The sequence below is a fragment of the Phoca vitulina genome, unplaced genomic scaffold (assembly GCF_004348235.1).
Source record: "Phoca vitulina isolate PV1807 unplaced genomic scaffold, GSC_HSeal_1.0 scaffold50, whole genome shotgun sequence".
NCBI lineage: Eukaryota > Metazoa > Chordata > Mammalia > Carnivora > Phocidae > Phoca > Phoca vitulina.
Genome location: NW_022589753.1, coordinates 3898842 through 4042520, shown reverse-complemented (window position 1 = coordinate 4042520; position 143679 = coordinate 3898842). Strand labels below are relative to the sequence as shown.

Sequence of the window (143679 nt, the reverse complement as noted above, 5' to 3'; positions counted from 1 at the left end):
GTCAGCCCACAGCTGTGGCGTCGGTCATGACAGCTGTGACAAACGAACACAGGTGAGATTCCTGTCTTTGTGTCCCCTCTATCACCTGCCGGTGTCTTCTTCAGATGGACGGGAGGCAACAAGCCATTGGTAAGGATGTTGACAAGGAAGAGCTTCATGACTGGACTCTATTGCCCCAGTGCAGGGTTCCCGTCTGGGTTTCTCAACTTGGCCACGTCACTCTTTCTCTGACAATATTACTGATTCATTACATTAGGTCCCTCCCACTTCCTCCCACGCACACTCCCACATGCATGTGTACACCCACTCCCATGCGCCATTTTACTCCTAATACTCTGATCAGCAGTCTCCAAGTATTCGCCAGAATATTCCTGAGGGAATAAAACCTTGGGAAAGGCCAACAATGCCACAGAGTGATATAAAGAAGTGATTTATCAATCCAGGGGCTTAAATAAAACAGTGTGGGTCCAGTTGTACAAACATCCAGAAGGTCAGTTCTATGTGAGTTAATCCTGAGGAAACACTAAATCCTGGGTCCTAGAAACTGATGTTACAGAGCTTGGGGCGAGGTCCTTCTGCGGCTCCAGACATCTCAGAGTCCCTCCAATTTCCATGTCCTTGGGCCACTGTTGTGTCCAGCCCCAACGGGTAACTCTTACTCTGCAGACCTCTTTATGGTGGGTCTGGTGGCAGCGAGTCTAACAAATTCAGTCTGGTGGTTTGAGGGATCTCCCTTTCCGGAGTCCACTCTGACTTCTAACTTCTCAGATTCCTACAGTGGCCCGAGAGGTCACAAAGGGAGCTGCCCCTTGGTGCCCGGGACACAGAGGGTCAGGGAGGGTGCTGAGCCCCAGGCCCTGGGTGAGGGGAGCAGGCAGACACAGGTGCTTTCGGTTCTTATGGGCATGGTGTTTGCCACCAGCCACAATCCCAACCCTGGAAGTTTTAGTAGGCCAGTTCGTGCTACCTTGAAGACCTAGGGGTTTCTTGTAACTATGGAAACATAAATCTAGGCATGAAGAAGCCAGGGGGAAAACTGCTAGTGTTGCCTTGACAACAGATAAAAACCCAAGTCTTTGTTGTTAGCAGAGATAATGCACCTGCAATCTTTTAAATTCATTTACTTGTGGGAAAGAGAACCTGGAGTGGGCTTGAGTACCTTCCGGAAGCAGATGATTGGTGAAAGCCTTGACTGGGGAGGGGACATCTTTTCAAGGTTTCCCCTGCTGAGGGGCAGGGGGTCAAGTTCTTTCTCAGGAATGGCTGAGATGTTCGCAACAGTCTGGATAAAGGGCTAGCGTCCTCATGCCCGAGCAACACCCCGGCCCCACGTCACTCCTTCACTCCACAGGTTATTACAGTGGTGACCTCCACTCCTGGTCTGGTCTCTGTTTCCCAGCTGACTCAGAGGGTATGTGACTTCTTGCCAGGAGCTGAGAGCCCATTGTTATCGGGATGCTCAAGGGCCCGTTCCCCCTCCAAAATCCCGCCCCTCAGCACTTGCAAGAAAGGGTGTGAAATGTCAAGATATGCCATTTCCGGTGACGTGAGCTGCTCCGAAGTCACCCCAGGGCTTCTGCAACCCAGGAAAGATCATCCCAGAGTCCGCTGCTAAGTGCCCGTAAATAGGCACAGCTCTGGGCCACGTTCCACTGAGAGGTCACTTGCCTTCCGTAACGTCCTCAGAGGGTGCTGGATGTCCCTGTGGCATGAGGCTTTCCGAGTTGGTGCGCAGATGAGACCTGCGTGGAGAGGGTCCTCGAGCCAACTTCAGGGGCCTGGTAAGAGGCTTTCTGTTCTATCCCGAAGAACGACGACGCTGGATGTTCTTGCAGCCGGAGAGTCTGCTCTCTCTGGGGGCAGGTGGCACCAATGGACGAGAGAAGAGGAGCCCAAGCTCGAGAGTCATTGTGTTGCCAAGTGTGGGATTTGGACCCCTATTCAGTCTAGAGAACATTGAGTAAAACAAGAAAGAAACACACCAAAATATTCATGACCTGGGCGATGAGAAGGGTAGCTGGGGAGGCTTCCTGGCCCACCGGCCCTGTCGCCGAAAGTGATGCCTTCCAACGATTATTTTAACCCAGTATGTTGACATATGGAGAATAATGAATAATATGCTGAGAAATACAGAGAAGGTGATTAATGGGAGGTTTTTTTGTTTTTTTTTTTTCATGTGCCAAGGGTCTGTCTTCTGGCTCAAGCTTTCTCCCTGTAGGCTGAGAAGCGGGCTGCCCTCTCTTGGGGTACTTCACGAAAACTCAGCGTGGAGAATTCGGAATTGCCCTGATTTATCAATTCAAGGACTGCTTATTAGGATAGCGAAGGAGCATTTTTAAGTAGATTTCATTCATCCGGCAGCTATTGACAGCCTGCTTTGTGTCGGAAGCACTTTGCTGGGGATGTGGTCAGGGCCAACAGTAGGAACGTGGAGATAAATATCTTGGCTGTTCTGAGGTCACGATGTAATTCACAAATGTGGAGATTTCACAACTGCACTATAAAACATGAAGGATACCTGTAGCACGACACAAACAAAAACAAACAGAAACAAACAAACAAAGCCCCTGGAGATGAAACGCTTCCAGCTGGATTAAAAGCAACCATTTGCTGAAATAGCCAATAACACCCTTCCTGACCTAGGAGGGTCCCCGAGCCTCAGGCTTCCTTTTATCAGCCCAATTTCCTCATATTAAATTTAGACAAAAATGGAACATTGTCGTTGAAAATCAGCACATTTGTGAATTAGAAAATGATCTGAAAGCATAAGAAACGCAGGAGATAAATCAATTTTGACACCTAGCTTTTTGGTTGACTTTGTAGCCATTGAACTTGCCGAGCTGGAGTTCATTTCATAAGAAGCCGCTTTATTAACAAAGATCAGACTGAGATTTCTCTTATTGCGTCTGGGATAAGAATCGAAGCTGAGCAGGGGTTATTTTGGGTGACAATTTCCAGCCACTGCTTTCCACACACAAGCGAGATAATGTAAATTCAATGTCACTACCCCTGGATGCACTGTGCAAGTTCCCTTAAAAAATAATAAAAAGAAAGCGTCCAGAAAGCCCCATCCATCATGCGTCTTTGACTTCTTCCCTCCGCAGACTGTCATGACTCCACACTGTGATACTCTTTTTTGCTTCTGTTTAAAGCAACCACCTTTTAAAGAAGAGGTTTTCAAACCGGGGATTAGGGAATTGATTATGTGGTGACATGGTGCTCCTGACATTTCATGGAGTGGGAGGAAGGCGGGAATTTTAAAATGGATGAATCACCAGGGGATTCAAGCTGGAGCGCATGGCTTATTCTGAAATGCGACACTGTGCTTCTGCTTTTTTGAAGGCTAAATGGTGGAGAAAAACTTATTTTAGTGACTCATAGGGAGCAGGGAGCGGGAGATGGGTGATGGGTGAATGAGCAGGCGGATCCGGGCTCTGAGAAGCGGGTTAACTCTCTTGTGGCCTCTCTGAGGAGCGCTTGGGAGGAGCAGTCTTGCCTCCGGGGTGGCCCTTCCTAGTCCCTCACTTGCGGGAGCCATGGGCAGACAGGAGAGTCTTCAAGTTGCCAGTGGAAAATACCACATTGCCCAAGAAGTTCTGATGCACGAGAGATTTCTTTTTCATCTTTTTGGTCACTGGTTCCCTTTGTAAGTACCTGCTTGGTCCCTGGCACAGTGAAAGATGTTGGGGTTCCTACACTGGCGCCGAGATGTCTCACAAATCCAGTGGTATTTGGAAGGATCTTATCCTTGATCAGAGGGACAGACAAGAGATGTGCTTGCTGATGTCACTTAAAACTCCAGGCTGGCCACATCTGAGCTCACCTGCTTGAGCCTGACCTTACTCCCCAGCTTGATGAATTCCTTTGGAAGGAAACCTGTCTGGGGCGGCCTTTGGTCACTTACAGAGAATCTTGAGGAACAGGAAGCTAACGTTTGTTAAGTCAGGGCAGCCCTGGGCACTCATTAGAAGGGGATTTTCACCACCCCTGTTGGGCTGTCAGTGAACCCCACATGGGCTGGGACCCCTCATGCTGGACCACTCTGGAGCACGGCTTCCTTCACCAGCCTCAGGAGGGACGCAGACTCCTGTAGCCAGGTAGAAAGCCAGGTAGGAACCTGGTCTAAGATTAGGCAAGCTGAGATTTCTAGAGTTTGTTTTTTAAAAATAATTTTGATAGAGCTCTGAAGGCTGCCAGAGGCTCAGCGGGGGAAAAGGTTTCACCCAATGAGAAACCACTCCATTTCTCTTGCTAAATTGCTGACTGTTGACCCAGCACGGATTCCTGCCTCTTGGCTGGGGGTGGCTGGCAGAGGTCTGCCATTAGTCACCTGTTGATTTCGGCTGTCCAGTGCTCATGTCCCTTTGCCTGGGGGTGGGATTTCTTTTTTCTGCGGGACATACTGTATTCTTTGCCTGTGTGGGTCAAGCCAACTGATAACATACATGCACAGACGGAAGCAATGCTACAGCTACAATGTCCGTGAGGAGGGGGAGTCTGCTTCTAGAAGGGTTGGCCAACTTGGGAATTCCAAGGGATCCATTCCCTCCGTGCCAAGGCTGCTTCTTGGCTATCAATGCCAAGTGGTGGTGTCTGAATCTCTCCACAGGAAATGTGGAGGGATGTGTGGTAGATTGTTTGCAAAAATGGTCACCCCTCCCCTCCACCCACATTCTTTGTGATGTGGCTTTTCAGTCCCTCCCATCGAAAGGAAAAGTCTGTTGCTTTACCCCTTGAGTCTGGCCTGGACTAAGACTTGTTTTGGCCAATGGAAAGTGATGGAAACGATCTCATGCCAGCTCCAAACCTAGGCCCCAAGAGTCCTCCCTATCTGGTCTTCTCCCTCCCTATCTCCCTGTACCTCAAAAGCCTGCTGCCTCCATATGAAAAAGCCTAAGATCACTGAAGGATAGGGAACCCTGAAGTGCGGAGTCTGACTGTCCTATCTGAAGCCATCCTGAACCAGTCTATGGCCAGAGGACCCCCAGATAAGTTCGAGAGCTCAACCAAGACAAGTAGGCTCTGTACCCACCCACCTGCAGCTTCCCGCAGACAGGAGAGTGAGCCCAGCTGAGACAGGGACAACCCCCAGCTGACCTTTAGAGCAATGACAAATGCCTATTGCTTCAAGCCACCAAGTTCTAGGGTTATTTGTTACGCAGCAAAAGCTAACTGCTACAGACGTCATGGGTTAGGCTTGCTAGGTACTAAATTGGTTGCTGTGGTAAAAAGTGGTCGACACATAATTTATCTCCACAAGTCCCACGAAGCTTGGGGAGGTCACTGACTCTGAAAATGCAAGGTATTCTCGTTGCTATGGATACCCCCATTGAGACATCAGAGTGCAAAGAGAGAAACCTAGTGTTGCCTTGACAACAGGTTTGAAAATCTGAGTCTGGTAAGGCAAAGACTAGGGGAAAAAATGGGAAAAAATTAGGAAGAAGCAGGAGGAGGGGGGAAATGAACCTGACCAAGCTTCCCCCCCCAAACAACTTGCCTCCATGTAGTCGTCAGTCTATTAGAAGCAAGCGCTGCCTGAGTCGGAGGCTATAAAGTGAGCAACAGGAAGCTCCTCTCTTTTCATGGCCCATCCCTGCCGCGGGAGGAAATTGCACAGCCAGGGAGCAGCATGCAGCACTGTCGCTAAGTGCCGCCTTAAAGAGTTTGCAATTTGCTCTCAACCAAGTTTCATTCCAGGAATTAGAGTTTGCCTGAGCTGGAAGGGTTCTTAGAGTGTCCGCTCCCTTGCTCATGCTCTCCTTCTGCATAGAGGGAAACTGAGGCCCAGAGAGGGTGGGCCTGCTCCAGGTCACCCAGGGTGCTAGGATTTTGGTCCTGGTGCAGTGGGTGATGGCTCCAGCCCAGGAGTCAGTCAGCCCTGGGTCCAGGTCCTTGTGATACCATTTACTAGCTGTGTGATGGCATATACACCAGCCGACCTCCTAGACCCTTTCTATGAGAGGGGCTCATCATGATGTCGGCCTCAAAGCGTGGGGACAACCATGAGCTCCTGCATGAAAGGCCCAGCGTCCAGGCTGCAATGAGTTTGCAATAAACGGCTTGCTCTTATTTTTACTATAATCATGTTACTCTGTCTCTACTCTTCAGAGTCATGGGAGTAACCCCGGGGAGACCCAACAGGACCCCAAATCTTCTCCGGGAGGCTTGCTGGTGCCTGCAATGATGCCCACTGTCATTTTCTGTCTCCTGCAGGTGGATGGCACAGCTGATAATCTTCAAAGCAGCTTTCGTGTCCTCCTTAAGGGCAGACAGGAGGATGACACAGTTTCATTGTCTCACTCTGTCAAGGAGGACACCACCTGAAGTCCCCAGGCAGCTCCGGTGTGCCCGAGGGCTGAAGACTGGCTCCCCTGGCGCATCTCCTTCTTCCCCATACACAGCTGCCCCACAGAAAGGCACAGGCATGCAGATGGCCCAGATGTGGGGTTTAACACAGAACAAGAGGATGGAAGTCTGGGGTATCTGTTAATGAGAGAAAATCACCAGTTGTGCATGGAAATCTTCTGTATGGCCAATAAATGATGGGCAAATACCACTTGCATATTCAGAGGCACATTTCAGACCTGAACATCCTGTCCCTCCTGAGCAATCCCAGTAAGTTAGAACTTTTGTTAAGGGAAGGGAAGGGTCTCTGTGCATGGCCTGGTGTGATAACAGAGAGGAGGGGCCCACGGAGGTCCAGGGACATCGCCACCGGCCGGCGTTGTTTGCGGGGAGAGTGGCTTTGCAGATGGAATCAGCAGCCCTTGTGTTGGACAGCCCCAGCATGGAAGAAGGGGTTAGAAAGCAGTGCTGGGCCGGAGATTCAATGACAGGGCCAACACAGGGGAAGGGAGTGGGCTCCCCACAAGTGGCGGGGTCAGCAAGCAGCAGAGGGATCTTGCTCTCCAACCAGCGTCTCTGAGCTGGGCATGTGCTCAGCGGAGCGCTTCTGGGTGCTGATCAGACTTCTTGTTCACAGAACAGAAACCAGATGAAGAGGCTCTGTGAAGTGTCTTTGAAGTGGGTGCCAGTTGAAAGGATATGGAAGTCGGACTTCTCACTAGCTTAGCCAGGGCACGTAAGCCAGGGCATGTAAGAGCAGGCAACACAGACCTCCCTTCTGCCAGGAGGGCACGCGTCCGCTGCCCATGAAGGTCAGCGATGTTGGTCCAGGTGTGTGTGGGGGGGAGAGGGCGTCTGATGTGAAATAATCTGTGTTGGTGGCAATGGCAGGTGATCAGCTAACAGCTCAGGGAAAATAAATTTTCCTCCTATGGCTGTTCCTTTTCCTGTGGCTCTGAGGAGGAGACACAGGGCTGTCTCCGTGTGCGTTCTGTAACGCCCGCCTCCAGGGTCACTGCTCAGGCTGCATCGGCAGAGGAATGGTTGCTGTGTTGGTGGCCTTGTCTGGCCTCGAGTTTGTATAGGCGGGCTGGAAGCACAGCTGGGTCCAGATTCTGAGTTTGAATAAAATTGTCGCCTCTTTTGTCCCTTGGCAACAGCCCCCAATGCCATGTAGGGTTCGTTTTTGTGAACCCGATTCGCCATCTGTCTCAGGGTTAGCAATCTAACGTCTGTGATCATTCAGGCTCCACAACCACGATGGGTGCTTGATCTGGCTTTTATCGACTCTAAACTCACAGCTGGGGATTAGATGCCGCTAAGCAAGTGCTACCATGTGGTCAGAGGCCTCCCTGGGGGGACAGCATGTCTGGGGAGCACCCTCTTCCTCCACTGGGCTTCCCATCCGACCAAGAGTTTATACAAGGCGACACCGAGCTTATAGTTAGAAGACGGGGCTCAGGTCAAGGCACCTCCCTCCGAGCGTCAGCTTCCTCTCAGAGGAAGGGATGACCCTCTTGTGAGGCTCAGTCCGGTGCATAATGGCTGTTCCCATAGCTGGTGTTTCTCTCTACCGCTCCTTATCCTTGCTGGCAGCTCTGTTTGGTGGGGTGCCCACCCTCCTCCAAGTTGGGGATGTGTTCCCATCCTCAGACAGGGGTTCAACTCCTACCAGAGTCAGTCAGCCGTGGCAATCCCACTCCTCTGACCAGCGCTGGCTTTGGGATGAGCAAGCGTCTCAGTCCGGCCCGATAAGGCACTAGATGATGTCTGCTGGTGGCTTCTGGAAAAGGCTCTTCTTAAAAACAGATGCAGGCAGAGATGGCTCTTTTCTTTGGCTGGACCTTCTTTGTTGGGACCGGCTATGATGCTCGGGATGGCACTGGCCATCTTATGACAGTGACAGCCCGAGGACAAAGCTTGCGCTCCAAGGATGCAAGATCAGAGGGAGGGAAAGAACTCGGGGCCCTGCTAGGAGCTGTGGGGTCCCCAGCTTCGCCATCCCTGGCCCTGCCCTGCTGTAGGACCTCTTGTTACTCGAGATAACCAAACCCTGACTTGTTTCAGTCGTTAAGTGCTGACGGCTTTTCCTTGCAGGTCAGTGCATCCTCAATGTCCTGGTTGTGTGAGAGCGACGGCAGGCGATTCATGCTCACCACCCCGAAATCTGAGGAGCCCAGCCCTAATGGGTATGCTTTTTGTTCAACAAGCCCGACTGAGGAGGCCTTTGCCTTTGTCCCTGAGACAAAGTAAGAGGTGTTGGTCTGCGGGGTCTGCCGTGCCCATCCCAGGTATGCCAAGGAGCGGGGGAGACAGTCAGGAAGATGGAGAGCCTTGGCCGGCATCTCCCGGAAAAATGTGAGTGAGTTGTTTATTAGTTTCTGCTTTCCCTATTTTTCATCCACTCGCATTTGAGTACAGCATTGATTTTCATCTAAAGCCGTGAGTGCAGGAAAATCTCATTAATTCAGGCCTCACCAATTTTGAAGTGATAATTTAAATTGGGGCCAGGCTGAGGGCTGGCTGGAGTGGGAGCAAGATGGAAAGCAAACTGTTTTTAAGGACTTTGGCTCACTAGGTAGATGTAACAAGATGCTTCCAATTATAAATGAACCTTGTGTGTTCAAGTTCAGCGGGAACTGTGCATGAAAATCAATCCATCAACAAATATTTATTGAGTGTCCCTTATGCACACGTCCCTGGCTGGCATAACACACTTTGTTAGAAGTTACTTCTAATCATTACCTATGCTGGAAAGTAATGAATTTCTTTAGGAAATGCAATTTCTTAAGTGGTCCGTGTTCCCATGCACAGCCACCTTCCCCCCGGGTGCGTGTGCACTTGGCTGCAACCTGTGTCCCCGTCTAGCAACATCGATCCTCCTTCCCCACAAGCTGTTTAGAACCTGATGCTACTTCTGTCATCTTGAAAAAATGGGCTAATCTTGACCCTGTATCCCCCGCCACCGCCACCCCATTTCTCTGCTCCTGCAAGGTCTTCCATGAGCAGACTGTTCCCCTTTGCACCTGTCCGCCATCTTCCTTTAGACCCACTGAAGTTTGGCCTTCATCCCACACCCTGAAGACATGGCTCCCTTCATGCTCACTAGGGGCCTCAGGTGGCCCAACTCCATGGTCTGCCCTCAACCAGCAGCAGGACGCAGTCTAGCCCTTTCTTTTTCTGGAAGCCTTTTCTTTCTTTGTCCTCTAGGGCCAGCTCTTTCTTGGTGGTCAACCAACTGTGTTGGTTGCCCTGTCTCAGTCTTCTTTGCTGGATTTTTCTTGTCTTCTCGTCTCTGCTGTTGGAGTCCCCGGCTCTCTCCTAGGTGAGGTACTGAATGTGTATGACACACACCTGCCACGTGTCTGTGGGTCCCAAGTTCATGGTGCTGCTTGCACCCTTGCCCGTGGCCCCCAGCCCGACTGTCCCCCTTCACTGCTGGCTACCCCTAACTTCTTGATTCCCCGCCTGAGGATGCTGCTCCCCAGGTGGGCTAAATATCAGTTATTCTTGAGTAAATATCAACTCTTCATTGTGTTTCAGGCGGAACTCTTGAAACTTTGATTCCTCTCTTTAGCTCATGCCCTACGTGGACTCCATCCTGTGGACGCTTCAGTTGAAGGACAGTTGGGGTCTTAACACCTTCACGGCTGCCTACTAGGTCCCAGGGGCCCTCTCGCCTCCTCTGGGTGGTGACCCCCCCACCTCGCCTCTCCCCCTGCCCTTGTGTCCCCGCGGTTTTCCCTTTCCTGAGCCGTCCATGGGATCCTCTTAGAACCTCAGTCAGATCGCAGCACTGTCTGGTCAAACCTTCCTATGCTTTTCTCTTACTCAGAGTACAATCCCAAGTCCTCATTATGGCCCTGAGGCCTGACATCTTCCGTCCCCATGGCACAGGGACTCCTTGCCCTGCCTGGGTTGTCCCAAACATGCCTCAGCTGAGAGCTTCAACGTTTGCTTTCCTCTGTTTTTGGAACTTGCTTCCCTCAGGCATGTACCTGGGTTGTTTGTCCTTTTATGGGTTCTCTATTCAGATGCTTCCCACTTTATTTCCTACTGGGCGGTTTCATCTCCTGGCTCATGAGACTGTCACCCTCTGGAATGGAAGACACTCGAGCGCCGGGCTTTGCCTGTTTTGGTCACTGCCATGCCCCACAATGCTCAGTAAGCATTCATCCTGACCAAGAGCTGGTCAGTCTGCCAGCTGAACCTTTCTGAACGTGGACTGATCTGGCCAAGACACAAGAAGAAGGTTTTAGGGAGGATCGGAGTGAAAGAGATCTGAGATCCTCCCTGGTGAGCTCACTGTGCCTTGCGCCCGCAGCGAGGTAAGCCTGACAAATGTTTATTCATTGTATCCAGCCAGGACCTGAGCTAGATGCTGGGCAGGCAGTGTGAACAGGCCAGACGTGGCTCCCGCTGTCCTGGAGGCCTCTGCTTCACCTCACGTGGAGGGTGGCTGACCGTGTGTGCATGTGTGCATCTGTGTCAGGAGACAGGCAATGCACAAGTAAACACGTATGAAAACATGACGACAGTGACTTGTGCCATGAAGAAAAGAGGGTGATAGAGCAGTCGCATTAGGCAAGGGTCTTCAACACTGTGATTGCATTTACATAAGGTACAGATCAAACACGTTCTCTTCGGTGAGCTTGGGCCAGTGTATGCACCCATACCACCAACACCCCCACCAGGGTACACTTCCACCACTCTAGAAAGCTCTGTGTCCCTCCCCTGTCAGGCCTGGAAGAGGCCCTGTAGACAAGGGCCCAAAAACGGCTTGTCTAAAGAGGTGGTCTCTGAGACCCGAAGGAGGAGAAGGCAGTGGCCACAGGAGAGCCAGGCACTAGCGTGTCCTGATGCCGGGAAGCCAAGGGGGCCATGTGGCTGGTGGGGAGCAGATGAGCCGAAGTGAGGGCTAGGAGACGAATAAGGCCCATGGCCATTGATGCCCCCGAGAGGTTGGTGGCCCCTGGGGAGTGCTGCAGGGTGACCAGCTAAGTGATGATGCAGCTTGACTGGAAAGTAGGAAGAAGTGGGCAGACTCTGGATGTATTTTCAAAAACTTTTTATTTTGAAATAGTTTTAGACTCACAAGAGGTTATGAAGGTAGTACCGAGAGTTCCGGGGACCCTTCACACAGCTTCCCCAGACGAAGGCACCTTGTGGAGCCACAGCGTGTATCAGAACCAGGAAACTGACCTTTGTGCAATGCCGTCCATACGCTGCGGACCTCACTGAGGAATCGCCTGTGTGTTCGTGTGTGTGTGTGTGTGTGTACGTGTAGTTCTATACAGTTTCATCATATGCGGGTTCATGTGACTCCACCACCATCAGGCTACGGAGCTGCCTGTCTCCCTGTGTTGCCCAGCATTTGCTGTGATTGAAGGGGGGGGGGTGGCATTAGCATGCCGTCATGAGCTCCTTCCCTCCTTGTGTTTTTCCGACGGGATGTGAACCATTATAGCTGTTGGGCGATGTGTGGGTTTTGAAGTGTGAAAGGCCCTCTCAGTTCCCAGGATGCCCTGAACTGCTGAGCTGTTCTGGTCCTGGCACACTGGGCCGTCACCTGACACACCACCTTCCATTCTCCCCATCAGCGGGTGAGTGCCAGGAAATAGGTTTGGGGCCTTTGGCTCTTTTCCTCTGCTAACGTATGAGACGGGCTTTATAAACGTGCCCTGTGCATGTTTATGTACTTGACCCCACCGAACGTACAAGAGCACTTTTGAAATGCAAGGTGCTTTCACGGGGAGCTTGTCAGTGGTGTTGGAAGCTGCTGGTAGCACGATTAACCCAGAAATGAGAAATGCCCCCAATTCACTATGGGTGCAGAAACATCCATGACTTTGGTGTTTTAGGGGTTACAGGTGGTTCCCAGCAGGAGGTCTAGGAATTTGAGGGTGGTTTTCCAAATCTCTACTTTTGAGACTCAGGACCCAGTGTTCTGTGTGTCTGACATTTACCCCTGGTGTGACACAGGCCGTCATTGTGTGTCACGGCTTCCTTGTCCGCCACCAGGGCTGGTAACACTCTCATCAGGTTGTTGTAGGGCCGTAAGAAGTGAGTGTGAAAGTGTGTGGTGCACAGTAGGTGCTTAGCACATGTGAGCTGCTTCTGAATGGGTCTCCTTTTAAAATGCCCTTTTGTGTGGGAGAGAGGGTCAAGAGATGCCATTATCCCAGTGCTAACCTGCCAGCATCTCGGGCCATTTCCCCATCTGGGGTCATTGGCAGAGGCCTCCCTCCACATGCTCAGCAATCTGATCATTGAGGCCCAAGGTCACCAGATACTTCAAGTTCACCTCTAGCCAGAGTCTTGGTTTCTTTGGAGAGCAGGAACTACACTTCCAATAACAAGGATGATTCATACTGCTTGAACCATCTGTAAAGTCCAGGCCATCCGGATGCTCTGCTCAGCCCCCACGTCCATCAGTTCAGCATGAGGCAAGCACCATTGTATCTCACTGCACAGAAAAGGAGGTGGGATCCATTGCTCCCTGATACACGACTGGCCAGTTCACCTGGCTTCCAAAGCCTTGGCAGTCCGCGTGCCCCCCCACCCCCGGGCTTCCTGCTGCCCATTCTAGCCCTGCACCCCAGACAGGGTCCCTAGTGGTGGCCCTCTCCTGCTGGTCATCCACTTCCCAGCCCTGTGCATGTGCCCCTCTGGGTGTTGGGAGTCCTCACAGGGCCCTGAGGCAGAGAAGGGAGGCATGCTCCATGGCATGGGAGGGGAATTTGCCAGCAGGGTGGGGGTGAGTGGGCCGTGTGTGCGGCAGGAGCAGGTCTGAGGCCGCACGTACCCCTGTGGGCAGGGACGGCCTTGCAGACTCCCTGCTCTCTGGGGCGTGAGGCAGATTTATCTCCCACCCAGGCATGGCAAGGGCCTTCCGAGTGCCAGCATTCTTTGTGCCTCATTGAATTCGCTCGTTTTTTAAAATGGAAACCGTTTTTATTGTACTTTTTTCTGATTATAAAAATGATACATGATCATTGTAAAGAATTCAAACCACACAGGAAAGCATAAAGATGAAAATGAAAATCCCTCCAGTTCCCTCCATGGAGGGGTAACATTGTGGTCGGTCTTCTGCGGCGTCTCACTGAGCTACGCACACAAACGCCCCATCATACGAGCAATTTTGCATAAATGGGAAGATCAGAGTGTGCTGTTCTGTAACTTGCTATTTTTCCACCCAATAATGTCATAGAGACATCTTTCTAAGTCAAAAAATGTAAAGTTTTACCAGCATTTAAAATGACTGCACTGCATTTCATTGTGTGACTGTCCCTTAGTTTAGCTGGCCAAGGGTCTTTTGTTGGGGATTTAAGTTTTTGTTTTGTTTTGTTTTGTTTTGTTTTTTTGGTTGGGGGCATTTTCTGGCTTCGACAAACCACTCGTACACACATACTGTGTATTTGTCTGATTGTGTTGTCGGGCAGAAAATTCCTAGATGATTAATCACCGTGCCAATTGTGCCCAGCTGGACTCCACAAAAAGTTGACCATTGAACATGCCCTTCAGCGGGGTAGATTACTTCTTCCCCCTTGGCAACCCGTGTTGGCAATACTTTACCTTGTTGTGAGCTCATTTTCACAAGCTTTTCTCTTGATGTTTTTCTCGAGGTGAAGCATCTTTTTATCTGCTCCTTTAACAGATATTTGCACATATTCTGGAAATATCTTTGCCAACTTTGGGCTCTTTGTTCCTTTCATACTTATTTGTAAACCACTGGACTGCTAGACTGGTGAATTCACTCAAATCCTCGGCAAACCCTCCACTCCATCTCAGGCATTCCTTGACTGGAAGAAGGTGAGCCCGTGAGGGGGGACAGGCTACTTCTCCAGCCTTGTGGGCACCGGTGAGCCGGGTGAAAACCCTGATGGGTGGAGGTTCTGCTCTGCTGAACCCAGGCCCTGAGAGGGGCCCCTTATGCTGCTGACCGCGGCTGGAAGCTTCTCAACTGATCTGTTAGGGCCTATTCAACCTCTGCTCCCACATGACTTCTGTGGGGTCGCCTTGGGTTGTAGCTCTGCTTGTTTTTCCAGTAGGAAAACACACCTCACCTGTCAAGCTCTTGCCCAAAGTCAATTTTTAAGATGATTTAAAGCAACATATGCTAACGCAGATCCGCACACAGGCACCTCCATGCAGAACCAGACAGCCCTGCCCATGGGCGGTCCAGGTGGCCCTGTGTGGCTTGGTTTGACAGCTGCCAAGCAGGAAGAGGGAACCGAAAGCATCAGTTTATAGTTATGAATGCAGGGCTGGGTGCACAGCAGGGGCAGACCGAGGCTGGTGAGTGAGCGAGGGGTGAGTACATGTTGGAGGCTGGGAGCTGGAGGAGACGTGAGGGCTCACCTCCCTTTGTTCTTTCATCTAGAGCTTGGAAAATGGGGTTCAGAGAGGGGAGGCAGACTAGTGCCCAGGGCCAGCCCTGGATGGAGACCTCATGCATCCCCCTCTTCCTTTAGCCTCTGCTTGACTTCCATTGTGCTTGTTCTTGGATTCCAGAGTTTCAGTTGTCACTGCCATGAAGTGTGCCTCACTGACAATCAGCAGGGAAGGTAAGAGCCCTGATATGGGGACAGGTCACAGTCCAGACTCTCCTCCTTGGCTCCCGGAGATGCCTTGGGCATATCTCTAGGTTAGCTCTATGCCAGCTTCCCAGTGGTACTGGGGACCACCCCAGATTCCTCCAACATGGACAGTGATGCCCAGCATCTTACCGGAGAGTGGACAGAGGGTGGTGGCACCAGGAGCCCACAGCCCCAGGCCGGAAGGGCTCCCTCTATCCACAATGATCAGACTTGCTCATTTGGTTTTTTACTTGTTTCTTGTCCTAACCTCCTTACAGGGACTGTGCCCAGCTTGCTCAGTGATGTAACCCAGCACCAAGAACAGTGCCTGGCATCCAGAAGGAGCCCAGTGATTACTGAATAATGGAGGAACTCTATCGGGCTTTTTGTCTACTTTTCTCTCTTTTGGCCTTTAAATGGATAGAAGTTGTGACCTTTCTCTTCAGGCAGCCAGCTCTTGGAAGCTGAACAGCAAGACATTAGGCTTCCCTGCAATCCAGGAAGGATGAGAGAAAATCACTAGCTCCACTGTGGGCCATGCCTGAAAGGCAGTTGGTCATCTGTGTTTCAACCCAAGACCTGCTGTTCTTGTGGAGCTTGGCTCCCTAAAGATGGCTCCCAGCTTCTCTTTGCTCATCTGTACAATGCGGCTGGGATGGGAGCATCTGGCTCCCTCCGCTCAGAGCTCTAGAGCCCCATGGCTTGGGTGGAATCTCAGCTTTCTTATTAGCTTTTATCATTTTGATACTTTGTGCTTTGTGCACAAAGCACTTTGTGCTTCAGTTCCCTCTTCTGCAAATGGGGCCAATAAAAGTAATTGCCTTACAGGGTTGTGGCATTGATTAAGACTGTGCATGTTAAGTGCCCGCTTCCATCTGTGTCTCGATGGCCTCGGGATCTCCGAGGTGGGAATAACAACCATCCCGTGCTGTAGCGGGAGCATTTGTCAACTGTCTCCTGCACACCAACTATCTGAAGTGCCTTTTTTCAGCCTCCTACATGCCCTCAGGGGTGACTGCTATTATTCTTCTTGTTGACCCATGAGGAAAACTGCAGATCAGGGACTTGCCCAAGGTCACTGGCCTTGTTTTCTATTGCTGCCATAGCAAATGACCACGTTTATCACCTTAAAGCTGCATCCAGTTATTGTCTCACAGTCTGTTGGGCTCAGCTGGTCCTCTGCCCCAAGTTCCAGGATGCTGAAATCCAGGGGTTGGCAGGTCTGTGTTCTTGTCTGGGGGGTCTGGGGAAGATCCCACTTTTAAGCTCATTCAGGTTGTTGGCAGAATTCAGTTCCACATGGGTGTAGGACTGAGGTCCTGTTCTTATTCAATGGGGGTTGGGGGACATTCTCAACTTCTGGAGGCCACCCACACCCTCTGGCTTGAGACCTCCTTCATGCCAGCTTGGTGGTTGAGTCCCTCTCACGTTTCAAACTTCTTTTCCCTCCCTGCTACTTTATCTCCTGTCTTCTTCTTCCCCTGCACCTCTGCCTTCCTCTTCTGCTTTGAAGGGCTTATGTGATTACACTGGCCTCACCTGGATAATCCAGAATACTTTTATTATTTTATTTAAAAATTTTTTTGAAGATTTATTTGAGAGAGAGAGAGAGAGAGAGCACAAGCGCGAGCAGGGGGAGGGGTGGGGGGAGGGAGACAAGCAGACTCCCGGGTGAGTGGGGAGCCTGACATGGGGTTGGATCCCAGGACCCTGAGATCATAACCTGAATTGAAATAAAGAGTTGGACATTTAACTGACTGAGCCACCCAGGTGCCCCCAGAATACTTTTAAAGTCTCAACAGATTTAGTAATCTTAATGCCATCTGCCAAGGTTTTCTGCAACTGTACCTAGACTCATGTTTGATTGAATAATGGGGGCTGAGAATCTTGGGAGAGATCTTTAGAATTCTGCCTTCGCTGTCATCAAGAAACTAAGTGGTGGGGCAGGACTCAAGCTCTGTTCTATGACCCTGGAACCCAGGCCACCTTCTACCACCCTGCTTGTCTCTGCACTCTTGAGTTGATGTTAAGCCTGTAACTATCCTTTGCGGTAGATACTGTAGCTCCCTCTTGAGTTTGGTCCAAACTACCCCCTCCTGTGAGCTTCCATCCCCATAGGTGTTTGGCCCATTCTGGGGTGAAATGTTGGAATTTGGCCATATGATTTTCTTCCTCCAGCAGACTCCAAACTCCCGGAGGGCAACATGCCAGGGCTTATAAGCTGTCCCTCCCATGTCACTTTTCCTTTCTGTCTCATAGCTGAATACCTGGTCACCCAGATAAAAATGAAACTTTCCATCTTCTCTTGCAGCTAGAAATGGCCTTATAACTAACTTCTGGCCAAAGAACTGCAAACAGAAATGAGTTATACACTTTCCATGTCAAGCCCTCACGGGGTAGGAGTGTGCTCACCTCACACCCCTTGGTCCATCGTGAAAAGAGGTGGTGTGCCATCTTGGATTGTATGGGCAGGGCATCTGCCAGGGAGGCAAACCAATCAGTTAGAAGAAGCCTGGGTCTTTGACTCTGTGCATCTGCCATTCATCCTGGATTGCCTGTGTCGGGACTGTTACATAGCAGAAACATAAACATCCATCTTGCTTATGCCACTGTAATTTTTGGATCTCTATTATAAAAGTGCAAACTTGCATCCCAAGACAGCAATATCCAGATTGTTGACATGTCATACATGTTAATATGCCTTTCATATGCTCCCAATAAATCCTTTTTGGGAGTGAATCAATGAAGCATAGTATACAAGATAAAAATATCTTCTGTTTTTCACTACATTTTTCTATTAGATGTGATAATTCCCTCTTTATTTTTGTTCACTGGTGTAGTTGGGATGAAGAACTGGAAGTGCAGAGATGTTACTGTGGGCTCTAAGGGGTGGTCAACTTCAAACTCAGCCTTTTCAGGTTCTCTTGGTGGCTCAGACTTTATGGAGATATCAAAGCTGCTGTCCCCATCAGCTCCCCATTCCCTTGACATTTTCCTTTAGCTCCTAGTAGTCAGGCAGAGGCCAGGCAGGTATTCTTTTTTTTTTTTAAATTTTTTATTGTTATGTTAATCCCCATACATTACATCATTAGTTTTAGATATAGTGTTCCATGATTCATTGTTTGTGCATAACACCCAGTGCTCCATGCAGAACGTGCCCTCCTCAATACCCATCACCAGGCTAACCCATCCTCCCAACCCCCTCCCCTCTAGAACCCTCAGTTTGTTTTTCAGAGTCCATCGTCTCTCATGGTTCTTCTCCCCCTCCGATTTCCCCCCCTTCATTCTTCCCCTCCTGCTACATTCTTTTTCTTCTTTTTTTCTTTCTTAACATATATTGCATTATTTGTTTCAGAGGTACAGATCTGAGATTCAACAGTCCTGCACAATTCACAGCGCTTACCAGAACACATACCCTCCCCAGTGTCCATCACCCAGTCACCCCATCCCTCCCACCCCACCCCCCATTCCAGCAACCCTCAGTTTGTTTCCTGAGATTAAGAATTCCTCATATCAGTGAGGTCATATGATACATGTCTTTCTCTGTTTGACTTATTTCGCTCAGCATAATACCCTCCAGTTCCATCCACGTCGTCAGGCAGGTATTCTTGTGTTGAGTGGGGATGTGAGGATACAGTCCACCTGTGGTTTGCAACCTTTGGTTTTCAGCAGCATCACCAACATGGCCACATCCTGGCAGAGTCTCCAGGCAGATAGGAACAGTACTCACGGAGCATCTGCATTCACCCAATGCCGGGTAGAGGGGCCGGGCAGTGCCCGTAGGCTCCCCTGGGTGCAGCTGTGTTATTCTAAGGTAGGCTCTGATACTGCACCAAGCCCCAAGCCCTTTGTTTTAATGCTTGCCTCATCTCTGCACACACCTCCAGTTCTGAGAGCCAGGCCCCTCCATCCCTAGCCATCCCAAATAAAACTGCTAAGGCCCATTGGACTTTACCCATTGGCTTTCAGAAATGCATTATTTTCAAAATTCCAAGTGCCAGGTGTTAAATATGTATCAATTACTCAACATATTTAATTAGAGGATTAATGCTGAGACACAGTAAAGTATTTAAGGACACATTCCATGTATTATTTTAAAACTGTGATTAACACCGATTTTGGAGCATTTTGGAAGACTAATTAAATGATTGAAAACCACATTCTGGCATTACAGTGTTTGCTCAACAAAAGCAGTTGTGGAAATTAGGTGTAATTGAACCACCTCATTATACAATTAGTTGCTTAATTCTGTCTACAGGCATTTGAGGTCATAGGATGAAGTTGTGATTTCTAGAGCAGGGTTGGGCTCTAGGACAGGTCTCTCCACTCTTCAGGGTACTATCTTCTTCTTCCACTTGTCCCCCCTTCTCCAGTCACACTGACCTTCTTCCTCTCTCTGCCCCATCCCTATCACCATGCTTCTTTGCACCTCACTGCATTCGTGCTTGCTCTTCTCTCTGCCTGTGTGGTCATCATTACTGCTGTTCCCTAAATCTGATTGGTTCTTCTCATAGGCACATGGTAGATTGTATTCCACTCCCCGTCCCCTGGAAGTTAGGCAGCCCTAGTAATTTGCTTTCCCTAAAGTAACATGGGCAGATGGACATGTGTCATTTGTGGGTAGCAGATTTCACAACCTGTGTGGAACATACCCCCTTCCTTTCTCTTTGCCATGGCAACTGGAGATTTCCAGACAGTGGCTTCTCCATCAACCTTGGGTCTTAAAATGAGAAAGGTAACTTCAGTCTACCCGCGTATGCATGTGAAGTATAAATTAGAAACAAACCTTTATTGTTTTATGTATTTGAGACTTGGGGGTTGTTTTGTTTTGTAGCATAATCTAACTTCTCACACAGACACAGTCAGGGATACTTCCTCCTGATTTTCCTTTGGTCAATGGCTTCTTATTTTTCAAACTCTTTTCAAATATCCTGTCCTCAGAAAGGTTCTCTTTGTCCACCTCCCTCACAGCCATTCTTGATCATATTTTCCTGATTCATTTTCTTCATAGTAGTTAAGGCCATCTGACGTTATTTTATTTCTCCACTTATTGCATTTCATTATTTCTAAGGTGAACATTTTTCACATGAACATTATTTCTGAAATTAGAATGGATCTTATGGTCCACAGTGTGTCATGAAGGCCACGACACAGTCGAATTGTCTGTGCATTGTACAAACCTGAAAAAGCCCAGCATCCAAGCCTGACATTCCCTTCTGCAGCAGCAAACACATGTAACTGATACAGAACTGAGCAGTCTCAGTATACTAGAAGATCCTGGATTGGACAGTGAGCCCTCTAATAACCTCTATGAATGCCATTGTTGTAGGGATGGAGTGAAGGATTTGAGCAAATCATTCCTGTTTAGTGACACTGCTGAAGTGGGAACCGAGGCAGAAAAACTGTATATAATTTTAAAGTCTGATGAAAGCCCCATGCTCATGACTTTTAATCCTTTTATGGGTTCTTTAAAGAAATGCTACATCATCAATGCTATGGATGAATGCACAGAGGATGAGAGAGTGTGGAAAAAACCCAGACATTGATGAGTCTGAGTTGAAAAGTGATTCAGAAGAGTTGGACTCAGTATAAAGAAGTTTGAGGAATAACAACCAATTTATTTCCCTTGTATTTTCATTTTTATGTATGCACAATAGTAATATGTGATAAAAATCTGTCTAATTAAGTCTCAAAGAACTCTTTCAATAAGTAAAATTAAAAATTCTAAGTGATAAGAAAGCATTGTGTCACGGTTTAATTGGCAGCTTATTTTTCTTTCATAGCGGAACAAAAAATAATGGTGCTTCTTGCAATTGTGTGTCTTAGAGTTGATGAAATGTGGTATTTCTGTCTGAGGCTGCTCTTATCACAAAGACATCTGCTGTATCATTCAATTCAATTTCAGTTGAGTTCAAAGAAGGCCTCTGGCCATTTAGAAAGTTGGCTCATTTGGACTCAGAGGCCACTGTGATTTTAAATTTGCCCAGCCCTGAGTGGAGAAGAGTTAGAGTCTTGCTTCTGACCTCCACTGGATGTCTGCCCATGGGTGGGACCAGGCCCGTTGGCACCAGAGGAACGTCCGTCCCAAACCTTGGGTGTGTCTGTGTTGCTACCCCAATTTTCCTGCTGAATTCATGAATTACCTATACTATTACGTAATTAATATTTTTCTCTTTTGAAACTTTTCAATAATTACAGACTCAAAAATAGTGGAGAGAGGTGCTGTTGACCTTTCATCGTTTCATTGGCAACATCTTAATAACTCTGGTACGATATGAGAAGTAGGAAAGTGACACTGTACAATGCATTTAATTATGCTGTAGACCTCATTCTGACTTCACCAGTGTTCACATGCACTCGTGTGTGTATGCGTGTAGGTCTATGCAATTTTATCCTGTGTGGACACTATCAAGATCTCTGATGCCCCTTCATGATCTCACTTCACTGTCTGTCCCTAACCCCCCAGCAACTACTGATATGTTCTCCATCTCTATGATTTTGTCATTTTCAGAGTATTACATAATCATATAGTGCATATGATTGGCTTTTTCCCCCTCAGCACAATGCCCTTGAGATTCATCCAAGTTGTATCAGTAGGGTTTTTTTTTTTTTTCTTAATAGTATTCCATGGTGTAGATGCATGAGTTTATCAAAGGACATTTGGGTAGTTCCCAGTTGTTGGGCATTGCAAAGAAAGCACCTATAACATGCATAGGCAGGCATGTGAAAATAAGTTTTCATTTCTCAGGGAGAAACACCCAAACGTGCAATCGCCATGTTGTCTAATAAGTGCATGTTTAATTTCATAAGAAACTGTCAGAATGTTTTTCAGAGTGACTGTCCAATTTCTCACATGGGTGATCAGATGTGTGTGATCTAGTTTACTGACATCTTTGCCAGTATTTGGTATTGTTGGTATTTTTTATTTTAGCTATTGTGATAGGTATGCAGTGATGGTTTTAATCTGCATTCCCGGATGGTGTTGAGCATCTTCTCATGTGCTTTTTGACCATCTGCTTGTCCTCTTGGTGGAGTGTCTGTTCATGTCTGATGCCGATTTTTTAATTGGATTTTACCATTCAATTCTGAGAGTTCTTTACATTTACATTTGGGAATTCTTTACTACATCTACATATGAATCTTTTATCCAACATATGATTTGCAAATATTTTTTCCAGGTTTTAAAAATGAAGACAATTTTTAAGAGTTTAAGGTTCTGATGAACCCACTTTGATATGTCATCATCACTTAAAGTATATACTTTATAATAAGGTCACTCTTGGTGTTGTGCCTTCTATTGGCTTGGACAAATGTATAATAAAATGCATCCATCAACATAGTATCATAAAGAGTGTTTTCACTGCCCTAAAACCTCTGTGCTCCATCTATTCATCCCTCCCCTCTCACCTGTGGCAAGCTCTACAGTTTTTTACTGTCTCTATAGTTTTGCCATTTCCAGAATGTCATATAGTTGGAATCATACAGTGGGTAGACTTTTCATGGCTTGAAGCTCATTTCTTGTTAGCACTGAATAATATTCCATTGTTTGGATGTAACCATTGTCTGGATATATCATGGTTTATTTATTATTCACTTACTGAAGGACATTTTGGTTGCTTCCAAGTTTTAGTAATTATGAATAAAGCTGCTATAAATATCTGTGTGCAGATTTTTTTGTGGGCATAAGTTTCAACTCCTTTGGGTAAATACCAAGGAGTGTGATTACCGGATTATCTGTAAGATAATTTCATAAGAAACTACCAAACTGTCTTGCAGAGTGGCTGTACCATTTTGCATTCCCACCAGTAATGTATGAGAATTCCTGTTGCTCCACATCCTTATCAGCATTTGGTGTTGTCAGTGTTTCCAGGTTTCAGCCATTCTAATACTTACATAGTAGCATCTTGTTTTAATTTGCAATTACCTATTGACATATGATGTTGCGCATCTATACCTACTTGCCGCCCTTGGATCTTCTTTGGTGAGGTGTGTATTAAGGTCTTTAGCTCATTTTTTAACTGGGTTTTCTTTTCTTTCTTTCTTTCTTTCATTCATTCATTCATTCATTCATTCATTTAAGTAAGCGCCACATCTAGCGTGGAGCCCAACTCACGGCTTGAATTTATGACCTGAAATCAAGACCTGAGCTGAGATCAAGAGTCGGACACCTAACTGACTGAGCCACCCAGGCACCTGGGTTGTTTCCTTACTGCTGAGTTTTAAGAACTCTTTGTATGTTTTGGATAAGTCTTTATTAGATGTCTTTCACAAATATTTTCTCCCCATTTGTAGCTTGTTTCCTCATTCCCTTGACATTGTCTTTCACAGAGCAGAAGTTTTTAATTTAAAAAAAAAGTTTTTAATTTTAATGAAGTCTAGCTGATTGGTTATTTCTGTCATGGTGGGTGACTTTGGTGTTGTATCTACAAGGTTATTGCCAAACCCAAGGTCATTTAGGTGTTCTCCTATGTTGTCTTCCTGGAGTTTTACAGTTTTGCATTTAGGTCAGTGATTCATTTTGAGTTAATTTTTGGGAAGAGTGTAAGGTCTGTGTCTAGATTCATTTTTTAAATTTATTTTTATTATTTGAGAGAGAGAGGAGCAGTGGAAGGGAGAGGGAGAAGCAGACTTCCTGCTGAACCGGGAGCCCAACATGGGGCTCAATCCCAGGACCCCAGGATCATGACCTGAGCTGAAGGCAGATGCTTAATCGACTGAGCCACTCAGGCGTCCCTAGATTTTTTTTTTTTGCATGTCAATGTCCAGTTGTTCCAACACCATTTGTTCAAAAAAACTTTTTTCATCCTCTTCAGAGAGTCTTTTGCAGAGCAGATGATTTAATTTTAATAAAATATAACATTAATTTTTTTCTTTTGTGAATTATATTTTTGGTGTCATATCTAAGAACTTTTTGTCTTAATCTTAGGTCCCAAGGCTTTTCTCCCATATTTTCTTCTAAAAGTTTTATGGTTTTACATTTGACACTTAAATCTACTATCCACTCCCAGTTACTTTTTGTATAAGGTGTGAGATTTAGCATAGATTTTTTTTCTTTTCTTTTTGCCTAAGATGTCCAATTGCTCCAGCATCATTTGTTGAAAAGATTATCCTTCCTTCATTAAATTGCTTTTGCACCTTTGCCAGAATCAGTCAAGCATATTTGTGTGGGTCTATTTCTGGGTCCTTTATTCTGTTCTATTGATCTATGTGTTTATCTCCATCAATACCACACTGTTTTAATTACTGTAGCTATATAATAAGTCTTAAAATTAGTGTGATTCCTCTGACTTTATTCTTTTTTCAAAATCATTTCTAGTTCACTTAGATGTACATATTAAGTCTTTCAATAAAATTGGTATTTTTAAAATTGACTATTAAAATTTATTGAAAAGGGAAACACACGAGTTTGATCTTTTAGCTGTAGCTGTACTAAGTCACATTAGAATAAAAATATAACTATGGCAATTTAAAATATTCATCTGTAAGTCATGGGAAATTACCTCATGGACCACCAGATTGGTCCAGATCCTCATCTCCTAACACCACTGTATTGGGAGGGAGGCTCTCCATAGAATGCTGGCTTTGCCCTTTGGAGAAACTCAGTCCCTTGTCTAGGGCTGGCTCAGTGGTAGCTGGCTGACTCCACAGCAGTCATATGTAAGATGGCTTGTGGCTTCTGGGTAAACCCAAAGGGCAAGCTCTGACCAACTGTGAGGTCCTGTACAGACTAAGTGAACCATTTCCTCTCTTGACACATTTGAGTGTCAGGTGGAAAGAGTCAGGAATTGGCAGTGGGAATAGGGTGGAAGCTATGAAAAAGCAGAGACACAAGGGAGCAAGGCGTATAAAAAGCAGTAGACACTGATGTGTAGAGAAACCTTTCCCCGTGGTGGGAAGCACTGGTGTGCCTCCTCTCGCCTGGCAGCACCCAGGGAAGGGTGGGGAACTAGACAACCAGGCATTCCAGAGCTGTACTAGGTTCTGAACAGCACCCTTCCCTTGGTAAGACCTCAAATCCATGGTTGGGATGGTTTGGGTCCTCTTCTTCAACAGTGCCTCCACGTTTAAGGGAATGCTTCCAAAGCTCAGGGTTCACAGAAATTGTGGAGTGCAAGATGACTTTAGATGGCATAGAATCTGGAGTTGTATAATGATGCATCACCAAATGGGAAGCTACTCCCTTTCCGACTAACCCATCGTAGATTGGTAGGTCCTTAACTCCTGGTCCCTCCCATTCCTTTTTAACAAAGAGAGGTGGCCTCGGCTTTAGAGCTTCTGATAAGCATTACTCTTCAGGTAGAGTTTCATGAAATTGTTGTTTTCATTGTTGATAATAATTTGCTTACACATTTTTTTCTCCTTGAATAGTGCCCAGTATAAAGTAGAGGTTCAAATTCTCAGCCAATGACTATTTGAATGAATTGAATGTTTTTCATAATTCTTTGATCTTTGTCTTTTTACTCCATCTGACTATGAGCACTATGAAGGCAGAGACTGTCCTTTGCTTTTTCTTCACCATTTTGTTCCTAGGGCCAAGCAAAGTGCTGGCACAGGAAGTTCTCAGATGTGTGACTATTGCTTGTCCTGGCTAGTGAGTGGATAGGTGGATGAGGGAGGCATGGGAAAGTCAAAACTAACAGCCTGGCCTTGCTCTCTGTTTTGGCTCCTGGAGGAAGCTGATGTAACTGGCTAGTGTGGGCCTAGTGCACCGTCCACGTCAGAAACTTGGCTTGTCATTCCTTCCTCGAAAGCCTCTTTGCAAGAGTGCTGGTCTTTGCACTGATAGCCTTGCACACACCCTGTCTTCCTTCACTCCCATCACAGCAGGTCTGGCCCTACCTGCCTCTCCTGAGTTCACACCCACCTGGAACTTCACTACTGGCCAAGAGAAAATCATTTCCAGGGCCTGGACGCTGAGTCCTGCCTCAGGGTCCCACTGAATGGGGGCGCAGAGTGAGTCATGGTCAGCTTTTCTTTTTGAGGCTGGGAAGTCAGCTGGAACAGGAGTCTGAACTTTAATTTCACTTTCTCTTTTTGTTGATCTCTAATAATCTGCCATGTACTGAGGACTGTACTGTAAGCTTGGCAGAAGATTTCTTTAAAAGAAAACCTCCAACCAGGGTAGGCACATTAGTGTTGTCAGCATGACCGTTACCCTCCTTCAGAGGAAAGGTCAACAAATAATTTCAGCTTTGTTTAAAGCCCCTTTAATGGATTCTATAAAATGCTCTAATTACCAATGATTATCCTTCGAAGTGCTTGCAAGCTTTTTAAAGGCTTTCTATACTCATTTCACTTTGTTCACACAGAGTTCAAGTTCTCTGATGTACTTAAGCAAGAGGAGGCATTTTTTTTTTTTTTTAAATCGTGTAATTTGGAGTGTTTATAAGGCAGGCAGGCTTTCTCTCATCTTGGTCTGAAGCAGAGAGCTTTTACTCTACTTTCCATCTGTTTCCATCTTGTTGCTCAATAAGAAATTAAATGCCATCTACATGATATGGAAGTCTCCTTCTTATCAAACATACTGTAATTGCCTTCTGGTTTAGTCAGAATCCCATGTGGTGTCTCATTTGAGCTCCATCAAGGGGGACTGGAGGGTCCACCTGGACCGGGTTCTCCGTTTCTGCTGCACTGTTGACACTGGGGCTCGATCATTCTCTTTTGGACACCTTCCTGTGCATCTCTGGATGTTTAGCAGCATCCCTGGATGCTACCTACTGCATGCCAAGAGCACTCGCCCCTCGTTTTGACAACCAAAAATGTCCCCAGACGTTGCCAAATGTCCCCCGGGGGTCAAAATCACCCTTGGTTAAAAGCAGTTTTTATATGAGGAGGCTGGGGCTCCAAGGCCTTGCCCAATGCCCAACGATGGGGGCCGTGGGGCTGGCATCTCCCGGCACTGATGGGCCACAGCAGCCCCCAGTCCAGCAGAGTGCACCATCTTTTCCTCTCCTGTCCCCTCCTTCACACCCCTGCCTGTCCCACAGGCCATTTCCAACATGAAAGGCTCCATTTGGCAAATTTATCTCCTGGAGTTGACGCGTTTCATGCTCTGTTCTTCTGCCTCCTAAGGGTCATGCTCTCGAGGAGCGGACAGCCCACCCGCTTTCTGCACCGCCCAACAGAGGTCGGCGGTCAGGGGGCTCTCAGGCCGCTCCGCGCGCCGTGCCCCGCCGCGCCCCGTCGCGCCCCGTGACCTCGCATGGGGGCGGCCACAGGCTGCGCCTCTGGGAAGGAGGAGCCAGGAGGGGACCCATTAGGCTGGGCGTCCGCAGCCCCGGGGAGCCCTCGGCACCCCTCGTGTTCCCTGTCCCGCCGGAACCGGAGCCGCAGCCTCAGGCTCACCACTCACCGCGTGGGGCAGTCGTGTGAGTGCCCGGCTGCTGCGTCCTCACCGCCACGGCCGCCCTCACCAGCTCCCTCCGCCAACTTCCTCCTGGGCTCGACTGCAGTAGCCAACTCCCGGGAAGGCTCCTTGGCGGGAATGGGTGGACACGAGTGCGCGTGCGCGGCGTGCGTGGCCTGCGTGCGTGGCCTGCGTGCGCCTGCGTGGTGTGATGGATGGCTATGCTGTTCAGGCCCACGGCGCTCTGTGGACTGAGGTCTTGCGCGCTGTGGAAATGCTGGATTAAACGAAACAGGATTCTTAATCGCAGGACTTCTCAGAGCCTTTACCTGCTAACGTGCTCTGTGACTCTGCGAGCAATACTGGGTACAACGGTTACCAGAGTAACTTGACCGTGGGACCCTCTTTCTTTTCATGGACTATCTCGTGTCCCCGTTCACGGGGTATTCCTTGCGGAGAGGGCCCCCAGCTGGGAGAGTGCATCTCGTTCCCCTGCGCCTGCCGGTTCTCAGGTAGCTTTGAGACGAGGAGGGTTGGAGACGGCCAGATACGGAAGCCCCGAGCCCCCGTGGGTTTGATGGCTCCCGGTGGCTAGATTCCGAGCGAGACCCTGGAGAGGAGTCTTTCTCGAGTATCTGGGCGTCTCTAGAGCTGTGGGGTCTCAGTGGTCGGACGCACCTGTGCCTGTCGGTGGCCACGGGGGTGGGTGTGCGGCTGCGAGAGACGGGCCAGGGGAGCCCAGAGGGCCGTGTGCCCACCTTCGTCCACCTCCTCCAACACTCGAGAGTGGAGGTGGGGGGGACAGAGCACAGGAAGAGAAGGGAAAACAGAAGTTTCCATTTGTACCGGATGGTTTTGTTTTTTTATCTGTTTGCAAATGTTCAGTGTAATGGTTTGAAACCCAGCCGTGTAGCTGCCGCCGCCCACACACAGAGCTGCAGTGGCACTGAGCTTCAGCAGGCGAACCATCTCACCAGCGTCGGCCATTAAACCCGAACCCACACCAGGGCAGGCTGCACACCTACCCCCCGGTGTCCCCCTGCCACCCCCCACCGCCCCGGCACCCCCGACACCACCACCCTCCACACACACAATTTTTTCTTTTTTCTTTTTTTAAATCTCCAGCACTCGGTTTTCTCTAGAGAAGGCATAAAGAGAAGCAAAGGCAGAGATGGGACGAGCAGGGAGAATACTCCTGCCTCATCGGAGCCACCGGTTTTCGGGAGAGCGCGGCAGCCCCCACCTGCCTGTGGACTGAGCACATGAAGGTGAGAGAGGTCTTTGTGATTTCTTTATGCACCTGGAGGTCTGGGATGCAAGGCCAGATGAAGGGACCTTAATCATTGAGCCTTGTCTGTTGCCTCCCGAGTGATTATATCAGGCAAGCATGATGGATGCTTCCTTCCAAGCACACGTAGTTATCTCTGACACAAGCCCCCACTCAGGTCCCTGTGAGAGCTTTTGAATCAGGGGGCTTCTGATCCCCCCTCCTCCACCTTCCAGCATAGCCTCCTAAGCCTGAGATGTGGAATAAGGTCTGATCCTGCCTTTGGCTTGACCTGTTGATTTCCACCCAAGGCTGCTGACCCTTCCTCCCTGAAGTGAGCACTGACCCATTCTTTTGGGGCTGTATGGAATGGGGCTCCATCCAAGGGGCTTTCGGAAACCTGTTTCCCCGGTGGCCCCAAGCCCAGTCATCAGAAGCAATCAGACCCAGCTGCCCAGCTAATCTGTATGAAATAGGCTTCCTTCCCAGTAGAAATCAACAAAGTTTAAAATAGAAGGGACCATAATCGGAAACGAAGCTATAGAGTTCTGTGTGTGATGCAACAGGCAGAAACATCCGCATGGAAAATATTAAGTACCAATTACATAGCTCCCAACCATGTGAGCCAGGAAAAGAAATGATTTCCTTGCTTATTAAGCATGTTTGTGGGTCGGAGGGTAGCCAAGTGGGGACATCTCTTCTGGAAGGTTTAAACCTCTCAACAAGAAGGAGAGACATAAAAGAAGAACAACAAAGATGGAGGGAGAGAAAAGAGGCCATAATCTAACATACATACAGAAGAGAAACAGATACAAAACCTCCGAATTCTGTGCAGTCAGGGGATGAATCAGTTGGAATAGGTCTATTTTTAGTTTCCAAGATCTGCTGTTACATTTTGCCTGGCATTAATTAGTGTCACAGGCATGTTTCATCCACTGGTTTGGAAGGGCCTTAGCATGTCATTCAAACTGGGAGGGGCCGACCCTCATGTAGAGCCGCTCTCTTGTCCTACGAGTCTGTCTCTGACACACACGTGTCCAGAATGTTCTGCTCTCTGACCTTGCCCTCTCTGGGTGTATCCGTTAATCTCCTGGCTCCAGCCTTTGGATGTCTGGCCACTGGCCAAGGGAGAATTGTGATTGCTATGCTTTGTTTTTCAAAAAGGAAAGGCTGTACAAGCTGAAATTGGAAAAAAAAAAAAAAAAAGATGTTGGATCATGGCTTGGATAAACAAAAATGACTTTGGGGGCAACTCTATCACCACAAAGAAGAGCGAGGCCCCCCTGATCTCCAAACGAGACTGATTTTGACAGAGTAGATTTCATAACCGAGGAACATCTTCCTATGTAGTTTAGACAAAGTGTAATATTTTAGCAGGAACTAATTATGGGGCTAGGTTGATCGAATGTTGGCTGAAATAGTGTGTGAGGCTAATTACCCTGAAAAAGCCTGTTCATGTTTCAGAGCTGAGGTTGTAAATCTGAAGAGTGGTTTAAATGTAGGAGTTACCATGAGCGTGGCACCTAGCTTTCCGAGGTGACAGCAGGGTAGCTGCCAGCTTGAGCAAGAGGCAAGAAGGAGAAGTGGAAGGCCAAAAGGTAGTCGAGCTGTTGGGACAACTGTTTCTGTACATTTGCAACAATTATTAGGTCAGTAAGAAAGCGTGAATACGTCTTGGCCTCTAATGAGAAGAGACATGCCTTCTACTCTCGTACATTATTCAGAATATTCTCTTGCTGTCCTGGAGTCAGATTGAGTCACTGCTAATTGTTCAGTGCCATTTGTCAAGGCCTACGTATAGTCTTCCTTTAGTTTACAAATCACTTCTGGCTGGCCCTTCCAAGACAGGAGCACGGACAATCTCTTCAGAGTAGTCTGGGAGAGTTCCCAGGGCACATGGCTGGCCTCTCTGTTGAGTGGGGAAACAGAATGTAGATGAGCATTGGCCAAATCTGTTTTCAGTCCTGAAGAAGCAGTGCCACCACTGAGTTTCAGAACTTCTTGAGAAAAAGGGTCAGAGGGTATGAGTAAGCAGGGCACTGACCTTGGGTGTCATACCGTGAGGCCCTACCCATTCCATCCACCCAGACAGCTGATTCAAAGGTCCTGAGCCTGCCAGTCTCAGTTATGTGTGTCTGCCCTCCTGACCACACCATGCTCATTGAACACTTCTGACCACGTCCTTCACCCAGGTGCCTTTGGCCTGTCACCTTCAGCAGGCACAGTTGGATTGTCCTGGGCTGGGAACACCTGCGTTCAGCCATGGCAGTGAATGATCTCTCTACTGGTCATAAGGATCTCTGGCCCCTTTTAGGCCAGCCATGTCTGTGGCCGCAGATGTACAAGATGAGTGCCCGTCTTAGCATGTCGGACAAGGCAGGTGGCTTTCAGACTTTTGCCCTGTTTGAGACCTGACCAGAGGCTGCCATTAGAAAATCAAACGAAATCTTCCTCTTGTGCTTAAAGCCTATAGAGTTCTTTGATTGCTTCATGATTCCTTTATGCACAGGGAGGTCTCATATACACGATCAGATGAAGAGATCTTAATCGTTGAGTCCTGTCTCAGCGGTAATCAGAGTCCCAGTTAGAGAAGGGCCTACTCTTGCCTGGTGCTGTGCCAGGGAAAGGCTTTACCTGCATTTCTTTATTCAGTCCTTGCAGTGGCCCTGTGCCTGTGAGGTTGGCATGCTCTCCATCCCTGCTTGAAGAAGGAGGAAGCCGAAAGTTTTACATTTTATTTTTAGCGTTTTATCTAAAAATATGAAAAATTTGCATGGCACTCCATAGTATATCAATTGATCTTACTATAAAATAACACTTTCCTTTAAAAAAAAAATCTTGAAAGAAAATCGTCACCCCCAGATGCGGCACATACTTACTGGTAGTGTCACTTTCTGTGGCGCTCTGCCCATTCTAGAAAAACAGGTGCCCCTGCTGGAAAAGCTTGAGCTTAGCCCATTGGAGGGTCAGACTGTGATGCCCTGAGGACAGAGCAGATGCTCTCCATGCACATTTTGTGCCTGAGCCTTCTGCATTTGATGGCAACTCCCCGTGAAAGGTGGAACTCCCTGAGCCCTGTCCCTTCCTGCTAAGGCCAACCCCCGAGCAGAAATTAGGAATCGGACACGTGATCACCTCTGTGCTCTGCAAAGGGCCCCAGTCCACTGGTGTGTAATGAGGAAGCTGGGCAAAGGGCTAGGGGGAGAAGGCTTTTATCCCACGGCGGGTGGGGGCTCTCCAGGGAGCCCCCAGAGCGAGAGTCTCCCTCCCAAGCAGCCCCTGCTCATAGGCCCTCCCTCTTCCTCTGCGACCTGCCATGGGCCTCACATCCTGAGAGGAGCCCTAGAAACGGGCCCTGTTGATGCAAACACACGTACCCTTCGCCACAGGAAACGTGGCCTCACGTTCACAGTGATAACCACCGGGCTCCTCACGGAGACCAAAGAGGAACAGATTTTAGATTTTTAACTAAATTAGGAAACACATGTCCCTCACCTCCCTCTTTACCCTCTCCCCTCAGCAGTTCTCAGTTCACTTCCCATGTAACCTCTGCTCTCCCTGTCTGACATCGGAAGCTGGACATTTAGGAAACAAAGTCCGTGTTCTTTGGGTGTAAGTAAAAGTGGTGAGAAAACAGACTATTAGTAACAACGAAAGGCAGTGAGCCTCGAGTCCCAGGTAGCATTGTCAGATAAAATACAGGACCCCCAGTTAAAATGAAAATTCCAGGTATGCAATAGATACGTTTTTGGTATGTGTCCCAAATTTGCACAGGACATGTTTTATACTAACATTTTATTCAGATTTAACTAGGTATCCTTCATTTTTATGTATTTGCTACAATTAGTAACCATAGCACAGGGAACCCACCGTTCGAGGCTCAGAAACTGCATCTGGGCAGAATGTTGGGCCAGCTTAGGCACCCAGACTTGCTTTCCGGCCCTCCAGACCAGTAAGGCAGCCTGCTGCGCTCCGGCCCCCCGGACCGGTAAGGCAGCCTGCTGCGCTCTGGCGGGTGCTCGGCTGCAAGCACAGCCCAACATTTCCTGTGCGGGAAGATCTCCTCGGGTCTGCCCGGCGGAGGTGTAGGCTGCTATTTGTCGTTCAGGGGAGAAACTGAGGCCCAGGGTGGCTGGCGTGACTTGCCGGGCGCTCAGAGTCAGCTCTTGGCCCGTCTCACTGCATAGTACTTTCTGGCAGTGGGTGGTTAGCAGCACGAATGCTGAGAAAAACCGGGCTTCGGAGGAGCAGTAATAACAGGTTAGCTTGGAAGTGCTCTGTGCAGAGATGGGAAAGCTGTGTCAACACATGCAAATTATATGCAAATACACTGGGCCCCTCACAGGCTCACCTACCTGATGGGACCCCCGTGAGCATAGCCCCTGCCGCCCTGGCTTTCCGGTGGGGCAGGTGTACCCAGCTGAGCCCTGCTGGGTCCCCGGCAGGTCCCCGTTCCCGGGTGCACGTGGGCTGGAACAGGAGGCGTGTGTGTGCGTGAGCGAGTGCACACATGTGCTCTCTCGGCGCAGCTGAGGATGCGAGGGGGCTGGCGTGGAGGTGGACGCGTGAGGCTGGGGGAGCATGTTGACATGTGCGTGACTTGCCACCTCGAGCTGTGCACGCCCGGCAAGCCGCATGGCTCCTGTCTCCTGGGATGACCTCCCCTGAGGCAGGAGTCAGCCCCTTTCCCTGGGCATCCTCCTGCTGAGATGGCCGGCCCCGGAGATGACTGATGAGAACATTCCTAACGGCGATGCCGCTGTTGACGTTTGCTGAGGGTTGGAGGTCTACCTGTCCTCTGGTGAGCACCTCGTACCTCATTTTCCCAAAGGTGCCTGTGTGGTGATCGTCCCCGCTTGACAGACAGGTGGATACTCAGAGGCTTTGGAAGGTAAAGTAACTTGCCCATGACCAGCGAGACACCCAGCTGAGCTCACCCCCAGGCGCCACCAGCCCCCTCACTCTGCTGCCCGGCGGGTGAATCACTGCCCGCTGAGTACAAGACAGAGTCCACACCTCGATCCTGGGCACGGGCTCTTTGAAGAGGGAGCACTGTCTTGAAAAGTTCTTTGTGGAGATTTGCACCGGTAGAACTGAGATGGTTTGGGATTGACGCTGTCAGCGTCAGTAGGGTTGGCCGCAGACGTTGGTGCCAGCTGAACCCCTCATGCTGGGAGACGTTCTCCAAGACGGGCTCTGAGCACAGGGGACACTGATGGGGAGTGGGTTGCTTCTTGCCCCTGTCTCTTGTTGAACGAGGGCGCTCAGGCTGAGCGAGGGAGCTTGGTTTCAGGACTACGCATGCTGGTGGGGCTGGTAGCCTAAGTCTAAAGGGTGTCTTCGCTGATGCCTGGCTGAGTGTTTGGGTCAAGTTGCCTCACCTGTGTGAGCATCCTTTCCTCTTCTGTGAAATCGTGCGCGTGATGGCTGCCTGCCTCACGCCACAGCTCGGAGGCGTGGCTGGCCTATCATCCAATAAGTTTCTGCTGTTATGAGTCATTGCCGGTGCCACCCCAGATGTCACAAGGGGCACGGCAATATGAAATGTGTGGCTCTCCCCTTTGAAGGTCCTGGAACTCAGGAAACCAAGCTAAATTCATTATAGTGGGAGGTGGGTAAAGATAGACCCAAAGTGCCACAGAGAATGTGCTGCTGAGGGGATTGCTTCCAGCTGGGGGGACCCCGAGGCCATTGTTGGGGAGGCAGCGTTTGGATCTATCTTGATGAGCAGTAAGCTGTGGGATGTCCAGGCTGAGGGAGCAGCATAAGCAGGAGTGCGGGGGTTGGGGGGATGGTCTGAGCTGTCCAGTTTGGGTGGACGATTCGTCCATTTACTCACTCATGCAGGGCAACAGAGTTGGTTGTCACTTGGAGCTGGTGACAAAGCAGAAGGGTCCCTGGCCTGTGGGGTTTGCGTCATTTAGCAAGTCCTGACACATGTAACGTTTCGTGAGAACTGTGGTGAGTGCAGGGGTCTGGCTTGGTCAGGGAGTGGGTATCCCAGCAGGCTCCCCCTGAGGAGCTGGGAACTGGCTGAGAGCTGAAGGGTTAGTGGGGGCAGGGACATAGGCTGGAGCGTGAGGAGCTGCATGGCCAGTGTGGCTGGGTTGCAGAAATAAGATGAGAGGTTTCGGGAGGAACTAGGGAGGTGGCAGAGGCTGGTGCCCATGGGTAATGCAGGCAGAGCAGATCACTGAGTTCCAAAAGTGATGGGCACCAGGGGGTTGTCACCAGCATGAGGTGGTGGACGTAATTTTGTTTTTGGGAACCGTCCCTCTGGCTGTAGAGTGGGGAGTGGATCTGTGAGGGGCCAGGGCGAAGGTAGGGAATAGCTTTCACCGACTGTGGCCAGTCTGACCAAAATCCTGCTTGGCCACCATTGTCATCCCCAACCTGCTGAGTGGCTCACAGCTTAGCACCTGGAGCAGCGTGTCATGCAGATCCTGTTCCTGAATTCACCCCTCCCTCGGCCTCCCCACCACCTTCCTTGGGAGAACATGTGCTTTGGCTGCTAGCCCCCACACTCTGAGTTCTTCCCCTCTGAGCCACATTCTCTGCAACTGGACCCGAGGAGAACAGGACGGAGTCTACAAGATATTAAGCATGCTCCAGACCCACTGGCTGACTTTGGAGGAGGTCCGGGCTGATTTCTGTTTGGCTCTCTTCACTAGGCCGGGCACATCTGCACGGGCGGGACTTCCCGGGGAGCAGAAGGCTTGGCACGAGGAGCAGATTGCTTCACTGAGAGGGGCCCACAAGGTGAAGAGCTTAATTGTGCTGGACGCTGCCCAGACAGCTTGGGTCTCCCAGTTGCCAAGACCTGATTGGGAGGCTGGACGGACATGTTTGATGGTCCCAAGGGTCCACCAGTGCACCCTGTGAAGGGCAGGTCAGAGGTGGGGTGTCCCTGCTGAGGGACAGGGACTCTGTGGGAAGATGCCTGGGCCAGCACAGCCTCAGAGAGGGACGTCCTGCCCTGCCGCTTCGTGCTGCAGCGAACTCCTTTGAAAAGGCCCCGGGCAGCGTTGGCTCTCCCGTGTTCTCAGCAGTTGCTTACCAAGCAGCTACTTGGGGCTAGGCTAAGAAAGTTAAACTTTTGTCAAGGAGTGCATTGTCTAGTGAGAGAAAGTGATGTGTAAACTGATCGGTACAGCACACGGCACTGAGTGCGTGAGGAAGGATATGCCCGCTGCCACGGGACCCTGGAAGCGGGGGAAGTCCCCGCGGCTGAAGCCAGTTGGGTCATGCCTCAGAGAGGAAGGAACATTTAAACAGCCTGGGCCCATTCTTCCCATGCAGGGACAGGGAAACATGCATCCAGAGCGGGGACTTCTCCAAAGATGCACACGCGCATAGTCACACCTGTTGGTAAATCCCATAGGAGGCTTGGCTAATGGGCACCTATGTGGTCTCAGAGCAGCTTTATGAGCACCAGATCCAGGGCAGAAAACAATAAGTGATTTGATAATGCATGCTTCTTTGCTTGGATTTTTTCAGCCCTGGGAGGTAGAAGCATGATCCACAGCAGCCCTTGCAAAATTTGTTCTTTCTCCTTCCATTCACTTTCTCTCATATAGACTCTGAAAAGTTCCTTCCTTTGTTCTGACCCTGTTGTTTTTCTCAATTGCTATCCTCACCTCCACACATTGTCTGATGCTTCTTAGAATAAAATTTCTCCTGTGGCCTAAAAAGCTCTGCACCATCTTTTGTCTGCCCGCCCTCTGGCCTATCTTCCAGCTCTCTCCTCTTTGCTATTACCCAGAATGCCCTTAGCCTTCTGCTGGTCTTAACCTGCCACAGGAGTGCTTGCCTCAGGGCCTTTGCACATAGTGCCCTCATATTTCCTCATGGCTGAATCTTTTTTCTATTTCAGGTCTCTTCCCAGGCATGCTCCTCCTTCCCTTTCCCTCATCCTTCATCAAACCACTCCAGTTTTCTGCCTTCATCACACTCATTTCTGTCTGAGATTACTCCACTCATTGATGTGTTTTTGTAGTTATGACGATGTCTTTCACTAGAATGTCAGCCTCATGAAGGCAAGGACTTTATCTGTCTTATTCTCCCCTGATCCTTTGACCTAGAGTTTGGAACCTGGTTGGTACTCAAGCAATATTTGGTGAATATATACCTGTTGAATGCAAATTCCCAGACACCTGGGAGGGGTAATGTCTTCTTTCTTTCATTGCTTTTTTGGGGTTAGTATCTACCTGTTTGGACTTTGCCCTTATCTTCTCCCCAATTATTGTGATTATGAGTCACATGAAAGAGTAGAGAGCTGTTTAGTGAAGACAAAATCCTCTCAAGGCAGTGGGAAGTGAAAGGACAGACTGGACAAAGCCAGAACAGGCAGGTCAGGAAAACAAGCAAGGCTGGGCACAGGTACCTGGACACGTGTCTGCATCTACACGTATGTGCAGGTAATACCACGACAAAAATAGTGGCAGCCAGAGTTTGGTGTTGCAGGGAATGGCGTGGGCTCTGGTGAGAGGTGGGTTCTGGTCCCCCTTCTGTGACCTTTACAATGAGGACGTGGCCGATTGGTTTTAGCTCAAGTACAGATCTCACAGTAGATGGTTTCGTAGAGGTCCAGATAAAGAGGCTTCCGATGCCTAGCTCTGTGGGGAAGAGTGCCATGACCAAGTAGCCGTGGGTGCCAGGAGGGGAGGGGACTGGTGCACCTGAACTTGACGTTGCTGGGTTACATGATCCTTGAAGTAGCTTTATCTCTAAATTCCAGGAGCCCTCATCCACTGGGCATGCTAAGAGATGGGCTGGGGACCCTGAGTGAAGGGGTGAATTCTCTCACATTGGGAGACTTCATCTTCAGAGCCTCGTCTTGAGAGAGGTGCTAAAAAAGCTCTCCTGGGGGTAGGAAGTGATGGGCAGTCCGAGGAAGGTGTGGATGAGGTGTATATTTTCCCTCGTGCTCAGCCAAAGCTCCTGAAATTGCCAGCACTTAAATGCAAGTCCTCCTCCTGGGAGCAGGAGGTCTTTGTGCTGCTGGAAGCATGACACTGAGGTCACGCCAGCCCTTCCCTCTGGATGTGGATGGGACTTTGGACTCTGGCTTTGGAGGGAAATTGGGTGGCTTACAACTCGAGCTCTACTTCCTTCCAAAAAGGCTTTGGGGGAACTTACAGTAAGAACACACCCAGAGGATAGGACAGTGGGAAATAGATCAGAGGCCACCAAGAGGAAGAGAAAACCAAATCTCCAGGAAAGTCCAGGGTCTCTCAGGCCAGGCCTTGGATTCGAGGAACAATCATCATTTGGTCTCATAAGGACAAAAGGATTCTTGGCTTGGAAAGGCAGCTGGCAGAGGCTAATGTACAAATCTGTGTTTTAATCTGTTTATTGAAATGTTTAAACATATTGTTTTTGTAAATACATCCAAAAGACACTGATTAGCCAGTCTTCCAAGTGGTGAGGTGTGGTGGGGTCTTAACCCTGCCATTTTGTTCCCCATCTGGACCAGTGAACTCTTCCCTTTAAAAAAATAAAAATGAAAAACAAAGTCCTTACATAAGAAACTTTTGGAAGTGTTGGGGGCTAGGGGGAGAAAACCAGTTTTTCTTGTTACAGATGAAATGTAAGGCTTTTTCTTTCTGCTCTAAAAAATTAATCTACAAAAACAGTGGGTGACGCCAGCAAAATCCCTTCAGGTGCTGGAAGTGATTTCATTTTTACACTGTGATTAAAAGTCTGATAGCCAAGTGCTCAAGAGCCACATCACGTCTTCCTCAACAGGGATACAATTTGTAGGGAAACAAAACGCCCTGCCTAACCCTTGCTTTTCGGCTGTCACTCAGGCAGCCAGGGGCGATGTTTTGGGGAAATGAACGGCAGCTGGCAATTACGGCAGGAGAACATCGGGGGTAATGGGCCCCGGGAGGCTTTGTACCTTTCCCCCGACGCCGCAATCACAGCCGGTGCGAGGCGGGAGACAGCTTGATGGAGCCATCTCCATCGGCCCGATGGGAGCTGTTCCGGAAAGGGCCAGGAAAGGGGGAGCTCCGCTGCGCAGGGAGAGGGGAGCAGGGCCATTTGGGGGAAGCTGTCCTGTGAGTCAGGAGGACGTCATCTCAGTGAAGTTCTGCCTGGTATCTTTCGAAAGACCCTTTTAAGAAAGCATAATGCTTATGGAGTTATTTTAATGGACATCACAAAAATAGATGAGGCCCGTGTCCATTAGGAGTATTATTATTATAGTAATGATACTGTTTGCGACACATTAAATGGTAAAAGCAAGTCAATCTGAAGAAATGTGTTGTACCTATAAATAAAGGTGCCGTACAGCTTGGTGCTGAGGCGCACTGCCGTCCAGCCCCCTCCCGTCACAGCCCCCCTGAAGGGAAGGGCGTTGTTCCACGCCCCCCAGAAAGCCAGTCACAAAGTCCTGGCCAGGGCCGGGATGCGGCCTCCAGCCCAGCGCCCCTTCCACAGTCCCACAGCGCCTCTCTCCTCTGCGGAAGGAAGGAAGGAGGTGGGGGAGAGGGAAACTCTCGGTGGGAATCAAGTTTCCATTTCAATTATTCAGCTGATCCTTGACCCCCATTACCATGGATAATCAAAAACTGGCTGGATGCATCATGTTTTAAATAAAAACATTGTTTAAGTGGCCCCGAGGACGTGCAGACAGATAATTGCATGGGGCACTCACGCAGTTACCCTTCGGGGGGGCCCTTTTCTATCTGCACAGAAATGAGAACCACAGCCATCAGCACGAGGTCACACATCTGTGGAGTGCTCCTTTCTGAAGGGGCTTGACAGGTGCACCTCATTTCCCAGCCCACATGGGTTGTGATTACAAACCTCTTCTGACAGTGAGGACAGCGTGTGGAGGATGCGGAGGGAGCTGACCCCCCAGACGACCGGACTGGAATGCAAATCTGAGTGCGTGTGTCCCTGAGGTGACTCGTTGTAGAGCTCCAGAGCTGCCTGTCCCACCGTGCCCCCTGCCCCCGGAGAGGCCAGCCTCGGGCTTCCCATGTCAGGCGGGTTCCGCCTGCTTTGTACGTTTGTAAGGCTCTTGGTGCGAGGTCTGCGTTTGGCCCAGGGAGCGAGGGATTTGACAGGGCTCGTCACTCAGCAGACGCTGCCTGAGGGCTGCCTCCGTGCCCAGCACTGCGCGGGCTGTACGGCGAGGCGTGCGTGAAGGCCTGGCAGGGACGCTGTGCTGGCCACACACGGGGCACGCGGCTGGAGGAGGGCTGCACGTGCAGAGCAGGAGGTGGGCCGTGCGTGTCCATCTTGGGAGATTCTGCAGAGAGGAAGGGGTGGTATCCGTCTTGCTCGGCCTTGTGTGGCCTTGGTTCTTCACGTACTGTGTTCAAACAAACACTCATTCATGGATTGGGTGCATACTTTTGGGACTGTGACACTGTGTTAGGTGGGCACTGTTCTAGGTCCATCCAGTGCTTTGAAGAGGGCCACCGGAGGTGGGGCTGGAAAGGCAGGTGGCAGGACGTGGGGACCGGTCTGGCAGCTGCTATTGACTTGACTCAGGAGGCAGCGGGAATGACTTTGTGCCCTGCTTGCTGGGGAGGCCGGGCCAGCCCCCAGGCAGTCTGGGGTGGCGGGCGGCCGACTGCAGCCAGCGCCTCTCCCTTCCTCTTTCTGCCACCGGACGGCACACTCGGGGACTGGGGAGGGTCCTGGGGCCAAACCCCAGAGGCAGGGGCTCATTCTGCTCCTGGCTGCGGCTTCTCAGCAGGAGAGAGAGAGTGTGTGTGTGTGTGTGTGTGTGTGTGTGTGTGTGTGTGTGTGTGATTCTTCCCGGCCCGGTCTCACTGGGACCCCCGGGGCGCCTGGCGTCTCCTCCGCTGCCCTGTACCTGCACAAGCTCACTTTGTCGCAGGAACAGCCGTGGGAGACAGTGCCGTTGCCGGGTGAAACTAGCTCCCAGCAAGGGGGTGATAGATCTTTTCTGTTTGTTTCCTTGGGGAAAAAAAGGCTGGAGAAAGGAAGTTCACCATTCTTTGGAAATTATGTTTCTTTTCTTTTTTTGGTGACTATAGCCAATGCTGAGCTCATGGGCTATCTGTTGTACCCGCTCTGGAGAGTTATGTTCTGGCGCTCAAGAACTTGGCCGGGGACTGATTATTGTTACGTCGAGGTAGGAGTCGCACACCATACAATCCATCCTCTGAAGTGTACAATTGAGTGTTTTTTAACATAATCACACATTTGTGCAGTCACCACTATGATCTAGTTCCAGAACATTTTCAGCACCCCCCAAATAAACCTTGTACCCATTAGCAGTCCTTCCCCCCAGCTCTCCCAGCCCGTGGCGGCCACAGATCCACTTTCTGTCTCTGTGGGGTGCCTGTTCTGGACATTTCCTAGAGATGGAAGCCTGCAACGTGGGGCCTTGTGTGTCTGGCTTCTCTCACTTAGCATAACGTTTTCAAGGGTCCTCCACGTGATGGCAGGTGTCAGGACTTCATTTCCTTTCTGTTGCCTAATGATGGTCCATTGTATGGATGTTTGGATGTTTATCAGTTCATTGTCGACATACTTATTTTCAATCAACTCCAAAAGTTTTTTTTTTTTCCTTTGCTGTTACTGTTTTTCAATCAATGTTTTAGCTCTTGTGCAGGAAACTTCTGCACTAATTTATCTTAATGAAGTGCGTTCAGACTGTAACTTTGGAGAAAAAAGGCAAATCAAAGTCCTTTTAGGATATAGAGACAAATTTGTCCTCGAGGACCTTCTTAGCCAAGCTGCTGGACCAGGCCTCTCAGAGAATGGGGGTGGCAGTGTCCCAGGGAGCCTCACCCCTTTCTGCTTTGGTCCTTCCTTTTCCACAGCACTCAAGCTGCCGGGGCCCTCCCCCCCACGGCCGGCAAAGCCCTTGTCTTCACCATGAGAGCTTGGGTGTCTGTTGGCTCATGCCAGCTTGTGTTTCCAGTAGTCCCCATGCCCCCCTTGTCCACGGCTGCCCGTGGCCCTCTCCCTGTTGAGGCGGTGGAGCATGCAGAAGTCTGGCCTTCGTGAACTTTCCGGCCTTCCCAGCTTGCCTCTTGCTGCCACTTCTGCCCATCAAACTTTTCCACATCCGGCAGTGCCCAGCTCATCTGTCATTTTCTCCAGGAAGGCTCCCGAAACCTTCTTCCTCTGGGCTCTGGCAAAGTTTTGTTTGTATGTCTGTTGTGGCCAGGGGTGTTTCTGACAGTATTTAACAACGGAAGAGGTGCAAACACCAACAAATCAGAACGGATGGTGTCAGAGCCAGGCAGGTATTTTACTCCTGGCTTCTGGGTTCTGGGGATGTCCGGGGGGCTTGGGGGACAGGAGGGGACTCTGAGGTGTGGCTGTGCCACACATGCTAGCTGAGTTCCGTCTCACGCACGTGGACCGGTTGCATCAAAGCTGGCTCTGCATCAGTCACTTTCCCATTTTCAACTGCACACTCCCTGTGGCCTCTGGCACAGCCAGTGAGGTGCCTGCTCACTGATGCTGGGGGGACAGGGAGTGGAAGCCACGTGAATCTGCATCATTTGGTTCTTCCAAAGCCTAGATCACTCAGCCAGATGAAATTTGCCCCCAAACCCAACCTAGCTGAACATGAGTCTTAGATACTTGACCAGCTGGACATTACTGATGGCAAAGTGGGGCAAGGAAGCCTCCCTCTCCCAGTGAAAAACTAGCACAGTCAGAGCAATGGGACACCGGTCTAAAGGAGTTGATATGCCCCCAGTCCGCATGGCCAGAGTCGCATCTGGTCAACCCTGTCTTTCTCTTGAATGCACTTCTTCCCAGTAGCGCACCCCGTTTTGCTCTCAGCCTCCACCACTTAGAACAACTGTATTTTTCCCCCTCTATCGCTGTCATGTTTGCTCCTTCCAAAGTTGTAGGGAGAGAGGGGGACTCTGGGTGCACAACTTAAGGGGCACCTGAAATGCAGTCATCAGGATAATAGTTCACTGCAATGTGTTACAAATAAAAATGAATGGAAACAGTTCCAGGTTGGACAAACTATCAAAGTTGTAAGTGGGGACAGCACCCCAGAGATCCTTGTGAGGTCTCCCGCCATATCACCCGCAGTGGAAATGCTCATTCTGGGCCCTTGGGAAGCTCCAGGTATGCATGTGAAGGCTGTGCCCATGCTCTTTCCAACCCCACAGCCAGGAAGAGGACCACACCGGCTCCACTTCTTACCAGCCTGCCCAGAAAAACTTCCCCTGTGGTGCAGGGGGCTGAACACCCTCATTTCCAGGGGACAGGCTCTGTTTATGGGTTGTTAGATCAATAGTCATAATTATTAGACTCGAGCTGTGGCTCTCTTTTTTTCCCCTGTCTGTGTCTAGCTCTTCCTCTTTTCTAAGGGCTGCTACTGTGACATTAAGTAATGTATAGAAAATAACGTACTTCCTATTTCTGAGCCAGCTCGGGTTTCGTCTCTGCTTGAGTCTCCTCCGTGCTGCTCAGAATGGTGCTTTTCCCAGTTAAACACAGAGTTGCCTCAAAGGCCAAGCAATGGGGGAGCCATCCTCTTTTGCTTTATTTTCTAAGATGCAGGGAGCATCTCTTTGTGCTTTGAGATGCTGCCTGCAGAGTGGGGATGGTGGAAGATGCCTCAGACACCTTCTCAGCAAAGAGTTGCAAACTGCCTACGTGGAGTGGGAGGAGGGTGTGTGAGCCCCCTCTGTCCTCGGTGTGGGGGGCGGCTGCCCAGAGGTCTCTTCAGGAACTATGGATATCTTCTCAGTTTCTGGCCAGGTCATTTGTGTTTGAGTTGGAGCATCATTGGCTGAAAATCATCACGCTTCATAAAGGTATGTAACATGTCCCATGAGATAAACATATAGAAGAAGTCAGCTTAAAAAAAAAACAACTTTTTTTTCTTTTTACCCTGTGTTCTTAATGATATATTTATTTTCAAGCATGCAGTTAAAAAGAAATACCACGTAAAACTGGGTCTGACCCAGTTCAGTAATTCTCTTGTGTGCTTAACAGCACTGTTGCCTTTGTCAAAATATTTATTGCAATTCATAATGGCTGTCAGAAACCAGGTCCACAATCCATGTTTGACTAAACATAAAAACAACCTATGGGAAATTTGTGGCATTGTAAGCAGTTTTTTCCAATGATAGACCTAATTAAAATGGAGGTGTGAATTGTTTAGAAATATTAGTTATGCTAGCCCAAGAGTTTGCAAAACTAAATGTACAGTAGATTCTAAAATGGTATTTGATACAGATCCTATTTATAGCACTTGTACTGATCACCCAAGGGTAGCATTTTTCAATGAGATTTACAAGGGACCATGGACCCTGGGCCACGTATTTACATACATATTTGGCTTCCCAGTGTCCAAAATAGCTGAGAGCTGCAGGGTCTGTCAGATAAGCCATGGAGCCATGCTCTGAGAGGTAACGTGCCTCTCTGTTCCCGTAGCAAATCTTTCTGTAAGAATGAAACCAGAGATGTTATCTGCCAAAATGCAGCGAGGGACAGGATGCGAGCTAGAAAAATGATAGCGTTGGGTGGCTGGGAAAAGCAGAATCAACGTCAGGGCCAGTTTAAAATAATGTGCCTAATTCTACTGCCCCAGATAAGAGCAGGCATTTTGGACCACAAGGCTAATGTCAGAGCGAGTGTGGAGGTTCTGCAGCCATCTTGGGGGCTGTGGGAAGATCCTGAGAAGCCACGGGATGAAGATGGGCTTCCTCAGTTGCACTTCGGCTGAGAAGTTGGGGAAGGGGTACGGTCATGGAGGAGGAGATCCACGTGATCAGGGTCATCCAGAAGAACCTAAATGATCACTTTGTGGTGACCTATGGGAAATGAGGCCACCACAAGAGGCAAACGGGTACCAGGCAGAGACTTTTCTCCTGGTAGAAATTGTAAACATGTGCGCAGAGAACCAAGCTTGCAGAAGGGAGGTGGGGGAGTTCTGTTTGATTAAGAGGGAAAATCCTAACACGTGGAGTACCTGCTGTGCACACACCAATCACATCTATTGTGTTTCCAGTCTTTTGAAAAAGTGGACATGAGCCCCACTTCTTATATCAGGAACGCTCGGCTTGGAGAAGTTGGGTAGCTTATTCAAAGTCACAGAGTGTGTCAGTAGCAGCAGACTCAGAGGCAGGTGTTGTCTCTGGAGTCTGGGGATCCCAGCACCCCCGCGGCCCTCTGGGTGTGGTGCGGCGGTGGTGGCTGAGCGGCCCTGGGATGGCCGTGCTGGGGGAGTTTCTGCAGGGCCTGTTTGAGACGTCAGGAGGTAGCCTTTTCTCTGCCTTGGCTTGCAACCAAGTGAGCGTGGTCTTTGCAGACCTTCATTGCTCTAGCTGTGGTTTCATGATGACCACTCGGTATTCATAGCCATGGCGGAGCTTTCCTGTATATGGTAGTGATGTCCTATGTCCTTTGAATATAAGAGTACATAAGGACAGACCTGTACCTCTGAAACAAATAATACATTATATGTTAAAAAAGAAAAAAAAAAAGATAGCAGGAAGGGAAGAATAAGGGGAGGAAATCAGAGGGGGAGATGAACCATGAGAGAGGATGGACTCTGAAAAACAAACTGAGGGTTCTAGAGGGGAGGGAGGTGGGAGGATGGGTTAGCCTGGTGATGGGTATTAAAGAGGTCACGTTCTGCATGGAGCACTGGGTGTTATACGCAAACAATGAATCATGGCACACTACATCAAAAACTAATGATGTAATGTATCGTGACTAACATAACATAATAAAATAAAATTAAAAAAAAAAGTACATAAGGAAAAGGGGTTGGTACAAAGAAGACCACGTCAAGGAAAATGATGCACGTTGAGTCCGTTTCTCCAAGGGGAGCCTTGTGGCACTCCCGACTACGGACCTGGTTTTAGTTTAGGGAAACTATGGGTGCTGCATTAAATACATTGACTCACGCACTGGAAAGGTAGTTCCTATTTCAGTTATTTATTTATTTACTATTTTAATAAATTAGCCTTTTGTTTTGAGATAATTGTAGATTCGCATGTGGTTGTAAGAAAACCAGAAAGATCCCCTGTAGCTTTTATCCAGTTTCCCCCAGTGGTAATGTCTTGCAGATCACAACTAAGATATTGATGTTGGTATGGTCAATTTGCAGACCATTTCCATCATCACAAGTATCCCACCCTCACAGTCATGCTCGCTTTTCTCCTGCCCTCCTCCTCTTAACTCCTAGTAACCACCAATCTATCTTCCAGTTCTAGAATTTGTCATTTTAAGAATGTTATATGGATAGAATCACACAGCATGTAGCCTTTAGGGATTAACTTTCCTTGCTCAGCATAATTCTCTGGAGAGTCATCCGAATTGTTCTGTATATTAATAGTTCACCCCTTCGGGGTGCCTGGGTGGCTCAGTCAGTTAAGCCGTTGCCTTCGGCGGAGGTCATGATCCCAGGGTCCTGGGATTAAGCCCCGCATCAGCTCCTTGCTCAGCAGGGAGCCTGCTTCTCCCTCTCCTCCCCACTTGTGCTCTCTCTCGCTATCTCTGTCTCTCTCAAATAAATAAATAAATAAATAAAGTCTTAAAAAAAAAATAGTTCACCCCTTCTTATTGCCGAGTAGTATTCTATGATGTGGATATACCACAGTTGGTTTAAACATTTGTCTGTTGAAGCACTTCTGGGCTGATTCCAGTTTTTTGCTCTTATAAATAAAGCTGCTATGAATATTTGTGTACAGGGTTTTGTGTGGACAGAACTTTTCCTTTCTCTGGGATAAATGCCCAGGAGTGCAATCCCTAGATTGAGCGGTAGTTGTATGTTTGACCTTTTTTTTTGAAACTGCCCAACTCTTTTCCAGAATGGCTGTACTACTCCACACTCACACCGCCAGTGTATCTAGTGAATCCACACCCTCACCCGTGTTTGGTGGTGTCACTGTTTTTTGTTTTTGCCATTCTGATAGGTGTGCAGTGATCTCTCACTGTGGTTTTAATTTGCATTTCTCTGATGGCTAATAATGTTGAACATCTCATGAGCTTGTGAGTCTGTAGGTACTCTTTTCACGTCTTATAAATAGGGGCTTTCACAGAGCAAGGATTTTGCATCTTCAGCTCAGGTCTGAAAACTTTTTTTTTTTTTTTTAAGAGAGAGCACGAACAGGAGGAGGGGCAGAGGGAGAGGGAGAAGCAGACTCCCCATTGAGCAGGGAGCCCGATATGGGGCTGCATCCCAGGACTCTGGGATCATGACCTGAGCCAAATGCAGATGCTTAACCGACTGAGCCATCCAGGCACCCCTGAAAACTCTCCTATGCCCTAGATCCTGAAGATTTTCTCCAGTGTTTTTTTCTAGAGCTTTCTGATTTTACATTTTACATTCAAGCCTGCCTCACATTTTGAGTTAATTTTTGTCTACATAAGGTGTGAGGTTGAGGCTGACCTTTATTTTTTGTACCTATGCATGTCAGTTGCTGAAAAAGTTACATACTCCTTCCACTGAACTGCCTTTGAACCTTTGTTCACAATCAGTTGGGTATATTCGTGTGGGTCTAATTCTGTTTTTTAAGAAAATTCTTTTGATCCGTGTGTCTGTTCCTCTGTGAATACAACACAGTCTTGATTACTGTAGCTGTGTAATCCATTTTCAAATCAGGTACACTGATTTGATTCTTTCCATTTTATTATCCTTTTTCAAAACTGAGTTATTCCAGTTCTTTTACCTTTCTATATAAATTTTAGAATAGTCTTGTCTCTGCTCATAAAAAGTCTTGCTGGGATTTTGATAGGAACTGACTTGAGCCTGCGTGTCAGTCTGGAGAGAATGGACATCTTTACTAAGGTCAGTTTTCCAATCTGTGGACACAATGTCTCCTTCTTCACTTAGACTTTCTTTGAGTTCTTCCATTAGTGCTTTGCACTTTTCAGCAAATAGGTCCTGTACAGGTTTCATTAGATTTATACCTAAGTATTTCAATACTGTTGAGTGATTGTAAATGGCATTGTATTTTAAGCTTTGGTTTCCAGTTGTTCATTGCTAGTTATAAAAGTAGAATTGACTTTTGTATGTTGAACTTGTATCATGTGACTTTGATGAATTTATTAGTTCTAGGAATTTTTTTTTGTAGATTTCTTGGAATTTTCTACATAAACAATCATGTCATCTGCAAAAAAGGGACAGTTTTATTTCTTCCTTTCCTATCCATATGTCTTTCATTTCCTTTCTTGCTTTATCACACTGGCTGGAACTTCCAGTACTGTGTTGAATGAAAATGATAAGAGAGGCATCATTGTCTTGTTCCCGAACTTAAGGAGGAAGTATTTCAGTTTTTTGCCATTAAGTGTAATATCAGCTGTAGATGTTTTGTAGATGCTCCTCATCAAGTTGAGAAACTTTCCCTCTATTTCTGTGTTCTGAGAGATTTTATCACGTGTAGGTTTTGACTTTTGTCGAAAGCTTTTTCTACATCAGTTGGTGTGATCATGTGACTTTCCTCCTTTACTGTGTTACCGTGGTGGATCCCATCGGTACATCCTTGGAACCCTTGGCCATGGTATATAGTTCTTTTTATGTTGTAGAGTCTGTTTGCTAATATTTTTGTGAAGGATTCTGCCTCTATATCCAAGAGGGATGTTGCTCTGTAGTTTTCTGTTTTGTGCTGTCTTTGGTTTTGGTGTCAGGGTAACACGTAGATTCCTAAAATTAGTTAGGAAGTCTTCCCTTCCCTTCTATTTTCTGGAAGAGGTTGTGTAGAATTGGCATTGATTCTTTTTTAAACATTATGTAGAATTCTTCAGTGAAACCATCAGGGCCTGGAGACTTCTTTTTTGGGAGTTTTAAAATTACAAATTCAGTCTACTTAATAGAGTGCTATACAAATGATCTCTTTCATATTTGGCAAATTGTGGTAGTTTGTGCTTTTTGAGGAATTTGTCCATTTTATCTAGGTTATCAAGTTTATCTGAGTATCACGCTTATTCACAGAATTCCCTTTTTATCCATTTGGTATCCACAAGGTCTGTAGTGATATCCCTGCTTCTTGCCTGATACTGCTAATGCATGTCTTCTCTCATTTTTCCTTTCTCAATATTTGTAGAGATTCTAAAGATCAATTTATTTATTTTCTGGAAGAACAAGATTTTTCCTTTCATTGATTATATTATTTTTCTCTTCCAACTTTATTGATTGCTTTCCTTTTCCTTATTATCTCCTTCCTTCTGCTTGCTTTGAGTTTATGATGCTTTTCTTTCACTAGGTTCTTGAAGTAGGAGCTTAGATTATTGCTTTGTGGCTCTCTTGTCTAATATAAGCCTTTAGTGCTCTACATTTCCCTCTGAGCACTGTGTTAGCTACACCCCACAAATTCTGAGATGCTGTATTTTCATTGTCATTCATTCAGTGTTTGTTGTTGTTGTTGCTACCCTTGATATTTCGTCTTTAAACACATGGGTTACTTAGTGGTATGCTGATTCATTCCAAGTGTTTGGAGATTTTCCTGTTACCTTTCTGTTATTGACGTCCAGTTTGATTTTATTCTAGGCAGAGAACACACTCTGTATGATTTCAGTTCTTACTAAGGTTTGTGTTATGGCCTGGGAGATGGTCTCTCTTGGTGTGGCATTCTGGATCCCGGCAGGAAGTAGAAATTACACAGGTTAAACAAGAGAAGGTTAAAACAAGAAGTAATACCTTTGTAGAGAGTGACTATAAGATGTAAGGAAACTTTATAAGGTACTTTAGGATTGAGAAGAAGGACAACCTTGGAAGAGGTTCCTACCTCATTGGAGAGGCTATGGCCTGACTCTCGAACAGCAGAGAAACTGGCTGGTTTAGCCAGACTGGAGCTTGCCTGGAGTTACTGGGTGAATGATAGGCCACATTCCAGAGTGTAGGCAGTCAGCAGGTGATGGACAATAGGAGACATGGGTCTACGCTGGGAATCTGGGCACCAGTGGGGACAGAGGCCTTTGGAACTAATGGGCTGCATGGGTGGGAGGTGGAGTGGTTGTCTGTGGATGCCCACCGCAGCCACAGGTGGGCTGTGCCTAGGGTGCAGAAGGCGCTGCACAGCCGTGTGACTCTCCGGCCACAGGCGGGCTATACGCAGTCCGCACAGGAGCTTCGGTTTCCGTGTGTGCGGCTGCAGACAGCTTAGTGTCAGGCTGAGGTTGCAGGATTGCAGGGGGAGTGTATCTGGGGACTTTGGCAGGGGTAGGCTCCAGCAGATGTCCTTGCACCCACACCACTGACCCTCTCCTTGGCCCCTGCTGAAAATTGCAGGAAGCCTCTCCTTCCTGGAATGTCCCTTACCATTGTGCCCTCTTTAAAATCTTAAAGGAATTGCACTGTTTATCCTATAGCATATGTTGAAGGGTGCATTTGGCTCTGACAGGCAATAAATTAATAACTGACACGGCCTGCCCCTGTGGCCACTCAGCTTCCATGTACATATTGGGACTTCCTTAACACAATGAAACAACTCCGTATTTCTGCCTAACAAGATACATCTTTCCTTCCTACAATTGAAGAAGTTTTAACTCTTTCAAAATGAGAACAAACAGTCGTTATATCCGTCATGGGCTATATTAATTACTACTCAAATTCAGTCAAGGGCTTCCTGAATATTCTCTTCCCTAAAGACCAAGTTGTAAAATTAACCTCCAATAACTCATGCATAAAATCTAAAAGTATGAAGAAGGAGAAAGAAGTAGAGGATGATTAGTATATGTAAACAGACCCATCGGTACAGTATGCATAGAGATCACACATAAAGCTATTCTAGTCCTCATTTCTGCAGTTTGCCATGAAGTTGTGGTTCATTCCAGAGTTTCCTTGCCCTCAGGGCAGGACCTCAGCCTGCTCTGGGTTCTTTACCCTTGGATTATATAGTATTCCCTGGAAAAGTTCGAGTATTTACTTTTTTCTCCATCACTCTAGTATGTGGCCAAAGGTCCCTCTGGGGGGAAGGCTTAGAAGGAAGATCGACAGTGTGTCTTTGTGGCAATAGCAGGGGGTCCTCTTTCAGGAGACCTGGCACCTCTGTCATTCAGGGGCTTCTGGCCTGTGAACTGACTTAGGTCTGAGAACTGGATGAAAGGCCATGATTCTCCCGTTTGGTGACTCGAGTCAGGTTGTTTGCTACCACACTTAGAGTGTTTCTTGCCATGTAGACCAAGCAATGTCCTAGTAGGCTGACTACCTTTTTGACTCTTTTTTTTTTTTAAAGATTTTATTTATTTGACAGAGAGAGAGCACAAGCAGGGGGAGTGGCAGGCAGAGGGAGAGGGAGAAACAGGCTCTCTGCTGAGCAGGGAGCCCAACACGGGGCTCCATCCCAGCACCCTGGGATCATGACCTGAGCCGAAGGCAGACACTTAACTGACTGAGCCACCCAGGCGCCCCTACCTTTTTCACTCTTAGGGACACCAGGATTAAGCAGCCACTGCTAAAGATCTCTGAGGCTCAAAGAGTTCTCATTACTGACACGTCCCTACTGCTGTGTGGTTGACATGCCTACTTTGTCTTTGACAATTAAGTGCTGCCACTTGGCCTCTGCAATGCTGGGATTCAGACATCACATTGAAATCAAGGAGCCTATCCCAAGGGTGGCATCCCCTACAGTCATACTTGGCCTGAATAAACAGCAACCACAAAGGTTTTCAGAGACGCAAATGGCCCCTCATTAATGTATTTCTCAATGTCCTTAGAATCTGTTTCCACATATATATTCCCCATGTTTCTATGACTATGTGTTAGCAAAGGCCTCCAGTTTTTTTGGTGGATAAACTGTTTCCTCCTGGGTCACAGTGTATACCTGTCCACCCAATCGTGCTGAGACTTGATTCTCGTTAGGGGTCTTCTGGCAACAGGGTGTAGTTAGGGTGGGTTCAGAGAAGAAAGAGCATCCCCTTTCAAGGTGTCTTCCCCAAATGAGGGTATCACAGGGCTTTTAAGCTGGCAGAGACAGGTCTTGGACATTGGAGGGGAATCTGTTGCTGCTGCTAAGAGAGACTCAGGATGACCCAGACGTCAACATTGTCAATTTCTTGAGGTCCGATAAGATGTCCTTATTCCACGTTCCAAGGATCTCATTTTTTCCCCATTAATGACCTAATTTTTACATGAGAAACTTGGCAAGACTGTGAATTCAGCTGCCATTTTCATTCAGCAACTTACACCATTCCATTTTGTGTTTGATTTTCAGCAATGTCAGCCCTGCGGCTATGAGAAAGAAGAGATTCTTTTAGGGCTGTCGTGGAGGCTGTCTGCTTCTTAGACCATGACTTGAGGTGGGAGTTAACAGACCTGAGCTTGTCATTTTCTCTCCGTAAGCACTCAAGGGCACTCAGAAACATTCGTCCCACACCACAGCCCTTGTAGTCATCATTACTGCCAACGCGGCAAGAGCAGAAGCTACTTGAGCTCCCAAGGCACATGCTGCAGTTGGCACTTTATCACAGTCAACCACAGATGATAGCTTGATTAATTGTGATGCCACTGCATGTCAGGGGTTACAAGCAACACATTTCTCATTGGCAAGGAGCTCCGCATCACACTCAAGTCCAGGGGCATGACCAAATCAGTCCCTAGATCCCATCTTTAGGGATCTGTGTCCTGGGACCACTCCTAGAATTCTGTAGTAGTCTGTGTCTAATCAGGAGACAGAAACCACAGTAGTTGACACTCTAGAAGTTTAACATAAGAATGATGAACTGTAATAAAAGACCAACTATAAGATATAAGGCAACTCTGTGTGGTACCCTAGGGTAGAGAGATTACCCAAGAAAGGGCATACTTGGAAGGGGTCCAGACCTCATTGGAGAAGCTGTGGTTTTGCCACGGAACAGCAGAGAAGTTGACTGGGTTAACCAGACTGGAGCTTGTCTGAAGTTGCTGGGTAAACAGTAGGTAAATACCCTGGAGTGCAGGCAGAAAGCAGGAAATGTGGGTGTGCACTGGGAGTTTGGACACCAGTAGGGACAGAGCTCTTCAGAGCTCATGGACTGTGTGGAGGGAAGTAGGTCTTGCTGAGGGAGCAGCCACTTTGTGTAGATCCCCCCAGCCACAGATAGGCTGTGCTCTGACTGCTGGGCCCCTAGTTTCTCTGTCAAGAAGGCTACAGACACACCATCTCTGGTCTTAGGCTGTACAGTTGCAGAGAGACCACCTTTGTGACCTGTGGTTTAGGCAGACTCCATCGGTTATCCCCATACTGAGTATGCGGTTGCTCTCTGTATGACATTGTAGACATGTAGTTCATCAGAGTCCACTGATGTCATTATTTTACCATTGGGACTGAAGTGTAACAACTTTATCTCCACTTACCCTCCCCCATTTATGGTTATCTTATATATTTTACATGCATTTAGAACCATATCAGACAGTGTTGTTCAAACATCATTTTAAAAGTTCTAAGGGAAATTTAGAATTTACCTATATTTTTATAGGTATACAATATTACCTGTATTTACCTATATTTTTACTCTGTTACTCTTTTTCCTTCTTTTTTTTTTTTAAGATTTTATTTATTTATTTGACAGAGAGACAGTGAGAGAGGGAACACAAGCGGGAGGGGTGGGAGAGGGAGAAGAAGTCCTCCCTCCGAGCAGAGAGCCCGACGCTGGGCTCGATCCCAGGACCCTGGGACCACGACCCGAGCTGATGACAGACACCCAATTACTGAGTCACCCAGGCGCCCCCTCTTTTTCCTTCTTGATGTTCCAAGTTTCCTTCTTTTATTATTTTCTTTCTGTTTAGAGAACTTCCTTTAGCTATTCCTTTAGGGTAGGTCTGCTGGTGACAAATTCTCTTGGTTCTCTTTTATTTGAGAATGTTTTGATTTCCCCTTCATTCAAGGAAGATATTTTTTTCTGGATATAGAATTTGGGTTGACAGTTCTTTTATTTCAGCCCTTTCAAAATGTACCATTTTCTTCTGGCCTCCAAGTTTCTGATGAGAAATTTGCTATCATTAGAATGGTTTTTCCCCTTTAGGTAAGGTATCATTTCTTTCTCATTGTTTTCAAGATTTTTTTCTTTGTCTTTAGAGGTCAGAAGTTTGACTCTGGTGTATTTTGGTGAGGGTTTCTTTGGTTTTATCTTGTTTGGGGTTCACTAGCTTCCTGAGTCTGTAGGTTTTATGTCTTTTGCCAAATTGGAGTTTTCAGCCATTATTTAAGTACTGTTTGAGCTCAGTACCCTTTTACTTCTCCTGCCAGGACTCTGATGACATGAATGTTACACTTTTTGTTAGTCCCACAGGTTCCTGAGACTCTGTTCATTTTTTCAGCCTGTTTTCTCTCTGTAGTTCAGACTGGGAATTTCTTTTATTTTATTTTCAAATACATTGATTCTTTTTTCTGTCCCTTCCATCCTGCTCTTGAGCCCATCCATTAAGTTTTTAAAATTTTGGTTATAGCCTTTTTCAGTTCTAAAATTTCCATTTGGTTGTTCTTTTCTTTCTTTTCTTTTCTTTTTTTTTTTTTGCTGAAACTTTCTATTTTTTAAATTTGTTTTAAGCATATTCATAAGTGTTCATTGAAACATTTTTATGATAGCTGCTCTAAAATCTTTGTCAGATAATTCCAACATTTCTTGCATCTTGGTGTTAGCATCTATGGATTTTCTTTTTTCAGTCAGTTTCTTCCTGTTTCTTGGGTATGGCAAATGAGTTTTGATTGAAATGTAGACTTTTTCGGTACTGTGTTATGAGAGCCTGGATTGATTAAACCTTCCATTTTAGCTGGCTTTCTTTGATACTGCTCAGCAGGAGAAGCAGGTAGATAGACGGCCAGGTTGCTCACTCCGTCTCAACCCCCAAGGAGGAGCTTCTCATTAGTCCTTGGGGAGGGTGGTAGTTTGGCTCCCCACTGGGCCATCACTGATATCTCCCTGGGAGATAGCAGTGCCTGGAAGACATAGGATGCCTTGTCATTACTCCCCACATGGCTTCCACTGCCACCGTGGACAGGGGTGGCCTCCTTGCTGTTAGGCAGTGTGAATGTCCTGACTTTCTCTGGGGCTTCCTCAGACACCACCCAGTAGGTGGGGAAAGTAAATAAACAAACTGTGGCCCACCCACATACTGGAATACAACCCAGCAATAACAAGGATGAACTAATGAAGCACGCAACAACCTGGATGCATCTCAGAGGCATTATGGTGAGTGAAAGAAGTCCGACTAGAAAAGTTACGTACTCTGCAGTTCATTTGTATCACATCTGGACAAGGCAAACCAACAGGGACAGAAATAGATCTGTGGTTACCCGGCTAGGGGAGGGGAAGGGGGTGATCAGAAGAGGTGTAGGGTAACTGGGAGGAGGAGGTATTCTTCTGTATATCCATTCTTATGGTGGCTACACTACTGTGTCTGCTTATCAAAATTCATAGAACCATATACTAAAAAGGTAAACAGTACCGTATGTAAATTGTAGCTTAATTGAAAAAACAAAGTTCAGTGCATCCTGGCACTGCCAAAAGATGGAGAAGTTGGAGGAGTATCATCGCTTGTCAGCCAAAGCATCATCTTTGTGGGTCCTAATTGACATGCCTTTAACAAGTAGAGCCCACAGGCCCCTGTAGTGTGGATCCGTGCATTGCATTCAGTGCACACAAGGTGCATATGTACAAAGAATGCCTACCCATATGCGGCATTCCCAGAGTGGGCAGTTGAATAGGTAGGGGTTAACTCTTGTAATCTTCTGAATTCCATCAATATTTGGGACCCTCTGTCCTACTCTGCTTTGAATTCAGCACCACATCTGTTTGCAGTTTTCCTGCCTAATTAGTATAATCATAGATAACAATAACCATCTCCAATACCGTATTCTGAATTATGTTATTTCATACCGTAAACACACAAATCTGTTTATAGCCTGCCAAGCGATCATGAATTATGGTGTTATGTACCATTTTATTTTATGTGTCCTGAGCTGCAAGAGGTCATGATAAGCCTCCAGCATGGCCAGGCCTGTGGCGCGGAGAACTGGTGTTGGGATGCACAACAGCTAGCAAAGGGGACCTTCAAACTCATGTTCTGTGGATAAAGGGAGGTGGTCCTGGAGGACGGTTCTCCCCTTTGGGTTATCCCCATCTCTTGGCCAAAAAGAGAGCTCTAAGCTGTGCTTTCTCCATCTGCCATAGAGGAGAGTAATAGTGACAGTGGTGATAGGGACAGGCCTCTTGTCATCTAACTGGGAAGAGTACCTCTATAGCTACAATTGTAGGTCACTTGGTACCTAGACATTTTTCTCCCTGCTTTGCAGTTGAGGAAACAAAGGTCCAGGGAAACAGACTTTCCCTGAAAGAATCACAAAATATAGTTGGGCAGGTTGGTATCTGTGAATGAATTTCCTTTTCATTTAGTGTATCATGTCTCAAGCATGCCGAACACATTCCCACCTCAGGGCCTTGGCCCTGATACCCCTGTGGCTCACTCCATCACTAGCTTCCTGTGTTTGTTTAGACATCCTGACCCATCCCATTTAAAATGGCAACCCTCCCTCCTTGCCTGCCTCCTCCCACACCCCCCCACCTCACTCCTACCCTTCCTTACCATGCTCTGTTTTTTTTCCATGACACTTATTTTCTGATGCATTATATAATTTATTTAAAAACAAAGCTCTCTCACCTGTCTGTGTACTGGTGTATCATAAGGGAAACCAGCACATGAAATAGCACCTGACGCGGAGTACATGCTCCATAAACATTCGAATGGATGAAAAAATGTATTTTCAATATGTGAAAGCTAAATTGGATTCCTCTATTTAATGTCATCCTGAGCAGTGCTAATAATGTACATTCTACCACTTCTTGTTTGAAATATTTTACTAAATAAACTGAGTGCTTTGTTAATGTGAACGCCCCCATCATTTTGGCACAGCATCCAGCTGATGAGACCGAGTATGGCAGAACCTACAGTATTTTCTAAGCCAGGTAGAGTGGGATATCCATGCTGCCAACTCTCTCGGCCAGTGAGAGCTCTCCTATGTGTCCTGTGGCCTCTCTCCTAGCTGTTTCTTTTGCATTCTAACAAACAGTGTTGATCTCAAATGGATGTCAAAAAGCATGCGAGTACTTGAGCTGGATTGCCTTAAGAACCGGTGGAAGATAATCTTGCTATGGGTTAAAATGCTAATTTTAGCTATCGAGGCCCTTCAGAGAAGTGGGCGAGAAAACAGAGGGCAAGGATCAGACACAGAGGCCATGGTCAAAGCTAAGTTAGCCTGGAGGGTGACCAATGGTGGGAGAAGGGAAGCTGAAGAAACTCTTTGTCAAGACCTTTCAATATTTGAAGAAAACAGAAAGTACAATGCCACTGCCAGAGGACCTCATCAATTCTGACCCCTTTCAATGCTGGTGCAGTTGTCTGTCCCAGCAGTGGATCCTGGGAAAAGTGGGTTATCGTGGAGTCACAGCCTATGAGGGATATGGTAAGGCAAAAATCACCACTGGTAAAAATTACCCTTCAAATTCCTCAGGTAGGCACCATGTTGCTATCATACTATTCAGTTAGCTCTTGCTACCTAACAACCCCAAACATAGTGGCTTAAAATGACAGCCATTTGTTGAGCTTATGATGCTGAGGGTCAGTATCTTAGGCTGGCCTCAGTCTAGTGGGTCTTGTCTTGGCTGGGCTCACTCAGGTGTCTGTGGGCAGCAGCCAGCTCTGCTGGGCACTGGCTGGACTAAGGTGGCCTCACCAGGAAGGCTTGTCTTGGCTCCACGCGGTCTCTCGTCCTCCAGGCGGCTAGCTGGGGCTTGTTCTCATGGCTGAGGCAGAGCAGAAGCATACGGAGTTCTTGAGTGCTAGGCTCGGAACCAGCTCACAGTTATTAATGCCACCCTGTCACCCAGAGTCGAGGGGTAGAGAAAAAGTCCCCTGATCTTAATGGGAAGAGCAGCAAAGTCCCCTTGCAAAGGCTGTGGAAACAGGGAGGTGTGAGGGATTGAGGCCGGTTTTTGCAACCTGCTAACAGTATTTCTCAGTACCTCAAACTCAGTCAGTTTTTCCTTTGGTGTTAAAGCTTATCTCATTTCTTTGTTTGATCACCGCATGCAGCAGGGGACTTGTCTAGTCGATGCACGGTGCATGAAAAATACCGCTAGCACTGGGATTATGCTCAGCAGTGAGGTGCTCATGGCATGAGAACCAAGTGGGCTTCAAGTCCGCTCATTTTACCCTGCTGTTTGCTTCTGGAATTGACTAGGGGCATTGCCAAGAGATTGAAATGATTATTTTCATTTTTGCTCAACCTCCCCACATGTTGTGGCTCTGTTGTATAAACCTTTGGGGTTTCTGAGAGATGAGAGACTGGAGCAGCACGGCTTGGTCCATGTCAAGTGAGGAGTCTCTTTACACTGGAGTTTCATGGACACGAGTCTCACCTGCCCCTCACGCCTGACTGTGTGGGGACATAGGAGCTGGGGGTGTCCTCTGCTTTCATTGGGACCTGATTACGGTTGACTTCTTTCTTGGGGGGGGACAGGGTGGGCAGTCACTGGATGGGTCACTGAATCTGCCATGGGGCTGACATAGCTCCTCATCCAAGTTAGGCCATTTCTTTATCTTCTCCAACGCTGCACTGATTCAACAGTTAATTTATTGAATACCTACTATGTGCTGGGCCATGTTTGGGACACTGGGCCATCTGGGCCAATGGTTAATATACAGCCAGTAAATGTAATGATTCTGGGAGAGTTTCATGGCATGAAGAAACAGAGCTCACTCTGCCGCTTGGGCACACATAGAACAGAGCGCTCCTTTCCTTTGCCTGTGGTTGACTGGCTCTTCTCTAAAGCCCTATTCCTGGTTAGCGGGAGGCGAGAAGAAAAGTTAACATGTATTTATTGACTCTTTTGAGCTGGTACTTTAGGCCAGGCACACTTACAATCCATGTAACTCTCACACCACCCTATGGGGGAGGTATTACTGTTTTCCTGTTTTACAGTGAGGAAACTGAGTCACAAGGAGGTTGTGCAGGTCATGTGAGGTCACAGCACAAATAAGTGCAGGGTGGGATTTGGACCCTGCCTTCCAAGCCCACTCTCTAACCACTCTGCAGAGCAAATTAAAATAAATGTCCAGTTCCTTTGCATCCCCTCATCTGATATCTTTTTGCCCCTCCTCCACCCACAGCATCTCCAAGATGGCATCTGTCAGTCTACTCAGCCTGTTCGGGGGTTTTGTTACAGAGCTGTTCTTCCTACCAGGTGCCCCCCTTCCCAGCACCATGTGAGCCCCAAGCCAGACCCTGTCCAGCCTCCAGGAAGATCTGTGACAGCTCAGGATGGCTCAGCCCCAGGGTCCTCCCTCTGCCCAGCCTTGCCTTACTCTGGCCACCTCCTTGCAGAGGGCTTCAACAGAGAGACGGGGGACAGCCTGGTGTTGCCCAGGCTTACATCTTCTCTTGTCCTGCTTGCCTTCCTCTTCTGGGCCCATGCCCTCCTCACCGTCTTCCAGGGCCAGGAATTGGAGCATTTTCTTCTGTTTCCCATATGAGTGTCCTGGGGCTGCTGTAACCAAGTCCTCCTGGGACACTGGGAGGTTTAAAACAATGGCAGTGTGGTCTCCCATGGTCCAGAGGCTAGAAGTCTGAAATCCAGGTGTGAGCAGGGCTGGGCTCGCTTTGCCGGCTCTTGGGAGGCTCCTTCCCGACTCCTGGACTCTTGCCGCTTCTGGTGGCTCCAGGTGCCCCTTGGCTTGTGGCTGCACCCCTCAGTCTCTGCCTAGTCGCATGGGCTTCACGTTGGCTGTCTGTGTGTGCCTCTGCATCCTCCCTCTTCTTACACAGACACAGGTCACTGGACTTAGGGCCCACTCACCTCCAGGTGCAGGTCCTCTTGTCTTGGAGCCCGAAACGTCAAATGAAGATAGAAGGTAATTGTAAAAAACCTTTTGCCCTCAACAGCAGTATCTGCTCTCAAGATTATTGTCTTACCAGAAATCCTGTTGTGCAAGCGGGAAGCTGAAGCTTACTTACCTTGTTTCTCTGTCTGTCTTCCTTCTTCAGGAGGGAGCACGCTTCCCGGCAGCTTGCCTTGGGAGAGCAAGTCTCTCCCTCCCTCAGCATCGCCCTCCCCTGGACCCGCAGCAGCACCTTCTGAAGCCCCTGTAAAGCGCCGGGGCTGCTGACTAGCACACGGCAGGCACTAAATATGGCTCAGCTGTGCCGCTACCGACCTGAGAGATTCTCCTCTCTTTAGGCTGATAGGCATAGACGCCTTAGGCTGGCCAAAGCGAAACTGATTAACTTGGAAAAGGAAAAAAGAGAGAAATGTCAGTAACTGTTAGCGGATTGTTCCCCTTTTGCACTTATGCTGTGATAAGAGCCTGTGGGGAGTATCTCTCTTATCCTCCATGTTGATCCCCATTTTACAAATGAGAATCCTAAAGTGAGAGGAACTTGCTGCAGCCAGACAGTGGGTAAGTGGCAGAACTGGAATTTGAGCCAGGAAAATAGGTCTTTCTTCAGCCGGGGACCCCGGGCCCCAGGGATAGCTGACCAGAGATGCCACCTGGCAAACGTGCGGCCTTCAGCAGAGGGACAGAGCTCCCTCAGAACCAGTTCTGGCCTGGCTCTCCTCCTTCCTGCTCTGGGAGCCGTGGCTACTCCCTTGGGGACACAGGGCAGAGGGAAGAAGATCTGATTTATCTGGAGGGCCTAGCTGAAGTTGTCCCAGGTCAAGATCTTAAATTAGAGGTACGTTCCCCAAAGCATGGGACCATACCGCTTGGTTGTGCAAGATCATCTGAGGGCCCCACAGATACACGTTTAAAAAGACTGTTACATATTTTAATAATAGTTCGAAGAAGAAATACTCTTTTTTCTCCAGTTATTACAAGAATGTATTTATTTAATTTACTCTGATAGGCAAAACATGGCATCATGTATACACCTTGGATTTCTTGGCTGATAAGGGTAAACGTCTTTTCACGTGTCTTTTTAAACACTGTTCTTCTGATTTTTTAAATTTTAAAAATGAATAGACTTAGTTTTTTTTAGAGCATTGTTAGGTTTATGGAGAAATGAAGGGAGAATACAGAGAGCTCCCGCATAGCACCCACCCCCAGCCTCCTGTCCACTTTGGCCTCCGTTTAACGTCTTGCATTAGTGTGGGATGTTGTTATAGTTGACGAGCCAGTATTAATGTGTCATTATTAACTGAAGTTCAGAGTTGACATTAGGATCACTCTTGGTGTTCTGCATCCTGTGGGTTTGACAAATGTATAATGATACATATGTGCTGTCACAGCTTGGTGGCTCATCTTGTTCTAGCGCTGGATGATACTCCGTTGTCTGCATAGACTGCAGTTTATCCATTCACCTGCTGAAGGACATTTCGGTTGCTTCCAAGTTTTAGCAATTATGATGAAAGCTGCTATAAGTATCCGTGGGCAGGTTTTTGTGTGAGTGTAAGGTTTTGGCTTGTTGGGTAATGATATAGCACTCCCCCTACCCCGTACCTTTTTTTTTCCTACCTTTTGAAAGTTGTAAGATACACATAACATACAGTTTATCATTTCAACCATTTTTAAGTGTGCAGTTTAATGGCACTGAGTACATTCACATTGTTGTGCACACAGCTCCCCTTTAAAGTAACCATATTCCACGGGCCCCTGGCTGGCTCAGTTGGAAGAGCATGCAACTCTTGATCTCAGGGTCATGAGTTCAAGCCCCACGTTGGGTGTAGCGATTACTCAAATAAATAAACTTAAAAAAAAGAGAGAGAGAGAAACTTAAAAAAAAAAAAGTAACCATATTCCAGCAAACCCCAGTTACCCAGGGATGGGGAGGAAGTAAGGGCCTGAGGGGTCCCCACATGGCACAGCAGGTGACACACTGTGGCTTGGGAAACTTTTCGCTAAAACAGTGGACTTAGCACCAGGTTCTTCCTGAAAAGTTCAATGTGTTTAACATGTTGGGTACATTTCTCCATAGCTTTCTCTTTCAGGGCCCCAAACATGCTGTCTGTGGCATTTCCATGCTCTTTCTTTGCCCAGGCCCCGTTATGGGTTGTTTTTGAAAAAAGGGATCTTTGGAAATAGTCACTTTCTTACAACTTTCTGCCGCCTCTCCCTTTAAAGCTGCACATTCACAACAAAGAGTATTACGAGCTTGGGGGGCTCAGAGGAGGTGGGGGGTTGCACATGTGGCAGAATGGAGGCGGTGAGGGGTTCTTCAAGCTCTCTGCGTGGTAGACCCTCAGGACGGCAAGGAGGCGAGCGCCTGGCAATGAGTCTTGCCAACCAGGTGGTCTTCCCAGAGCCTTCGCTGACATGCCTGCCTTTGCCACCTTGTGCCTCAGTTTCCCCATTAGTCCAGTGGGGATAATAGGACCTGCTACCGCCTTGATTCAGAGTGAGAAAAATTAGTGGCGGCCCTTTGAGGTTTCCCTGAGAAAAGTGCCATCTCCCTGGAGGAAGGTGTTAGTTGGCTCATTATCTTGCCGGCAGGGATCAGCTGCCCCTAAAGGGTGTCGATTTTACTGTGGTCACAGAACAGGCTACAGAGAGAGCAAAATAATCATCATGGCAGGTTTGTCAGAGATGTAGCACTCATTTTCTGGAATTTCTATCTTGAAGCCCCGTGCTTCCCTGAGGCAGTCTGGGCTGCTTTTCTCCTTCCCCCAAGGGTGGGCTGATTTCAAGGGGCATATGGTGCTCAGCCCTCAGCTCCCCATGCAGGACCCCTAGGGCCCAACTGGAATTTTCCTGGTCCCTCCAAGGCCCCTCTCTGGGGCTCTGGTATTCACTCTGGAGCATGGGAACCCCATAGGCTTCCTCCATCCTGCTTGCCTGGACACGCACAGTGGGCTGTTTTTGCTCTGCCCTGGGCCCTCACCTGATTGCCCCAGGGAGTGGGGTCCAGGTCACACCTCCACCCAACTCCCCCTGAAGCCAACTTGGGAAGGCTTCCTCCTTTTCCTCCCACCTCTCCTTCTTTCCACCTCCTCCTAACTCAGGGACCATCATAACTGAGGACTGGGAAATGGATTTCCTCCTTAGGGTTTAGGCTCTGGAATCCGGAAGACTTTACTCTTTTTCTGCCACAACAGCTCCAGCAAAGCCCTGCCTACCCATCTCCCCCTGCATTTGTAGGAGCCAGCTTCGGGCAGCACTGCGGGCCTGACGGCACTGTGGGACCCCCGGAGCTGCCCGGTGTGTGCGCTTGCCCAGCGGCTCAGCCAGCATCTCACTGCTCTCAGGAGGACCCTCGGTGCGGGACAGCGTCCTCACTATGTGGGGTTGCTGAGATAATGTGTTCTCTATGGTCTCTGTATTCCCCCTCGGAGTCAAGCTCTACCTGCCCCGTGACACACACTTTGTAGCTTCCCTCACCTCGTCTTTCTCTCTCCCTTATGAGTGTTTCCTAGGGTCACGTCCCAAATAGAATCCTTGTGATGACATCTCTTTTTGGGGGACCCAACACGAGACAGCCTCTCTTCTCAGGAGCAATGAATGGGGCCTGCTGACTGATGGGGGAAGAGACGGGGTAGGAGGGAAGAGAGGGTGGAGGAGGATTCACTAGTTAATAGTTCAAAATACCAAGGCATATCTTTGGAAACCCAAATAAGTGGAGCGCTTACTCCATGCCTGGCGCCGCGCTCCATATTCTCACAGACTGTTTCAGGAGATCTCCCTGTAGCTCTGCCCAAGTGACCTGTTCTCAGAGCTGAGGGATCTGGGTCTCAGGGATACCCACCAGCAAGCCAAGTGAGCAGGGACAGGAACTCAGTCCGATGGTTCCACTGGGAAGGATCTCAAAATTCTTCGGCTAGTAGGAGGGACGCAGTGCCTTGAGGTAAGCCATTGTTTTTCCTTGACGTCAGCTCTGAGGAATTCCAGTACCTTCTTCTGATCTCTAAAGATTTTTGTCTTTAAATCTTCCCTTAAAAAAATTATAACCTGTCAAATGTTTTGAGGCAGCTGGCATGGTGGCATGAGATCTGTAACGTTAAATAGGTCTATGAGGAACAGAGAATGGGAGAGTTGGTTTCAGGATTAAAAAAAAAAAGACTGGCTTGTGGCATTTGCTGATTTCTGTGGTGTGAATAGCCCCACCATGGCCAGTCCCAGGCTATGAACATGACATCACTGAACCCAAAGTCGGGACGATACCAGGATATGGAGTGCTGCACCATCATATGGCATTTCCATCATGCCGAGGCAGTCAACAAAAACAACCCTTAGAGTACCGATAGTGGTAAGATGAAATAAAATGATGAGCAAGTGATGAGCTTTAAGTATTTAGTACCTTTTTTATTGAGGTAAAATTCACATAACATCAAACTCACCATTTTAACTATTTTAAAGTGGACATCTTGGCGGCGTTCAGGTACCCTGATAATGTGGTACCACTCTGCCAGAACATTCTCGTCACTGCAAGAGGAAGCCCTGTGCCCCATCAGGTGGCCCCCCGTGTTCTCCCTCTCCACCCCTCACAACCGTTGTAACCTGCTTTCCGTGCCTGTGGACTTGCCTCATCTGGGTTTTTCATATAAATGGAATCACACAGGCTGTGACCTCTTTGGTCTGGCTTCTTTCACTCAGCATCGTGTGTTCAAGGTTTGTCCTGTGGTAGCGGGTGTCAGCTTTGCTCTCGTTATGGCTGGAGAATATCCCATTGTGTGGATGGCCTGCATCTTGTTTATCCATTCATCCGCCAGTGGACATTTGGGTTGTTCCCACCTTTTGGCTGTGTTGAATTGTGCTGCTGTAAACATTCATGTACCAGTTTTTATATGAATTCCTATTTTCAGTTCTTTGGGGTGTATACCTAGAAGTTGAATTGCTGGGCTGCATCATAGTTCTATGTCTGACTTTCTGAGGAGCCTCCAAAATGTTCACCATCTTGTATTCCCGTAAGCAGTGCTCATTCGTCATTTCCAGCTTGTTGTTGTTATTGCTAAAGACATGCTGGTGTGAATTCATATCTCATTGTGTTTTTGATTTACATTTTTCTAATGACTGATGGTATCGAGCATCTTTGCCTGTGCTTTTGGCTCTTTGTAGATCTCCCTTGGGGAGCTTATTTTTTAGTTGAGTTGGTTGTCTTTATTGAGTTGTGAGAATTCTTTATGTATTCTGGACATATCAGATACATGATTTGCAAATACTTTCTCCCATTCTGTGAGTTGTCTTTTCACTTTTTTTTTTATTATGTTCAGTTAGCCAACATATAGTACATCTTGGTGTCCTTTGATGCACAAAAGTTTAATTTTGGTAAAAAAAATTTTTTTTAATTGGTATAGGGGTGCCTGGGTGGCTCATTCAGTTAAGTGTCTGCCTTCAGCTCATGTCATGATCCCAGGGTGCTGGATTGGAGTCCTGCATCGGGCTCCTTGCTCAGTGGGGAGTCTGCTTCCCCCTCTCCCTCTGCCTGCCACTCCCCCTGCTTATGCTTTCTCTCCCTCTGTCAAATAAATAAAATCTTTTAAAAAAAATAAAAAGTTGATATAAAATCAGATTTAAAAAGTTAGTATAAAATTACATAAAACGTGATTAAAAAATTTTTTTAATTGCTTGTGCTTTTGATGTCATATCTAAGAATTCATTGCCAAATCCAAGGTCATGAAGATTTACTCCTACATTTTCTTCTAAGAGTTTTGTAGTTTTAGCTCTTACATTTAGATCTTTGGTCAATTTAGAGTTAATTTTCGTATATGAAGTGAGATAGGGAGTTCAACTTTATTCTTTTGCACGTGAATATCCAGTTGTATACCTTTGTTTTTAATATAACTTATAAGTTTATATAATTTAACTCTTAATTATGGCCATGTTTAACAACTGGCTTGCAAAATTCCTGAAAATCAGCTCTCATGAGCCAGCGTGAACTGATGTGAGCCGTTAGGAGCCGGTTCCCGCATGCCAGTACTTCTACCTTACCCAGCTTGCTGCAAAAACCTGCAGTATGTATTGTTTTTCTGAAGGAGCTGAGCTGGGGGATGATCAAAGTGTGCTTATGGAGCTCCTAGGGGATGGGTGTCTGAGCAAGAAACATCTGGAGACCCTGTTCCTTTAACCACGGCCTGTCCTGCCTCTTCCCATTGTATTTTTTTTTTTTTAAGATTTTATTTATTATTTGACAGAGAGAGACACAGAGGGAACACAAGCAGGGGGAGTGGGAGAGGGAGAAGCAGGCTCCCTACTGAGCAGGGGGCCCGACGCGGGGCTCGATCCCAGGACCCTGGGATCATGACCCGAGCCGAAGGCAGACGCTTAACGACTGAACCACCCAGGCGCCCCCCCGCCCCCCCCCCGCTTTGTATTTGGCTTTCTCTCCCATGGTTTGAAGAACATGGCTGGGTCTCTCTTGCTGTCTTGCCTCATATTTGCCCAGCTCTTCCCTCTGGCTGAGAGGGAACTGATTGTGTCCCGGTTGGATCTGGAGGGGTTTTGGAAGCCCCACCTTTGAGCAGAGACCCAAGCCTGATCCTGAGGTTGAGGAAGTGCTCCTTATCCTGGTGGGGGTGGGGTAACCAGATAAAGTACAGCCTGCCATTACATTTGGATTTCAGGTAAATAATACATAATTTTAGTGTAATCATGACCTGTGCAAGATTGGGATATACTTATACTGAAGAATTATGTATCGTTTATCTGAAATTCATTTAGCAGGGAGTCTTCTATTTTCATTTGCTGAATCTGTTAGACTTCCCTTCAGGTCAGTTTTCTTCCTTATTGCCTCCATCCAATAGCAGAGGCTAAGAACTCCAGAGTGAAAAAGGTCCTAGGGAGGTGCTGATTCTCTTCCCCTTTTATAGATCTGGAAACCGAGTCCCAGCATGGAATCACTGTGGACTTTGAGGACCTTGCTAAGCTACGTGACTTTTCTTTTTCATGAAGGCAGCACATTTTCTAAGTGTCCCCTCTGCACAGGGCACTGTGCTGGGTGTTGAGGGATGACAGTAACAAGCGTACCGTGTGTAGAGGGCAAGCGTCAAGAGTTCCCTTAAGGCATGTGAAATAAGAGGCAGGATTCAGACAGACCTGGGTCCAGATCCTGCTTTGCCATGTATTAGCTGCATGTCAAGTCACTTCTCTCTGAGCCTCTGTCTCCCCTTTAATAATGTGGGGATAACTATTTCTACTGGGGGATTGTTACCAAGGCTCCAGTGGGGTGATGAAATGCCAGGTGGGGGCAGGGAAGGGATGCATGATGAGAGAAGAGAGGTGCCCCCAGTAAAGTTTGGTGTTGTCCACAGGTCGCCAGGCATCCTGAACCACCCAGATGATGCAGGATGGAGGTGCCAGAACTCACTCGTGCTTTCTCGCCCACCGGGGGCCAGCTGGCTCCAGCTCCTGGACACCCAGGAGCCCCAGGTGGGCAGGTCTCACCTCACCTGACCCTGGGCCCTGTCATTCTGCCACCGGAGCAGGGTCTGGCCTCTACCGTGTTCCTGAAGGCCCTGCCCATCCCATTGTACCACACAGTGCCTCCGGGGGGCCTCCAGCCGCGTGCCCCCCTAGTGACACACAGCCTGGACGGGGGCAGTGTACCCTTTATTCTCAGCCCCCTGCTGCGGCCCGAAGGACCCGGCCCTACCCAGGCGGGGAAGCCAGCGGCCCCGGCACTCACCGTGAACATTGTGAGCACTCTGCCTGTCCTGTCGCCGGGCCTGGGGCCCACGCTGGGGAGCCCGGGCAAGGTACGGAATGCCGGCAAGTACCTTTGCCCACACTGTGGCCGGGATTGCCTGAAGCCCAGTGTTTTGGAGAAGCACGTCCGGTCCCACACGGGTGAGAGGCCCTTTCCGTGTGCTGCCTGTGGCGTCGCCTTTAAGACCCAGAGCAACCTGTATAAGCACAGACGCACCCAGACCCACCTCAGCCGCTCCCGGCTGTCCTCCGAGTCTGATGGCGGTGGGGGCGGCCTCCCGGAGGAGGGCGACAAGGCTGGAGAGCGCTCCGGAGCAGATGGCACGGGGGGCAGCAGCAGCCAGAGGGTGGGTGGTGGGGCCCGATCGGAGAGACCCCTTTCTGTAGGCGCCCAGGGAGCTGGGCAGTGCCCAGCGCCTGCCATGCCCCTGTCTTCTATTGCCAAGACCCTGGCTCTGAAGTTGGAAGCTGTTCCCTGTCCAGGGTCCACATTTGGTGGCAGAGAGACCCCCGTGGACTCTGCCCACACGGCCTCCCCTGGGCTTGCCCTGGCTGGCTCCCAGCCGAGGCGGAAGCTGCCAGAGCAGACGTCCCCGACTGCCGGCCGGCCGTGCTCCCTGCAGCAGCAGCAGCCAGCGGCCACGTCCTCGGAGAAGCCCTGGGATGCCAAGGCCTTGGAGGGCCGGCTGCGGAAGTGTGAGAGCACCGACTCGGGCTACCTGTCCCGCTCCGACAGCGCAGAGCAGCCGCCGGCCCCCGGCAGCCCGCTGCACAGCCTGTCGGAGCACAGTGCCGAGTCTGAGGCGGGGGTGGCCCTGGGGCCTGGGGGGCCTAGCCTGCAGCTGGAGAAGCAGCAGCTGGAGGAGCGCATCGCCTGGCTCATCTCCCACAATCAGGCTGTGGTGGATGATTCCCAGCTGGACAATGTGCGGCCCCGCAAGACGGTCCTGTGCAAGCAAGGCAGCATCGACCTGCCCATGCCCTACACCTACAAGGACTCCTTCCACTTTGACATCCGGGCGCTGCAGCCAGGCCGGAGGAAACCCGCTGCCCTCAGCTCGGCCCGTTCCACCTTCACCCCCCCAGACAAGGCACGGCCACTCTTCTTTCACTCTGTCCCCGCTCAGCTCTCCACCACTGTGGCATGTGTGCCTGTCACCAGGAGCAACTCACTGCCCTTTGTCGAGGGCACCAGGACATGGCAGGAGCCCCCGGGCCCCCGGGCCGCCTGCCCCAGGAGGCAGAAGCCTCTAAGCCCCAGGCCTGCCCCCGCCCGACTGGTGGATGTCCCCAGCGGCCACCCCCGGGCCCTGGTCAGACAGGCTGCCGTGGAGGACCTGCCATGCCCCCCCACTGGAGACAGCCTGGTGCCTGCAGAGGACTCGGATAGAAACAGAGCTGCTGCTGGGGAGGGGGCAGCCAGCAAGGGCAGAGCAGGCAGTAAGAAGTGCAGCCAGAGGAAGCTGAAGATGTTCTCCCAGGACAAGTGGCAGGTGTATGGGAATGAGACATTCAAGAGAATCTACCAGAAAATGAAAACCAGTTGCCACGGAGGGAAGAAGGCAAGGGAGATGACCCTGGGTAGTGGGACAGAGCTGGCCTTTCCTCTCCAGGAAGAGTTAGCAGGGAATGAGGGCACAGTCCCGTCCCAGGACAGGAGGACCCCTGTCCATGGGGACACAGCTGTGGGGGCCAAGCCAGGGCCTTGCCAAAGTCCACTGGCCCCGGAGGGCTTCTTGGTGATGGAGTCCCCCAAGCAGAGGGAGATGGTGGCCAGAGCAGGAGGCAGTGACCAGCCTAGGGTGAACAGGGCCACCTCGCCCCCCACCCTCAGCTGCAGAGAACCCCCCTGTGTGGGCAGCAAGAGCCCCCTGCTTTCTCCAAATGGGAGGCTGGAGCTGGGGTGTCAGCTGCCTCCAGCACCTGGTCCCCTCAGGGGAGGTGACCTGGAGGCTCCCAAGCTGATTTTGCCAGACCCTAAGATGGAAGAAGGCACCTGTGGTGGTGGGGACAAGAAGGAGACCTGTCAGTGGACCCAAACTGTGCCGAGGCGGCCCAGTGGTAGCTCTGGGGAGTCCCAGCCCTCAGAGGACAAGCTCCCCTCAGAGAGGAAGAAGCTGAAGGTGGAGAAGCTGAGCTGCCAGGAGCAATCAGAGCCTCTGGGAACAGAAAGAGAGGCCCCAGGTGGCCCCGTGCAGGCCACCTCCCCGCCATCTCAGAACCAGGACTGTGACCCTGGGGATAAGCCAGGGGAGCTGCATGAGAGTGCTGATGGCGTGGCCAGGGGCAGGGCTGGGCAGCCGGGCAGGCCCTTGGAGCTTTCCGGCGCCCCCTCTGCTGCTCCTTCTGTGGCCCTGAGGCAGGTGGGGCTGAGGGAAGAGATCTTGCCGTGTCCCAGAGCCGCGTCCCTTGGGCATCAGTCCCCCCTGGCCACTCAGGCTCCTGGTGTCTTCGCTGCCCTGGCAGACACTGCCTTCCCCCCCAAGTACCTCCTCAGGTTGCCTCAGGAAGAGACCCACCCACCACCTCCCGTCGCCCTGGGGCCGGGACAAGGCCAGGACCCTGTCTGCAGGAGAAGCTGGCCCAAGGAACAGGCATCCTTTGTCGGGTCAGGGCTGGGGACCCTCCTGCCTCCCTGCCCGGCTTCAGGCTTGGCCCCCAGTGGGGCAGACAGCTTCCAGGAGGACCCCAGCTGCTCTAGGCCATGGGGCAGGAGAAAAGGGGTGCAGGGAGAGGAGAAAGGATACTTGGACACTGGCACCCCAGCGGCGGGGCAGTCCTGTGGCTCATCCGCCAGCAGCCCCAGGGAGACAGCCTCCTTCTTGCCCACCCCAACGTGTGCCACCTGGAAGAGTGGGCCCCCTGGCACCCGGCACCTCTGCACGGGCAGCACTGTGGTGGGGTCCAAGCCACCCGGGGGTGTCCTGAGTCCCTGTGCACTTAGCAGGGAGTTGGGACCTCCTGAGAATGCCCCGGAAGACCCTCCCTCGGGGCCTCTGGCCGGGCTCAGTTCCTGCCGCTCCTTCCTCACAGCCCCCACGCCCCCCGGCTGGCCGGAGCTGGCCTCGTGTACCCACTCAGAGACCCTGTGGAGCTTCAGGGCCCACGGCCCTTTCCCGTCATTGAGGGCCGAGCCCCGACTCACATGGTGTTGCTTGAGCCGAAGCCTGCCTCTGCCCACAGAGCAGAAGGAAAAGGCTGCTTCTGTGTACTTGGCACTGCACTTCCTTGGTGGCAGCGCCCAGGACAAGGGTCCAGACGCCCGGCCCGTGAGCAGGGCAGTGGTGGGAGGATGGACGAAGACAGGCCTGGGAGAAGGAGGGCAGGTCCAGACACCAAAGGTAAAATCCTCCTTTGCCTAGGGCCCCAGGGCTGGGGGAGTGTGCTTGGCACGCTCGTGATGATGGAGAGGGGGCGTGAAGCCACCCCGGGGCACACCTGCTCTTTGTGCTACAGCCTTCTCAGCCTGCTCCCGAGGGAAGTGGGGCTGCCACATACACGGCGGGTAGGATAAAGGCCAAAAAGGCAACACAAAACAAAATAATAAAAAATACATTTCAGAGGAAAGAATTATTGTACCAAGACCCTAGATGAGACACTTTTCATCACTAGATGTTAAATTTACATCTGAGCTTCCCAGTAACAGCAGCAAAAAGTGAAATGAACACTGCCCAGGAAAGCTCTGTGGGTGACAGAGGATTATAAACTGGAAATTGTTACTGAGAGACTCCAGGTGAAACACCATCTCTTATAAGGAGAGAATTATTGAGGCACCTGGCTGGCTCAGACGGTAGAGCATAGGACCCATGATCTCGGGGTTGTGAGTTCGAGCCCCACATCGGGTGTAGAGATTACTTAAAATTAAAAAAAAGAGAGAGAGAAAGAGTTACTATACCTGGAACTCGGGAAACAATTACTATGATCAGATAACTTAACGTCCGAGTTCCCTGGGAGCGGCCAAAAGGGAAGGGGCCGAGTGCTCTGGAGCTCTCACTTGGTGACTCGTAGTAAGTTTGTGGTCCCATCTCGAGAGCGAGTCTGTGCATTTGGGTTGTGTCCTGCTCTGGGAGGTCTTGGGCCAGGGCAGCTGAAGAGGGTCCCGGAGCCTCTGTTCTGACGTAACCGTAGGCAACAGTGGCAGAGCCGGGACTCCAGAGCCTTACAGGCTGTTCTTTGTCCCGAGAGTGGTGATTAATAAGGAATGTGCTGAGTCTCAGACGGGGGTGGGGGGGTGGGATCCGAGACCCAGTTGGGCCCTCCTTCCTCCAAAAGACAATTAGGTACCAGGTGCGGGGGTTCCTGGAGAGGTGGAGTTGGGGGCTGGGGGTGGGGGTGGGGAAGACCTGGCCGCAGTGTTCCCTGGGCCTCCAGTTAACACCATAGGGCTTTGACAATATGATGCCAACATGCCTGGTATTTTCAGCTCTCCTGCCCAGTGGCCTCAGGGATGGTGTCCCAGCCTGAATGGAAGAAAGGACCACCGTGGAGGAAGGCGAAGATGTTTCGGGGGAGTGGCAAACAGAAGCTGAGCATCCGCTCCAGAAGGTAGGGGGTGTGGCCACCTCTGTCTGGCCCAGGTGTGCTCATCCTGTCAGGAGCTGCCAGGGGCGATTTGCTAACCCCAGGAAAACTTCACAGGGGTTCCAGAGGGTCTGTGTAGAAGTGAGGGTCTGGAGGTTCATGGGCAAAGGAATCGGTTTGTTCCCCATCAGCCCATCTGCACAGCATCCTCCCCCGACTGTGTGCTTTTCGGGGGCACCTCTCCAAGGCCAGGAATCCAGTAAATATTTGAAATAACTGCGTTGAGAACACATCCGCCCGTTTAAGTCCCGAGGAGAGAGTGCGTTAATTATTTACAGCTTTTATTGCTTTTTTATTTATGCAAGTGGTACATGTCCTTTGCAGAAAAGTTCGGAAATATAGGCCAGCAAAGAGGAGATGATAAAGCATCCTGGTACTGCCTCTGTTCCGGGGAGCACTACTGGTGTGCAGGGTGCTCCCTTCCAGACTTTTGTCTGTGACACGTGCATGCACAGCATCTCCTGACAGACGGGACGCACAGGTTTTACTAATACCACTCTTTCATCGTTGACGGTCTTGCCCATTTGTTCAAAACCCTTTAGCTGCTGGGGACGAGGGGGCAAGGCCACTCTTTCACCAGGCCCCACCCCTCTGTGCTGCCCGAGAAGCTGTTGGGTCTGGTTTTCCCGTGGCCTTCTGTCCTGCTCAGGGTGACTTCGTGTTGCCTTCCTGCCTCCTGTTCTCAGATTCACACGCTGAAGCCAGAGCCCTGATGCTTTCCCGAATTCCCCCTCCACATCTCGGCCCTCTAATCTCCCCTTCCTGGAACACGCCTGCCTTCTCCCCTCATTGTCGGTATTTGACCCAAAGCTGAGATATTCTTCAAGAGGCAGTGCAGATTCCTAATTCTTCCCTACAGCTGCTCAGCACCTCCGTGGCTAGAGGTGATGTGCCCTCTGGACAGGCTTCGAGATGAGGCCCACACCCGTTTCAGCTGTCTGCCGGACCACGTGTCCAGAGCTGGCATCACTGAGGGCTTGCTATGTGCCAGGCACTGTACGGTGGCCCCCATTTTTCCCCTGAGGAGCCTGAGACACAGATAGGGCAGCCTCTCCAAGGACCCAGATGTGAATTAGCAAGTCTTCTTTTTTTTTCAAGATTTTATTTTATTTATTCCAGAGAGAGAGAGTGAGAGAGAGAGAGCACAAGCAGGGGGAGCAGCAGAGGGAGAGGCAGAAGCAGGCTTCCCGCTGAGCAGGGAGCCCGATGCGGGGCTCAATCCCAGGACCCTGGGATCATGACCTGAGCCAAAGGCAGACGCTTAACGACTGAGCCACCCAGGCGCCCCTGAATCAGCAAGCCTTACTGCAGAGCCTGTGTGTAGATAGCAGCTTGCCCTGTGCCCCCCAGCCCGTGACGGGCATGAGAGTCACCTGGAGTTGTGTGGGTTTTCTTGTGATGCTGAGACACATTCCTCAGGTCTGGGGTGGGGCCTGAGACTCTGCATTTCTAACAGGCTCCCAGGTGATGCTCAGTGTGCCAGGCCCCGGGAGCACTCTTGCAGGAGCTGTTCTTCATGCTGTCCCAAACCACATTTCATCCTTCCCCAAAGAAGCCCAGCTGTTCATAGCTGAATGAAAGAAGGGTCACTGCCTGTGTGACAGGGACATCCAGTCCTACCGCAAACCCCTGAGCCATGCAGAGTGGGGGAGGGATGGCTCCCTCAGGGAGAATTTGCGTGCTGGTCTCAGATGGAATGAACGCTAGCCACACCAAAGAGAAGCTGCTCATGGATTCAGAGAGCACAGGGGTGTTGGCAGGTGGCCACGTGCCCTGTCAGTATCTCCCACATTGGACTGACGTGGAAGAAGCACTAAACTGCATGGAGTGACAGCTGCAAGCCTGTTTCTGGGCCTCAATCGTGGTCCCAGGAGAGGTGGGGTGAGGGACAAGCGTGCGTGCCTCATTGACTGCTCCCACCTTCCCAGACTTCAGCTTAGCTGATACAACAGATCATCACCATGCACCTGCGAGGTGCCAGGTGCCACCATGGAGACCAGAGGGGAAACTTCCCCAAACCAGGCTGGTGGTGCCTGGCTGATGCTCCAGGAAGCCTGGAGAGGCGTCTGCAACAGCTCCTGGGCAAGCATAGCCTGGGTGAGACTCTCCTTAGGTCTGACCATATTTATAAGTTTTGACTCTTAGTAGCCAAATAAGCGTCAGGAGATTTCACATAAAAATCTGCATTTCTAGCTCGTCTTGAAATACCTGAAGCTCTGGAGAATCTGGGCCTGCTCTCCTGCATGGCAGCAGCTAGCTGGAGCTGAGCAGTGGCCGTCCCTGTGGCCAGCACCTGTGCTCTGCACCTCGCCTCAGTCCCCGCCCCTCCCTGTGGAGTTACACTGAGCTTGTTACACTGAGCTCAGCCTTAACATCTGGCTTTGCGGGAGCCAAAAACTGCCTCCCCCATCAGCGAGCTTCTCAGCAAGAGCCCATGGGTGGGAAGGTAGGTGAGGGGGCATTGGCTCAGGGGTAGACCAAGGAGGGGTCTGAATCCTGGATTAGGATGAGGCCACTGAGATTTTTATATCCATCGAGCATTTATTGGGCGACCATAACTGAGCCATCATTTGTGCCTTTATTGGCTTGTGACTGTCCTTTGAGTTCATTCCAGCTGCCTGGAGCTTCCAGCGTTGGCACGTGCAGGTCCTCCGCCTCCTCCTATACAGCTCACCTCTGGCTCAGACAGCTGGCTCGCCCGTCTCAGCAGAGACAGCACCATTGCAGTGGGACCTCCCTGACCTTTGTACGTTGATGTTCGCCCTCCCGTCATCTCCCTCCCACCATCTGGTTTTATTACCTTCATGGCGTGTTGGCAGAATTCGGTTTTTTGAGGCACAGAGTTCATGGTAGCTTGCTTCTTCCACACCAACAATGGAGAGAGAATGTGCCTCTGCTGCCTTAATAAGTCTCTGACCTCGAGGTCTTCTTCTGAAGGACTTGCCTGATTAGATCAGGTCCACCCAGGATAATCTACTTGATTAGAAACCTTCATTGCATCAGCAAAAATACCTTTACCTTTGCCATATTTTGTTAGTTAGGAGCAAGTCACAGTCTCCACCACACTCACACGAGGAGAGGATTATACAAAGGTGTGACTTAACAGGATCACCCTAGGGTGTGTCTGCCAGAAATGGCTTTCCCTGGCTCACCCAGCTTACGGAATTAGGGCTGCAATCTGAGTTTTCTGATCCAGTGTCTTCCATTGTACCACTCATGGTGAGTGGTTGCTAAGACTTGTCCTTTTAATGAAGGACACACATCTCTGGGGAGGTGTTCAGAAGAGAATATGATGCTGGGCTTATAAGAAAAGAGTTCCCTTTAATGGCATATTCCTTACTAAGCCACTGGTTCGATAGTATTTGGCCTGCAAAGATTTGATAAAGGAGATGACTGATCTGTTTGACTCACATGAGGTCTCAAACTCAGTTCATTTTCCGGTGGTGGATGGCATAGTTGGATGATAGAGCTTCTTGGAGAAGTGTCCTCTCCGTTTCTTTCATATTTAGTCCATCTTCAGAAACAGGGATGTAGTGCCCAGTCTGAGGGGCAGTGTTGGGAAAATGCTGAAAGGTAGTGCCTAGTCTAAAGGGGCTTCATGTTCACTGTTCAGGAGGCCATTTCACACAGCTTATTTTTTCTCTTTAGTATATTGAAATCCATCCATTTTTCACATAGTAACTTACGGCCAATTTACAACGGAAGTTAATAGTAACATAGGATTTGTTTAACATATATTTACTTTGCAGATAACCAAACAGGAAAACTTTTGATGAAGGGTTTATCTATCATCTATCATCCATCCAGGTTTATCTCTCTGGATGATAGATATAGATCCATCCATCTATATCTATATCTATGTCTATATCTATTTATATATCTGTCTACCCACCCACCTACATACGTACCATCTACCTAATTAGTTTTCTGTTGCTGCTATAACAAATTACCAGTTTCATGTAAATTTTGTTGTGAACAACACCAATTTATTATTTTCTAGTTCTGTAGATCAGAATTCAATATGTGTCTCCCCTGACAAAATCCAGGTGTCAGCAGGGCTGCATTCCTTCTGGAGGCTGCAGTGGAGAATCAGTTTCCTGCTCATTTGGGTGGTTGGCAGAATTTTGCTCCTGGCCAGTGGCTCCTCTTCCATATCGCAAACCAGCAAGGGCAGGCTGGGTCCCTTTCACACTTCAAGTCTCTGCTCCTTCTTGTTCAGTCTCACTTTTCAGACCCAGTCTTCTGCCTCTTCTTTCATTTTTAAGGACTCATGTGTTTAGATTGGGTTTACCTGGATAATCCAGGATACCTCATCATCTTGGGGACTATGCCCTTAATTATATTCACGAAGTCCCTTTTGCTGGGGATGTCACATAGTCACAGCTCTGGGGATTAGGACACGGACATCTTTGAGGGTAGGGGGCATTATTCCACACCATCTATCTGTCCGTCCGTCTGTCCACCCACACGTGTATGATGTATATGTGCACGTATGCATCAATTTACGTATCTGTCTACGCACTCACGTGTGTGTGTATGTGTGTGTCTCTCTGTCATTCATCCACTCGTGTGCTCTCTCCTTGGGAGAGGCCTGTTTTCTTATTCACGTTCCCATTTCACTTCAGTTGTCTTCACATTCCCCAGAAAATGAAATTCTGTAGCAGAGAATTCTCCATAGGCCTTAGCTCCCAGCGCATGTGGCAAAACCCATGTAGCGGAGTATCTTTTCTCTTTTACTCTTGTTTTGAAAAACACTTAAAAATGCAGAACAGTTCAGAAAATATGTAACAGACTCTTGGGTAGTGATCCAGAATTAGTAATTATTAATATTTTGTCATATTTGTTTCTGAGCCTTTAAAAAAATGAAATAAAATATTACTTTATATTTTATATATGAAGTATATATTTATATTATACATATATATTATATATATACACTATACATATATGTTATGTAGTTTTACATATTTGGCACTGATTCAATCTGTGTTTTCATACTTTGCAAGTCAATGTACACACTAATAATATATATAATTATTTTGAGTCTTTAAAGCATGTGTGTAAATACCATACTGAATTAATCATTCTTCAGTTTTATTTTTATTTTTATTTTTTTTTTAAAGATTTTATTTATTTGACAGAGACACAGCGAGAGAGGGAACACAAGCAGGGGGAGTGGGAGAGGGAGAAGCAGGCTTCCCGCTGAGCAGGGAGCCCGATGTGGGGCTCGATCCCAGGACCCTAGGATCACGACCTGAGTGGAAGGCAGACGCTTATCAGCTGAGCCACCCAGGCGCCCCGTCAGTTTGATTTTTAAACTCAGTATCGTGTTTTTGAAGATCTAGCCATGTTGGTCAAATTCATTGATTGTAAGTGCTGTAGAGTGCTCCTTCCCACGAGGATAGCACATTTTATTGTCCATTCCCCTGTTTATGGGCATTGAAATTGGCTCCAATTTCTTTTTTTTTTTTTTTTTTGCTGGGTTTGCAGTGAATGAATGCTTATACATACATGCCTCCTTAGGCCCAATGCGAGAGGTTTTCTCAGAACTATACGCAAAGTGGAATTGCTGGGTTATAAGGTAATCACATTTTCAACTTTACACATTATTTCTTTCTTTTTTTTTTTTTTTTTTTAATTTTATTTATTTATTTGACAGAGAGACAGTGAGAGGGAACACAAGCAGAGGGAGTGGGAGAGGGAGAAGCAGGCTTCCCGCTGAGCAGAGAGCCCGATGCGGGGCTCGATCCCAGGACCCCGGGACCATGACCTGAGCCGAAGGCAGACGCTTAACGACTGAGCCACCCAGGCGCCCCTACACATTATTTCTGAATCGCTCTTCAGAGCGGATGTGTCACTTTACATTTCCTCCAGCTGTGAGTGAAAATATGCCCTGCTCCCATATTTCTGCGAAGGCTTGTTATTAGCAGATTTGTGTGCTGTGCCCATCCAGAATTTGTAGGTTTTGGTATATATTCTAGGTTTGTGTATGTGCTTTGCCATTACACACACTGCAGATATTTTCCCAAGTCTGTTCTTTTGTCTTTTTAAGCCCATTTCTGTATACTTTACCCACATAATTGCAAATGTCTGTCTCTTCTTTCTTTTTTGCATATCAGAGCTTACTTCTGGGATTGTTTTCTTCTGTCTGAAGCATATTTTTTAAGAACTTCTCTAAAAGAAAAAAAGTCTCCATTCTCATTAGTCTGAAAATACATTGATTTCTTCCTTGTTGTTGAAAAATGTTTTTGCTGGGTATACAGCCTTAGGCTGAGAGTTACTTTCTCTCCACAAATCAAAGCCATTACTGCACTCATTTGGCTTCTATTTTGTGGCAGAAAAGTCAGCTATTAGTGTACTCATCTGTCTTTCAAAGGTCTCTTATCTCTGGCTACTTTTAAGATCTTCTTTTAATCTTTGGTGTTCCATAGTTTTACTTTGATGTATACAGGTGTTTGTTACCATCATTTATTCCATTAGGAATCCATTGGGCTTTTATGATTCTCGGATTGATGTCTACCTAGAAAATTCTCAGCCATCATTCTTCAAACATTGTCTCTATCCCATTCTTGGTCTTCTCTTTCTGGAACACTAAAGTAATGTATCTTAGATCTTCTCTTTTATGTGTCTTAACCTCTATTTTCAATAACTTTGTCTTTCTGTGCTAAAATCTAGATACTTTGTTCAGATCTATCTTTACTAATTTTCTAAACCCCCTGAGTTATTCTTTTTAAAGCTCTATTAAGGTATACTGAATGTAATGCCTATTTAAAGTATACAATGTACTAAGTTTGGGTGTATGTACACACCTGTGAAACCAATAGCAGCATCAAGGTAGTGTATCAAAAATCCCTCCAATTCCCATGTGTCCTCCTCCCTCCTGCCGTCCCCAGGTAGCCAATGATGTGCTTTCTGTAACTATACAGTAGTTCCCTTTTTCTAGAATTTTATAGAAATGGAATCACACAATATAGGCTTTTTTTTGCGGCCGGGAGGTCTGGCTTTTTTTCACTCAACGTGATTATTTTGAGGTTCATCCATGTTGTTGCATGTATTAATAATTCATTCCTTTTTTTTTTTTTTTATAAGATTTTATTTATTTATTTGACAGAGAGAGACACAGCGAGAGCAGGAACACAAGCAGGGGGAGTGGGAGAGGGAGAAGCAGGCTCCCTGCGGAGCAGGGAGCCCGATGCGGGGCTCGATCCCAGGACCCTGGGATCATGACCTGAGCCGAAGGCAGACGATTAACGACTGAGCCACCCAGGCGCCCCTTCATTCCTTTTTTTTTTAAAGATTGATTTATTTATTTTAGAGAGTGTGAGAATGGGGGGAGGGGCAGAGAGAGAGGGAGAGAGAGAGAAGCAGACCTCCCAGTGAGCGCGGAGGCCGACACCAGGCTCTATCTCACCACCCTGAGATCATGACTGAGCCAAAATCAGGAGTCAGATACTTAACCAACTGAGCCACCCGGGCACCCCAATAATTCATTCCTTTTTATTGCTAAGTACTAGGCCATTGGGTGGATATGTCATAATTTGTTTATACATTTACTTGTTGGTAGACATTAATGGTTTGTTTCAGTTAGGGGCTGTTACAAATAAAAACTACTATAAATATCCATACACAAGTCTTTGCATGGATATATATATACTTTATTTTCTAAAATTCTGAGTTGGTTATTTTTGTTGTTGTTCAAGTATAATTAACATACAGTGTTATATTAGTTTCAGGGGTCCATACAGGGATTCAACAATTCTATACCTTTCTCAGTGCTCATCAAGATAAGTGTGCTCTTCACCTGCTTCACCTATTTCACCCATCCCCCACCCAAAATGAACAAACAGAAGAAAAGAGACAAAGGAACAGACTCTGAAATGTTTGGATATATACTTTAAATTCTCTTGAGCAAATAAGAGCGTGACGTCTGGATTGTGTAGTAGATGCCAGACTGTCTCCCAGAGTGGCTGTGTTATTTCATGCCCTTGCCGGCACTGTGTGAAAGTGCCATCTTCTCCACGACCTGCTGGCACTTAGCATGGCCGTTCTTTTTACTTCAGGCGTTCTAATAGGTGTGTGGTGCTGTCCCACAAGCTGGAATTTGCATTTCCCTCACAACTAGTGATATGAAGCATCTCTTTTTGTGCTTATTTGCCTTTCATGTATCTTCTTTGGTGAAGTATCTGTTTGAATCTTTTGGCCATTATAAAAATGGGTTGTTTTCTTATTATGGAGTTTTGAGAATTCCTTATGCATTCTGGTTTTAAGTCCTCTATCAGATACGGGGTTTGTAAATATTTTCTTCCAGTCTGTGCCTTGTTTTCTAACTCTCTTAACAGGATCTTTTAAAGAGCATATATTTTTAATTTTGGTGAAGTCCAATTGTCATTCTTTTCTCTGGATTGTGCTTTTGGCGTCATAACCACAAAATCTTCGCCTAACTCATGGCCACAAAGGTTTCTCTCCTAGGTTTTTTTCTGAAGTTTTATACTCTTAGGTTTAACGTTACAGCCTGTGATCCATTTTCCCCTAATTTTTCTGTATTGAGTGATGTAGAGATGAAAGTTCTTATGTCTGCATGTGCACATGTAATTGTGTCAGTGCCCTTTGTCCATCTGTCTGTCTCTTCTGATGCAAGCACCACACCATCTCGATCACACAGCCTGACTTTAAGACTTACTATAAAGCTAAAATGTCTAAGACAGAATGGTATTTGCATCAAAGTAGACAAATAGATCAATGGAACAGAATAGATAGTACAGAAATAGGCCACTTGTATTTGGTCAATTGATTTTCACCAAAGGTTCAAAGGAAAGTATAATCTTTTCAACAGATGGTGCCGGACCTGGTAAATTCCTTCACCAGGAAGCTGAGCAATTACAGGGTTTACCTCATTTGTTTCTCTACTCTCAAGGGATCACTGCTTTCATTACTTGATGTCTCCTGTCCTGAAAACCATTGTTTTATATATTTACCTAGTTTTTTCTTTGGGAGAATAAATCCAGTTACTGTTAAACCGTCTGGGTCAGGAGAAAAAGCCCCTGGACTATGGCAGTGGCCTCTTAATTGCCCTCCCTTAACTACTCCCCTATTATTTATCGAGTGTTAAATTTGATTGTTAATGTATATTATGCTTTATTTCCAAAAAGTTCCACTTAAATATTTTTCAAATCTGCTTGATCATTTTTATAGTCTCTTGCTCTTTAGTCTTTTCTTTATTGAATTATGATTGACATACATAAAAGCTGTGCATATTTAATGTATACATCTTGATGAGTTTGAGGATAAGGATGCACCCATGAAACCATCCTCACATATGATGTCCTAATCTTACCTGTAATTTCTAGAAGCTTCTTCCTTCTTTTTTTTATCAGAACATTGACAGAAGATTACCCTCTTAAATTTTTAAGTATACAATATAGCATTGTTAACTATATGCACTGTGGTGTTCAGTAATTCTCTAGGATTCATTCATTTTGCATAAGTGAAACTTTGTACCCTTTAATCAACACCTCCTGATCCCCCTTCCTCTGGTCCCTGGCAACCACCATTCTCCTTTCTGTTTTTATGAGTTGACTGTGTTAGATTTCTGCTATCATTGGGGTCAGGTAGTCTTTGTTCTGTATCTGGCTTATTCTACTTCCAAGTTCATGTACATTGCAGCAAATGGCAAGATTTCCTTCTTTTTTAAGGCTGAGTAATATTCTGTTGTGTATATACCGTATCTTCTTTATCCATTCATCCATTGATGGACATTTGGGTTGATTCCATATCTTGGCTATTGTAAACAATGCTGCTTTGAACATGGGTGTGCAGTTGTCTCTTTGAGATTCTAATTTCAGTTTGTTTGGGTATGTACCCAAGAGTGTGATTGTTGGATCATAGGGTAGCTCTATTTTTAATTTTTTGAGGAACCTCTATACTGTTTTCCATAGTGGACATACCAATATACATTCCCACCAACACAATACAAGGATTCCTTTTTCTCCACATTCTTGTCAATACTTACTATCTTTTATTTTTATTTTTTGATAATAGCCATCCTAACAGATTCATGGGAGGTGATCTTTCATTGTGGTTTTGATGTGCATTTCCCTGATGATCAGTGATGTTGAGCACCTTTTCATGTGTCTGTTGGCCATTTCTATGTCTTCTATGGAGAAAGGTTTACTCAGGTCTTTTACCCATTTTTTTAAAGTTGGGGTTTTTGTTTTTGTTTTGTTTTGTTTTTTGCTATTGAGTTACATGAATTCCTTAGGTATTTTGGGTATTCACCTCTTATCAGATAAATGATTTGCAGGTATTTTCTCTCATTCTGTAGCTTGCCTTTTCATTTTGTTGATAGTTTCCTTCACCGTGCAGAAGCTTTTTAGTTTGATGCGGTCCCAGCTGTTTATTTTTGCTTTTGTTGCCTTTGGTGTCATATCCAAGAAATCACTGCCAAGGCCAATATTGAGAAGCTTTTCCCCTGTGTTTTCTTTTAAGAGTTTTACAGTTTCAGATCTTATGTTTAAGTCTTTAAACCATTTGGATTTGATTTTTGTGTGTGGTATAAAATAAGGGTCCAATTTCACTGTTTTGCATGTGGATATCCAGTTTTCCCAATGTCATTTTCTCATTGCGTATTCTTGCCCCTCTTGTTGAAAATCAGTTTATAATAAATGAGTGGTTTTATTTCTGGCCTCTCTATTGCTCTCTCTTCTGTCCCATTAGCTGATACGTCTATTTTTATGCCAGTGCCATAATATTTTTATTACTATAGTTTTGTAATATATTTTAAAATCAGTAAGTGTGATGCTGCCTGCTCTGTTGTTCTTGCTCAAGATTGCTTTGGTTATTTGGAGTCTCTTGTGGTTTCATATGAATTTTAGGATTGTTTTTTAAAATTTCTGTAATCTTTACTCTTATTCTCAACCTTTTCTAAAAACACACTTAATATTTTACATCTGATGATGCCAACATAGGAAGTCATGGCACATCTGACTCTGTTTTATGTATTATTAGCTCTCACTTGTAGTAACCTATTTCCTTGTTTGTTTTTGGACTTTTGATGGTAAGCTCAGATTTTTGGAACTTTGAGACTTGTGTTGGAGGTGGGTTTCTCCAGTAATGATTTGTTTTGCTTCTGCTAGGTGCCTGAGGGCATGCACTGGGCACTATTTTAGATAAAATTCTTAGTTTTAGGCTTTTTCGTGTCATGTGTATTGTGAATTCAGATTACAAACCCATGAGAAAACTGCCTTATTGTTATAAAATTAACAGAAGAGACTTTTGCCTCCTTCACTGAGTGATAAGATTGGAGTTTTTGAGTGTCCCCTGGGAAGGTGGTGGGGGTAGGGTGTATTATTTCTAGTTCACCTATATATTGAGGGTCCTTCTGAGGTCTCAGCTTTTGCAGTAGTAGAGGTTCGGTCTCCCACTTGATTTGCACCTAGGGTAGATTCTGGGTTTGAATCCTGCTCCCTGCACCCCACCAGACCATAAAAATGGAAGATCAAGCTCACTTGGTTTGACAAATGCTCTCAAAATGGAAAGCCCTCTTACCTTTTCAGGTTTCAGTTTTCACTTGGTTTTTTATTTTAAATATATCTCACTTTCTAATCAGAACATCAATACATTTATGTAGAAGTGTTGAACATTTTTATATTTTAATCTGTATTTTTAGTTGTTTTCAATATAGGGGTGAGTACAGTGGTAGACAACCAGAGTAACTAGTCAACTGTACTGTTGGAAATGGACTTTTTATCATCAAGAAGGTGTATATTTTGATGTAGTCAAGTGGAGCTGCCTTTTCCTTTATGATTATTACTTTTTGGTCTTGTCTAAGAGATCTTTCCTTACTCTCAGTCTCCCAGTGTCACAAACACAAAAACATATTCTCTTATGTTCTGTGTATATTAATGTAAGTAAAGATTTATTTTTATTTTTGTCCATATGGAAAACTATGGACCATGGATCAGATTTGACTTTTGACCTGTTTTTATATGCCCTTGTGAGCTAGACAGGGTTTTTACATTTTTAAAAGGTTACATATATATATATATATATATATATATATATATATATATATATATATAATATGTGGTAGAGATGGTATGTGGCTTGTAAAATCTAAAATATTTATTATCTGGACCTTTATACAAAAAGCTTACAGACCTACAGACCCCTGGATTAATTTACCTCTTTTTCTCACTTGTTTGCTATATTTTAACTTCCCAGTTATACCTGGAGTTTATTTCTGGGCCCTCCATCTGATTTCATTTGTCTCTTCATTTGTTGCCAACTCCGAATACCACACTGTAATGAAAATGGCTGTTTTCATTGATGAAAGTACATGAGCTAAAGGAGAGGGATTAGAAAATGCAGGATCCATTTTCAGAGTGGAAATGGAAAAATGTAGAAAATTCATACTTGGATGCCTATTTGCCCTGACATTAACTAGAGGCATGGAGATTCAGAGTGCCCACGGACCACGCCTCTGTGTGCCCAGAGCAAGCGCCGGACCGTGGAATTGGATTTTATTGATTAATTTGTAACTGTGTACAGCGGTGTATGAGGCATGAAACGCTTGTTGTAGGAAGCTTCTGACACATGGAACAATGAGTTGTGAAGTCCCAAGTGGATCAGAATGAGCAAGGAAGAGATTGGGGATCACATGGGAGAAGCCTGCGTGGTAAACCCTAAAATATATGTTAGTCATTGAAAGTGGGGGAAGGAGGGTAAACCGGGTCCTGGGAATAAAATCTTCCCTCTAAAGTGGATGTCTATCTGAGGTATGTGTCTGCTCACTTCGGTCATGACACGGTTTACCTGTTCAGTGAGGTAGCATTCTCAGGGATGACGGCACAATCTCTGAGGTGAGGTGGAGACACACATAAGAGAGACGGTGGCTGCCACCACACCTGGCTGAGACATTTGTCACATTCACCAAGGCACTAGAGGCTTTGACCACAGTCCTACATCCTGCTTAGTGGGATACTGAAGGTCTGCATGCCTCCACTTTGCTTCCTTTTGCTTTCTTATTCCCTGTAGGATCAAATGGGAGGAACAGTATAACAGCACATGTCGTCCCCACCCCCCCCCACCCCAGAATAAGCATATGTGAAGGGGCCTGACCCTCTCCTTGGATCCACCTTCTTCCCTCAGACTTGGCTGATAAAAGGAGGAGTGAGTGTGTGTGGGGTGGGGAGGGTGCGGCTGGAGTAGGCAGGGTGACCAGTGGCTTTCTGCCAGCCTCAAGGTACAGGACAAAAACTTCGCCCTGCCTCCCTTCAAGAGCTGCTCACTGAGCTCTAGTTAAAACCAGTGTCTCCTGAGTCCTTGACCTTGGCCAGCCAGTCACCGGTGCTGGAGCTCCTGTGCGGTAAGAAGGCTTTGTTCTGAGCAGTTTTCCATGAGGCCTATCAACAAAAACATTGTGCTGATCTTACGTAAGTGTCGATAACGCAGGCTCTTAAAGGAAGACCTCTGGAGAGATACGGAGAGCGCAGGGGGTCCACCGAGTGTAGGAGTTAAATTTAAAATCTGGACTTTCAGTGGCAGTTATTAAAAACCCTATGAACCACTCTACAGGTCAGCTCACAGCGAATTAGACATAAACACGGAAACCTAAATCGATTGTAAAGGTAACCTCCAGTAAAACTACCATGAGAAAAAGGACGGCTCTGTGGGCCAGTGTCACGCACAAAGGACACCACGTATTTATAAGGATCCTTGCATTTAAGGGTGTTTGTCAGACATATCTGAGTGAGCGTCTCTGGGGAAGATAGGCCAGTGGGACTCAGAGGAGAAGGGAAGCACTTGAATCGTGTGTCTGGGGTCGGGCTCCCCAGAAGCAGAGCCTGAGATGGGCATTCTTGGACAGGTGATTTACAGAGGGAGGGCTCTCAGGAGTGAGGGAAGCAGACCAGGGCACAGAAAGGACTAAGCACAATTTGGCATTGAGTATCCAGTCCTGCCTGATCCCGTGGGAAGGTCTGGAGTGTGAGACGCACCAGAGATTGTCCTGCTCAGAGAGAAAGGGGCTGAGCTGTCACCCCCTGCAACTGTCAGTCAGTGGCTAAGGGCCCTTCCTGGGGTATGTGCAAGTTCCCCCAGGCCTCTTCAGACAGGATGGCTCCCATCAGCCAAGAGCAATCCTCTTGAGAAGGGGATAAATATGAGTCATTAGCATGCAACACCCCAGCATCTGGAACACAACATGCAGCCGGGTGAAGGCGGTTGAGACGGGTCTTCGTGGCATCTGCTAAACTGCAGGAGGCCTTGTTTGGCTGGTGACGGTGACAGACTTGCCTCCCCTGCCACACCCTGTGTGTTCGTGCCCAGAGGAGGATCTTCCAGGAGGGGCTGCATGCAGAATGTTCTCAGGGAACCCAGGAGAGGCAGCAACAGACCCTGCCCATGACTCAACAAAATACTGCTTTGAAGGCAAGGCCAGGATCCACTTGGGCTCCCCCAAAGGCAAAAGGGCCCAGATTCCACCTTCCTAAGACCTGACTTCAGGGGCTGGGACTCTCCTACAGTCTCCTAGTGGTTTTCATTGAGTAGAGTCCCTCACTAGGCCATTTTCCAAAAGCAAAACCTCCCAGCAGTTCACACTGCGCCGTTCTTAACACCTGCAAGCTTGTGGCAGTCACCCACTGACTTGGGGGTAAAGGTGACCCAGCAGCACATAGAGAAGAATTCTCCCCATACCCCCCTCCCCCTTTGTCTCTACACTTTGAAATCACTCTCTGCCCAGGCTCAGCAGGAGCCCTGACTGGTTCAGGGGCTTGTGATTAGCTCCCTACCCTGGCTCAGATAGCTCTTTCAGGAACCTGTGGACTTGACAAGCAGGGACGACTGCTTCAAAGAATAAAGCAGGCACCCCTGGGGAATGACAGCGCCTGCCCCAGGCTGGGGAGGCAGCAGGGCCATGTGAGTGGGGCCTCTCCCAAACACGGACTCCAGAAGAGATGAACACAAAGTCACTTTCTCATTGTTTTGATGCCATAAAAATCAACGCATAAGAGAATACAGCATTCTGCAGATCTTATTTAAAATTCTGTGAGCAGCGCTGGTGATTAAGGGACTGCAGCTGGAGGCTGGCGGCGGCTCAGACAAATGAGAAAGGAAAATGGCCGAGCAGGTCGCCTCACCTTACCCCCAGGCTGAAGAGCGTCTGGGAGTAGAATTCTTGTAAACTGAGGTTTGTAAAAGAAAGGGCGTCCTTGTGGCTTGACTGGGCAGAGAGAAGCAGTGCAAAGGTCTCTTCAAAGAGCTGACCGCTGGTGGTGGCCTGTCGCAAAATGGTACAGAGCACTGGACCGAGGGTCTAGCTCCACCTGGCTGCACGGTCTAATGTGTCTTAGGGCTCTAGCAGCTGCTCTGTGTCTTGGTTCTTTGGCCGCAGCATGGTGGTACTAGAGCAGCTCGCTGGTCTGTCCTCGGAGGCACGTTTGGTTGCATATCCTAGTAAATGCGTAATTGTTTACTCAGAAATTGTACACACATTCTACTCTGCTAATGTGTTATGTATATTATAAAGGGCATACAGCAATAGATACAAGAAAGTCTAGAAGAAAGTAAATATAAATATAAGCTCCAGTATTTTCTTTCTCAACTTTGCCATGCCTTCCCATTGGGATGTGAATACTGTTTCGGAGGTTAGACCAGATGATCTGGAAGGTCCTCTCTAGATGGAGAAGACCCCTCCCCTTTTTTTTAAAAAGATTTTATTTATTTATTTATTTATTTATTAATGTATTTATTTATTTGAGAGAGTGAGAGAAAGAGAGAGAGAGCACGAGAAGGGGGAGGGTCAGAGGGGAGCCCGACGCGGGACTTGATCCCAGGACTCTAGGATCGTGACCTGAGCCAAAGGCAGTCGCTTAACCAACTGAGCCAGCCAGGCACCTGGAGAAGCCCTTTTTTTCAAAGTAGATCCTCTAAGCCTGCAGTGTCCAATACAGTAGCCATTGGCCACATGTAGCTATTTAAACTCATTAAAATGAAATAAAGTAAAACTCAGTTCCTCAGAAACCCTATGTTTCAAATGCTCAGTAGCTGCATGTGGTCAGGGCAGATTATAGAACGTTCCTGTCATTGCCAGAAGTTGTATGGGGCAGCATGTTTATAAGTGGCCAGGAGCGTATGATTCAGGATTTCATTACAGCCACCAGCCTTTAGTGAACATGCACCATGCGCGAAGTAGCACGGAGAGCCCTTCCTGGGCACCATCTCATGTTGTCCCTCCAACGGCCTTGCGGGTTAGGTCCCACTATTGTCTCCATGTCCTAGAGGGGAAAAGGAGGATAGGAAGGATGAGGAGTTTCTAGGCTGACCCCAAGGGGACTCGGGGGGTTATTGTCTGAGTGTTGCCTTTGTAAATGTATGTGTGTATGGGCTTCTGGGCACATATTCTCCGGGCAGGTGACTGCATATGTGCTTCTCTGCCCCACAGGTACAAAGGGAGTTTCTTACAGAGCCGCGTCCAGCCGAGAGGGGGCGGACCACGCAGGCCTCCCAGAGTGCTGAGAAAAGACCGCCACCTACCCCCACTCAAGGGGCTGGGCCCACGCGGGACCTGCAGGCAGCCTTCTTCAGAAATGGCAGGTAATGTTCTTCTTGGAACCAAATCCAAACTGGGCACACCAAGGCACCGGGCCCCTCATAGAGGCTGGGGATGCAGGATGGCCGGGAGCCAGCCATCCTTGCCCTCAGGAGCCTGAAAGTAGGGTGACAAAGGTGGGACATCTATGGGACGGTGTGACCCCAAACTAGTGGGGAGAATACTGGGTGAGAATATGGAGAAGTCAGGGCACATCCTTCAGTCCTGGCCACGTGTGCTGGGCCATGTGCCAGGTACAGATTTCCTCCAGGACCTCAGGAACATGAGTCAGAACTCTTGGTGCCTCCACTCTCCCCCATCTTTAAAAAGGAAGTTCACTTGATTCTTTCCACAGGGCCATTGCGAGGCTGCAGTGGGTCAGTGGGGGGCTTGAGAGTCAGTGTTGGAATAGAAAGATGAGCAGTTAGTGCGCGTGGGAGCTGCAGGGAACATTGCTTACATGGAAGGCGTCAGAGGTGCATGCTTTGTCATGCTCAGAAATAAATCAAGGATGAACTAATGCAGAGCGCTTCCTGGAAAAAGGACTATTTTCAGCTGTAATCACTGGGCAACCAGGGCAAATCGCTGTACTTCTCCGGACCTCCATTTTCTCCCTCCGTTTCTTCTCCTCCCCAGCAGCAATGGGCCCAGCCTTAGCCTCCTTTGCAAGGTGTTGACTGGGAACAATGAAGAGCATCTGTGGAGAGGCTACAGGGTCCCATCTGGCCAGCAGTGACTGAATTACCATCCTTTTGTGGCTGATTATTGTCTGTTTGGCTCAAGGGCTGACCCTGGGCTGTGTCTGATGGCTGAGGTTTGGGTCCCTGGGGATGGTTGGCTAGGGCACCTCGCCCTCCACCTTTATGTAACTCCAGTGCCCCCTGCAGGCAGATGGCTCTTCCGTGCTCCCCCTCCCCACCCCCTCCCCCACCCCCCTCCCCCCTCCCCCCACTCCTGTAGGCAAGGACAGGGATTTGTCTTTTGTTTCTCAGTGAGAATTTAAATCAAGGTAAGTATTTGCTCTGCGGGTTGGCCAGGAAAAGCATTGTTTTTGCTAGGACCCTGGAGGTTTAAGATGGTGTCGGGGAGGCTGGGATGAGATGGAGGGTGGTAGCCCGAAGGCCCCAGGGAGCCCAGCTGATCCTTTCTTCACTTCTGTGGCCCACATCCTCAACTCCATGACTTTCCTTCTTCTCAAATAGATACAGCCAAGGGAACTGCCTAAGGGGTTGCATGGGTGATACCCGCCCCCCAGCAGAACCAACTGGAAAGCTTCCAGTTGTCCCAAATGGCAGAACCTTCCCACCAGCTCTCTCCCCAGTGCCTTAAAGAGGGCTAAATCAGGCTGCTGGAAGCTCACGGCAGCTGCCATGTTTATATTCCTAAGCATTGTGCTGTGCACTGAAGAGGAGAGAAATAATCCTGCTGTGGTACAGGGTGAAGTCCGGACCGGTGGACTATCTCTTCACCCTTTGCTCAATCACAGCAGGTCAGGTAGCTGCCCCCTCGGGATCTGTGTCCACACAGCGAGGCTGTGGATAAAGGTTTTACCTACCCAGTGGCTCAGTGTGCGTGTGCAGGTGCCAGGAGACTCTACTGCAGATGATAGATGTTGATTGTGACTATCTGCGGAGCACGATAAGCATACCTGCATAAAGACAGGCAGGTGCTGAGTGCCAAGTGAGTGTGGGGCATGTGGTAATAAGTGTTTCTGTTGTTGGCAGAGGACAAGTCAGTGTTTGGGGAGGGACCCCTAGGGGGAGTTTTCTTGAGCGACATAGGGCTTTGTCTGGATATGCAGAGGTAGGGAGAATAGAACTGAGGCTTGCTGGATTGGGGAGTGGTGAGTAGGGACTCAGGGGCACGAATGCAGACTCTGGAGCAGGCAGCTGGAGCCCAGATGGGCCAGTGTGCACTGGGACCAGTGGGGGACAGGGGACAGCCACTGAAGCCGGTGCCCCACTTGGCCACCACCTGTACTAGTTTCCTGTGGCTATGGAAGAAATTGCCACAAACTTGGTGGTTTAAAACAACAAAAATTAATTTTCTCACGGTAATGGAGGCCAGTTGTCTCACACTCTCTCCAAAGGCTTTAGGGAAGGAGCCTTCCTGCCACTTCCAGCTTTTGGTGGCTCCGGCCGTCCCCTGGCTGGTGGCTGCATCTCTCCAGCTTCTGCCTCCTGCACATGGACTTCTCTGTGTATTTCTGTGAATCAGATCTCCCCCTCTTTTTCCCTTATAAGTATACTTGTCATTGGATTTAGGGCTGATCCTAAATCCAGGCTGATCTCATTTTCAGTCTTAATTTAATGACATCTGCAAAGACTCTTTGTCCAGGTACGGCCACAGCCACAGGTTGTGCAAACTAGGACTTGGACATAGCATTTTGGGGGTCACAGTTCAATCACTGTACCACTTTTACAATTTTTCCCCTCTCTGTGAACCAACAGAAGTGACCTAAAAACGTGTTTCTAAGTGAGAAAAGCAGTGGCACACGTGGATATTCAGTGTTTGACGAGGCACATTCTCTGTGCTCTTATTGTGTGCACACAGTTTGGGTAGGGAAGTTCTATTTGAAACCAAACCAATACATCATCATTAAGAGTCACCTGGCCCACCACCAGCAGGACATGTTCCACACTTGCAGCAAGAGTTTACGAGTAGCTTCAACACCAGGATGGGTGTGTTGGGCTAGGGGACCCATTAGCTTCTCTTTAGGGAGAAGCCCAGGGGCAGGTGGGGTAGGGCCCAGTTGGGCCCTTGAAGGTATGGCTGTGTGGGATTGTTTCCCCTGGGCCTGTGGTCCAGTTCCCATCTGGTTTGTCCAGCCTTGCCCTCTGACTATGGGGCTGTCAGCCCAAAGCAGGGAGCCCCGGCTCTTCTCTCCTTTCACTCTCCACTGCGCAGCCCGCCAGTGGAAGTGGGTGCCTCTTCCTAATGTGCACAGGTGACCTGTGTGAGCAGAGACCAGGAGGGAAGACCTCTCACCTGTCACTGTCCTTTGCACCCCCTTCTTCCCTTTGAAAGCGTCTCTTGGCCTCAGGGGGGTGGTCCTGCTCCCACTCACGTGGATTATGGAGGGCATCTGGAGACCCCCTCCATGTTGGGAGAAATCCCACTTCCATCTACTTCGTATCTCAGCAGCAGCTTTTCATACCAAAGCCTCAGAGCAAACTGGGGCACAGTGAATGGTGGATAAAAACAGACCTAAACAAACAAAAAAATCAGAAACACAATCTGAATGTGGAGCTAAGAAAGGAGAGGCTATCCGTAGTTCAAATGCCCCCTGGGATGTGGCCCCACACAGGGGTATTATAATGCCCGAGGAACAGCAGCCCAAGTGGTGACAAATGTCTCTGCTTTCGTGTTTATTATTTGAGAAGTGGATTGAGCCAGAGGCTTGGGTCACTGGTGCCCATTTTCAAAAGGCTCCCTCCCCCGCAATTAGGAAGAACATGGAGGATGTCCATTAAGAGCAGGTGTGAGCCTGCGGGATGTGGGCTAAGCATTGGCCCAGGAAGTATTAATCACCCCTGTCCCTTATTGAAGTGTCAGAGTGGGAATAGGGCTGGCTGGTTGGGTAAACCAGCCAGCCCAGGGTGGACAGGTCATGATGGACACCAAGTCGGAGGGTGGTAGAGTGCATTAAAATAAATTCCTCCTGGAAATCAAAGGGGCTCGGGGATTTTATTGCCACCGCTTGCCCATACCAATATTTCACAGTGGAATGACAGGCACTCTGAGTGTTGGGTGATTGAAGACAAAGTGCCGTTACTTCAAAGGAACCTAACAATGGGCCTCGGTCACCCACCATCTACAAACAACTTTCTTATATCCTTTGACCTGGCAGGTCCTACATGGAGAGATCAGGGCTGGCTTCTGAGTGAGGGAGCTGACCTCGCCATGGTGTGGTGCGCGGGCCTGTGCATGAGTGTGCCTGTGAATGCATGCAGCTGTGTATATTTTTTTTGTGAGGGATGTTTGTGGGGGGAGGGCCTGTTTTCCACAGCAGGACAATGATAGAATCATCTATTTTGGGTGACCTGAGGGGCTGTAACTTTGGGGGAACTTGACGAAATGCAACAAAGAAATTGAGAATGGTCTTTGGGGGGAACTTCCCAATTAAAATAGGGAAATCCTTTGTCCCTGATCCTTAGAAGTCAACTAGAATCAGTAACACCTCTTCAAATAAGTAGGCATGAATGCTTGTGTCTGGGGGCTGAAAGAGGGTGTCATAACTGATTCTTTGTCCTCTTCAGTTTTGGTGAATCTTCCTGTCAACAATTTATAAAGATGAGAGGAAGAAGATGTTTCTGAAAAATATTTTTTAAAAGGCTGCTTAATTTCTCTCTTCTTTAAACTATTCTGATAGCTTGGTACTAATCATTGCAGTTAACAGATGGCTTGGCAGTGAAGTCATCTGCAAGCAGAAGGCCAGAGGAGTTAGGAAGGATAAAGACCTAATTTATAAGATTTTAGAGTGATTGGAGTCTTTGGGACACTCCTGAGAACTGGGTCTGTTTTTAAACCTGAATCCAGTGGTCCATCCCATCCAAGTTTCCAGCAAGGGGGTCGGAGAAGCTGGAAGTCTCTTTTTAAATATCAAGTAGCAATGAATTCCCCATAGCAATGGTGACTATCTGTCAGCAGGAGTGTTGCTATTCCGGAGAACTTCCTTCCTCATTCATGCACTTCAGGATCACGGGGGAGGTATGGTGTTAGGTGGCTTTAATCTCAGAAGCTCAAGGTTCTTCATCAAAGGGATTCATAAGAAGATGCTTTTTAAGATACCAGTCATTGAATATCCCAAGAAGAGCACACATCTACTTGAGGGAAGACCTTGTAATCCAAACTTTCTTTATGGGACACCCCAGTCAGCCATTGCCCGGGGAGGCGATGATTGTCACAGGATGAGAACATTCTCCAATAAACTGACTGCTGATAAATTTAGACCCCTTTTAAACACCACTTTATCTCTGTCTCTCTCTCTCCTTAGCTTTAGCTTTCATTCCTGCCCTTCAGATTAATTTTCACAATATAATGTAAATTGATTGCCAAGTGAAACCACAAATCATGCTCAGGCCATAGAATTTCATGAAGTTGATGGAAGTGACCACTGCGTTGATTGAAACTCATTGACAGAATCTGACTAGGTGACAAATAGATGGGAGAAATCCAAGGGGGCTTATTCCAAGAGAGCAAGGTGCTTATTAGAGAGTTAGGAGAAGCCCCTTGGGAAAATTGAGGAGGCCCTATAATATTGGGGAAGGGGAGTCCCTCTTGATCTTCCTGTGAGAGTAAATGTAAACTGAAGAATAGCTCACAGAATAGCTCTACAATTTTGTGTAAAAATGTACTCTCCCTCCATCAGCACTGGATTAACCTTTGTTGATTTCAACAATTAGCTCACAGTTTGCCATGAAGGCTTATTTTTATTTTATCTTTGTTGGTTTATCAGCTTACTTTCACAGCTTTCGGTTTCAAGATAAATGCTCAGAGTCCTTAATTCCCCACTATTTACTGTGCAATTTTGGTCCCCATGGTGAATGGATTCATTTTAGGTGGCCTTTCCCCAGTGGCAGTGATCTCAGTTAATAAGGGCCCTATTTACCAAGCTGTTGGGTCATCTCTGCCTTTGTACCCATGCCTCGCACGGTGTCAAGTTCTTAGTAAGCATTTATTGAATGAACAACTGAACAAACAGAAGGAGGTCACCTTGAAGCTCAGCCCAGTTGAAAGGATGATCAAAATCAACCCCCAAGGCTTCTTTGAGAATGAAGGAAGGGGCAGGCAACCGATAGATTTCATTTCTGATTGTATTTTGGAAAGGCATCAACAGAAGAGTCCAGTGGGTGTCTAGTTTGGATGGCAGTGAGCTAAGCAGCATAAAAGAAACCTTATCTTTATTTTTCTTCATAAAAGAAACTTCTTCATCAAAAAGAGACTTCCATCTTCCCCTACCTTTGCTGGACTCAGTTTTGTGGCACTACCGTCTTCAACCTTAAGGATCATCTGTCTGTCTAATGCCACCTCAGGTGTACAGATGGAAGCTCCAGAGAGGTACAGACAGTGACTTTGAACCTGAGGATGCTCACTTTGATGTTTTTTAACCTGGGATCCTCTCTTACACAGTGCTGGGACCAAATCTTGAGTGGGAGATTTGCCAAAGCCAGCACTTTAGTTAAAACAACCTGTGGGCAACATTATCTTTGAAAATTCTATAACTCAGTTACAAGAGTGTGCTTGGTATCTATAGTTCTGAGCAGAAATTCTCATGCACAAGATGTTTAAGGACCACTGAGGTAAAGGAAGGAAAGAAAAGAGGCAGTCTGTCTGTCCCGCCTGTTCTAAGATCAACAACAAACCCTCCCTCTAAGGAGGGGAATGAGGAACTCTCTAGTGTCCTTGCTTTGCCATGCAGTGTACACCATTTGGTTTTAGCATTAAGCCTCTAAAACTGTTATACAACATCTTGATGGAGTGGTTTGTTGTGGTGGGGATGAAGATATTGGAGTTGTGTCCTCTGGGCGGTGCGGGGAGCAGCGTCTCAGAATTCAGGGTGTGGGTGAAATGTGTGGTGGGACCCTGCTGCGGGGGTGGGGGGGTGTTCTCATCTGGTGCCGGCTTAGGACTTGGGGGCAGTTCTCTATTTGGCAGTTACTCCATGCCAACTTGAACCAGCTGGTGTAGGTCAGCCAAAGACCATCTCTTCTGGTGTAAGGGGACGTTCGCCACCAGCCCTTTTCACGACAATGGTTTCTTTACTTCCCGAGCTGGGGTCTTTTTAAGAGAAGTTTCGCAGGTGCGTGTGCGCGCATGTGCATGCACGTGTGCGCGTGCTTGCACTCGGAGGTCATTTTTCCATTAGAAAAAGCAATTGAAAAACCCACACATCCATATAAAGTGGATGACACCACCTGAGCGAAAGCAGCTACTGATTCTCTTTTGTTGTGGTTACCCAGTTCCTGATGCCTTTCTCCTGATGAGGTCACTGCTCTGAAATGAATACTTTTCTTTTCAGAATGGGGGGCACAGTGGAGATGAACACAACATCATTGAATTCTGTTTGCATTTCAAGTGGGACTTTCTAGTCTCTGGGAGCTTAAAACCCATGAGCATGCAGCCCTATTACTGGTTTCCTAATACCACAGTTATTGACCCTGGGCTGCAAAAAAGAATCTCATAATTAGGTTTGCCCTGTTTTCGTGTTTATATGCACATTCATTTCTCTCTAGCCGATGACATATCAGTTTTTATTTTTTTATTATTGAAATCTTTTGTGTTAAAAGGACCTGCTCCATTAACTGAGACCTCTTCTATTTACTCTGATGCTGGGATACATTAAAACATTCCGTGGTATAAAGAGTGCTCTTATATATTTCCTTAGAAATGCATTTTGCAGAACTGAATGGGGAACATTGATGTGGTTGAGGTTAATTATTCGGGTTTTGCTGGGCACGTTGGCAGTCGTGCCACTTCTGCTGGTACACAGACTAAAATTGGGACACTGAGGAGGGGCCGAGCATGGCCCTGTGCCCGGATGACACATCTGAAGTCATATTGATTGAGGGGGATGTTTTATTGAGCCATAAGAACTATACCGTGTTTCTGGTTTTGCAATCTCCTGCAGCTGGCATGGCTTCAGACCATAAACACGGAGGAGTTTGGGGCTATGTTTCACAGTGAGATTTTAGAAACTCTCCCAGTAAGCTAGTGATAAGGGACTCTTCATGTCCTTTGCAACTGGAGAGACGAAGACCCAGAGAGGCATCAGCAACTTGCCCGGGGCCGCCCGCGTGATAAAGTTGGTGGTCAGCAGTGTTCCCTACATTCACATAATTCACGTGCCGCCTCTAGAAATGTTGCGTCTGCATGTCACCTGTGTGAATGTTTGCTCATGTTATCCTTTAAACTCACTCACCAAAAACACAAATACATTTATTTTAAGGAGAAGCTGTTTCTCCCCACTGAAAATGGAAAGCCAACATGATGTGCCATTAAGAGAGTGCCACAGGATAAAAACACTCTAATGTTCTATGGTAAATAAATTCTAGCTCCAGTCTGCTGTGGGCAGAAGGCCAGGAGACCTAGGAAGGCCCCCTCTGCTGGAAAGAGAGTGTGAAGTCTTGAGGGGCATTAGAGTTCCATTAGCACCCAGTTGAGACTTTCTTCTTTCCTTGATTAGAGGGATGCCAAGGGCACTGCTCTCTCACTGTGTGATGCAGTTTTATTTAACTCTAAGCTGTGAATCCCCTCTCCCTGGGACTTTGCTGGCTGCCACACCCTTCTCTTGACAAAAGGAAGGACCTCCGTCGGCTTGTGTTGCCCTAATCTAGTGTTTTCTTAACTTTTATAAGGCCTTGACCTGTATAGATTTAAACTCTGTGTTCACCAGAGTTGGCTGCAGAGGCTATGGGATGACCTTCTGCACAGACCCTCCTTGAAGCCCCTACCTTCTCTGCCTCCTTGGGGGTGGGAGGCCCAGGCAGCTTCCAACTCTGCATTTCTGAGGTTCCCAGACAGCCTCCCAGAAGCTGCCGCGGCGCTGTCTGCTGAGCAAGGGGGTGGTGAGAAAGGCCTGCGAGCCCAGGTACCATGAGAGGACGTGGGAGAGGTTCGGTGCCCTTTCGGGCTTTGCAGACATTCGGGTGGGGGTTGATCTTGCTTCTGAGGAAGATGGGGACCCGCTGAAGGATTTGGGTGCAGAGAGGAGGGCAGCGGGGAGACCGTTCACTGGAGGCATTAAAAAGATCACTAAAGGCGCAGAGTGGAGCAAGGATTGTGGTAGATGGGGTGGACCCCAGGAGACTGATTGGAAGGCCCTGGAGACAGGCTGGGCACATTTGTGTTTAAAAAGATCTTGGGAAAGTTGATGCTCCACCTAGAGGTATAAAATAGTGACTTATTAATTTTTAATTATGTGTGTAAGCACGAATGATACTTCCTTTAATGCATCAAAGTACAGTAGATAAGGCTCATGTTTGCTTTGACCACCTCCCCCCCATTCCCAGTACCCCCTCAGATAAAACTGCTGTTTGGAGTGCATCTGCCAGATGGTTATCTGTGCACGTGCGTGTGTGTGTGCGCTTAACGCAACGGCCACACGTACGTCTCATTGTGCAACTTGCTGCTTGTTTTACTCAACCACATTTCATAGTTTTCCACACCGTTAATAAATACACAGAGACCTATGTCAACCTTGCAGATAGGGAGAGAGCCTCTCCGGGTGGGAGCGCTCTGAGTTATGGAGCCATGCTAATCGGGGGCGCTGGCATTGCTAGCCTTACCCTGCTGTATCCCGCTCCTGGGACCTGCTGTTCCAACTCCTTGGCCTGAGCAGGGGATTTCTCTAGGTTGCTGGGTGTTGTGTTGCACATTTCTGATCGATCTCTCCAGATTGCTTCCCCATTTACATTCCCAGCTGTAGCATTTTAGAGTACATCTTCTTTTCCTTGATCTTCTCCAACTTCAAAAAAAAGTCCCTCTGATGGGTAAAAGATGCAACGTCCGGTGCCCGTGGACAGTGTGGCCTTCCCACCCCACCCAGCAGCTCACTGGGGGGCCACTGCCCAGATGGACCATGTGGAAGGCTGGCCTTATCCAGTGGGGGAAAAACATGGAGGGATGACAAGACTGTTTTTGTTTTTGTTTTGTTTTGTTTTAAATCACAGAGAAGTGAGTTTCTCTTGACCAAACTTTAAGTCTACTGGGTACAATTTGATGTTCTCTCCCAATATTAATAGATTTGTTCCTCAGTCAAGGCACGACGTCTCAGTCTGCTCTGAGAGAGCTCTGTCACTGCAAAGGACACAAAGCCACGCAGGACTTCCTCTGTGCCTAGCCAATTCATTAGACCCGGTTAGCAATTTGCAGAAGAGATTAATTGATTTGCAGGCTGCTGAGCCCTGAGTGTTACTCAGCTACCTCCCAGAAAGCTCAGGCCGCCCGGGAGCTCAAGAGAGCAAACAGTAATATGTGAGGGCTTTAGTGAGAGGCCGAGCAGCGTCTTTGCTCTGCATTATAAACAGAAGGCAGAGAGATGGATTTCTCAGTCCTTTCTGGTTTAGTGTGGGATTTGGGGCCACAGTCCAGACTCCCAGGATAAAATGAGAAGGCTCACAGAACTGCGTCTGCCAATGTGATAGCGATGTTTCTCTTTGCAAGCTTTTATTATCCCCAAACAGACACCCTGGCTGTCTTATTCTGAAATGTTGCCACCGGAGGTGGAGCTCTACACTCTGCATGCGGTGCTCGGAAGGACTCTGGGTGTAGGGAAAAGGGACTCCATTGAAACTGGCCTGAGCAAAAACCTTCATTATCTCACGTAAGACAGTGGCTGCAGGCTTGGCCGGGTCCAGAGGTATGGGTGATGGCATCAGGACGTCGTTTCTCTCCATCACTTGGCCCCTTACCTTTCGGTCCTCAGCTCCCCTGGGAGCTGCCCAGCCTGTCCACACTTAGCCTGACTCCTAGCCCAAGTCCCCATACTGAATTTTGCTGGCCCGGCTGGGGCCGTGTGTCTCTCCTGAGCTCATCACTGGGGGTTTGAGTGGCCAGGTCTGGATCATGTACCTGACCTTGTACGGAGGGACGGGCAGGGGCCTCCTTTGCCACAGCAGTTAAGGGTCAAGGAGAGCTGGTCTCCCCAAAGAAGAGGGGGCACGGCAGGTAAACTGTACAGATGTCCAGATGATCTCTTATTCATGGTTTAATGCAGTTCAGCATATGCTTGTGAGCAGTTGAGTCCCCTTATGCCCCTTGAGGGGGGAGGGGGCAGGTGACGTGTGCCCTCTTCTCAAGATGCTTGGGGACTGTGTGGTGGACGGAGACACCTTTGTGGCACAGCCTGAGGTTCACATGCAATTACTGGGGCCTGCTCTGTGCCAGGCAGTGTGTGGGAGCAGGAAGAGAGGCGAATAAGAACATGACGCGGCCCTTGTCCTTAGGGAGAGCCCAGTCTGGCAGAGGGAGCCAGCACAGACTGGTAAACAAGTCATTACAAATGCAATGCGGTAAGCTCGCTGATATGATTAAGCTTCCAAATGAGGGACTCTGACAAGGCCGGCTGGAGCGAGAAGGGAGAGTAGGCTAGCATAAACAGGAACATAATGAGGAGGGGCCGCCACGCTTCCGACACCCGTCCCGAAGGCCCCTCCATCCGGGCCCCCACCGCAGAGGGGAGGGATGGCAACACACGGCCGACTCAAAGGCTGGCACTCTCTATCATCCCTCTTTTCCTCCTTGGATCATAAAGAAATTTTGCCATATACACTAAACTGCTGGAAATGGAGGCGCACAGCACTTAACTACTATTTACTTATTTATCTAAAATGCTAAGTGTTTCCCTTGGCAGTTACTAATAGATTCCTGTAGGAACGGAGTGACACGTTCTGAATTCTGATTTCTGCACCAACGGAAGGTGGGAAGGCAAAAGTGGCTCGTGCACTCATGGTTGGTTCAGTCAGGGAGGTGGGAGGGCAGGATGATATAGTCATTTAAGGAGAGGTTGAAATATGGGGTATTCGAAAGATAAATGTGTGTTTATATTGAGAGTTTGAGAGAGAGAGAGAGAAACATACCTTCAGTCCCAAACCTGAAATGGAAACTGTTCTGCTTTTGAAGGAACTTCTGAAAACCATTCTCAACCTTGAGTTGGAAGAGCCCCTTCTTAGCAGATCCCACAAAAGGAGTCTGAGTCTTGTTCTAGAATTTTCTATGTGAAGTGCTGAAGCCAGTAGCCAAATGGAGTCAGAGGATGAGGCAGAATGAGAAGTGATGATCTCTGGCATGGTGTTCAACAGACCTTCAAATGGGGTACAAAATTATCAAGGATTCAGAGCTCACCTTGTTGGGTCTTTCCCTTCCCACTTCCACGTCATACCTGCTCTTCAGGAGGGGTGGGTTTTGGAGACCGGTGATCCTTTAGGATTAATTCTAACTAAGGTGTTAATGGCAAGTTGAGGCACCAATGGTGAGCCTAGAGGAGGAATAATCCTAAGTGATATGTAGAGTAACATTAAAATACATCAATCTTAATGAGAAGGTAATTCTCTTCTTAATTCCCAAGTCTCTTGATTACATCATGGAGAAAGTCTTGTTTTGATGCTACTACTTAATGCTTGCCTGACCAACTCTTTACTAATCTCCCCTTTAAACAGAGAGAGGTTAGGTTTCAGATCTAGCTGGAATTTGAGAACACAGTTCTGTTTTTATTTTATTTATATTTTATTTATATTTACAGGTACCCTTTTATGCCAGCCATCTCCTCTTACCCAGCTGCCTTGTACAAAAGACCTTAGAAAGCCAATAATCCCAATACCCTCTTCTTAGCCTTTTTTAGACTAAGACTGGTACAGGGGAAGAGATTTTGGTTTTGGATTCAGAAGAATTTGTTTGAGTCCTGACTTTTCCTCTTACTGCCTTCTTGGGCAAGGGTCATCCCTCCTCTTTGCTTCAGATCCTCATCTGTAAAATGAGGGTGTAGATAGATCTCAGAGGTGTTCACCAGTACTGATTCATTTCACCTGACCCTTGAAAACCCCATGAAGCTGGTCTGGGAATCTGCCCACGGGGCTGTTGAGAGGCTCAAACTCTGTGTGATGGTGAGTAGAAGGGTGCTTTGTCAACCATAAAGGACTTTGTAGGTATGGTGGCTATCATGACCGACAGTGGGGGGCTGTGTGCTAAATTTCCACCCCAGATCTGGAGAAGACCTCTACAAGTCACATGAGTCAGTGAATGGTGAATTTCATTGGATTGGGGAGATATTTGGGGGCACTTTATGCCACAAGGTGCTCCCTCCTGCCCCAGGCGAGACCCTTTGAAGGTAGAAAAGCGAGAAGGATCAGAAAAACCCTCTGTGCCCCAGCCCTACCCCATCTCCCTGGCAACCCCCAGCTCTGCTTAGGGGTGCCGCCTTCTTCTGAAGAAGTGCATCCACACTGGCCTTCACCCCAACATTGGATGCTGGCAGGGAGCACAGGAAATCTGCTCCAGCAACAAGCATTGCTTTCTGCCTGAGCATTTGGAGAGTTTCCTCCAAGTGTTTTTCCTCATCTCATTTTCAGTATGGCCCCGTGGGGTCAGGAGGGGGGCGTTGTGGCTGTTCTCCATCCCAATTAGGAGTCCTGCCCAAGTTCAGACATCGAAGACAAGAAATACAAGTTTAGCTCCAAGGTTTTTCCTTTGCTAAAACTCTAAAAATTTTGGCTTCTTTATTTCCATAAACTTCCAGAGACGTGAAAAAGTAATTGTTGTACCCCTCCACATAGACATTAGTGATCATTTTCAGTCATTGTCAGCTCTCCCTTTTCTGCTACGAGGCACCTGGCGTGCCGGGAATGGACAAAAACCATTTTTCTAAGTACTTGCATTTGAAATTATTAAGTGTTCATTAAGCACCCCCGGGTGCAAAGCACTCTCGGAGATGTTTGTTTCTCAATTTTCTATAATTTCCTTATTTTTTTCCCCTAGCTAAAGGCAGATTGAAAAATGAACTCAGAGCATTTGAGTCTCTGAATCATAGATAATGTGCGACGCCCCCTCCCTTAACTGCGCTGTTTTCCTTCTGCCTCCTCTTGTCTCCTTTGATTTCTTATGAATCCGATAAAGTTCTTATTCTTTTTAACCCCTACTCGGGGACTGGAACTTTTGCTTTATTCCTGACTACCTGCCAGGAAGAAATGAGTGCAAAAGCCCCGACCAGCCCTTGCCCTGGATTGCGGGCGAGAGCAGTGGAAAAATCAGGAAGGCGGCACGGGCAGCCTTGGATGGGCAGTCTGGGCTGCAGGGGCTCGTGGCGGTCTGAGCCCTGGTGCAGGATGAGCTCAGCTAATCTCCTGCCTCTGCTCCCCCCCCCCGCCCCCCTCCCCACTGATTGGTATTAGAGGGCGGGGGGTACCACATCTCTGCGTGGACCCTTCTAGAAGGAACAAGAAAGCCCAAAGCCCCCCTCCTGTCCGCCCTCTCAGGCTCCGTGATTCGGGTTCTTACATGAGCAGAGAGAAAGGCTCTGTTTTTTCTTTTTCTTTCTTTTTTTTTCTTTTGACAACAACCTCATATAACCTCCAAAGTTACCCATGAATTTACCAAAACTTTTTATGAAACTATTTTAACCTCTGGTGGGGGTTAAAAAACAAGCTCTGCGAATTTATTACCCGGAAGAAGCGAAGCACGACTTTTTATTTGATGTGAAACCGTCTTCCAAACTTCAAGGGAGCCCCCTAGCGCTGGTCTGCGAGGAACAGGCAGGCACAGCAAAGGTTTGCGGCTCTGCTTCTGCCCCGGCGCCCGGCGCCCGATGGCACCCAGGTACAGGTCTGGACGTGGACCAGACTTCGCTTCACTGGGGGGCCTGGGCACACGGGGGGCTGCTCTGAATACCAGGGGGCCCCTTACCACAATTTGTCTCATGCTCTTAGGAGTTTAGGTGGCTCAACTAACATGCAGGGCTGCAGCCAGAAAAAGGGAGAGGGGGGGTTTAGAGACAGGAAGCCCTGGTGCTTCTGGAAACAGGCTGGACCCCTGCTGGAGAAAGACTCCTGCCATTGTCAGAGCAGGAAGACCCCCGCTCTTCTATGTGGTTCTGTATGTGCAAGAACAAAAATGATTGCCAGAGGAGAGGAGGCAGAAGCCCCAGCTGAGAACGGGAGGGTTGGAGACGGGAGGAAAGGGAGAGCATGAGAAGATGTGGGTAAGGACCGCACTGGGCACTCAAGCACCGAAAGGTCCTTTTCAGGGCTCAAGGACCATCCTGAGGCATGTGATGCAGAATCCAGGATTCTGCTGTGAGCTCAAGCTCCCTGTCTTTGTATACTGAGCAGGACCTCCAAAGTTTTCTGTGCCAAGTAGGAGACGTTTCTATCCTTCCCAACTAGGAACACACCAGCTCTCTTTCAGAGTTGGCCATGTTTTTAAAAAGCACATGCAATAATGTTAAAAGCAAACCTTCTAAAACAAGAGATGCAGGAGAGGAGAGAGGCTGCAGCTGCCTGCCTAGCAGGGGCCACAGTGCCAGAGCAATCAGGAGGGCAACCTAGGGGCAGGGGTGGAGACGCCCTTGGTCACATCTGGTGGCCACCCCCCCCCCCCCCCCCCCCCGGCGTTGTCTACTTTCTGGAACGGGTCTTAGCTCCTCCATATCTCAGTTTACCCATCCGTAACATGAAGCTCAGAATAGCAGTAACTGTTTGCTGTTGAGTTACCATTTATATCATATATATAATTTAAAATTTAATAATTATGATTTATAATTTAATCATATAATTTAAAATGGAGCTGTATGGTGAGCATGCCAGCTCAATATTACTAATCTATCTTCATAGAGAAGCCAGAGACACAGAATTTTCCATTAAAGAAAATCTCCCAATTTTTACATGGTGGTGATGAATTCACATTCAAACACATGGGCACGCTGGTTTGGACGCCACATGTCCTCAGGTAGTTTGAGACCTTTACCGTACAGGCCGCCAGGAGGAACAGGGAGAGTGGGGAGGAAGGGAGGGGATGCTGGCTTCCATCTACCGCTCTGGGCACCCAGGGCACTTGAACCAAATGCTGAACCCAGTGTGGTCACACTTCTATTGGGGTGAATGGATTTTGGGGAAGTGGGCCCACTCCACTCCCCCGGGGAGAATATGGAGGGCACCCACTGTGAGTACAAGAGCATAAGGAAATCTTCAGGAGCCACTATGGAAATGTGATGGTATGACCTCGTCCTCGTCCCTGGAGACTCTACTCCCTCCTCCTGACAGGTGCGTGCTTTTTGCCAGCCCACACACCTTGGTGCTTCAAGGCTCCTCTTGGCTTCCGTCAGTGGTATCTCTTCCCAGGCCGGCTTCCCTAAGTTCCATGGGGCAACACTGTCCTCCACCTTGAGAGAACACGGGGGCTGCCCCTTCTGCCTGCAGTCCCTTCTGGGTTTCTTTTGTCCCTTCCTGATTCCTTATTGCCCATCCACTCTTGCTGCCCTGTCGTTGCGATAAGTCTGGCTGCTCTTGTACCTGGCCCGGCCCTGGCAGAGGCAGCTCCCTTCACTCGGGCGTCCACGTGCTCGTGGCTGTTTACTGAGCATCTACTGTGCATCCAACATCGTTTCCCGAAGGGCCGATCAAGTACACTTCACTGTGTTCCCGCAGTCTCCTAAAGCGTTGAGACTTGCAAGCTTTTCCAAGTTGAATAGAGGAAACAACAGAAATTGCATGCTATGGTGATTCCAAAGAGCATTCTAGTGAGCACTACTGAGAACCAAGGACACGCATTCTCATTTATCTTCATTCAACTGGATTAAATGTAATATATTATTGATTTTTAAAAATCCACACATTAGTGGTTCAAAAGAAATCAGTTTTGTATGTTTTAATATGAAAACAATTATTTTCCTTTTAAAACTGCTTCCTGTGTCTGCAGGGCTCCCCACCCTTTCCACTCTGTAGACCACTGCTGCGCGCTGCTGGGGGGGGGCATGTATTTCCACTTACTAATCTTGATCCGCTTTGCCTTTTAAAGTCTGTGTTGTCTTTAATTTCAACTAATTTGGATTCATTTAAGTAACATTTCATTTTAGATCAATGCATAAATAGTTTTTTTTTAAATTAAGAAATGGGGAACGTTTTTAGTGAATTCTGAGTAATTTCTGCATTAATGCTAAGAAAACCTGCTTAGCCTGGTTTTCTCCAGAGCCTCCTTGAGGAGGAAGAGGCTCTTTCCAATGTTGTGTTTGCCTGTCCTGCCTCTGCTTGGATGTACCTCAGCTGGCGTAGGCCCGCTTGCTTTGGTCCTGACACCTTGAGGCTCTCGATGCTTCTGAGGACACAGGACATATTTCTTCTTTGCTTCCAGTTTTGCCCCTCAATAAATTTGAGGAGTCACGAAGCAGTCACCTGTGTAGTTAGATAAGGAAGAAAATGATGATTTCTCTATTATTTTGCTTAGAAGAATGGGAAACTAGATTAATCAATGTCTGTTGGAAATGTCTCTTTATAAAAAAGACTGGCTTCTTTCATCAAAGTCATGATTGCGGCTCTTAGGCAAACACATTAGATGGTTTTCCAGGGGCTGGGAGCAGACAATCAAGGTTTGAATTTTAAATCTGTCATTAGGTAACGTGAAGTAAATCTGTAATCCCACCTTTAATATGGTTAAGAGGGTGTTCAGGGTCAGCAGGTATTCATGGCACCCGCCCTTCTCATCCTCTGGGGCACAAAGAAGGTGAATAAGTCTGTACGAGTCAGGAGGACGTTTGGGTATGGGTCACGGTTCTTTGTAATAAAGGACTGAAATCCCGACTCAGAAAGGTTTAAGCACCAGAAAGACTTGCCTTGCTCACATAATGCAAAGCCTTGGCTGGGACTCCAGGGATGTCACCTGGGCTCTGATTCTCCATCTTCCTATCAGAGTTGTCTTTTCTCTGGGTTGCTTTCATCCCATTTCATCCCATTTGCTGGCCCCCAGGTGCCCTAGCTTCCATCCTACCCACTTAATGCTCGTGGTAGAAAAAGAGCACTCAGACTGAAGCCCCGGCATTGACTCTAATTTAGCGAGGTTTGGGTCCCGCGCCTGGCCCTGAACCTTCTGTTTGGTCAGATGGGTAGAACATGCCCATAGCTGGAGATGGGAGAGGTGGTCATAAGCCAGCCGACTTCTATTGGGAAGGGATGTTTCCGAAGGAGAATTGAGGTGGATGAACTGGCCGCTGAACTCAGAATGAGCTCAGATATTTGTCACAGCTTCTCTTGCTTCCTTGGTGCGGGAGGTCAGAACCGAGAGGTCAGCTTTGTTCTCTGTGAGGGGAGCTCACAGTTAATGGTGGTGGCAGTGGTGGTGGGTGCAGGTTGTGGCCTGCCCAGGTCCGCCTTCAGGCCAGGCACCCCCCATCGCCACATGCTGCTTCCTGCTCTTATCTATGCCCTTCTGCAGAGGATTGCCCTTGGCTGATGGGACCACCTTCCTGTCAACAAACACACGGCACTGCCTGATGGGGGTCAGGCCACGCAGCCCTTGGCCCCCCGCTGGGACGCACTGCAAATGCAGTTCACACTGCAGAGCTCCCTGTGGGCTCAGGCAGAGGCTAGTCTTCTCCAGAAGTCACAGTGCTGTCTAACTTCTTCCTGCTTCTCCAGCTCCTGTCAAGTTTCTCCTGGGAGCACCCTCTCCGGAAATCACTTACACAAGAACCCAAGATAGCAGTCACCCACAAATCATGTGATGCACGTCCCCACCACTCATGCCCTAATGTCAGGCCACCCTATTTTCTCAACACAAAGATCAAAAGAAGTTTGGGACCCAACCTGACATATAATAAGTAAAGATGTAGATGAAGTGGGTAGTTTGTCCTTACCATACTCAATTTAAACCACCCATGCCGTGAGCTATTAACTTAGCTGTCTGTGTCTTCTGCTCCCATTGCACCAGCCATTCTAGCCAGGCTTGCGGCATGCGTCTTTGTGTGGCCGTCGTCACTGCCAGAGCCAGGCAGGAGTTTCCAGGGTGCAACACCTGCACTTTCACCCGGGCCCCTGGTGACTTGGTGCTTCCAGAATCAGAGCACGATGCTGTCCCAGCTGTCTACCCACCACCCCTTTCGTTTCTCCTGGCCCATGCCATTTGCGGTTTCCACTAAATCAGTGGGGCCTGTTTTGCTTTTTAAGGCAATCCTCAAGAGACTTATTTATAACCATATCCAGTGCTTATAACTCTGTCCCAAGTGCCCAAGAATAACGGCTAGATTGGTGTTAAAGTTCTGTCCTCCCATGGCCTTTGTCACCAGTTTTATCAGTGCTCCTGTCAGTGACCCAGACTGCCGGGGGCCGGCACGGTATCAGGCCAGTGCGCCTTCCTAAACAGTATTTTGTAATAAAACATGAAGTAACTGGGTGAGCTCTTCATATAGTGCGAGATTCTGTAAGGATTTGATCATAAGGCAGCTCCATCTTTTCTGAAGGATGAGTTGGGGGCAGCCTCTACTAGTCAGGCCTGTGCAGTCCTCAGCGTAACGTGCCCTCTGTGTGTTCAGCAAGGGGCTGAGGTGGGACCAGTGGGTCTTGCTTGACTCAGATGTGACATTCTGAAGGCACAGTATTTCAGTACAAACAGATACAGAAGAATACCCAACATCTGAGTGATGAGTCAGTCAGATGGGGACATTCGCGTCAATTCTAGCTTCCCATGCACTATTATGGAGAGTCACTCGCTTTTTAGCCTTCTCTAGGGTGAACATCTCTATTCCCAGTCTCTGGTTCTGCTCAGTGCTTGGTTACATTGTGATTTGCTCATAAAGTCTTATGTTATCTAATAATCATCATAGGGATAATCGTAGCTTGTATCATTGGGGCACTTACTGTGGACTAGTCATTATTCTGAGCCATTTTATCATCTCCTGGAAGCTTCTGGACAGAAACACAGGTGCTGTAATTATCCTCATTTCACAGATGAGGAAGTAGGCACAGAGATGGTAACTGACTGGTTGGCGGTCATACGACAAACAAGCAGCAGGAATGTAGGCGGTCTGACCCTCATCCCAGGTCATGAACTACTGTGCTGCTCATTCTAAACTTCACTAGTTGTCACTGGAAGCCCCGAAGTGTAGTGTGTTTACCTCTGTGATTTATAAACAAATATTCCAAAAGAATTTTAGTTGTCAAAAAATATGCATATCAATCATAAATATATACATATATCTTATTTTTGTCAGTTATGCATCTTTTAAAAAAACTTTTTATTTAAATTTTGCTTAGTTAACATACAGTACAATATTGGTTTCCAGGGTAGAATTCAGTGATTCGTCACTTACATATAACACCCAGTGTTCATCACAAGTGCCCTCCTTAACGCCCATCACCCATCTAGCCCACCCCCCAGCCACCTCCCTCCTGCAACCCTCAGTTTTATCATTAAGAGTCTCTTATGGTTTGTTTCCCTCTCTTTTTTTTCCCCTTCTTTTCCCCATTCCCATATGTTTATCTGTTTTGTTGCTTAAATTCCACATATGAGTGAATTCATATGTAATTTTCTTGCTCTGACTGACTTACTTCACTCAGCATAATAACTCTAGCTCCATCCACATCGTTGCAAATGGCAATATTTCATTCTTTTTGATGGCCGAGTAATAGTCCACTACACACACACACAGACACACACACACACCCCATAACTTCTTTATCCATTCATCAGTTGATGGACATTTGGGCTCTCTCTGTAATTTGGCTATTGTAGATAATGCTGCTGTAAACATCGTGGTGCTTATGCCCTTTCGAATCTGTATTTTTGTATCCTTTGGGTAAATACCTAATAGTGCAATTGGTAGATTGTAGGTTATTTCTCTCTGTATGTTACATCAGAGGTAACCATACACATATCTACTGCACAGCAGTAGCTGACTTATATCACATATATGTTTTCCTGTGATTTAAGTTAGCTATCGCTGTGTAACAAAATACCCCAAACTCAGTGGCTCATAGCAGTGAGTCTTTGGGTTAGCTGGGCATTCTGCTGACTTGATCGTGGCTGGGCCAGCTTTGCCAGGGTTGCTCACACATCTGTGGGGTCAGCTGGGGGAATGTCTAGGAGATTGGAGGGCTTCACTCACATGCATGGAAGTTGGTTGGGTGTCAGCCTGGGGAATGAGGGTGAAGGAAAGAATATGTCTCCAGACCTGCATTGATTTCAGAGAGAGCAAGAGAAAGAGAGCAGATTCATACCAACCTCTGGGGACCTAGGTTTGGAACCAGCACAGTACTTCTGTTGTATCCTACTGGCCAAGGAGAATCACAAGACCAGCCTAGATTTAAACGTGAGGAAATTGACCCTACCTCCCATGAAAGACCTTAAAAATCACATTGCAAAGGGTGTGGATACAGGAAATGGTGAAGAATTAGGCTGTTTTTTTGTGTTTTGTTATCAGCCAACCATACCTTCTATTTAGAACACATGTAGCAATTTAGAACACATTTGTCAGGAGCTCTGGAAAAAAATGGTTCATTTTTCATATAACAAGTAGGCTAAGGATAGGAGGTCTGAGCTAGTACAGCTGGCCAGGGTGCCCACCAGTGACTCAGGATCCTTCTGTTTTTCTGCCACCCTGTGCCTTTATTCTGTGGGTAGCATGATCTCTGCAGTGCCTGATCTGATTACACTGCAGGCAGGGAAAGGGCCTAAAGCCTGAAGGGGAATGCCTCCAAAACTTTCTTGAAGGCTGCCAGCAGTTCTTACCTGCATCTCATTGTCTCTGGGTGGCTGGGTCACAAGGCCACCCCTGGCTGCAGGGAGTCCAGGAAAAGAGTATTTTAGAGGTGCACTAAACAGCTTTGGGCTTCCATGGGTAAGAGAAAATGGAGAATAATAGTGGATAGACAACACAAAGTGCCTGCCCAAATGATACCAGCATCCCATCTGAGGCAGTAATATAGTTTATTTTAAAAAATAATCTAGTTTAAGTGAAAAAGGGAGTTAACCAAACATTTTTATGTAATTAATAGTGTAGGTTGGGCGTCTGCAAACTTTTCTCTATAAAAGGCCAGATAAATTTTTTTTGTAATTTTTAAAAATTTTGCTAGCCACGCAAGCCCTGTTGCAACTACACAACTCTGACACTATAGGGCAGAAACAGCCATAGATATTAGGTAAATACATGGGCGTGGCTGTGTTCTGATCAAACTTTATTTATAAAAATAAGTGGAGGGCCAAATTGGCCTGCAGGCTGTGGTTTGCTGACCCCGGGTCCAGATAATCTGCAGATATGGCAAAATGATGAAGGCTTAATCCTTTCTGCAATCTGTGGACATGGCAGATTCACCAAGGTTGTATGTGGACAATCAAAGTTTAGACTTTTGCACTATAGTGTTTTTCATTACCATAGTATTAGCACAATAAAGCTTTGGCTTCTCTCATGAATACTGAAAGTAACAATGACTTTAGAAGATACGTAGTTTATTTCTCTCACAGACAACCATCGGTGTAGGTAGTCTGGTCTCGCAGGGTGACTCCATGGTGTTCTGGAGACCCAGGTTGCTCTGCTCTCCTTGCCATAGGTTTTCCTTCTGTTGTGGCATAGGATGGCTGCTCCAGCTCCTGCCATTAGGTCTGCATTCCGGCCAACAGTAAAGGGAAAAGAGAAAGGAGAAGGTATCTTACCCCCCTCCCCCCACTTTAAGGGCATGCCTTGCAAATTCCATGGATCACGTCCTCTCACATCTCTTTGGCCGTAGCTTAATTACCTGGTCGTACTTGTCTGCAAGAAAAACTTAGAAATGTAGTTTTTAAGCAGAGCGGCAGTGCACCTCACCTAGAAAGTGGGTTCTTGTTACTAAGTAAAAGGATAAGGAATAAGGAGGCAACTTACATGCTCTGCCACATGAGCTAGAGATACAGACAGGCTGAAAGTCCAAAAATCTTTTCTTTATAAAGAGAAATTTCAGTTAACATTCATGCAGTAATGCCATTTTCCATGTTCTATTTACATGGTTAAATTTCCCTCTGTGCCCTGACCATGTGCCTCCCTAGGCAGGAGTAAGATCTTGTTCGTGATTATATTCTCTATCACAATAACAAGTTGAGTTAGAAAAAAAAATTACAGATAGAACTTTGAAATGCTCATTAGAGAAGAGCATGTTTTTGTCTGTTTATCTGCAGAAGGCAAGCGATCCTGCTCAAGAGTCTTGTTACTAAACAGCCATGTGCATGTTTACAAGCTTGGGGATGTGCCTTTCTTTCCTGAGCGTACGCTTTCGGATGCTTCTGTTTTGAACCCTTTTTGCATGCTCCCCCCGGCCCCCTGATTGTAACCCCCCGCCCCCTGATTGTAAAACAGGGAACACGTTTTCCTCCTTTATCCCCAAGATTCTAGGCACTGCACCTGGTGGTGGTTGGTTTCATCCTTGTCACTTCCATTCAGTCCTTGCTGTTTCCCACTGTCGCCCACTGAAGAAATCTCAAATTATACGGTGAGCTTCAGCAGTAGCTCGGAGTAGTGGAAACACCTTGCTGTTATTTACACAGAACGAGGCGTGAGCCTGTCATAACTGCAGGAGAGCGTCCCGTTGTCTGTACGTGTCCCCCGTCCCTTCCTGGTGCCCCCCACCGATCACCCGGGAGGGCCCACGGGTGCACCTGTATACCCTCTGGGAGAAAACCAGTGCCACGTGTAACTGGGGGGAGGGAGACGCTCTGCAGCGGGCTCGTAACCAAGGGTGCTGTGCTTCCCCGCACGGCTAGGCTCCTGGGGGAACATGGCTGAAAAACATGGACACCTTGAATCTTCTTCAGGCTCCCTTCAGACGTAGGGCCTGTCACCTTCGAAATTCAGATTTAGCTGTTAAAGAGCACTACCCCTTTAAAGAAAAACCCTTGATGAATGCAAATTGACACTAAATGGAGTTTAAGAAAATGATCAGGGTTTTTAAATATGATTATAATCAGTGAGAATAGTAGAGCAGAGTCAAATCATTATTGATCTCACTCGTGGGGGTGGGAGGGAAGAACTGCTGTGAATTAATCAGACGAGATTTTCTGGAAAGCCTATCCAACTGTGAGTCCTCCCTGGGGTCCGCCTCCGCTGGAGGACCTGCCCCCCTTCCCCCAGGACGCTGGACACTTAGTTAACCCTTGATGAGCCTCCCCCAGGAGCTGCAGTCACATCAGAGGGGCAAGTCTCTGTGCAGATTTATATTTGTGATCTTGAAGAATGAAGTGAAAAAGCAGGGTATGGTTTGAGTTTGCAGTCAGACTAGTTTTCACTCAGCAAGTTTATATTACAGATTGTTTATTGAGCACCTTTTATGAGACGCTCACAGTGTTTTAGGTGCTGGAAAAACCTATGATTGGGACAGACCAGGTGCTGTCACTCACGGAGCTGACTGTACCGGAGGGAGATGGGCCCAGGCCACAAAGCTGTGAGTCGGATGACACACACACACACATGTCCCGGCAGTGCCGGTGTGGGCAGCGCTAAGGGCCCTAGCAGCCCCACATGGTTGAGGTGTGACGTCCCAGGCCTGAGCGTGGTGTGTGTGCTGTCGACTCTTTGAATTCTCTCCACCACCCTTGCAGGAAGGGCTAGAATTGTCCCATCACATACGCGAGGACACTGAGGCACAGAGTGGAAGTGGGAGCTGACACCTTCCTTCACAGCTCTGAGGGGCCAGGCTCACTGGCTGTCACCTCCTCCTTCCTCCCTCTGGGCACGGGCAGTGGCTGTCTCAGTGAGCTGCCATTTTGGCCAGGGGTCTCCCCCCAGCATTGGCCATTGAGCCCCTCTGCTGCGGTGGGGGCCACGTGCGTAGCAAGGACACGGGAACTCAGGTGACGTCTGCCTGCACAATGGACAATGGGAGAGCCAAACAGCCAAAACCAAAACCAAACCAAACCAAACAAAAAACCCCCCAAATCTGATCAGGAAACAGCCAAGAATTTAAATTCTACCAAAGCCAAGGCCTCGGAAACAATCCTTTCAGAGGAAGAAGAGTGGCTACCCATGCCTCGCCCCCACCCAGATCCCTCCGGGTCAGTAACTGCTAAAGTACCATGTGCCCCTTTGGGGCCTTGGGTTGGATGAGAGGTTTATTTATCAGATCTAAGCCACTCCTCTCCTTTATCCCAAAGACATGACAGGAATGGGGAGACACCTTGAGGGATTCTCTGAAGCCCCTTTCTAATGTGAGCCCAACACCCCTGCCCCCCACTCCACTCCCACCTTCTGGGAAAGAGTAAGAGAGAAAACAACCCAGATCACCATCCCACCCTCACTGCCACCTCTGGTCATGAGCGGCTTTTCCCACTGTGGGCTCTCCAGTTCCTTCCTGAGGTCAGCTGGGGGTCTAGGGGTCCCTGGGGAGTTACAGGACACAGAGGTGTGTGGCTCCTTCAGCTGGTATACCCCACTTCCTTACACATCAGGCTATAAGACTCCATTCTTCCTCTCTTCTGTCCTCCAGGCACTGTTCTGTGGGTTGTCAGTGCTGGTACTAAGAACAGCTTCATGACAAGCTGTGAATACCTTCTACCACAGCCCTCACTGTGTGTGACCCATGCGGCCACTCAGAGGGCCCCGTGCTGCGACCCGGGCTCTGCTAGGAGGCTTGAAAGGTTCAATCCTTTTGAACAAGAGCCTGCATTTTCATTTGCATGAGGCCTGCAAATGAGGCCATGTGTCTGGACAGCATAGTACCCCGAATTCTGCTGAGGAAAGTGGTTGGACAGGAGAATGGCGGCAAGGCATATGTTTGCTTCAAGGCCCATCTGGGAGGAAAGAGGCCCTCGTGTCAAGTTGTACAAGCCCTGGAGAGTAAGGGAGAAGGTGTAGACTTCCAGAAGGTTCTCAGATTTTGTCTAGGTCGTGAGACATCTAGAGCAGTGGAAGGGAAGACCACCCCTTCTGCCACAAAGCTCTGCCCCCAGGAGACAACACCTGGCACACTGGCCTTTTCTTTTGTCCCCAGTAAACCTTTTATTTTAGAATAGTTTCAGATTTACAGAAAAGTTGTAAAGATCATTCAGAGATTTCCATATAGCCCACACCCAGTTTCCCCTGTTTTTAACGCCTTACATTAGTATGGCATATTGGTTACAGCTAGTGATACATTAACTATGGTTAAAGAATTATTAACCAAACTGTATAGTTTATTCAGATTTCCCTATTTTTTTTCTCATGTTCTTTTTCCGGCCTAGGATCCCACCCGGCACCACATGGCATTTATCATCATGTCTCCTTAGGCTCCCCTTGGCTGTAACAGTCTGCCGGACCCTCCTGTATTTGATGACCTTGACAGTTCGGAGGAGGACTGGCTAGGTATATTGTAGGACGTCCCTCTATTGAGGTTTGTCTGATGTTTTCCCCATAATTAGACTGGGGAGATGGTTTGGGGAGCAAGACTCCAGGGGTGAAGTGCCCTTCTCAACCCATTGTGTCAAAGGTGCATGCTCTTGGCATCACTCACCGCCATTAATGTTGACGACCCTCAGGCTGAGGTCTGTCAAGCTCTCCACTGCAACGTCACCTGGCCCCTATGCCCACCCTTCGACTTTTTACCTGCAGGAACTTGGCTTCTCTCTCCCATTCCCTCATTTTCCCATGGGTTTCCTTTCGTTGCAGACTCTGCCCTCTGCCCTCAAGAGTCTCCCCATTCACCAGATTCTGTCTCCTGTGATGCATGGTGTAATTAGGATTTCTTGAACGAAGATAACCCAGAGCTGCTCTGTGAGACCAAGTTCACATAGTCTTTACCTGAACCCAAACATTATTGGAAAAGTAAACTACTTTTATTTTCCTTGAAAATATTGGATAGGAACTGCATTAGAATCCTCACTGAGAAAACATATACAAGACCTATAATCAGAGGAGAGATATTAACTATAAAATAAATAACCATAGGGTACATTTCCACACTGAAACCTACTTTAAATTCTATTATTTACCCTGTGCTATTTCATGGACTCCCATTTCTACTCCTTGAATTTATTAGCAGGTGGGCAGAACCCTCTTGGCCTCAGTGACCTTCATGATCCTGGAGTGCGCGCTTCCGATTCCCTTCCAGGGAGCGCACGGCAGGCAAGTAGGGCGATGTTCAGTGAGAAAAATGGATAGCCTTGGGTCCTCATATATGGGGGAGAAATATTTCTGAGGTAAATAGACTAATAATTTTTTAAAATAGAATTTTTGAAGGCTGTTTTTGCGTAGTATGGTTAAAAATGTCTTGAACTGACAGGAAACCTATGAGATACTGATTTTTCAGCCTGGCCATCCGTCAATCCCTTACTTTCTGTCTGTGTATTTTGGCCTTCTGGGTCCATTTGAAGCCCTTGTAAATTCATTCCTCTTTCCGGGCCTGCCCAGATCCCTGCAGCGTCAAGATGTTTTCATGAAGTGGCTGGTGCCTTTCTCTGCTGCGTGTAACCATGTGATGAACCCAAAAGCGAATGCTTGGATCAGACATTCCATTGTGTCATTTTGCTTCCTTCTCCCTCTTCCAGCAGGTGCAGGAGGGGAAAAGAATACCCAAGCGTCTCTCTGGGGTGTGCGGTTTGTCCCTTCAGGGAGCCCTCCTTGAGGGCAGAGTCCCCTCCTCTGGATGGGGCTCGTTTTCCTATGAGCCCTTTGCCCTCAGGGGAAAAGAGATGTTCCTGGCAGAAAAAAGCCAACTCTTGTCCTTTTCTGAAGGCAAGTTTACTAATAAGAGCCAAAGTTTGTAATTTCTTTCCCTTCTGGCTTAAAAAAGAGAAGAAAAAGAGTTTTACTCTTTTTCTCTCCCCTCCCCCTGAGTTAAAGCTCTTGCGGGAGAAGTTATGAGCACAACAAGACTCTCGTCTGGAAAGTGTCCCTACACCAGCCAGTACTAGAGTGTGGCCACCTGGCTGGGAACTTTAGAATGCCTTTCTGCAGAATGCCCCTTCCCAGTGCTGTTATCTGCATCATGCCATTTCTGCTCGGCTTGTCCTTCCCTCTCGTGTTTGTTAGAGGCCAGCCACGGTCTCTCACCCAGAAAACCTGATAACCAGCTCTACTCAATGGCTTTTCTAGTGAGTGTGGGTTAGGGGACCTTCTAGGGAGGAAAATGAATGGCTTGGGGTCCTTGGATACACAAGAATGGGGGAAATAATGAGATCAGAGAGACTAATAATTTTCCAAAATAGACTGAAGGTTGTTTTCTCGTGGTGATGTTAAAAAATTCTTAAAATTGGGGGAAGGGCTGTGGGATGCTGGCTTCTCCACGCCAGACCCTGCTTTGGCCTTTCCTGTGGGCTTGGCTCCTGAGTGTTTTGGACCCATAAGCAGTTTCTCCATCAAGAGCAGTTGGGGCCGAGATGCCTGGGTGGCTCACTCGGTTAAGCATCTGCCTTTGGCTCAGGTCATGATCCCTGGGTCCTGGGATCGAGCCCCATGTCGGGCTTCCCTGCTCAGTGAGGAGTCTGCTTCTCCCTCTCCCTCTGCCCCTCCCCCCAAACTCGTGTGCTCTATCTCTCTCAAATAAGTAAATAAATAAATAAAATCTTAAAAAAAAAAAAAGCAGTTGGGGCCATCTGACTGTCAGGACGTTCATGGTGTGCCCCGTCACAAGATGTCTTGCTTAATAATAATTGCTCAATCCAGACTCTGCAGCCATCCCTGGATTAACAGCGTGTGGTGCCTGGAGCAGGTCAGGGGAAGAGGTGGCTTCCCAAGCCCACACCTTCAGTGAGACGTTTCTGAGCACAGTCAGCCCCCAGCCAGCTCCCCCTTCCCCACACCCTACGGCAGGGTGGCCAGAGTTGGCAAATGGAAATACAGGGCCCCCAGTTAAAGCTGAGTTCAGACGATGAGTATATTTTTTCAGCATAAGTATGTCCCAAACATGGCATAAGACACACTTATGCTAAAAATGATCCTTTGCTGCCCTGAGATTCAGATTTAACTGGGCATCCCCATTTTATCTGACAACCCTTCCCTAAGACCCTCAGAGCACTCTTTCTGGCTTCGGCCTCCCTGGGAGATTCCATGTATTTCAAAATTTTACCCTCAACTTTCTTTCAAATCTGATTTCACTTCTGAATCGTCATCAGTTTGGGTGTCCCAGCTCATTCCTGCCCTGTCTGCCTGGAGCCCTTCTTGTAGCTGGGTTGATTTCAGGGTGGTGGAACTCTTACTTGATTACGTCGTCAGAGGAGTGGGAGGCTGGTTCCAGTCCTGGGCATCTGGACCCTCTGGAGTCCCCCGTAATCAGCCCATTTTGATCCCTCTCGGTCTCTTTGCTTCTCTGAGTGTCTCTGCTGGTCTTCCCTCTGGGTCCTTGGCTCTAATATATGGGGTTTCCTCCTCCTTCTCAGGGCCTGAGGTCTCCAAGCCACACACCCCAACCAGAGTACAGATAGGTGGAGAGGTCTTCCCGGGCCCCGCTTCCCCCATTACTTCGCCACCTTCACTTCCTTTCTTTGCAAAGCTAAACCATGGAAGGAAAGGGGTTAATTTTCTCTTCTCTTTGAAATTTGTGAGGGAAGAATCAAAGCTGCGCCATTCTGGCTCAGAAGATGTACTGGGGAGCAGTAATCGGCGGCGAGCTATGGCCTTGTGTACAGGGTAATGTTTCTACACTGGAACCCATTTTAAATTTTATTATCTACCTCATGCTATTTCACCTCCTCATGTCCTCTCCCCCTTCTGTTTATTAGAGGCTGGGTATGGATTTCTCTCCCTGAGAGAACGTTCATAATAATGAAGTGTACTTGGAAGCTGCTCACAGTGATACAGGATTGGAGGGTATTCTGCAAGGAAAATGGATAGCCTCGTTTTCCTCTGTATGAGAGAAATATTTGAGGTGAAGTAGACTAATAATTTCTCAAGATAGAAGTTTCGAAGGTTGCTCTTGCATAGAGAAGTTGGAAACTCCTTGAAATGATAGAATGCATGTGGGACATCATAATCACGCGTCTCTCTCTCCCTGGCAGGCTGCTGTGGGCTCTCTGTCTCTGTGTAGCCGTGTCCTTTGGGGCTGGAGCCCACTTGCCATTTTTCTTCTGCTTTCTCCTCACTGACTTTTTTCAATTTTCATGAGGGGCCTGAGTGAGCAAGTCTACCAGAACCCACTCTTGGTGCTTCCAGCCCGCATTCTTTGATGGATGTTCATGCAATTTTCTCATTATTTTCCTGTCAGCATTCACAGAAACAGTGTAAACTACTTTATTTCAAAACCATTATGTTAGTTTACTCCATGATAATTTAAGCTGTGTATTCTTTCTCTGATTTGAATTTAGTAATAACATATTTTTAAAGACAAGTCAAGAGGCTTTCTTGAATGATTTTTCAGTGACAACACCCCCCCCCCCCCCACCTTGAGTCTCCTTTCATTGGACCCTTGTTTTCTGTACTTAATTGAATTTTCATCTCATTCTGTGCACATTCTAAACAGACCCTGTGCCTTCTATGGGGAGAAGATTTTGGAGAGCTAATCTTACCAACCTAGCTGTCTTTCCTTCAAGAGAATGAGCAAGTGGACAGCTAGTGGGAAGGGCTGCCAATGCCCTCACCCCGCGCCTGCCCAGGGCTGCTGGTGGGGAGCATTCTGGGAGCTGCTCCAAGGCAGGAGCTCGCACAGATTGTCTCCTCTCCCTCTAGCGGGTTTGAGTGTCTTAAATTCCATTCTTGCCACACACCCCTCAGCTCCTGTAGGTCATTATTGCAGAACTGTGTATCTGCCTCAAGATTCATCTCCCACTCCACTCTCCACCCCTTCTCCAGGTGGAATTTCTAGGTGCACGATGTTGTTTACAGTCTTTTCCAGACAGAAGTTGAAGGGCACCTCCCGTTTTCTCTCAGACCACGGATTTCCTTTCCTATATTGCTTTAGAACTACAAAACAAACAGCTTTTTGGGGGGTGGTGGAGTAGAAGTCTTCAGGAAAGGTATAAAGATTTTTAAAATGCCTCACAGTTTGGACTTTCTAGATGGTTCCACTATGTCAATGGCTACATAAAAAAAAAATCTAGAAATTCAATTTCTTGATTAGTTGGGATTCAGAATGATTTCTGGGGCAGTTTTCTCTCTTTTGTATTCTCTGTCTTTCCTTCCTGTTCCATTGGTGGTCTTACCCCTATTTCTAGGTAGTCTTTTGGTTGCACGTGTACCTGAGCTTTTGAATTTCCAGACTGATCAAGTTCAGAGGAGGCTAAAGGCTCTACTCTGAGTCTGGGAGAGAGTTTCTGAAGTTAAAAAAAAAAAAAAAAAAAAGTACCTCAAGTTCCACATCATAAAAGGGAGGATTTCTAAAGCTGGTGTGAGGACAAAAGAGTGACTTCATATAATTCTGTGAGAATTTGGCCCATGTCTTCCTATTGTTCCTCCTTCCCTCTTTGTTGCCTGCGTCTCAGCTTCCGAGGTACAGGGAACCTGTGAGTGCAAGTGTCCGTGGTCTTCCCAAGCAGGGCACGGGCAACTCTTGACATTTCATTCCCCGCTGGGGTCTGAAAGAACTTGTGACCATCCCCCTGTATTTTTGTGTCAGGATCCATAGAAACCATGTAGAGGCTTTTGCTCAAAAAACACTACTTGAGCTGCGTCGCTGCAGGATTGCAGTGACAGGAGTTCTGTTTCTTTTGAGGTGGGGTTCTTGAGAAAAGATCAAGCCAAGTTGCAAGTATTTCAATGACTGGCATAGTCCACTCAGTCGGGGTTCTGCCATTATTAAGAAAGCCACACATTCTTGAGTAAACTTTGGTATGAAAGTTTTTAAAGAGTATTTGGATGTCACTTCTCTTCTTTCCCTTTATCCTGGTCCCCTTGCCCTCAAATAGTATGTAAGAAATGCTATTGAATTCTGTCTGTGTGCGGGACTTTACATTACTGGAATATTTTAAACAGGCTTTCCCACTAATGTTTAGAAAAAGTATCTGAGTGGAAGAGGGTTTCCAGCTTTCCAAACACTTGCCTTTCCTCAAGAAAGCAAAGAGCACCGCACTGGCAGGTGTTCCGAAGTAAGAAATGACCTCTGTGCCACACAAGGTAGTGTATCTAAACACGCCATGGAAACAGAAGAGTGTTCCCTCCTCCTCTTTACCTGATTTTCTCGTCAAATTAGGTTTTATTCGTCTACAATTTAGGATTGAGGGAAGAGCTAGATTCTCCCTGACCATTTATCTTTTCACAGAGACTGGGCTGAGAATGTTTTCTTTCCTAAGGTGATTGGAAAACCAAAATTGATGAGGCCAACTCCAATATTTTCTTTCTTGTCTTTGTTTCTAGTTTGAAATTAGTCCATTTTTCCCCCTTATCAGGATTAATGAAGTAGAAAAGGGAAGATCTTTCTTCCCAGCTATTATCATTGGAATGGATCAATTTCTTCTTTTTAAGGATGCAAATCTTGAGGAAAAGTGAGCTCTTTCAAATACCTCAATTATATTTTGAGAAATGGACTGTCTTTTATAGACTCGTTTAGTAATGAGTGGCATTGAAAATAATAATTCAAAGAGTAGATACTCTTGATTTCAATCTTGGCATTATAGATTTCAAATGGTATTTCCAATAATTGTATTTTTTCCCCCTTCACCTCATTGTCTGCATTTGCTCTGTAAATTTTAGGTACATGATTATGATCTGGGCATTAACTTTTAACTTAAGGATTGATCTTAAACATGACTTTCCACTAAACATCTTTCAGGGAAAGAAAAATTCTCTGAGATGAAAATCTTAAATTGATTGCATTTCATCAAAGAAACAAAAAAGAAATGAGTACCACTAAGAAAAGTAGTTTCTGAAATAAAATATATGATTACTTGGAAGAGACAAACTTTCAGAAAATCGCATTAGGAGAGGGAAATACTCAGGCATGTCGTGAGGTTTTCAGTAAATGCGTTTTCCTGTCCCTCTGATGGGTCCTTCAGCCATGTTCTCTCTGAAGAACCAGGTTGAGCCTTCTTCATCACGTTGGCTCCTTGGATGGTTTTGTGAGGTGACATTTTAGTGGGTCTGTAGGCTGGTCGCTCCTGAGGCTCAAGCCAGACTAGATGTCCTTGTGGTATGATTCATAACTCATCTCTTTGTGGCATTTACCACAATACCAATCACGGTGTAATTATGTTCTAATTTCCTTCTCTTCAGCTACGCCTATGTTGCATCAACGAGGTAGAACTGAGCTGCTTCAGTCATGGACAATAAACCTGTATTAATTCCAGGGTGAGGGAGCCACTCTGTTCTTTCTCTGTGTCTCATTGACTTTCTTTCTCACTGGGATCTCATCCTTTGAATTCTGCACCTAACTAAGCTTTTAAGTGACTGAAATATTTTAACTAGATTTTTTTCCCCCATGAACATAGTTTAGAGAAAATGCCTCTGAGGCTAACATTATCAAAGCAGCTGTCTTTCATTGAAAAAACAGAAAAGGTAAAGAGAACTTCTCTGACAGGTACTTTCTGAGATAAAAGGTTTACCTAATCGTGTTGAAGAGGTAGAATAGCTAAATATTAAGTGGGCATGGTGATGTAATTCTCTGAAATTAAGCAGATTCAATTTTTTTTCCCTTTTTAGCCTTTAAACTTGTGTTAGTCTGCCATGAGTGGAATGGGAGAGGTAGGGCTCCCTTGGTGTTGGTCGTGCCCTGCTCCCTCTGTCACAAATCACCTCAAAGTGTTTTCCTAAGAGAAACAGAATGGCAGCCTGAACGCCAGGGTTCCAAATCCACGAACTCCCTCCCCACCTCTCTGACGAGAGCTAATGGCTCTGTACCATTATTTTTCCTGTCAGAATTAATGGGGAGATATTCTTTTCCTAAAGCCATTAGTTAAGTAATATTGCTTACAGAATTGCTGAAACAGGATAACACCTCCTTCTCCAGGGTGTAAATCTTAAGAAATGATGAGACAATCGCTTAAACACATCAATTACATTCCAGAGCCTGAACTTTTTTCTCTACAGTTTCATTTAGAGTTAAGAAACTTTGAAAGTAATGGTCCATAAAGTGGATTCTCTTGACTCAATTTTGGCACTAAATAATTCAAATAATATTAGCAATTTTTTGTTCTCCATTTAGTTTTCCTTTTCCCCCACAATTTGTCCTCTCTTCATTTTAGAGCATTCTCTTATTGTCTGAGTGTGATTAAAGTTTCAACCTACCAAAAGATTTTAAGCATACTTTCCCACTAAATATGTTTTTTTTGGAGAAAATGGCAAGTGAAGTGTTCTCAAACTGATTGCCTTTCATCAGAGAAAGAGAAGAGAAATTCGAACCATAGAGAAAAGTGGTTTCTGAAAAAAAGAGATTGAAAAATGATTGCTCAGAAGAGGCGAAATTTCAAAAAAAATTAAGGTAGTGCAGAAATGTTCCAGATTTGGTTAGAGATGGAAAAATGTATTTTTCTCTTCTTTGGTGAGTCTCCCCTGTTCTTTGTCTGAGAAGCAGAACTTTCATTACACACCAGAGTGTGAGGCTTTCGATCCCTCTATCAGCAGTTGTGTTGTATTCTGACTGAACTGACCTGACCCTTAGCTTTGCCCGAACACGCCAGGCACACCCGGGGGCTTTTCCTTATTATGTTCAGTGTGAATTTTAGGGCCAGTGCCATCATTTGTCTCTTATTTTTCTTTCAAATGAATAAAGCAATACCATGCTTGTTGCAACAAAGAGAGCAACATCGACATATCTGAGCAGAGCTTGATCGTCCCCAGCCTCGTGGCTCCCTGAGGCTACCAGAGTTCAGCTCATGTTCCCTGCACACCTTCCTCCGTGTACATACAAATAAGAACAGACACTTCAGTCTCTTGTTTTTTCACAAATAGAGTCATCCCATATGTAGAAATCTGCAACTCTTTTTTCTTCATCTATCTTGTATAAAATTCTAGGCCTATATTATAGATTGATTGATCATTTTAATAATGGCATAAAATCCCACGGTATAGCTGTATCATAATTTTTGAATTCAACCCTTCCCATATCCATGGATGTTCCTGTTGATTGCTGTTGTTTTTCTACCACAACTTTTGCTGCAGGAAATATTTTGGCTCAATTTTATATTCTATAATTATATATTTCACCACGTAAGGTACTACCAAAGTACTTTTAAAAAACGTTTATTCTTTTTTTTTTTTTTTTTTTTCTTATTAGAGTGATTTATTTTTAACTTGATCCAATGGAGGACATTTTTCTTTCAATTAATGAAAACCATATATTGCCTTAGAAGTATTTCCAAAGGATGATCTTTAAATGTTAGTTTGTTGGATTCTAATAAGCATTAAATATAATTTTATTTTATTTATTTATTTTTTTTTATTTAAATTTTTTTATTGTTATGTTAATCCCCATACATTACATCATTAGTTTTAGATATAGTGTTCCCTGATTCATTGTTTGTGCATAACACCCAGTGCTCCATGCAGAACGTGCCCTCCTCAATACCCATCACCAGGCTAACCCATCCTCCCAACCCCCTCCCCTCTAGAACCCTCAGTTTGTTTTTCAGAGTCCATTGTCTCTCATGGTTCTTCTCCCCCTCCGATTTCCCCCCCTTCATTCTTCCCCTCCTGCTACATTCTTCTTCTTCTTTTTTTCTTTCTTAACATATATTGCATTATTTGTTTCAGAGGTACAGATCTGAGATTCAACAGTCTTGCACAATTCACAGCGCTTACCAGAACACATACCCTCCCCAGTGTCCATCACCCAGTCACCCCATCCCTCCCACCCCACCCCCCACTCCAGCAACCCTAGTTTGTTTCCTGAGATTAAGAATTCCTCATATCAGTGAGGTCATATGATACATGTCTTTCTCTGAAAAACGTTTATTCTTCCATAGTTTTCAACAGCATTTTTATTTTTTATTTTTTTAAAAAGATTTTATTTATTTATTTGACAGAGAGAGAGAGCGGGAGCAGGAACACAAGCAGGGGGAGTGGGAGAGGGAGAAGCAGGCTTCCTGCCGAGCAGGGAGCCCGATGCGGGGCTCGATCCCAGGACCCAGGGATCATGACCTGAGCTGAAGGCAGACACTTAACGACTGAGCCACCCAGGTGCCCCTCAACAGCATTTTTTTTTTTTTTGAAGATTTTATCCATTCATTTTGACAGAGAGAGACACAGCGAGAGAGGGAACACAAGCAGGGGGGAGCGGGAGAGGGAGAAGCAGGCTTCCTGCTGAGCAGGGAACCCGATGCGGGGCTCGATCCCAGGACCCCGGGATCATGACCTGAGCCGAAGGTGGATGCTTAACGACTGAGCCACCCAGGCGCCCCCCGCCCCCAACAGCATTTTTAAAAAGAAACTTGGCTCCCGTTAAATGTGAGGCCTGGGGGTGCCTGGGTGGCTCAGTCATTAAGCATCTGCCTTCGGCTCAGGTCATGATCCCAGGGTGCTGGGATCGAGCCCCGCATCGGGCTCCCTGCTCCGCGGGGAAGCCTGCTTCTCCCTCTCCCACTCCCCCTGCTTGTGTTTCCTCTCTCGCTGTGTCTCTCTCTGTCAAATAAATGAATAAAATCTTTAAAAAAAAAAAAAAGAGGGAGGCCTTGGTGAGGCCTCAAGCCTTACCATCACTGTTGGAGTACTTGAGCTTCGTAACTAACAAGGGGTCACAAACTGTCCCCTCCTTGGCCAGATTCGGGCTGTGGGCACATTGGTTAGCACAGTGTTGTTGTTTGAAAATTAATTCATTATCAGTGTTTACAAACACATAGAATCCAGTTTTTTGGTTTCTCTTGGAAAATGGACAGATGTGGTGAACTTGGTCCTTCCCAGTCTCAGTCAGCAGAGCTGGGAGTCAGCTGTGCCTCAGACCTCGGCATGCCCTCCATTCACCACAGTCCCCAGCTCCAGGCAGCATCCCTCGTTTATGTTATTTGCCTGACCCTACAGCATTTGAGTTTGTGACTCTTGGTTTAAAGTGGGGCATCTGCAGTGTGACTCTGCTGACCTGGGGGCCGGGTCCCTCCCTGTGGGGCCATCCGGGGCACCAGCTCTCTGGCTGCCTCCTCCTTGTATGAGATGCCAGGGCCATGCCCCACTTGAGTCAGGATGACCACAGAAAGTCTCGGCACATCACCCCCAGTTAAGAACCACTGCTTCAGACAGATCACAAAACCCATCTTCCTCAGCCAGTTTTGAGGTAAACTTTTCAAAGCATGGGCCTGAGCCATTTTCATTATGTTTCTCTATTCTGTAGGCCTATGTTTCACTTTATGAAGGCACATTGTTGAATTCTGTACACGACCAAGCTTTAAAGTCCCTGAAATGTTTCAAACCAGCCCCATGCACCGAGTTTGGAGAAAATATCTGAGAGGAGAAAGTGATCAAAACACATTCCTTTCATCTCAGGAACAGAAATGTAGAGATGCCGTGATTACAGGTGGTTTCTGAAGTAAAAGCTTTACCTAATTACACACACATAAAAGGTACAATTTCTAACTAGTGTATGAAGAGGCTGAATAAGTCCCTAGAATAAAGGTAGATGCTGCCTTTGTTCACTGGGCGCTTGGCAGTGGTTTCCTTTTGTGAGTTCATGGTGGCACCTTGGGAGCTAACCTCTCCCCTCCCTATTCTCACCTGGGTGCCCCTTGGAAAGCAAGTCGAGTGTCAGGAAGAAGACACAGGAGGGTTTGGAGAGGGGTCTCTCCAGGGCCCTTCTCCCCCGGTGCCTTCGCTCTCCTTCTCTGACAGGAGCTAATGACTTCTCTACATCTTTTCTCGTTAGAATTAATAGAGAAGTATTCTTTCCCGAAAGCCATTAGTTAAGTCTTAGTGCTCTGAAATTGCTGAAACAGAATAATTCCTCCTTCATTCTAGGGTGTAAATCTTGAGAAAAGATGAGAGGATGTTGCAGGTGTATGTCCTAGGGAAGAGAGTTGTGTAGACAATTGTGTAGACAATTCTCATTTAGCAACAAGAAAATTCTGGAATAACAGTACATGAAGTAGATCAGCTAGGTGCAGCCTTGGCATTTATAATGTTCCAAATGGCATTTCTTTTATAATCTTCTTTTTTCCTTATGTGATTTCATAATCCTATTTTTGCTGTGTGTCTTAAAGTCACGCTCCTGCCTGGGCATGATAAAACTTTTAACTGAAAGTAAGATTTTTTTTTAAAGATTTTATTTATTTATTCATGAGAGACAGAGAGAGAGAGAGGGAGAGGGAGAAGCAGACTCCCCATGGAGCAGTGAGCCCGATGTGGGGCTCAATCCCAGGACACTGGGATCATGACCCGAGCTGAAGGCAGACGCCCAACTGACTGAGCCACCCAGGCGCCCCCGAAAGCAAGATTTTAAACCACACTTTGCACTAAACACAGTTTAAGTGAAGAATTTCCGTGTGGGGAGAATTCTTGTCCTGATTGATTGCCTTTCATCAAATATATACACAAGAGGGACACCTGTGTGGCTCAGTTGGTTAAGTGTCCGACTCTTGATTTCAGTTCAGGTAATGATCTCAGGGTCGTTGTATTGAGCCCTACGTTGGGCTCTGTGCTGGGCATGGAGTCTGCTTAAGGTTCTCTCTCTCCCTCTGCCCCTTCCCCCTTCTAAAAAAAAAGATATAGACAAGAGATGAAAACCACAAGGAAAAGCAGTTTCTGAAGTAAAAGATTTGTTTGTGATTACTTAGAGGCAAACTCCCACCAGACTGCATTAGGGTGGCACAGAGACACTGAGACTCTCCCTGATGAAGGCGTCCTTGTGGTCCTCGCATCACCCTTGTCCGTGGAACTCAGGTCTCCGGCTGCCGCCTGCTGGCTCATGATCACTTTCTGATTAGGATCGAAGTCCCCCAGGCTCTGCCTGAGAGGAAGAAGTCCTGTCTTCCATCACCCTTCCACAGAGTCCTTACCAATGAAGCTTATAGTAGGATCAAGGAAGCAGATGAATTTACCTGCAAAAATATTTTAGTACAATGTCTGGCATGAAACAGAGCCTTAAAAATTTTGGCTGAATAATAACATGAGTGAATGGTTGAGACTTAGTGGAGAGAGAACCAGCCCATAGGTGCAGTGTCCACACATTCTTGCAGAGTGTACGCTTCTACTATCCTCCACGGGTCTAGGTGGAGTCAGGGCCCCATTTTCACCATCTCATGGCTCCTTCCACTTTTCCCTTCATAGTGTTTGCTTGGCGAATTTTCTGCGTCATTATTTGCTGGCTGCATCTCTCCCCCATTAGATGGTAATGGGTGCCTCGTTTGCCACTCAATGAATTGCCTGTGTTCACCACGGTTCTTGGCACAGAGTATTGGCTGTACTCAGTACTCAGTAAATATGGGCTCAGTGGATAGTTAGGCTTAAAAATATGGGCTCATAAATGGGCTCAACAAATAGGGACTCAGAAAAATGGGTTCAGCAAACATTTGAACAAATGAGCAAACATCTGCCAATATAGTGACTACTTTTCAAGTTCTACCCAACCTTTCTTAAATAACTGCAAATTTTTCTTACTCACACATTGTGCATCCTTCAATGGCAGGGATGCTCCTAAACAATTTAATCTCAGATCAGCTCATAGTCTAGGAGATCACTCTTGTGTTCTTATTTATGCTTGTAGCTTTCTTAGAAGGCCAACATGGTAGACTCATTTTTACCCCTTCCTTTTATATAATTCAGAATCTCTGGTCTCCAAATTAATGGAGTTTTTGGTGTATTGGGGCAACCGAAGGAAATGTATCCATTTACTTACATTTTCTGATAATGATATTTGAGTAATATGTCTATTAGCATTTCCGTAAAGCCCAGGAGGGGCTTTGGCTTGGGAGGAGGCTTGGCTCTGAAAAAGTTGACAGTTCTGTGAGTTTCATCAGCCTGCTTCACTCCATTTTCTAATTATTTTACAGTTTCTGGTAGCCTTTTCAAGATGGCTAAATTTAAATTTGCTCCAACGTTTTAAGCAGTCTCTTCCTCTCAATGTGGCTTGGCAATTATTTCTGAGGGAGATGATTAAAAGCGCAGCCTTTCATCAGGGGGAGAACAGAATGGCATGCGGAGCTCAGATGAGAGGTGCTTTCTTAAGAAGATTCACATAATTGTGCGAGAGCGGTCGAATTTCTGAAGATTGCGTGAAGATGGCAGAGTCCATCATTTCTGAAGATGTAGGAAGTGATTCACAGAGGGACACTGTGCCGTAAACAGGATCACATTCTGTGCTTTAACATTTGGCCAGGGCGCCACTTACTTTTTGAAAAGGGCCATTCATTTAAAAGCGAGTTAGCATCTTTCTTCAATAATCCAAATTAGTTTAACACACTTCAGTGACATTATTTGGGCATTTTTCACAATTATTAAAGATAACTCACTTTTCTCTGTAGACTGTAGGTCAAAAGCAAATTAAATCAATGGATTTTCTCCCTTCGTGCTCTCAGATGAGTCAGAAAGTATTGGTCAAATGCGCACATGGCCTTTCCGTTAAGCTTCAAAACCCAAACAACCTGCTGAGAAGACATTTGGCCAATCTGATTATTTTCTCTATACTAATTGGTTTTCCTTCTTCATTGAATTGAATGAATTGCCTGGTTGTTTTGTCACTGTGGGGACCCAGCTTAATCCACTTAGAGTGAGGTGCTTGTGCTTGGTAAGCCAGGGGGCTATAGAAACGTTATCGTCATTATTATCTTTTGGTGATTTTTCTTGGGGGGGGGGGAATGAAGATATAGCTTGAATCCATCTATTTTCTCTGTTTTGATGTCCACTGCCTTTGCTTGCCGTCTCATCTGGCCACTGGATTGCCCTGGTAAGCCCCAGGGTCCAGACCGCAGTCATCTATGCATTTTGAGAAGATGGGGACCCCCCGCTGGAAACAATGGTTGCTTCACAGTGAATGTGGAAAAAATCTAAGCCCCTTTCCGCAGCTGCCTGCACCTGACAAGATCTGAGCCCCTGCTGGCTTCCCCACCTTCATTTTGTGTCCTGCCCCCTTGCTCACCACCCTTCCTCCATCATGGCCTCCCACCGGGTTCCTCAACCCCCCCAGGCTCCTTCCCACCGCAGGGTCTCTGCATCTGTTCCTCCTTCACCTGGAATGGCCTTCCTGGGCTGGTTCTTTCTCACCCTGAAAGTTTCATTTCAGATGTTGCTTCTTCAGAGAGGCCTTCCTCGGTATGGGCAGCAGTCACGTGCCTACCACTCCGTGTCATGTGCCCCATATCGACTGCGACTCTCTGGAAGAGCCCCTGTTTACAGTGACAGGAACATGCTCCCCTCCCTGCTTACCATCAGTCTCTGTCTGCAGCCCTCTGCTGCTATTTACGCTCTGTGATAGCCCCACCCTGTGCTCATTTCCTTCATGACCCCTGGCACAACTGGAAATGATCTTATCAGTTGACTGGTCTTTGTCTCTCTTCCCTACTGAAGCAGAGGCTCTCGAGGGCCAGGGCACCTCCATCTTGTTCTCCAGTGTTTGGGGGGCCAGCAGCATGGCACCTGCCTCACTGAACGGGCCCAAGTCATGTTTGTCGAGCAAATGAATGGAATACCAAAAGCCTGGTTCTGTGTCGATACGCAGGTGCTCAAGTGAAAATTGTATTAAAGGTAAAATGACTACTTCCTTTCCCAAACCGTTGCACTTTCCTATAGATTTTCAGAGTTGATTTGCTCAGGATTAATGCACTTGCTAATCTAGTCACCTACCCCTCGAGATATAAGAAGTAGGTCTGTACTTTCCAGGCAGGAGATTGGAGGACTCCTCACACGGAAGCTGTCTAGTCCTTCTAGTCCTCGTGGAAGACCCAGAGAATTATTTCAGGGCTTCCCACTTAAACACGGCAAACAGATAACCCCGCAGGGTGGCCCCAGTTGACAAAGTGCACATGTAAAGAGCTCCCAGTCTGTTGTGTAGTGCCTGTTTCCTAGACGTGGGTGGATATTTAGGATTGCTGGATACCGCAGGACAGTCTTTAATATGAAAGGGAAAGATGAAAACAAATGAGAACAAAAGGAACTTGGAAGAAAGACCATGTAGGGAGAGGCAAACTTAAGCAAGAACAACAGTGGCCACAAACCGTTATTAATATTGCCAGAGACACAATGGAAGATACTGGAGCCATGAAGTAACAACAGGGTGCTCTAAAGAGGAAAATAATAATAGGCTTTTAGAAATTAAAGACATGATAGCAGAAATAGGAAATTATGAGTTGGAATAGAAAATCCCAAAAATAAAATAAAAAGACAAGTAGGAGATAGGAGAGAAAAGATAAGAAAAAGAGGATTAGACAAGGAAGCCCAATAACTTACCAAGAGCAGTTCTAGAAAGAGAGAAAAGATGAAACAGGAGAATAAATATCAAAGAAACAGCATCATGTTTTCCCAAAACCGAAGGACATGATTCAGATTGAAAGGGCACATTGAATGCCCAGACAAGGAATGAAAATAAACCCAGGACCATGGAGACACTGAACAAATAAGAGTCTAGGAGTTTCCAGAGAGACAAAACACAAAAAGGTTTTGCCCAAAGGATCATGAATCATAAATCATGTTGGCTCCAGACTTCCTAACAACTAGAACTCAACAGAGCTGTGTCTTTGGTTCTGAAAGCAAATGATTTCTAATTCAGAAAGTTATACCCTAACAAGTGGCAGACTGAAGTCTAAACAATTTTATTTCACACACCCTTTCTCACAAAGCTGCGGGAAGCTTTGCATTAGGAAAGCAAGGAAACAGAAGTGGGGGGCTCCAGGACCAAGGAGGTGAGGAGAATCGCCACAGTGGGGTGAAGGGGATCTGGGGGCACAGCCACACAGTGGGCCCAGGGAGCAGCGGGCCACTGGGGGCAGGTCAGAGAATTTGAAGAGCGATCCTTCTAAGGAAAGGAAACAAAACCTCAGACAATTGAGAAGGAGGTGGGAGGCTAGTTTTAGTGCTAGGTCTACGGACAACCAAGCAAAATTTAAAAACGAGGTAGTTGTTAACTCCAGGGAAAACAGTGTTGGCCAGAAAGACCGTGTAGTCACGGCACATTACGTGGCTCAGCAGTGAGAGACATGGTCCTAAACATGTAAACACTATTCTCCTAAACAAAATTATGACATCATATTTACAGAACTGTTGTGAGGAGATGGGGTGGAAAGTGTGCATACGTGGTGGGTGGGGGGGGGAATGAAGGTTCTGGATCCAGGGGTGCTGGAGAAAGAGGTGAATGCCCCTCTCTCATCCTGAGAAGTTACAGGCTCTCCTCCAAACTGAAAAAAAATAAAGATCAAGAAGTAGTGCTATAAGCATGTTATTAAAAGTGAAGGAGATAAATATCAAAAGAATCCAAAGCGGGAAAAGGTGAGTGGGTTGGCAAGCATTGCTATTTTTCTTAATAAGTAGAAAGATTCGACTTTTTGAAACTCTGTGCATATGTAACTTTAATCAAAATGAAAGCAAATTTGAAAGGGGATCTAATGCTTTTCTCTGGTGGCACAGCCATGCTAGAATTTTTTCTGATTTCATTTCATGATGTAATCCATCCTCTCTGCAATTCTGTGGGCCTTCTGACCCGTATCCCAGGCCACTGTGACAAAAGGAGAGTGAGTATGGGTGAGGCAGGAGGGGAAGCCGCTGCTCCCTTGAGAGGGTGCTGCTGTTTGGTGGATGCTGTCAAGGTTCCCTCTTTGGCGCCCCCTCCCCTCCCAGATCACAACCATAACCACCACCAAACAACAGCAACACCAAAACCAACCTGGCTTCCTGCTCAAATGGAGACAAAACCTCATTTCCATAGAGACGGAAATGTCCACCCTTGACACTGGTTGAATGGCCAGAGAATTCACGCTAACCTGAAATGAACCTAACCTGGCCTAAACGTGCCAGGAAGATGGCTCTGATGAAAAATAGCCACGTGACATATTTTTAAAAAAATGTATGTGATTTAGGGATTTTTCTGCCTTGGGAATTGGTTTTACCATTTCTTAGCGGAAGTGGAGACGTTTTATTGAGCTGTGTGAAGTGGGTTCAAGGTAAGCGGGGTTCCCATGCACATTGTGGGAGACACGGGTTAATGAGCCCCGAGCTGTGGAGGAAGACAAAGTCCTAGGGAACTCCCATTTGCTGATGTTATCACTTCCGGTGTGTGTAAGCGTGCCTCCCCGTTTTAGGTCTGAATCTGCAAGAGGAACCGTCTCGTGCCTCTTCAGAATCACCTGTTGGTTGTGGGCACAGAGAGAAGGAGGAGGATGATGGCTCCAGACAAACTTCGGGAAGCTTCTCTCCCAGCACAAGTTCAAGGGCCGGGAGTGGAATGGACCAAGTAATCATGAAGGTGGGGACCAGGGTTCTGAGCCGTCTCTGTCCGTGGGTTGTCTAGATTAATGGCTCTCTTTTGCTTGTTGTTGGTGTCCCAGGTGGCAGAACTCGCCCCACCACCCAGCACGCAAAGCCCAGTAGGTACACAAACACCTCCAGACATCGTGTGCTGAAAGAATGGGATGATCACTAAAAATCCTAAATACGCTTTTAATTCGTACCTGAGTAGGATAGAGATGCTCTCATGCTGCAGACATCACTGTGACATGACTTCACTGCCAGGCAGGACTGGGGGGGGGGGGGGCGGGGGGGGGGGCGCGTCGGTTGAAAAGCACAAAAATGCTAATCCAGACCACACTTCAAAAAGTGCTCCTCTGGAAAAACTTAAGTTCGAGGTAACTCTAAAGTAGCCCATCTATCTACCTCATGAGCAGTGGTAATTTAACACTGGGCACTCAGAACTGGTGGATAATTGAGTGATTGGGTTTTTCACAAAGCCAGGTAAAAACACATAGCAATCTCAGCAACCTCTTTTGTGGCAACAAGGAGTTTTCCTCGAGTTAATGCACCAATTAGTTATTAATGGGAACTGATTGAGGGCATCCTGTTGAAGTTCATGCTTGGTAAAGAATCATTAAGAACTCAAGACCTAGTTTTACTGAGGACCACGTTTCTGACCACAAGTTTTTTTTTTATTTGTACCAATTAACCTTTCTTCCCCCATTTGTTTTCCTTTGCACTTTTTTGCAGGTAATTTCTCCAGCTGCCGGTGGGCGCGGTGACCGCCACCGTCGGAACACTGCTGCCGGGTCAGGAGAGTCTGAGTGGCCCGGCTCCTGCGTGGCCGCGGCTACCGACAGCCTTCTGTCTCCAGGCGGAAGTCTGAGCCCGGGGTTGCTGGAGACCCGACCGTTGCCCTCCCAGGAGCAAGTCTCAGTAGATGTGAAACCATACATTTCCTCCGACGCTCAAGAGCCTTCTTCCTTTGAGTCCAAAGGAGCCTCTCCCTGCCAGGATGTTGCTCCTTCTGTGGCTGCCATTTGTGCTCTGGGGGGGAGAGGAGGTCACACAACCCTGGGAATTCACGGTGTGGAGCCGCAAGACCACAGAGCGGCAGGGGGGGCGCTGACACAAAGCCCCCCAGACAGAAAGGCTAACGCAGAGGGCATGTCACCACCAGTCCTGCCAGGGAGACCTTCATCTGAGCAAAGAATTTCAGGTTTGGTTTTGTTGGGGTCAGCTGGAAAAACTCATCTTGAAATACCAGCATCAGGACCAGGCTCAGCTAGTTCATACCAAGAGGAAGGGGAACACAAGACGTTTTTTCCTACTGGGGGACAGGAGGGGCGTGGAGAGATGGTAGTGCCCTGCCCTCCTTTAGGAAATGAGAGTGGGAAATGTCGAGGCTCTGGATTAACTGCTCTAAAAGATCGTGTGGTTCCTTCTAACCCAGGGCAGCCCAGAGAATCCCCTGAATCCCCTTCAAAAACTGTCAAGAGGAGGGGTCTGGAAGGACTGAGAAAGCAGACTCGAGTGGAGGTCAGTGACACCAGCAGTGACGATGAAGACCGGTTAGTGATAGAGATGTGAAGCTTCTGAGCCTGCGGTCAGAAACCAGATGCTGTCAGGCGGGCAGACAGCTGAACTCTCTTTCACCAAGCACCTACCTATGAGGAAAGCCATCTGGGGATCTTTCCAAGGCATCCCCAGCGAACTCCAGCCCCTATTCCCCAGATCCCCCTGCGGTATACCAGGTGCCAGGTGGGCAAAGGCAGAAACGGAGCCCAGTCTAAGAATGCTTGGCGCACAGTGATTGCACTCACCTCCCAACCATGTCTTCTGCATCGGCCCCCACTGCCTCCTCTGTAAGATGGCATTACCCAGGACAGCCACCGTCGACGTAGTTATGTGCAAGCGAACCCGTAGTGCCAAGTCGACCGGCTTCCTCCATCAGTAAGCTGAGGGTTTGCTTCAGAGGTGGTAAGCACACTTGGGTAATTGGGGTAGCTTGCAGAGGAGATGGGGCATCAAGATACATCTGTTCATTCTGGAAACCAAATCCAGATTCATTAAAAACTGCAGTTTGGTTAGAATAACTTGCGTCCTTAGTGGAAGTTGTAAATATACTTCAGAATGCCTATGATCTAGTAAAATGCTGATTATCTTTAAATGTTACACCAGTGGTCAGTGCTTACGTATGATCCAACGACACAAGCATGTACTGCTCTTGGGCCCCGTGCCTTTTCTCTTGAGACCTCTGAAACCCTCGGTTTTTTTAGCTCTTGCAAAGGAACGCTGTGTTAAAAGTTAATAGAACAGTCTCTGTAATGAGTCATTTTTTGAGGGGGAAAAATTCACTTATTTTTCTCTGATTCTTTCTGTCATATTGTGCTCTGAGCAATTTCAATTAGAGGGTTACATTTTAGTAATCTCTACAGCTTAAATTGATGCCTGCTCATCGTGACGGGAGCCTTTTAGATTTCCTCCAGAAGCTTCAAGGATACAAAACTAATTGGAGTTTTGACGCTGTTTTACATCTCAGTAATTTTATTTTGGGGGCTTGGTGTTACTTTGCTGTCAAATTAAATCAGCCTCTGTATTGTGCAAGTCAGAACAGTACAGATAAAATTCCCCCGTATTCCAAGCCAGTGCGCCCCTGTGCAGAAGAAAATAGCTGATCGACGTCAGCCAACTCAGTGAGCGAAGCCTCAGATTTACTGCGTTCTTCTCCTTCTCCTTAAATGGGAGAGGAAAAACTTACAGAGATTTACACTGCTGCATTTCAATAAAATTTTATACTTGCTTTTGGTAGATTTTGTACAATTTGAAATTTATAGCCGAGCTCTTTTGGCTTAGCTTTTGACGTGATGATGTTCATATGACATCTTGTACCTTCAGAAGCAGCAGCAATGCACAGCATCTCACACACGTGAACACACTTAACGTGTCCTTGCCTGGGACTAAGGATGGGCAAGTTTCAAGTATCGTCATGTGAGTTTTCCAATTTTGGAGTTATTCACAGGGAACTTCAATGCAAGACCAGCTTCCCCTGGTGACTTAGCATATATGAGATGTGCTCATAAATATTCAAGTGATTTCAAGCCCAGCCAAATAAAACATAAGGAGGAAGGTAAAAGGATGATAGGTATTCACTTTGTGTACTTTTGTTTTCATTGTGTACTTTTTAAACCAAACAAAAGTGATGTGGTGATTATCTACCTTTGAATGACTCATGCCCCTGTAATGAGAGAGGAGGTCTAGGAAAGTGGCTGAGTCTTGGAGGAAGAGTGAAGTCCTGACTGTGTCCTTACTGAGCTGGGAAATCTTGGTAAGACACATGCCCTCTACACCTCAGTTTCTCCAGCTGAGAATCAGAGTTGGACTAGATGAACTGGATGCATCTCCAGGCTCTAATCCTTGTCAGATGAGCTCCCTGTCCTTTACCTGAGGAGGTTTGGGAGCTCTGAGGTGGCCCCCATGGGGAGGGGCCCCCCACAGAAGACATTTCGGGGGGACCATGGAGAACTGAAGCATGAACATCTTCAGCCAAGTATTGCCATGAAGAACGTGACCTCAGAGAAGCTCTGTATGATTTTTTTTCTTCAGAGTTCCAGATTTTGGGGGTACAGTCATCCAGTTTATACATTTGGCTCATAATTCAAAAATTGAAAGCAAAACCAGAACACTACCGTGTGAGGTGAAGACAACATGTCTGTGGGCTGAATTGACTGCTTTGTTTGGGGACGCACTGGTTAGGGGAAGAAAACTATCTTCCAGATACTTCTTTCCTGGTGGCTACTAAGCTGTCAGCAGGATCACTGATCTAAATCAGTAAGTCACAGCTCCAAATAGCACTGACCTCCAGATGGTAGTGGAAGTTCTGTCCTTCTAAGAGCCACCATTGCTGGCTCCCACATCCCAACCTGGATCCAATATGGTGGAACATTGATTCCATCTCTTTGACTCCCTGTGTCTCTTACCAAGGCAAGCAGGTTGCCAAGCCATCCTGTCAGCTGGTCATTTAGCAACGGGTAGCAATGTTTACAAGGGTACCTTACTTTATATCAGCATGAATTTGTGAAAAGCTATATTCTGGTGGATTTTTAAAAAAACAAAGTATTTTGAGTGACTCTAGGGGAGTTGGCTATTGGAAATCATCCTAAGGTATAATTTTTTTTTTTTTATGAAGAATCCTTTTATAAAGCAACAAATACTCTCTGATTTTATAAATCTTAATTTTCCTGTGGGGCTTCTTAAAGAGAAATGCAGTCCCAGGGCTATGTTTATCAGCAATCTATAACCCAGTTTGGGTTATTGAAAATGAAATTTCAATTTTATCAATTGATAATTGCTGCAGCTTTTACTCTTCAGGTGTGCACTGTGTAATGGTTAAGGGAAAACAAATTTATTTCAGAACAAGACGAACTGGAGTTTACCGATTAGGGATTCCTCCCTCTCCTTAGGGCTGTTAATTTTATTGTACCTTCGGGTAAGGGTCTTAACCAATTGGTGCTCAGCTTCTTCCACTCCAGGGATGCTGGCATAGACTAAAGTCAAGTGCACTTTGAATTCTTTGCTGTTCTCTCAGGGCAAGGTATACAAGTGCCATGACCAGTAATGCTCAAGGCTCACCACCTGGTTTATCTCTCCAGCTGTACCTACACCTGGCCAGACATCCCTTTTTAAAGATGCGTGGAGGAAAGAGGTTTCACCTCCCCCCTTGGCAACCTATACTGTTAAGTGACTTTTGAAGTCACATGGTGTTTAACAGACAACCTGGATCTTCTTTGTTGTAAGGCATGATGGAGGACAACTCATCCCTTCTGTTATGTATAACCTTGGAGATTCTGGATGAACTGAATATCCCTTTGATTCACAACCCAAGAGAACCTATGGTTCATTTGCTGAGAGATTAAAAAAAGATGGGTGAGGGGTGCCTCTGGACTCTAATCAAACCCTGCCAATAGCATGATGGGTAACTGAGGGCAAGTTACACTTTCTCTTCCTAAAATCCCTCTTCTAAGGCTCAGATGGAAAAGAGTAGCCTTGCAAGAATGCATTGTGACCACAGTTCTTGGCATGAAAGATGGACGAGTTGCAGCCTTATGCCAAAAAGTATTTCCTTGCATTTACATTCATTACTTAGAATGATCACATTATTCATTTTTTCCCCAGCATAGAAATTTGCATTTTGCACAAAATTTGCCTGGTGCAGCAGATTTTTATAGTTAGAGAAACTGTCATCATTATTGGAACGTGCTGCTGCTCAGCTCCCCAGACATAATTTAATATGGTGAGGAGAAAATGGTCTGCCTGGCTCCATGGTGATCAGATTTCTACAACTGCAGCAAAGAGAACCTGTGTATTTTTCCTCACTTCAGTTGTGATTCCCAGAGTTCTCTTTGGCTTTTGAAACACTACATTTCTTGATATTTAAGCACAATTTCATGTCTTTATCTTTCAGAACTCATTAAATATAGGTGTCAGGACCCAGAAAATCTTGTGTGCTAGATTTTCACCTGTACAGTTCTCTTCACCCATGCTTTTATACTTATGTGGGCACATACATAATTTGACGTGAAGAAGTCTAGGAACATTTGAGCATATTGCTTCACTATTGGAAGAAAAGGAGCCAGGAAAATAATCCATCTCTGTCACTTGGAGCCCTAGAGGATGACTCAACATCTATATGCAGCCAACTGTTCAGAACTTACTACTCTCTTGATTGTTCATGATCAGGAAAGCTATTGGCCTCTTGGTTGTTTGTTGAAATTTATCTCCTTCTTTATATGGTTAAATTATTTTGTTTTGATAAAAATAAAACTGAAAAAAAAAATGTCTTGTGTGATTTGTTAATATTTTAACTAAAACTATCACAGGCAGTATCCTATATGAATACGATACCTGATCATTCCCAAGTAGTGAACCAGACTCCTGTCCGCCATATTGGTATCCCATTCCACTCAACAAAAAGATTGGGTAATGGCAAATTACCACATTTTCTTGTGCTGTTTCCATTCCCCACGTGTCTCATTTGTCATTGTCTGCCATATTTTAGACTTCTTAACTTAAAAATGTGTTTTTAAATTCTTAAATGTAGCTAAGTTTTGAAGCCACATGAGGGCACTATCCACAGTGCAATAATCTAAAACTTTTCCCCTTAGAATTGATGTCTCTTGGATATTTAATATTATTCATCAACAGAAAAAACATTCTTAATTCAAAACAGTGCCTCCTTATGAAGATAGTTCACGTATTCTTCACAAGAATAAGTAGAGTTCTTTTACATACCAATACAATACTAGTCTTCTACATCTATACCTCTTGAAGGCACTTGAAGTCAATGGAGACACAATGCATTGGGAGAAAAAGTACGAGTGGAAATACGTAAGGCACAGACATACTTACTGATGGGTCTGAGATGTGTTTTTGCTAACTCGTCAAACTCTAACAGTAATAAATTAACCCATTATTTCCAAACTTCAGTCATTTGAAAATCATCCTAACGCTTTTTGCCATATATGTCCACATATGGGTGTATTATTTACTTAATAACTTCTGTTTAACTCATCTTGTTTTCCACATGCTTTTATTTAAGAAAATTTTTATTATTGAAATATAGTTGACATGCAATGTTTTATTAGTTTTAGGTATACAACATAGTGATTAAACAGTTTTAAACAATTCTCAATGTTAAGTGTAGTCATCATCTGTCACCATACAACATTATAATAATACTATTGACTGTATCCCCTATGCTGTACTTTTTAGCTCTGTGACTTACTCTTTTATAACTGGAAGTTTATACCTCCTGATCCCCTTATTTCTCCCTCCCGCTACCCACTTCCCCTCTGGCAACCACCAGTTTGTTCTCTGCATTTTAGAGTGTCTGTTTTTGCTTTTTAGATTCTGTATGTAAGTGAAATCATATGGTGTTTGTCTTTCTTTGTCTGACTTATTTCACTTAGCATTATATCCTCTAGGTCCATCCATGTTGTCTCAGATGGCAAGATTTCATTCTTTTTTTATGGCTGAGTAATATTCCATTGTGTATATATACTACATCTTTATCATCCCTGTCTTAAGGAAGTGATTATTGCCCTAAATAATGATATCTGTGAAATCTCAACCTGAATGTGATAGTTTTGTTTATTTTCTGATCTGCAGTAAACTAAACTGTTAAAAATCATTCATCCATGTACCAGTTAAATATCATCTTTACACTACCAGTGGTAAATCCCTCACACTTGCAGAAGCATTGAGTGAATCTGAAAGGTACATGCATTGTTAGTTTCTTTAATTATTCTAGTTCCTGGTAAGCACAGCTCTCTCCCCATTTTTTCTCCAAGCCAAAAGAACTGGTGACCAGAAGTAGAATTGTAGGTTTATCAGGTAAGTTTCACCAGTCAAACGTCATAGGTGAGTAATTAACATTCCAAGTCAAAGGATTATCACATCCTTCAGTCGCAAAGGATAGTCACATAATGTCTTGTGATACAAGCACATTTTTTGTTGTTTTGGTATTTGGTTGGTGGGTTGATTGATCGGTTGGTTGGCTGGTGAGTACCAGGTGATATAGAGGAAAGCACAGTTAAGGATTCGTGCCCAACCGCAAGGACTATCATCAATTCTGCTTCTGCTGAAGGACCTGCTTCCATACTTTTGGATTTGAAGCAAATGGATTTGGCTGCACCAAGAACCATGGAGAGCAGCTTTCCAGTCTGCTGCTTGGTGACAGCCCGTTGATCTTCAGGCTGTGAATGCAGAAGGATTTGCTCTGTGGCGTCTAGGACCCTTGTCTCCAGCTGTGACAGACATCTGCTTTCAGTCTCCCTCCCAGAGGCAAGTTCAACACCCTTTATGATTGAGCATTTGGTGATTTTTGCCCAGAAGTAAGTGAATTGTTTTTCTGTGTAAATGCATGAGTGAATGGATTCCTATAAGAAATTAGTGGTTTTGTACATGTAGCATCTGGGGCAGAGTGACCCAGTCCTGTCTCTGGTCACAGTGGAAATCTGGTTGTCTTCTGTGTGTACGTAGTGTGAAATGGGATATAATTCGGTAGAAATGAGGCCTCAACTCCCTTATAAATGAAAGACTGGCTATCCAGGCTTGTTTTTTCTATATGCTAGTGTTCCAGTCAGACACGTTTGCTCTACGGATTCCTGCACACATGTAGAGGCCATACACTGAGGACCTATGCAAAAAGTCCTCTTCTTGTTCGAGAACTGAGTGGAGCGGGGCCAGTGAGCTAGGAAATGAGATGGCCACATATATAGTCCAGGAGGGATCTCCTTGGAGCTGGGCCCATAGTGTCTTCATCTGGGTGGAACAGTGTCTGGCTCCCAGCTGGTATTAATGCACATTTGTTAAGTAAGCGGTTGAAGTGGCTCACTGCTAGTCAAGGAGAGGAAAGAAAGACTCTAAGGTGAATGATTTGACCCAGCCCTGTTCCTTATTATCAGAGATGAGCAAAAGCATATAGTGAAGTTTCTGTCCACCAATTTCAGAATGTATCAACACTTTCCCATTATCTCCTCCATCCTGTTTGTTCAACCAATATTTACTGAGTGTTAAGTATGTAGTAGGCATATGAGGATATAGGATTGAAAAAGACAGGATCCATGGAGCTTTTATTTGGGAGGAGGGAGTGTCCATTCATTAACCAACCAGACAGACAAATATGTAAAAAATATAATATCAGATGGTGCTAAGGGGTATTAGAGAGTATCTATCTCACCCTAATTCAAAACGTCTAATGCAAATAAACATTTTTCTCTTACTGTCCTCAGTAAAGCAGGAGAAATCATCCTCTGCATTAAGATCTATCCCACTTTGTGCCAACCACCCCAGTTCTTCTCAGACGAAGCAGAAAATATTGCAGAGTGATCTCGTGTCTTGTGCTTATAAGTTTCCTTACTTTCTTGGTCACTTCAGTAAGTGTTAGTGGCGTATCCTGACCCAAGCATGGTGACTTCATGCTGATTTATAGGTACCCCAGCACTTAGGGGTGAATGCCTCTTGGACCCCACAGTAGCAGGTGGGCACTGTTTTAACCTAATTCCCTTGACAGAAGCCAACAAATATTTGATGCCTTGGTGATCTCAGTCCTGGATTCTTTTTCTCAGGAGAGGTTAAGCAATCACCCTTAAAGGCAGTGGTTCTCAAAAGAGGGTGATTGGACGAAAGGGGAACATTGGACAGTGTCTGAAAGACAGTTCTGATGTCTCAACTTTGGGTGAGGGTGCTGCTGGCCTCTGTAGGTGAGAGTCAGGAATGCCGCGTGACATCCTGCAATGCATATCCTCCCGTGTGCACAGGCTGGCCCCACACAAACATGTCCAGTCCACCAAGCCACTAGTTCTGAGGTCGAGAGCCTGGGGCTCAGGAGGTGAGGTTACAGTCCATGAGAGACCCAAGAACAGCTCGCTCCTCATACTGGTGATGACACTGGACCTGAAGTAGAGTCCAGGCTCCATGTCCCAGGCCAGCACACTTTCCAGAGCATCACAGGTCCAAGAGGACATGCTTCCAGAGTCTGCACACAGTAGGCCATCTGCTGGTTATGGTTCAGTTTACCCTGAATCTCATTTGCTTTTTCCACTCTTCATTCTACCTTGAGGAGAAAGAACCAGGACATGGGAAGGTAAATCCATGTGAACAGGTGTTTGGGTATTGAGTAGATATTCAGGAAATATTTCTAGATCAAAAGCTTGGATTTTACTGTGAGGGTGAATGCAACCCAAACTCTCATACAGTCTCCTTGGACCTCCAGATCCAAAAGGAAGGAAAGAGAATGGATACTGATTTGGGCACCAGGAAGCTTTTGGATTTGACTAAGCTGAGTGGTTTGTTGGCTTGTGCTTTCTTCTTTTTAGGGGAAACTGAGAACCAGAGCATTTTGTCCTGGCTTGAGTCAGAGTTAGCCATGACTAACACCTGGGCGTCAACCCTGAAGTCCAACATTCTTGCCATGGCACGATCACCTTCTGCCTCTGAAATGTTCCATTATGTTCTACCATCCTTGCTAAAAGTGCAAAGAAGAACAATACATTTTATAAAGATTCTCTGCATCAGGGTTTGAAAATATTGATGAATTTCTGGTTAACTGGGAATTACCCAGACAATTAAATTATCCAGAATATCCCATTCCCCAAATGTTCTGGTTAATCAAGGTTTGATTGTGTTTGTTTTGCAAAAAGAAAACTTCTGTCCTAAGACATTTAGACTCAGAGTTGTGAGCAGCGCCTATGTGGTCTTATAATTTATGCACTTGAGTTGCTGTTCCGTGGGCAATTTGGCAGGGATCACAAACGTAGACAAAGAAGATGCTAACAGCAGAAAGACATCACCAGAAAGCCTGTGGAAGACAAACACTTCACATCTTCAATTACAAGACAACCTGATGCAGAGAGAGAATAAATTAATTTAAAAACCTCCTGCACAAAGAAAATAATGGAAAAATACATCACAAGTAGTTATCCCTTTTGTGCTAAAAACAAGTGATTTGAAGAAAATAACTGCATGGGGCTGAATGTGTTAGTCTTACTATCTTTTTCTGGTTTTAAATTCTTAGGGGAGAAACAGAGAACAAGGGAAAAAAAAGAAGCTTTCATTGTTTCAACAAACATTTATTGGGTATTTGGTATGTTGCCAGGCACCAGGCTACACTTTCTGTGACTTTTTCTACTTTTAAAATTACTTTCAATCAGGTAAAAGAAACCTCTAGATGCCTCATTGCTGATTCCAGGGGTGGTTCCAGAAAGGCCATTTCTTCTAAGGTTTTTGCCAAAACTGTTATGGTTCAACTTAGAGGTACAGCTGGGGAAAATCTGGGGAATATCACCCAGGATTTTCCCCACTGGAACCTGAGTTTTAGGGGTTGGCTCCTCCTAGGCTTTGGGGGGCATCCATTTGCAAGGAGAGTTTTATCAGAGTTTCAGATTGGCTTTCCCTGGAAGCGGACTCTGAAACAGAGTTTAGTGTTGGAGGTTGGTTTGGGATGGCCCTTGGGATGACCAACACCTGTGGAAAGTAGCATAGGGGAGCAGCAAGGGCAGAGGGAGGGGCTGAGCTCTAATACAAAGACAGCCTTAGCCAACCCATGGGGTGCGTTGGAGAAGGGCTGTGCCCTTGGGGGAGGCAGCTCTCTGTGGCCCAGGCAGGCCTTGGAGGGGCCAGTAGCTAAAGGCTGCCTGCAGACAGCACTCCAGCAGCTGGGGCAGCAGCCCTTCACTAGGGGGATTGGGGTGGCACATCGCGGTCTCTACTCCAGGGAGGCTCCGCTGCAGGCCCATTTTCCTCCTTCCCTTCCCTTCCTGCTTTCTTCCCTCCCTTCCTCCCTCCTTCACCCCCTCCCCTCCCTTCTTTCCTTCCTTCCTCCCTTCCTCCCTTCCTCCCTTCCTCCCTTTCTTCCTTCCTCCCTTCCTTCCTATCCAACAAGTATGTACTGAGCATCTGCCATCTGCCCAGCACAGCCTGGTAGAGAAGATGTCAAACAAAATATTATATATTATTTACTTACAACTTAACAAATGCTAACAAGGGACTATGCCAGGTGAGAAAAGAGAAAATAATCTGGGGGAGCCAACAGAATCAAGGAGCCTTTAGGCTGAACCCAGAAGGCTGAGCTGGGATAAGGGTAACAGTGCCCCTGGTGAAGGAACTCTGAGCTGGAGGAGGAGAGGACAGGTGTGGCCCGTGGGCCACAGGGAAGCAGGAATGAAACTGTGGGGCGAGGCTGGATCTGGAGGATTCTATGGGTAGAGTTAAGCAGTGTGTTTTTATCCTGAACAGTATGACCTAAAATTCCACACCAT

The 143679-nt window shown here is 47.1% G+C and overlaps 1 protein-coding gene across 1 annotated transcript; it reads left to right on the top strand.

The window, feature by feature from the left end:
- The first annotated feature begins 28361 nt into the window (after window positions 1-28361).
- On the top strand, window positions 28362-138380 carry ZNF831 (zinc finger protein 831). Its single transcript, XM_032387580.1, has 6 exons — window positions 28362-28538; window positions 66665-70399; window positions 71482-71603; window positions 88081-88232; window positions 131713-131876; window positions 132611-138380. Exons 2-6 carry the CDS (start codon window positions 66701-66703, stop codon window positions 133448-133450), a joined length of 4977 nt encoding a protein of 1658 aa, XP_032243471.1. The 5' UTR covers window positions 28362-28538; window positions 66665-66700; the 3' UTR covers window positions 133451-138380.
- The last annotated feature ends 5299 nt before the right edge of the window (window positions 138381-143679 follow it).

Bases quoted from the DNA above. Each gene is read 5' to 3' on its own strand.
- ZNF831 (XM_032387580.1), top strand. From the start codon at position 66,701: ATGGAGGTGCCAGAACTCACTCGTGCTTTCTCGCCCACCGGGGGCCAG. The intron at 70,400-71,481 runs GTAAAATCCTCC...TGGTATTTTCAG, and splicing joins GGCAGGTCCAGACACCAAAG to CTCTCCTGCCCAGTGGCCTC. The intron at 88,233-131,712 runs GTAATGTTCTTC...TCCCCGTTTTAG, and splicing joins GCCTTCTTCAGAAATGGCAG to GTCTGAATCTGCAAGAGGAA.